This window comes from Equus asinus, chromosome 9 (genome assembly GCF_041296235.1).
Source record: "Equus asinus isolate D_3611 breed Donkey chromosome 9, EquAss-T2T_v2, whole genome shotgun sequence".
NCBI classification, from domain to species: Eukaryota; Metazoa; Chordata; class Mammalia; order Perissodactyla; family Equidae; genus Equus; species Equus asinus.
In genome coordinates this window covers 22,005,398-22,130,203 of record NC_091798.1, presented here as the reverse complement: position 1 = coordinate 22,130,203, position 124,806 = coordinate 22,005,398, and the positions used below count along the sequence as shown (strand labels likewise).

Sequence of the window (124,806 nt, the reverse complement as noted above, 5' to 3'; positions counted from 1 at the left end):
GGTGTTTGGAGGCCACCCAGGCAGCACAGGGAGGCCATGGCAGCCTTCTGCCTCTTCCCAGAAGGAAGGTTGGCCAAGCAGTGGCTCACATACCCAGAAAGTGCTGGGTTCCAGATCTGCCCCCAGCCAGGGCCTGCATTATGCTGACTTGCCAAGTCACCTCACTGTGCTCATGCCCAGGCAGGGTCCAGAGCTCATCAAGAGCCCTGGGGGCAAACAGGTCCTCTCTACTCTCACCTTCCAACTGGCAGCAAAGTAGCCCTACTTCATCCTCTCTAGCCACCCAAACCCTGCTGGCTCATTTGTCACCAGGAGACATGCACAGGGAGACATCTGCCAACCAAAGTCATGAGGCGAGTGGCTTGCCAAGATGGAGTTAGTTAGTTCATCCTTCAGATCTGGGCTCAAATCCCACCTCTGTCGTTTGGTAGCAGTGTGACGTTGAGCAACTCACGTCACAGGTCTAAACCTCAGTTTCCCTAACCATAAAATAGGGATAATAATCGTACCTACTTCATAGGGACATTAGGAGGATCCATCGAGATCATGAGGGTAACCAGCACTATGCCAGTCACTGGGGTAGCATCCGATAAGTGGTAGCTAATTAACGGGGGTATTAATTATTCAATTCTTCACTTGGATACATGAAGTTTAGAAAATCTGAGTAAAGGGACAAATAAATTTGGTGTTATTCATCAGATTCCAGGGTTTTAGGACGCAGGGTCCACCTTGAAGAAGAAAAACACAAGTTTATGACAGACTAAAAGAATTTCGGGGGCCAGCCCCACGGCCAAGTGTTTAAGTTTGCGCTCTCCACTTCGGCAGCCCAGGGTTTCTCTGGTTTTGATCCTGGGCGCAGACATGGCACTGCTCATTAGGCTGTGCTGAGGCAGCATCCTACATGCCACAACTAGAAAGACCTACAGCTAGAATACACAACTATGTACTGGGGGGCTTTGGAGAGAAGAAGAAGGGGGAAAAAAAGAAGATTGGCAATAGATGTTAGCTCAGTTGCCAATCTTTAAAAAAACAGAATTTTGTGTCCTACAGTATGAAGAAACGTGTTACTCAAAGAGGTGATCGGCCCAAACTAAAAGTAAAAATGAAATTTAATAAAAGGTATGGAACATTCCAGGTTGACAAAACCAGACTGGGTGTGTGAGGGAAGCCTGGATATCTTGGGGACAGTGCATCCTGTGATGGGGGAGCTGGAGGAGGGGACACAGCTGCTCCGAGCACGCACCTGAGATCAAGTCCCAGCTTCACTACCTGACCCACGTGCCTCAGCGACTCTGAGGCCAATCGTCTCCCGTGTAAATTGAGGATGTGGTTAGCTCTGACCCCACAAGGTTAAGATGAGACAAAAGATGAAAGCGCTTGGCCCAGAGTAGGCACTCTTTTGTTACCTGTGAGTGATGCTATAGATCTTCTGTCCCAGCGGTTCTCAACTTTCCCCGCATCAGCGGCTCCTTTAAGAATCTCATGAAAACAAGAGAAAAATGAACGTAACCGCCCAAATTTCACCTACAATTCTTGCCCCACAAACCTCCCAAATGGACACGTGGAACCCAGGTTATAAACTTCTCAACAGATTCGACTCCTTCAGTATCCAGAAGCCAAATCCAGAGAGAGGCACACACAAGAGAGATGAATGTATCGACCCAGCCCTCGGGGAACTCAGCCTGGATGAAAGGTGGGTAGGCCACCAGGCAATCCCATTTGAGGGTGTAGCAGGGGTCAGGGGGTCAACCACCATCCTCACTTGGTGAGACCCTGAGTGTCAGGCTCCATCTTCCATTTGGGGCATGCAGGTGATGGTTAAGTGCCCTAGGTTCTTGGAAGGGGGTTGGATGGGACCTAGGCAAAGTATTAAGCATCACTTCTCCAGGTGAAGAACAGGCCTCTCCTGGCTGCTGTCACCAGGAGGTCCTCACTGGATGCCAAGAAGCAGAACAACAACCACTCCTCAGCTCAGATCCAGGGTTGACTTCCACCTGGCCCTGGGAGCAGACATGGCAGCCTCTAGCTACCCCACCTCCTCCTAGCAGATCCCTTCAGGGCTCTCCTAGCCCTACCCCACCAGTCTGTGGGATCTTTATTTAGCCTGACTGAGAGTGAGGGGGAAGATACAAAGGGAGGGCTGGGTCAATCTAGAAGAACTTGCATCCTTCCATACTTTTCCACCTTATAGATGGATCTGCCTTCTGAAACTTAAGAGCCAAGAATTGACACTTTATTCTTTGGCTTCCCCTAGAAAACCTTCTCCTTAGGCAACAGGTGGCTTCCAGCTGGCTGGCTTGGGTAAAGTCAGAGCCTCAGTGAGTGAGTTAATTTGCTGAAGTGTGGATACTGGGAGGTGGGCAGGGGGCACAGAGGTGCAGACTGCTCCCATTTCCTCTCTAGCCTTCTCTCCCCTTCCCTCCTTCCACTCCAGTCACACTGGCCTCTGCTGTTCCTCAAATGTGGGGAGCCTGATGCCCCACTCAGGCCTTTTCACATGCTGGAGCCTCCGCCTAAAACCCCTTCTCTCCACGTGGCTTCCTCCCTAACCTCCTTCACATCTTGCCTCAAGTGTCCTTCTCAGTGGTCATCTGATTTCTCTGACTGTCCTATTTGAAACTGACCTCCCCACTGCTGACACCATCTGGCATGCCCTAGAACCCTTTTCCACTTTATTTTTCTCCATAGCACTTATCGCTACCTAGCATATTATATATTTAACTGTTTGTATGTTTATTGTCTGCCTCCCCTCTACACATTCTAGAAATGCACATTCCACTGGTTGGGGGTCTTTGTCTGTTCTGTTCACTGTTGTACCCTCAGCATCTAAAGTAGTGCCTAAGACATGGTGGGTGCTCAAATATTGTGGAATGAATGCGTGTACATTACCCTGCCCTGAATCGGAAGTGCTTTACAGCAGTAGAGCAAAGTGCTAGGGGGGCTCACGACAGGGGATCCTCCCTCCAATCAGACGATGAGGGGATGGGGGCCAGAGAAGGCTTGTTGTAGGAAGTGACATCTGAAGAATGCCTGCCACCCGCTGTGTTTGCCTTGTTAGTGCTCTCACACGCCCCTTAGTGGGGACGGCAGTCTGAAGGCTGGGTATCTGGTCCTGGCCCAGGCCCTCTGTCGCCATCCCTCTCTAGGCCTCCATCTACTGTATGACAATCAGAACCACTGAGCCAGAGATAACCCATAAGCTCTGCCGATCTGTGACTCCAGCTTTTGTTCTCCTCTCCTCAACACACAATCCTCAGACATAAGCTACTTTGGGAGACAGCTTCACTGGGATTAGGAAGACAAACAGCTTTGGCTCTTGCTGATGGCCTCGTTCAGAGACACGGCATCTTCATAAGAGGCCTGGTCAGGAGCAGAGGAAAGTGCGGAAATCTGGCAGCTGCCCTCATGTGCAGTATCAATGCTGTCGTCAGAAGCATATTCCAACCTCATCAAATGCCACCTGCAACCCAGCGACCACTTACACCTGTTCATATTTCACTCACTCCTTTGTTCTTTCATTCATTCTACCAGTGATCATTGAGCACCTACACAAAGCTGGGAGCCAAGAACACAAAAAAGAATAAAACTCAGTCTTTGCCCTCCTGAAAATTTCAGTCCGAAAGAGGAAATTGGACTCCAAAAACTTATACCCGAGATAAAAAGAGGTTCCTGTAACATAAGGATTAAGTGTTAGAACCACAGAGTCAGATAGAACTGGGCGAGAATTCTGGTTCACCGCTATATCAGTTTTGCCTTCTTGGGCAGGCCCCCTCCCCTCTGAGGGCCAGTTTGATGGCCCGTAGAATGGGGATGGTCAGACCTGCCTTAGGGCGTTGTTGTGAAGCTCAGTCTGGGCAGGGCAGGGGGTGTGTTTAGTACAGTGCCTGGCATTTGGCAATTGCTCAGTAGATGACAATCGTGATCCCTAAGTGCCATTGGAGGCATGTAAATAAAGGGCTTTGGGAATTCAAGGAAGAATTCATGCCCATCTACACAGAATCAGAAAGGCTTCGTGGAGGAAGTGGCACCTGAGCTGGGTCTGAAAGACATGGCTGAATAGAGATAGGCAAGAAACAGGAGCAGGGGAACCCATCTGCCATCCTATGAGGAAGCCCAGGCACATGGAGAGGCCACCAGGAGATGTTCCTGCCAATGAGGGCCCAGGCAACAGCCAGCCTCAACACCCAGACATGTAAGTGATTATGGAATGAGAACCATGCAGCTGAGCCCGGTCCACCCCCAAAATTGTGATAGATAATAATAAATGACTATTGCTGTTCTACACCACAAGTTTGTTACATATAATAATATGTAACAATATTTCATTGTCAACAGATAACTCGAAAAGAAGGGAAGACCTAAGATTTCTGCTTAGACAGTCTGACCCTGGAACCCTCAGAACCGTTACCCCTAGCACCTCACTGGTACCCAAGAAGTGTTCGTTCCCTCTTGACAGAGCTAATGAAATATTGGGCAAGGTGTGAGGTTTGGCACTTTCTGGCCTCGACTTGCAAAGGAGACAGAGAGCATGATAGGAAAGAACAGGAAATCGGGCCAGGAAGGGGCGTGCTTTGTGGTTTGATTATTTTTCCTTAGCTTTATTGAGGTATAATTGACAAATAACAATTGTATATATTTAAGGTGTATAATTTGACATTTTGATATACATATATATCATGAAATGGGATTATCACACTCAAGCTAATTAACATATCCATCACCTCACATATTTACCTTTTGTGTGTGTGTGTGTGTCAAGAACACAAGATCTGGGGCCGGCCCCGTGGCCGAGTGGTTAAGTTCACGTGCTCCGCTCCAGGCGGCCCAGTGTTTCATAGGTTCGAATCCTGGACGCGGACATGGCACCGCTCATCGAGCCACGCTGAGGTGGTATCCCACATGCCACAACTAGAAGGACACACAGCTAAGAATATACAACTATGTACCGGGGGGCTTTGGGGAGAAAAAGGAAAAAAATAAAATCTTTAAAAAAAAAAAAGAACACAAGATCTACTCTCAGCAAATTTCCGGTACACCATACAGTATTGTTAACTATAGTCACCATGCGGTACATAGATCTCCAGAACTTATTCATCCTGCCTAAATGAAACCTGGTGCCCTTTGACCAACATCTACTTATTTCCCCCATCCTGTCGTCTCTGGCAACCACCATTCTACTCTCTGGTTTTATGGCTTCAACTTTTTAGATTCCACATATAAGTGAGATCATACAGTATTCGTCTTTCTGTGTCCAGCTTATTTCCCTCAGCACAATATTCTCCAGGTTCATCCGTGTCGTCTCAAATGGAAGATTTCCTTCTTTTTAAAGGCTGAATAATATTCTTTTGTACAAATCTTCATGGTTTGATTTTTTTTTCCCATCCAAATTAGGACAGGCAGCTTTGTGCTCCCCAACCTCGAGGACCTCTAAAGTTTATTTAGTACAGTCATGCACCCCGTAAGGATGTTTCAGTCAATGATGGGCCGCATATATGACAGTGGTCCCATAAGCTTAGTACCATATAGCCCAGGTATGCAGTAGGCTAGACCATCCAGGTTTGTATAAGTACACTCTTCAGTGTTCACACAATGACAAGTCACTTAACGACACATTTCTCAGATCGTGCTCCCCATCGTTAAGCAACGCATGACCATATCGTATGAGTTTGCGAGTGCTGCCATAACAAAGTACCACAGACCGAGTGGCTTAAACAGCAGACATTTATTTTCTCAGTGTTCTGGAGGCTGGAAGTCATGGATCAAGGTGTCAGCAGGACTGATTTTCTCTGAGGCCTCTCACCTTGACTTGTGAATGGCCGTCCTCTCCCTGTGTCCTCACACGGTCTTTCCTCTGTGTTTGTCTGTGGCCCAATGTCCTCTTCGTATGAGGACACCAGTCGTTTGGATTAGGGTCCTCCCATTGACCTCATTTTACATGACTTAACCTCTTTAATAAAGACCCCATGTCCAAAGAAGCCACATCCTGAAGTACTGGTGTTAGGACCTCAACATATGAATTTGGGGGGGATACAAGTCAGCCCATAACAAGTATCAATATCCCAGAACCTTGGGACTAAAGCCATAATGTTACAAGGACACATCCATGGGGTAGGCGTTATTACTGTCTCATTTTTAGGCTTAGAGAAGTTTAAGTAACTAGCCCAAGATGCTGCGGCTCCTAGGTGGCAGAGACGGGATTTGAATCAAGCAGCCCGCCGACCTTGCTCTGCTCACTCCCAGCCTGGGGAAACCTCTGGACGTGCGAGGAAGCGCCTCTCACCTTCCTGCTTCTCCAAGCTCCCTTCTCCTTCCACCCAACTCTGCCCTCTCTTTGGTCTTGGGCTTTTAGAAAACAAAAGCCAGGAAATCTTGCAAGCTTCTCCTGCTTCCCCTCTGTCCACACCGCCCCCGAAGGAGTGGAAAGCTGCTGCCTGCTTAAACAAAGGGAAAAGATGGCCGGGGGGGGGGGGGGGGGGGGGGGGGGGGGGGTGTGGAGCAGAAACATGAATGAATATCACAAAACATCATCCAGTCACTCACTGCCCGAAAGTCCAATCAGTGCCCATCCAAAGGGTGAATCCGGTGCTGAGATGCACGCACACAGTGAAGAGCAGAGCCCGCCCACTCAGCCAGGTCCCGTGGGGTCCCGTGCACACAGCTAGAGCAGCTCACGGCCATCCCGCACCAGCTCTGCAGGGCAGGGACTGATGAGGAAGTTCCTGCTGCTGCATTCAGGGTTGAAGCAGCCTCCTCCTTCCCCTCCATCCCTGATCCCAGAATGAGTTCAACAGGTTTCTCTGAAAGGAGCTCCAAGGACAGAGGCTGGTGGCTTCCTCAACCCAACCGGACCACTCTGCTGCTCCAGAGAGCCCGAGGGGCCAGCCAGCCCCTGGCCGTGACCTGTGCAAGGGACACCCTGGGCAGCCTCCCTCTCCCCTGCCACTGGGAATCACCTGCAGGAAGATGTCAGGGGGCACCAGATGCTTTCTTTTAGGATCTTCCACACTGCAAGATTCAAGCTCCAGATATTCCAGCACAGTTGTCCTTCGCATTGTTTCTAAGGTCCCTGAGGGACAGGTATTCTTTCAACACCCCTTCACCACAGGGGCTGAGGGCCTCCTCCAAGCCAAGCATGCTTAGGATACAGTGATGGATAAGACAGAGCCATTCAGCGCTCTGACTTGGCGATGGCAGTGTGGCAGGAGTGCCAGCCGAACCAAACCTGGGATTCACGGCATGATTGTGCCTGCTGCACTGGTGGCCTGGTGGCCGTCCCAAGCATCTGCTTGCATAAATTGACATGCATGGAATCAAAGGAGTCTGCAAGGCGGGCAATTTTGTAGGTGGGCCCTGGGGGCAGAGATAATACTCTCTGTTTTTGCAGCATCACCAGTCTTTCCCTTTCTCCCTGTTGACACACAGTGCCTGCCCTCCAGCTACCAACCAACTTCTTTATTTCTGTTGACAAAGCTCTCCCTTTGTGTTTACACTCCATGTCTCCACTCCATCTCCCTCCAATCCCTCTCCCATCCTTTGCAAACAGGCCTTCATCCCCACATTCCTTGGGAACCATGCTTGTCAAGGTCGTAAAGGGCCCCGATGCTGCTCCAGCGACGTCTCTCCTGGGTCCTCATCTTCCTGCACCCCTCAGCAGCATTTGGCACAACCAATCGTGCTCCACTTTATTTTTAAGCACTTCTTTCACACAGCTCCAAACCTGCTAACCGCTCTTTCTCCTCCTCCCATCCTCTCAATGTTGAAGCTCCCCACAGCTCAGTCCTTGCATCTTTCTCTTCACTCCCTGGTGACTTCATCCATTCCTGTGGCATGAAACTATCCACATGATGACAATTCCTAAATTATGTCACCAGCCCAGGCCTTTCAAAGGCATCTCAAACTTAACACGTCCCCAACTGACCTCTTGTTTCTCTCACACCATGCTTCCCCCCACAACCTCAGTAAATGAACCAGCATTCACTTGATTGCACAAACCAAAAATCCCAGAGCATCCTTCACTTGTTTCTGGCCCTCAAACCCCACAGCAATCATCACAAGGTCTGCTGGCCTCTGCTGCAAAATGTATCCAGAATCCACCTACTTCTCACGGACTCCACTGCCTCCACCACCACCTGCTCCAGCCTGAATTTCTGCAGTTGCCTCCCAACTCACCTCCTGCTTCCACCTTAGAAAACTCCATTTGCACAACTCTCCCCAGCCACTAGAATGATCCCTTTGGGAAGTAAATCCTTTTGAAAAGACCACGCCCCTGTTCAAACCTTCCAATGAGTTCCCATCACAATAAAATCCAAACTGCATGCAATGATCTGCCCCCTTCTGGTTTCCTCTCCCACCTCCTCTCCTATTCCCTGACCACCCCCCCACCCCCTCCCCCCCAACAACCCCCTCCCCCCAACACACACATACACTCTCCCGCACTGCTCTACTCCAGACGCATGGGTCCCCTTGACTAACACACCAAGGACACTCCTTTCTTAGGGTCTTTGTTCTCACTGTTCCCTCTGTCTGTGCTATTCTGGATACAGTTGGCTCCCTTAGCTGCAGGTTCTGCATCCACAGATTCAACCAACCCCAGATCATGTACAATATATGTTTACGATCCACTGTTGGTTGAATCCACGGATGCTGAACTTGCAGATACGGAGGGCTGACTAAGGGACTTGAGCATCAGCGGATTTTTGGTATTAGCAGGGGTGCTGGAACCAATCCTCCGTGCATATGGAGGAACGGCTGTATTTACAGTTTTCACTCTCTTCGGGACTCTGTTCAGATATCACCACCGCAGAGACCTCAGAGAGGCCTTCCCTGCTCACTCATTCTAAAACAGATTACCTGCCACTATAGCTCCTTACCTGGCTTTCCCTTTTTTGTGGTACTTATCATTAACTGAACCATTATGTATTTATGGGCTCTCCTCCATTAGAATGCGAACTCCACCCAGACAAGAACTCAGTCCATTGTATTTACTTCTGGATCACCACATCAGAGACTAGCAACTGGCACAGAGCAGGCACTTATTAAATATTTGTTGAATGAATGAATGACACCTTGGTATCTGGTCCCTGGCCAGGCCTCCACTAACGGTGTGCTTAAAGCTGTCTTTTACCAGCTATGAGGCCAGTTATGAGCATCTCTTTCCAACTTTGCCTTCAGTGACCTTACACTAGTAGCTTAAAATACTGCTATGATGGGAATACTTATACCACAGAAATTGGCAAACAGTTCAAATCAGGGCTTTGATTTTCCTTTTTTGGGAAGCGGTTTACCAGCACACCACTTTCAATCTCTGAAGAAGCTCTTTTCTCAAAGAACTTTGGGACACCGGGAGCCCAAGCAGTGCCGCCTCTGGGCCCTGGTAACAAAATCTGATCTGGAGTTAGAAACAAGAGCATTCTGCTTAGAAAAAGCATGGTTTGGGCACTGTGAGACCTGAAGGGAAGACACTTCCATCTGGCCCTTGAGGGTTTACAGCTCTCAGAGAGCGGGACATAGCCCCAAGGGAGAGAGAGAGCTTACGAGGCACCAGGAGCTGGAGCTGCAGTGGCCACACGTGTTGGCTACTCTCTCATGCAACTTGCAGGAAGCAGTTGTTGTTAAGGAGATGGTGGGAGAAAAAGAACTCACAAGGGCTCCCAGAAATATTTGGGGAGACTTTTTAAGAAGGCCTGAGGTTTGATAGGTGGGGACTACTAGACAGAAATATTGATTCTTCCTATTCATGTGACCTGATCTGCACCCTCTGGATGGAGGGATGAGGGCTAGTGAAGCTTGGAAGGAGGTGGGTGCTCAGAGGCTGGCTCTTGTATCTGAACTGCCAGCTTTTTGTACTTAGAGCTGGGGCTGTGTTTCTCAAAATAGAATAGAAGAACCACTCAGGGGGTTATTAAAAATACAGACTCACATCCACCACCTCTGGGCTCCTCCAGCTGATGTAGGTGGAGATAAAGGCCAGTAGTCTGCCTTTTTAGCAAATGATCCAGCTGGTCAATTGACCACATTTTGAGAAGCGCTGTATTTCACATGCTCTCCTGGTCAGGAGAAGGACCAGCCTTTACTCCCCTACAGGGTCTGTTGTCTTCCGGGACCCACTCCGCTAAACATTGAGTTGGAGGAGCCAATGCCTCTCTTTCTCAGGCCCTGACAGGGCAGCTTCCAGGCGTGACTCTTGCCTGCCATCTGGCTTAGACCCAGGACGGCTTTGGGGAAAGTAAGCCTCTCATCTGACCCTTCTGCCCCACATTATTGACCTCCCAGCCCTGCCTCTGGCCAGGAAGGAGCCAGGCCTGGGGGCAAAAGGGCAGGGTTGTAAGAAGTTCGCAGAGCCTGTTTCAGAAATCAAACACCAGTTGTCATGTCTTTTAAATCAGGCGGAGAGGTTTCAAATTCCTCTTTCGCAGGTTCATAAATATTTGGCGTTCGGTTTCTGTATTTTCTGCCACTGCCGGGAGCTCTGATCGCGGGTGCCTGGGATGGAGCGCGGGGCTGTCCCGGAGGCGCCGCGGCGTCTCCCGCTGCGCGCAGCACAGACGAGGCCTCCCGGGCGCTCCTCGCCGCCCAGAGCCGGCGTCTTTCCTCCGCACGTGCAGAGACTGGGGAACAGTTCTTTAGACACCGCAGTGACAGACCGCTCCACCGCCCCCGTCCCCTGAGCAGGTGCTCCAAGAGGGGCAAGCTCGACCTTGAGCGCCACCTGCTGTCCAACACGCCTAAGCGACGGGAGTGTAAAGGAACAAAGTAGCTCTGCGATTTCGCTTGCGCTGCTTTGCCCGCAGCCTCTGAGACCCCTCCCTCCCTCTAGTGTCTCAGCTGCAGCCAGACATTCTAGAAATCTGGGTTCGAGATGCTTGACTTGGGATGGATGTATTGGCTTCAGGGCATCTGAGAGTCCCCTAAAACGTTATGCAGAGTGTAGTACCTATGTACATTTTTCTGGAAGAGGGGAGCACAGTGTTCATGAGTCTGACTAATATTTTATGGTCTGTGGACCTTGTGCCAGGCAATATGCAAGCCATTGGTGGTAAGTGGTGACCAGACAGACATGTCACTTCTACTCAAGGACCTCACATGAACCGTACTACAGTCTCTAAATATGTCCACATCCCAGTCCTTGGAGCCTGTGGATGTTACCTTATACGGCAAAGAGATTTTGCAGATGTGATCAAGTTAAAGATCTTGTGGTGGAGAGATTGTCCTGGATCATTCTGGTGGGCCCAATGTAATCACGAGAGTCATTATAATAAGAGGGACACAGGAAGAGTCAAAGACAGAAGGTGATGTGACAACAGAAAAGAATGACAGAGAGAAAGACATTTGAAGGTGCTACACTGCTGACTTTGAAGATGGGAGAAGAAGGATGTGAGCCAAAGGATATAGGCAGCCTCTGGAGGCTGGAAAGGATAAGGAAACAAATTCTGCCCTGGAGCTTCCAGGAGGAACCGCTGACATCTTGATTCCAGCCCAGTGAAACTGATTTCAGACTTCTAACCAACAGAACTGTGGGAGAATGCGTCTCTGTTGTTTTATGCCACTCCATTTGTAGTGACTTGTTACAGCAGCAATAAGAAACTAATACACATGTTTGAGGGCATCAGACCGTAAAAGTGGTAGGAGACCCCATATCACAGTCCTGTTCCATGCTGAGGTTCTCTCTATCACCGGCCTCTCCAGGAGGAGACAAGTCAGAGACACAAAGTGCAACTAACGCTGAGGAAGTGGGTTTGCTGAGCTTCCCCCTGTGCCAGAGAGGTAGGTGTACATCTGAGTCTCTTTCCTGGAGAGCTGTGGGACTAGTAAGGATGATGAAATTCAGGTTGCATTTTTCTGCCTGGCCTGTACAGGCGTGTGACAGGGAGTCCACAAAGCTACAGGATAAATGTGGGCATCTCCTGGAGCACTGCTTTTACTGGATGACACAAGATTTAAGACATTTTTAATATAAAACTAGAATTTTAAGATACAACAGACTTCAAGGAAATTTTCCTCTCTCTCTAGCCACTTGTAATTGTGCTTCCCAGATATTCCAGGTTATGCATTCACTCTCCCCTGCTCTGAGGGATATTTTGGTGGGAAAATCTGAAAAGCTCCAGATCAAGAAACAGGGGATGTTGAGCAAGCGGTGGAATGTGCAGTTGGATTAGCTTGACTACCTGGAGGCCTCCAGGCAGAGGGTGAGGCAGGAGCCTCTGAGAAGACTGCTGAGGAGGGGAACCGCAGCCCGCCTCGAAGGATTTGGAAAGGCAAAAGGAGGGGAAGGGGGGCACTCCTGGAGGGAGAGTCTACAAGGACACAATCTAGCTGGTTGGCCACTGTGTCCATGGGAAAAAGTGGGTGGGTGACCCAGGTTCTGGAGGCCTCTGAAAGCTCAGAAGGAAATACATATACAGATATATTTTTGGTGAGGAAGATTAGCCCTGAGCTAACATGTGTTGCCAATCTTCCTCTTTTTGCTTGAGGAAGATTGTCACTGAGCTAACATCTGTGTCAGTTTTCCTCCATTTTATGTGGGATGCTGCCACAAGGTGGGTTGATGAGCAGTGCTAGGTCTGTGCCCTGGATCCAAACCTGCAAACCCCAGGCCACTGAAGCGAAGCGCTCGAACTTAATCTTTACAGCACCGGGCCAGCCCCAGAGGAAATACATTTTAAATTGATAATCTGTTGAGAGTGTGGAGACAAAACCAATCTCATACCGTGCTGGGGAGTGCTGTGGGTTCGTGCAGACATTGTGGAGGGCAATTTAGCAACATCTAAAACATTTTAAATGCACATGTCTTCAGCAGAGCACTTGTAAGCCTCTGACTCCAGGAGATACTCCTACAAGTGCACGAAGATGTATGAGGATGTTTACTGTGGCATTGTCTGTACCAGGAAAAATGGGAATGATGTAACTGTCCCTCGAGAGAAAAATTCCTAAACAGGTTATGCGCATCCGTGCTGTGAAATACTGCGCAGTGGTCAGAAAGGATGAGGTCTCTCTGCATGTACTGGCATAGAAAATCTCTAAAACGAGGCCAACACTATGGAAAAGCTGGACTCCCTAACCATAAATATAGTTTCATCCCGTTTACATACGTTTTAAAGCTATATGTTTGTATGTACGATTCCCAGCAGGAAATGGAATGAGTACTGGGAAGGAAGAGAGGAGCAGGGAGGGTCACTCTTTTTATTTCACATCTTCTCTATCTCTTGGTGTTTTTTACACAGATAATATATTCCTAAAATATTCAAGTATGGGGTTTTTTAATTGTAGCAAAATACACATAACATAAAATTTACCGTCTTAACCATTTTCAAGTGTACAGTTCAACAGTGTTAAATATATTCACATTTCACATTGTTGTGCAACCAGTCTCCAGAACTTTTTCATCCTGCAAAAATGCAACTCTCTACCCGTTAGATAACTCCTCATCCACCTTCCACCTCCCCATTCCTGTCCCTGGCGCCACCACTCTACTTTCTATTCCTATGAGTTAGACCACTCTTGATACCTCATATACAATATTTGTCCTTTGGTGACTGGCATATTTTACCTATGTCCTCGAGGTGTATCCATGCTGTAGCATATGTCAGAACATCCTTCCTTTTTAAGGCTAAATAATACTTCATTGTATGTATATACCACATTTTGTTTATCCACTCATCCATTCATGAACATTTGGGTTGCTTCCATCTTTTGACTATTGTGACTAATGCTGCTATGAACAAGTGTATAAACATCTCTTTGAGATCCTCCTTTCAATGCTTTTAAATATATACCCAGAAATGGAATTGCTGAATCATATGGTAATTCCATGTTTAATTTTTTAAGGAACTGCCCATACCATTTTCCATAGTGGCTGCATCATTTTACATTCCAACCAACAGTGCAAAAGGTTACAATTTTTCCACATCCTCACCAACACTTGCTATTTTCTGGGTTTTTTTTAATAGTAAGCATCTGAATGGGTACGAGATGATATCTTATTGTGGTTTTGATTGGCATTTCCCTAATGATTAGTGATATTGAGCAACTTTTTATGTGCTTGTTGTCCATTCGTATATCTTCTTTGGATAAAAGTCTATTCAAATCTTTCGCTCATTTTTTAATGAAATTATTTATTTCTGTCGTTGAACTTGAAGTAAGTTTTCAAGGTCAATTTTATTGGAGTATAACATATAAAATAAAATTCACTCTTTTTTAAGTATATGGTTTGATAAGTTTTGACAAATGTATGCGGTCATGTAACCAACACCACAATCAAGATATAGAACATATTCACCACCCCCCAAAATTTCTCTCATGCCCCTATGCAGTCAATCTCCTCCCCCCACCCTCAGTCCTGGCACCCACTGATATTCCCTATAGTTTTCCCCAGTGTCATATCAACGAAATCCTACTGTAGGTAGCCTTCTGTATCCGGCCTCGTCCACTTAACCTGAGGTCCTAAGCTTTTGAGATTCATGCATGTTTTGCATGTATCAGTAATTCATTCGTATTTATTGATGAGCGGTATTCTATTGTATGGATATACCACAATTTGTGTACTAAGTCCCCAGTTAATACACACTGGGTTGTTTCCAGTTTTAGGGTATTATAAATGAAGCTGCTATAAACACTGGCATACAGGTCTTTGTGTGTGAACATATTTACGTTTTCCTTTCTCTTGGGTAAATACCCAGGAGTGAGATTGCTCATTTTCTGTAGTAAGTGTATGTTTAACTTCATAAAAACTGCCAAGCTGTTTTCCGAAATTTCTGTACAATGTTGTATTCCTACCAACAATGCATGAGATTTCTAGTGGCTCCACACCCTCTTTAACACCTGTTATTGTTAGTCTTCTTAAGTTTAGTCATTGTAGTGGGTGTGTATTCTCTCTTGTGGCCTTAATTTGCATTTCCCCAATGACTAATGATATTGAACATCTTTATTGGTGCTTATTTGTCCTCTGTACATCTTTGGTCATGTGTCCAAATATTTTACTCATTTTTATTGTGTTTTTTTAATCTTCTTATTGAGTTGTAAGAGTTCTTTATACATGTTAGGTCCAGTTCTTTTAACATATATGTACTTTGCAAATATTTTCGCCCAGTTTATGTCTTGTCTTTTCATTTCCTTAAGAGTGTCTTTTGGAGAGTAGGCATATTTAATTTTGATGAAGTGCAATTCATCTATTTTTTATTTTATAGTTCATGCTTTTTATTGTCTTATAAGTAAGTTTTTAATTTAAGAAGAAAGCAAACTGAGCAGATAACCCTGCTTGCTTGATGAAGTTTGTGGGGATGAATGACATGGTCGGTTTTGAGCTAAGGAATGGAGAGAAAGGAAAAGTTAGTGAAGTCTTCATTGAGAAGACTGAATAGAGACAGGAGGAGACAACTGCTCTAGGTTCCAGCAACTTCCAAGACCTCACTGGCTGGCTCTGCCCTGCAAGCAGAGAGAAGGTGGGGCTCCCTTACAGAATCAAATAACAGTATGAATAAATATATAACCACAGACAGGGGTGAGTGTTATGAAGGAGAGATGCGTGGTGCTCTGAGAGCTGATAACCAGGCCTCTGGCCTTGTTGGGGGAAGAGAAATGTTAAGAGGTGGTTTCCTGGGGGATGGGGCTTGAGCTGAGCTTCATAGGAGTAGGAAGGGAACATTCTAGGCAGAGAGAATGGTCCAGGCAAAGGCTCGGGCAAGAGGATGCTTTCTGAGAGGCCAGTGGGGATGATGCTGATGGAAAGGCAGGTAGGATCCTGAGGGCTTTGGATGTATTTTTGTCTTCATCCTAAGAATTTGGGAGCAAAAAGGTGGGGGGTGTGTTCAGATGTGCATTTTGGAAAGATCAATCTGGCCGCTGGGTAGAGAATGGATTAGAGAAAGAATGGAGAATTAGTGCTTCATAGAACTTAGTTTGTCCTCCTCACTGAGATGGCTATATCTTAAAAAAGAGAGAGAGAGAGAAATAACAAGTGTTGGCAATGATATGGAGAAATTGGACCCTTGTACATTACTGGTGGGAATGTAAAATAGCGCAGCCCCTATGGAAAACAGACTGGCAGTTCTCCAATAAGTTAAACATAGAATGACTATTTGACCTAGCAATTCCACTCCTAGGTATATACCCAAAAGAATTTAAAACAGGGAATCAAACAAAAAATTGTGCTTGAATGTTCATAGAACCACTATTCATAACAGTCAAAAGGTAGAAACAACCCGAATGTCCATCAACTAAGGAATGAACAAACAAAATGTAGTGTATCCACACAATGAAATATTATTCAGTCATGAAAAGGAATGAAGCACCAGTACATGCTACAACATAGATGAACCTTGGAAACATCATGCTAAGTGAAAGAAACCAGACACAAAAGGTTACATATTGTATGATTCCATTTATATGAGTGTCATCTAGAGTGTCAGCAAATCCAGAGAAAGAGAAAGCAGATTAGTGGTTGCCAAGGTTGAGGGGAGGGGAAAATGGGAGTGATCATTAATGGGTAGAAGGTTTCCTTTTAAGGTGATGAAAATGTTCTGGAACTAGATAGTGGTGATGGTTGCACAACATTGTGAATGTACTAAATGTCACTAGTAGTAAATTTTATATTATGTGTATTTTACTACAATAAAAAGTGTAAAAGTTAGTTTATCCTCATCTGCCCCTTGGGACCCTAGCTCCCTCATCTGTGCAAAAGCGAAGTTGATCTCACTGTGCCTTTCTGGTCCTAACCTTTTAAGATGCCATAACTGCTCAGGTAGTGTACTTTGCACTCTATCACCTGTAGGATGATTTAAGTAAAACACTGAATATGCAATAATATTGAAGCACAAAAGGAGAAAGTATTCTCTTTTCGGTCTCTTTTATTCCTCCTGATTACATCAAGTTGAAAGTCTCACTTTGGTGCTAGTAAATCCCTAACACCCCTCTAATTTCTCTCTCTTTTTTTTTAAGTAAAGAGATAGCAGACCTTAGTCTTAAAGCTTTAGGCAGGCAACTTTTGAGCTCAAATTTAATAACTCTGTTTTGTTTTCATTGTATTCACTTTTACTGAAAACTTCTGTTTAGAGTAAGTGACACTGGTATTTCAACTATGCAGATAACATAAAATTCTCCTTTTAAAATAACCTTTATTAAGTGAAAAATTGATGAATTTTTTTTTAATTTACATAAATAAGAGAGGATTGCAGAAATACCAAAAGTCATGGTGTGGGTATGCTAATTGCTGAAGTTTGGGAAACAGTACACTGTTTAATTACTGCTGTTACTTCTCAGGAACTGGAAGCAGGAATGATAGCCCATCAAACCTTTAGAAATTATAACCTGCTGACAAAGTTCTGGCTAAAACTCAGATTGTACTGGCCCCCACTCACACCACTCTGTCGCTGTGTCACTGTATTGGAGCAAGGAAAGTGGGCCAGGGAGGCCTGTGGTTTGGAAATTAAAGCTGAGGAGACAGGAGCTGGCTTCTGGTCCAAGACCTTTGGAGCTGACCCTGAGGGTAACTGGGGACTCTGTTGTGACTGCATCACAGAAGCGCTCAGCAGGGAAAGGATGGAGGGACAGCGAAGAGAAGCCTGGTCAGTCTCACTGTCTCCCAAATCCCTCCTCAGCTTCCTGAAGTGAGAGACTTCTAGAAACAGGCCTTCAGGAGCTGTGCTCACACTGCTAGTCCTGGTTATCTTCCCAAGAGGATGCTGCTGGCAGTGTCGGTTGCTGTGAGAAGCAAGTGAGGTTGAGATAATGCAGAGCAGCCTCCATAGCAGTCAAATTTCTTCTCCTCATTCATCCTATTCCAGGAGGCCCTCGGAGCAGTGATTGCTAAGAAATCCCCAAGTGAGCACCATTTCCAACTAAGATCTAAAAGGTTGTTCATTACAAGGAATAACAAAAGCAATTCTCTGTGCTTTAGACTTAGAAATATCTTCTTTGATAAAAGAATAGAAAACATCTTGAGGGGTTTCTGATGTTCTTCAGACTGACGTCTTGAGAGCCCTGGGATTTTAGTGTAAACAGCTGGATTAAGTAACAAACCAGCTGTGTAGCTTCCAGGGAGGACGGGAGAACCTACAAGAAATGCTAAAACATCACTGGGATAAATTAATAGAAAAGCTCATTGTTTAATTATCTTAATTTTGCCCCCATTAACATTCTTCCCCAAAAGTTGTCTGGTTCAGAAAAATAACAAAAGAGAGCTAAAGAGAGAGCAAGTTCGTGGAACAATAAGAGATGTTCTCCTGAATTTTTTCTTAGAACCTTCCATCGCTTGGCCAGTGGATGTAGGCACTACTGGGTAATTAATCTGTTTCTGTGAATTTCTATTTATAGAAAATCAGTTCCTCCTCATTTTCACTGAACAACATCTGAAGGACAAAGTTTGACAATTTGCTTTTTGGGAGAATGTGGTATTTCATTGTAGTATTCATTGAAATGGAAATGAACAAAACCTCTTAGGAGTTGGGGCACGTTAGTCACCCCTGAGGCAAGGAATTGCAAAAGCGGCTGCCTCCTTGGTAAGAAGAGGAAGGGGAAAATAGGTTAAGCATAATATCATATTTTAATAAATTGTCCTGCTCATGTACTTAAACAATTAGATCAGTGCATTAGTTTGCTGGGGCTGCAGTAACAAAATAATGGGTGACTTAACAACAGAAATGTCGTTTCTCACAATTCTGGAGGCCAGAGGACCAAGATCAAGGTGTCGGCAGGGTTGTTTGCTCCAAAACCTCTCTCGTTAATTTGCAGTTGGCTGCCTTCTCTCTGTGTCCTCACGTAGCCTTTTCTCTGTGCACGTGCGTCCCTGGTGTCTCTTTTTCTTCCTATAAGGACACCAGCCCTATTGACGTAGAGCCCTATCCTGATGACCTCATTTTACCTTTATTATCTCCTTACAGGGTCTGTCTCCAAATATAGTCACATCAGGAGTTACAGTTTCAACATACGAATTTGGGGGGACACAATTCAGTCCATCACAGTGTATGGAAATCTTCTGGAAGGATACACAGCAAACGGTTGTTAATACCACTTCTGGGGAGTGGTTCTTGGATTCCAAGTTAGTCCTCTCCTTCTGCCTCAGTTTTTTTAATTGTGTTGTTTAGAAAGATGATGATGATAAAAAGATATTTATTAGAAGGGATGCCAAATTTTAGCCTGCCCAATACACCTACAGAGGCCCAAACAGCCCTGAGCACAGAGAGCCATGGACCTCACTTCTAAGCCCCACAATGCAGGAAGCCCTCTTTGACAGGCATTAGCATCTCAAGTGGTCCCAAGTGCATCAGTGTTGAAAGAAGTGAGTCAAAGAAAGGGAAAGAGCGAGGTGTGGGAAACAGCATCATCCTGTGACAAGACTGTAGGCCGAGAGTGTCTTTGGGAACCACCACTGCATTTTCATCCTTTGGCCTCTTCTAAGACCCGTGGGCTTACACATGCCCTGCACCACCCCCAGGGCCCCAGTTCTGATGGTAGAAGGTCCAGAAGAGCGGCCACTAGAGTGGGGGAGGGGGTGGCGTTTGGAGTCTGAAGGTCCTTCGCAGCCCCCCACAGTCTACTCCACTCCCTTCTCATCCCATGTTCTTCCAGTGAAATCAGTACTGCTGGCAGAAATAACATCTCAGGGGTTGATGCAAGCAATCTGAGGAATAAATGAGAAGTTGCTTTAGTCTCCTGAATTTATATAAACCTCCTAATTGCCTCCATGTCTGTGGTTGTTAGCCACTAATTATTAGGTGTTGTGTCTCTGTCAGCATTTTCATAAATGGTTCCTTTCTGAGAGACATGACAAGCATTTCTTCAAGGCTGAATTAGAGGCACATGTACCAGAGCTGCGGCAGGAGGGGGCTGGGGGTGGGCAGAATTGTGAGGCTGTGCTCGTGGTTTTGAAGCTGTGAGCCAATACGGTAGAAAGCGCACTGAACTGCTATGCACTGAAACAGTACTAATAATAACAGCTGCCTTTTACTGTGCACTTGAAATTGGGCCGGGTGCCCCATTAAGTCCTCCGTGCCCTCTAATCCTCATCAAAAACCCTTGACTGGAGTTCTCATAGACGAGAGGCTCAGACAGGGTCAGTCACCCAGCCAGGAAGAGGTGTGTGTCAGCTGGGGAGTGAGTTTGGCTGCACATTACGGAACACAAGCAACAGTGACTTGAGCAAGTCAGGAGATCTTTTGTTTCTCTCCCGTGAGAAGTCTGGGGGTGGGCATCCAGGGATAGCATGACTGCTCCATAGTGTCAGGAGAAGCCCATGTCCCTTCTAGCATCTGCCTGCACCATCCTTCTAAAGTGGTCATAAAGTCCCTCTTCCAGGCAGGAAGACAAAATGGACAGGGCAAAGGCACATATAGCTGACTCTGTTTCCCTTTTTTTTTTTTCGTGAGGAAGATTCACCTTGAACTAAGATCTGTTGCCAATCTTCCTCTTTTTTTTTTTGCTTGAGGAAGGTTGTCACTGAGCTAACATCTATCCCAATCTTCCTCCATTTTGTACGTTGGACACCGCCGCAGCATGGCTTAATGAGCGATGTATAGGTCTGTGCCCAGGATTGGAACCTGGGAACCCAGGGCTGCCCAAGTGGAGCACGAGGACCCAACCACTATGCCATCGGGCCAGCCCCAGTTTCCCTTTTAGGGAGATTTCCAGAAAGCGCCATCTGTATATTTTTACTGTGTCATGTGGCCATATTTTCTGCAAGATGGCTATTGTGTGCCTGATACTGTGCTAAGCATTTATATATATTATCATGTTTATTCTTCATAACAGCCCTGTAAGGAACGTCTTTTCCACTCCTGGGTTCTAGTTTAATCCCTGCTATTAGATAGCTAGGTAATCCTAGATAAGTCACTTTCTCTCTCTGGCCCTCAGTTTTCTCACCTGTTTTATGAGGGATTGGACTAAATAAAGGAGTCCTTAACTTGGGGTCTGTAGACCCCTATGGGGCCATGGGGGAGGGTCTTGAATTTGGATAGGAAAATATATTACATTCTTATTTTCACTAACCTCTAGTTGAAATTTAGCGTTTCTTTCTATTATGACTATAGGCAACAGACCACCGTGATATTAGCAGAACCTGTGCCTTTTTCACCAAAGGAATTACAAATATTTTACAGCGTATTATAGTTGTTTGGGATATTTTTAAATATTGTTTATGCTCATCACTATTTCAAAATTATGGTAGTTATTAGACCTGCCATATTTAATGTGTTAATAAGCATATATCGCAAATGTTATTTTTCATATTTTAGTAACTGTATTTCAGTATAATTTATTTTCTTCATCATCCTGCATATTTTGTTTTATGTACTTAAAAACATTTTTCTGAGAAGGAGTCCACAGGCTTGAGCCAACTGCCAAAGGAGTCCATGGAACACACGAGATGAAGAGCTCCCAGGCTATGAGATCTCTTTGCCTCTCTGACTGTAAATTAAACTCTGCCACTAGCCATCATGGTCGCCCTGAACGAGTCCCTTCAGCTCTTGATTTCCTCTGTTTTCTCTTCTGTAAAATGGGAATAATGTTCACTTTGTCTGGCTCAGAGCTGCTAGGAGAACCAAAGTAATCTACATTAAGCACACTCAAATGCAGAGCTTATGCATATTCAGTTACACAGGGTCAGCTTCTGGAGTGCTAAGTAAAGTGCTGAGTGTGATTAAATTATTCCACTTTAGACCTATTTCCCAGAGATGCTGATGCTTTTCTATCACTTCAGGTAAGTGTCCTGAGACAGCCATGTATTTTCTAAAGCCAGATTGGGATTGAACCAGTAGAAAATTCAATAATAAAGGGGGAAATGCATCTTAAGTGCACTTGGATAGAACTGCTTAAGAACACAAGGAGATAAAATCCACTGGGTTGTTTAGCTCTAATTATCTTAGGCTCTTTGAAAAACTAGAGCCAATATACCATGGTTAAAAAAAACAGTAGATCAAGCAATCATTTCCTCTGCAACCTCTAACACAGGGATAATTGGACAAATGACAGGAAAGTTTGGAGAGTTGTTTGTTTCCTTCAGAATCCGTGCCTTTAAAATATCTGCGAATACTTATTAAATATTTATTCATCCAAGAAGTCTGCTGAGGTAGCCATAATTAATGTTTTAAATAGCAAAGTACAGATCTACAAATACTTTGGTGGTTAAATTATATTTTGAAAAGAACCTCAAATTATATTTGGGGGGTTACTGAATGCTTTCACAGTCTTGAATTCAAAGACACGGGGTCCTGTGAGGTAGTCAGCTTGGCCAAGATAATTCCCAAACAAGCTGGAATTTGATCAGTTTCCCCAAGGACTTATGGAAATACTCTGGGATGCTTATGTTGGGGAGGATGTTTGGTTTGCGCGATGGAAGCTCCCCCTTTTTCTGGCTTTGAGAGAATTTCAGTGTGATGCTGGGGTCTGAGCCACACAAAGAACCCAGCTAAACGTTAGGTCTAGGGAAATTTTTACGTTACTAAGAAAGAAAAAGAAAAAGAAAAGGCTACTTTCAAATTTTAAAAAGACCAACAGAGAATAAGCCCTGATTTTCTTATCTTGGGGTTAATGGGATCATTCATTCATTCATTCACTTATTCATTTGCTGACAATTGTTTCTTGATTGCCTACTTTTTGCAAGGCACGGTGCCAAGTACCCAGGATACAACTACGGTGGCCCCTGCCCTCGTGAAACTTAAAGGCTAATGTGGATAACACTAAAGTTTTAAAAAGACAGGCTCTGTTCTAAGTATTTTATATATGTTAATTCACTTATACTCCCAATAACCCTAGGAGGAAAACACTGTTATTACCCCCTGTTACAGATAGGGAATCTGAAGTTTGTTGAGGTTAAGGAGCTTGTCTAAGTTTATAGGACTAGTCAGGAACTGAGATGCAATTCAGTCTTAGCCAGATCTGATGCTACAATCTATGCTCTAAAACATGGCTTGGCAAACTACAACATACCGGCCAAGCCCAGCCTGATGTCTGCTTTTGTAAATAAAGTTTTATTGGAACACAGACATTCTCATTCATTTGCATAGCGTCTATGGCTGCTTTCATGTAACAACAGCAGTCCAGCATGCAACCAGAGACTGCACGGCCCCCAGAGCCTAAAATATTTACTACCTGGCCCTTTACAGAACAAGTGTGCCAACTTCAGCTCTAAAACTCTGCTATACTTCCTCTCTAGCAAAAATGACAAATAAAAGGTAAGTAAAATAATTGAAAATAATTTTTTTAAGTGCCATGATTCATGAAATGGAGTGCCAAGAAAGAGAATGCAATCTGAGTGGTGGGATGTGGTTAGAGGCATCCTCTTTAAAATGTGAGCCCCCAAAGAGGGGACCTCCAAGCTGAGATCTGAATCCTGGGACTGAGCTCCTTGCTGAGGAATCTGTAGATTACTTAGCTCCCCAAATAGCCACTGCCTCTGCTTTGACCTAAGCAGAGGATGACAAAAAACCAGTCTCCATTCTGGAGTGAAAAGATTTCCTTCCCCTTCAAAGGGAGCCCAGGAGGATTCTGTGGGGAGAATGAAAGATGAAAATGTTCAGCATAGTGCTTGACACTCAGTTGCCATTCAGCAAACATCCCTTCCTTCTTCCTTCTCACTCCTGTTCTTGCCACTTGCTAGACCAAAATTGGCCCGCTGCCTGAACTTGCAAAGGTTTGTACATCACAAACACAATGCTTCTTCCTTTAAAATGGCCATTGACATTTAATATAGTAAAGTGAGGGTTGGAAGTATGTTTCCTAACTCAGAATAAATTGTTTGGTCCAGCTTGATGAGTCCCACAGAAAAAAATGTGCTAGCTCAGTCATTCCATTTGTGGTTGGGGCACAAATTCCCTTTCTTGGTCCAAATAACCAAGGTTGAGGGCAAAGAGGGGTTGGACCATCAGGCAAGTGGGCGTAGGATGCTCGCCTTGGCAGTCTTCTTGATGACTCCCTCCGACTGTCAGTCTCCATTTTATATGGTAATTTCATCCATCCATCACCAGCATTAAAGGCCTCATCTTTAACCAGGCTCTGAGCCATCTGCTTGACACTGAAAAACTGCTGAGTTTTCCTGCCAAGTATATATCCACATGTATTTTTATAGATATAAATCATCTTCAAAGCCACTTCTCCTTTTTTGCAGTTAAGGTTACTATATCTGCCCACCCCTTCTGTTCTTTAGAAAAACATGGACTTTGTGGTTAGACCCAGCTTTATGGCCTTGTTCTGTTCCACTAGCTGTGTGACCTTGGGGAAAACTTTTAATCTCTCTGAGCCTCAGTCCTATCATTTGTAATAAAGTACCTACTGATGTCATCCATTTATACGATATTTGAGTGCCTATTGTACACCAGGCTAAACTCTAGGGATTTCATAGCCAAGACAGACAAGATCTCGATCCTTGTGGCTCTTACAGTCTAGTAGAGGGAGTTATAATAATTGAGTAAATAAATACTCAAGATTGTTACAGATGTGTAAATGACATGAAGGAGATGTAATCGAGTGAGCTACTTAAGTAACATTGAGGCAAGACCTGAAGAATGAGAACAAGCAAACCATGGAAAGAGCTGTTAATGGCATCTGGCAGAGAGAACATTGAGCACACAGGTCCGGAGATGGGGAAATGTCCTGTTTTAGGAACCGAGAGCAGTCCAGTACCCAAGAGGGAAAGTGGGACAAGAAGAGGGCAGAGAGGTAGGTAGAGACCACACCACAGGGGCATTATGGGTCATGACCAGGAATTTTAGATTTTATTCTAATCAGACTGAGAAGCCAATGAAAATGGTTAAGACTTGTACAGAATTGATGTTCTTAAAAGATCTGTCTGGTTACTGCAAGATAAAGAGATTATAGGAAACGAGACTGAAAGTAGGGAGGCCAGAGTTGTTGTAAGGATTACCTACTATTACAAATGTTAATGAACACAACCCCTGACACATATAAGTTCTCTATGAATGCTAGTTAGTGCTTGTTCTGGAAACTCTAAGCCTGTTCTGTTTACAGTAAACACTAGCTTCATGTGGCTATTGAGCATTTGAAATGTGACCAGTGCAACTATGGACTTAAATTTTCTCATTTTATTTAATTTTAATTAATTTAAATTTAAATTTAAAAATTAATATTTGTTTCAGTCATTGGGAAGTGTACTTGGAAAAACTTGAATATGTGAATTGACCCATAAATTTTATGAAATCTGTGTGCAGATTCAAGTAGTTTCAATAAAAATTTAATGTCCAAATTGAGATGTGCTGTAACAGTAAAATACACACATGATCCTAAAGATTCAGTATGAAAAAGAGAATGTAAAATAATTCTCTTAATAATTTTTATATTGATTACATGTTCAAAAGATAATATTTTGGACATGCTGGACATACATTATTTAAATTAATTTCACTTCTTTTACTGTTTTAATGCTATTAATAGAAAATTTAAAATTACATATATTGCTCACGTTGTATTGCGATTGGACATGCTGATCTAATGCAAAACAGAAATCTAGACATTTAAATTCCCAGAATGTTAACTCTTGATTATGTCTCCTATCAGAAATTTTAATTTGAAGATTGGAACTGGGAAAAAATAAAAAGCAATGGCATCTTTTGGAAACACTATAGGGATACAGGACCCATGTCTTATTTATGTATTTTACGTACATCTCATCCCCAAGGAATTCTTTTGGCATCTCGGACTATTCCTGGGTATTGGACCTGCTTTGGCAAGTTCTAGCACCCCAACTCTGGGGGAAGGTGAAGAATGGAGGCCAGGACTCAGAGGATCCCAGAGCTTTATCCCCAAAGCCAGGCACAGTAAGCCTTGTCGTATTAATCTATCTACTTTGGGCACAAAATAGACTGAGTCAGTCTAGCACAGATTTAAATCTCCATCTCCAGGGAGTGTAGATGCACAGAGCTTCCCGAACATTTAGCACAGTGTGTGCATAATAAGTCAGTGGGGAAGACAGGGATGATTTCTGTCCCTGCCTGCAGATTCTCCACAAAGCAATTTATTTTAAGTTAAAGTTACATGCCATGGGCCTGGCCCCGTGGCCGAGTGGTTAAGTTTGCGTGCTCCACTGCAGGCGGCCCAGGGTTTCATCAGTTCGAATCCTGGGCACGGACATGGCACTGCTCATCAAACCACACTGAGGCGGTGTCCCACATGCCACAACTAGAAGGTCCCACAACTAAGAATATACAACTATGTACTGGGGGCTCAGGGGAGAAAAAGGAAAAACAATTTTTTTAAATTAAAAAATAAAATAAAATTACATGCCAGAGTCTGTACTAAGTACTTTAGGTTCGTTATCTCCTTAAGCTTCATGAAACCTTATAAGGTAGGTATCAAGGTTCAATGACTTGTCCAAGATCAGCTCACACAGCTGTTAAGAGGCAGAGCGGAGATTCAAACCCAGGCATTCTGACTCCAAAACCTACACTCTTAACCTCCACACTAGATGGCAATCCCATTGTCATGCCAGGGACCCAAAAGACCACCCTTGAGTAGAAGACTCCTTCTCTTGTATCCTCCATGACTTTCAGCCACAGCTGAGACTTGCTCACCTCTCCTCAGTCCCTGCCTGCTCCCAGCACAGAGCCAGCTACAGACTAATTGGCAATTCCTTACCAACTGAGGGATAGGCATGTGCCACTAACAAGGCAGCCAGCTGCTCCCCCAAAAAGAAAAGCAAAGAGAAACTGGTTCCTTTGATACTATGGGGGACTGGAATTGGCCACCCCAAGATATGTCTCTTTGGCATGAGAATTATTTGGGGCTGGTTACTTTTAATAAACTGCAGACAGGAAAGCAACTCTGAAAAGTAGAGTTTACTTACCCTTTGTTAAGAGACATTTACCTTGTAAAGGAAAGCTCCATCTGTAAATGTATCTCCCTCTCTGTACCAGGAAGAAGGGGTGATGACCTTATCTCTAGAAACTCTTAATCAATGCCAAAGGCAAGGACTTAAATATGCATCTTGTTTACTGTACTTCTCTGGTAATCTCCTGTAACTGACTCCCCACCACCCCCACATCCTCCTTTGTCTTTAGCTGAAGATGATATTTAAGGTGGTGGCTTCAGCCATTTTGGCAAGTTGCTCAGCTTGCCTGAGCCTCTCCCATGTATACATGTTATAAAGCTTTGTTTAATTTTCTCCTGTTATTCTGTCTCATGTGAATTTAATTCGTTCTGCAGCCAGAAGAACCCACAGCAGGTAGAGGAATTGTCTTCCTCCCCTACAATACTTTCCTGATTTTTCTCTGTACCCACCACAGAGCCTAGTATGATGCCTAGCATTCATTCATTATTCATTTATTCATGTTCAGTTTCTGTTCTTTCAACAAACTTAGGACCTCAGTCCCCTGTCTGGAGGGTGTGAAGGAAATCTTCACAAATATTTATCATTATTAATAATATTATTGATTATTAATAAGTAATAATCAAATTATTATTACTATTAGTAATTGATCATAATAGTGATAATACTGTGAGATCTTCTTTAATAATAATAACAATAACAACAAACATTTATTAAGTACTTATTGTGCTAAGTGCTGTTAATATTGAAGTTTTTTTTTTATATCTTGAGCGCTTCAATTTCTGTGTTTTAGATAAGACATGACACCATTTAATTCTTACAACAGTCCTGTAAGGTCATTCCAGAAGTCTCAAAACCTCTTTACTCAACCCATCAGAGCGCTGAGTTACCCAGTGTTTTGGCCATAAATTCCTGAAAGAGGATCTTTCACCCACGTGATAACAGGATGTCCACTGACTGCTTACGACTGTAAACAAGACAGACGTGGTCTCTGCCCTGGGAAAATAACAACAGAACTGCCCTCTAGATGAAAAACATTTCTTTTCTTTTTACAGAGCAGTTGTAAGCACTATGAGACCATCTTCGTGGTTCTGGGAACTGATTGGCAGCTTCTGTCTGTAAAACTGTCTCTTGCTTCATGCTCCATCCTTCAATAATATCCCACTACTTATTCCCCAAATGCTCCTGATATTTTTAAGATGTCCTTCAGCCTCTCCTGTTTTTTTCCTTCAAATGAACTATTCCTCTTTCAACAGCCTAACCCAAATATCTTATTAGTGAAGACCTACCAAATTGGACTGATTGGATGTTGGTTCGTCTTGGTGTAAAAAGAAAAGGGCAGATTGCTTCTTCCTTTAGGCTCAATAATGTCTTTATCCCTCCTCCTTTCCCCCCTCTAGTTGGTATGGGGTCGGTGAGTCGAGGAGTCTAAAGAAAGATTTCTTGGACTCAAAGTCTGGCAGTAATGCTCTTTTATTTAGAGACTAGCAAGCGGACAGGACCCATGGGCAGTAAAGAGCTGCTGCCATGGGTTGAGGTTGGGCTAAATTTAAGGCATAGGTATGTGAGTTATCTCTTTATAAAACAAAGGAAAGAATATGTAAAAAAAGTCATTAAAATGGTATCAGTGCAGGTGGGGTCTGGTTATTGGGTGGTCCTATAACTTTAGATGAGAATCAGATCAGATTAAGTCACGATGTCCTATGCTTCCCCATCAAGAGTTTCTAGAGATAAGGTCATCCCCCCTTCCTCCCGGTGCAGAGGGAGACACCCCCACAGATGGAGATCTCCCTTATAAATGTAAATGTCTCTCATCAAAGGGCAAGCAAATTCCACTCTTCAGAGCCTCCTTCCTATCTGCAGTTTTTAAAAGTAACCAGCCCAAAATAATCCTCAGCATAGTGAGCTCCTGGGGATGGGGAGGACAGGAACTGTGTCTTAGTAGATTTCCTGTACCCAGCTACTGTCACAAGGCCTGTCACATATTATTATTGTCTCTAACATTCATTAAACACTATGTGCCAAATCCTGTGCTCCTTTTCTTCTAGATTACCTCATTTCTTTCTCCCAAGAAACTTAAGAAGGAGGTACCATTGTTATCCATGCCAATTTTTAAGTATGAAGTAAATTTATATATTAAAGCTTAGAAGCATTAAGTAATTTGCCCCAAAGTCACAAAGCTAGTCAAGTGGGAGAGCCAGAAATAGAATTCAAATAGTCTAATAGGGGCCAGTCAGGTGGCGCAGTGGTTAAGTTCACACATTCCACTTCAGCGGCCCGGGGTTTGCCAGTTCAGATCCCGGGTACGGACGTGGCACCGCTTGGCACACCATGCTGTAGTAGACATCCCACATAGAAAGTAGAGGAAGATGGGCACGGATGTTAGCTCAGGGGCAGTCTTCCTCAGCAAAAAGAGGAGGACTGGCAGTAGTTAGCTCAGGGCTAATCTTCCTCAAAAAAAAAAAAATCTAATAATCCACCTAAAGCATGTTTCACAGCATGTGGCACCTAATAAGCACACAATCAACAAATGTTAGCTACTAGAATTACCGTCCAAAGTTGGACAGCTAGTAAAGTGAAAAAGCTGTCTTTGTAACTCAAGTTCATTTTATTTACTTACTTATTTAATTTGTTTCAAAATTCACACCCTTTCTATTACACTGAAATTTAATTAACAGGATTTGTTAAAGGTCATAAGAGGCCTAACCACTTACATTTTTGAAGTTCTTGCTGTATTTAAAAAATTAAGAAATATTAAAGGGTTTCAAAAATTCTGATTTTTTTTTTTTTTTTTGAGGAAGATTAGCCCTGAGCTAACTACTGCCAGTCCTCCTCTTTTTGCTGAGGAAGACTGGCCCTGAGCTAACATCCGTGCCCATCTTCCTCTACTTTCTATGTGGGATGCCTAACCACAGCATGGAGTGCCAAGCGCTGCCACGTCCGCACCCGGGATCCAAATCGGCAAACCCCGGGCCACTGAAGCGGAACCTGCGCACTTAACTGCTACGCCACCAGGCCAGCCGGAAAAAATTCTGATATATTTTTAATGGTTACTTTTAGTATATGAAAGCTCTTGACTTACACAAAAATACAACAGTAGGTATAACGTCATTCAGACAAAAATTCAAAAAACAAGTTTGATAACTTTTCTGAAAAAGTCTTTCTTAGCTATCTCTGCAATAGGTTCTGTGACTTACCGAAAATTAGCTAGTACTCTGCTGTCCTTGCTGGTCACCTGTCTGGCAACCTTACGGGATATCTGAATTCTGTATTTCCAGTGCAATGTCTGGGGTTGATAAATATTCAATAAACATTTCTTGAATTAATGTACAGGGCAACAGTTCGCTTTTGGTTTCAGGACCCCTTAACACTCTTAAAGATTTTTGAGGACCACAAAAAGCTTTTGTTTATGCAAGTCATACCTATCAATATTTACTGCATTAGAAAGTAGAACTGGGGCCGGCCGGGTGGCGCAGCGGTTAAGTTCGCATGTTCTGCTTTGGCGGCCCAGGGTTCACCGGTTTGGATCCCAGGTGCGGACATGGCACGGCTTGGCACTCCATGCTGTGGCAGGCGTCCCACATATAAAGTAGAGGAAGATGGGAACGGATGTTAGTGCAGGGCCAGGCTTCCTCAGCAAAAAAAGAGGACTGGCAGTAGTTAGCTCAGGGCTAATCTTCCTCAAAAAAAAAAAGTAGAACTGAAAAATTTTTAATATTTATTTATTAATTCCTTTAAGATAATAATACACCCATTATATGGTAAGATAAATAATCTTTTTATAAATAATAACTATATTTTCCAAAACGAAAAACATAAATAGTAAGAAGTGTGGCATTGTTCCACAGTTTTGCAACTCTCTAGCTTAACAGAAGACAGCTAGATTCTTATAACTCCTTCTGCACTCAGTGCATTGAATGACACATAGCCTCTGGAAAACCCCTGTACATTCATGACAGAAGGAGTATGGAAAAGGCAAATAGCAGCTTAGTAGTATTATGAAAACGATTTTGATATAGCGGTGGACTCCTTCAAAGATACACTTTGAGAACCATTTTTGGACAAGGTTGATGCTTCAGGATTCCCCTGTACGTTGGTAGCACGAGAGAGATCAGAGTGAAGGAGTAAAAGGAACACCATAGAAACAGCCTTTCTCTTTTCCTTTTTGCTCCTGTGCTGAGTAACGCAGTCTCACCGTAACCCAAGATGGCAACCGTCACTCATGTTTCATTCAGTACAATGACGTCACACAGCGACAGCGCTGTCCTGCCTCCCTGAGGATTCCACTACATTTCCCAGGATGCTTCGCCAACAGCGACGCCATTAGTCTGCGCCGACGGAAGTGCACTTGACCGAGCGGAAGTAGAGGATCTCACGGGCTAGAAAGGTGAAGACGAGAGGAGCCGTGAAGCTGTGAGTAGCCACCTGGGTTTGTCCCGTTGGCGGTGAGGGACGCAGCTAGAGGACAAACTTGGCAAGAGCGGGGTGGCCCTCCTTAACCCTAGGCCTCAAACTCCTGCGTTCTTCTACTAGATCTGGGCGCGGGGAAAACAAAACATTGCTGTAGAAGCGAAATCTCCGTATTAAGATCTTGGTATTTTTAAGTTTTCTTGGGAGGAGCTGGGGCGAGTTCGGGCTCTTGTCGCGACACAAGAGTCGTTGGCGTGATTTTGCTGCGACCAGAAGGGCGGGGCTGCTGCTCGTCTGACTCAGCTTCTGCAGCGGTGGTTCTCAATTGACTGATTAGAATCACCTAAGATGCCTTTTTAAAAATGCAGATGCCCTGGGCCGACTCCAGGCCAGTAAATCAGAATCTGTGGAGGATAAGATCTGGGCAGCAGTACTTGCTAGGCGTCCCGAGTGTTGTGTTGTACAGCCAGGGTTGAGAAGCGCGCTTTTAGTCCCTCATTCTGACCCCCACGGGGTTCCTGATTAGGACCACCTGCGTCAGGGCTCTCCTTCCGCTGTAACCTACGTGGGCCCTGCGTTGATGGTCACTGTGTTGGGACGGCCTGCATTTTCATCTCCACCAGAAACTTATTCTTGAGCTTCGTGTGGTGGTACTGGAGAGGCAGGCCCTAGTTTCTTCTTTATGACCTGGCTGTTCATCCTGAATAAAGATTAGAGCAGCTTCGTTTTTCTTGCATTGTTTTAGCTTCTGCATGTTTTTTGCTGCCCCGACAAAACGCGAGCAGTAGAAAGTGGAAGAGTCACATTAAAAATTGGTCTCTTTTGTCGCTTATAAGAAGTTCTGAAAGGGCTATTAGTTAAAATGATGCATTATTTATGGGCATATGATAAACCTATTTTATTTTAATAATGAATTCCAATAAAAAGTTAGAGTGTCTTTTGGGCTTCAATGCAGAAGTTTGTTTAGGTATGACAGATAGAAGTTTTTTTTTTTTAAATATAAGCACCCTTAAGTAACATGTTTTCCCTTTTCCCAGAGCTTCAGCTTCACCTCCCTCGCTGATTCAGCATGGGGGAGAAGTCAGAAAACTCTAGGATTCCAGAGGATCTGCTCAGTGATCTGAAAGTTACAGATCCCCAGGAAGCAGAGTGTGCTAGCGCTTCGGTTTCTAATCCTGAGGATCACCATTCCCAGAGCCACCTGCTCCGGGATGGTGAGGCCCATCCCCAGGAGGACCAGGAAGAAGAAGAGTGCTTTCATGACACCAGCACTTCATTTGAGGAGGAGGAGCCAGGAGTGGACAAGGCTGAGAACAAACCTGATGATGATGTGAATGCCTCTGAACTAGATGAAGAATATTTAGTAGAACTGGAAAAAAACATGCCAGATGAAGAGAAACAGGTAAATATTTTATTTATTCTGCTGGTCTGCCACGGGAACTGCTTTTTAAAGTAAATAAGTGTGGCTGATACTGTATCACAGACCACTTCATCTGTAGTAAAGAGTAACTTGCCCACCTGTGTCCTTATTGCTTTAACACTAATGGATCTGAGAGAAATCAGTAGCATGACAGGGAAGCATTGAGTGTGTCCGCTTAGCAAAGAATTTTCTATTTTGTTCTGTGAACTTTGAGTTCTTATCTTCATCTTGTGTAATTATTTTCTAATGTGTATACATAACTGTTAGCTTTTTTTCCAATGATTTTGTCTATGGTTGTCTGCTGAAATTCCTGTAATGAACATTTTTTTTCAGACGTTAGAATTATAATATGCTGCCTGTTTGTGTTAATCCTTTGTTAGCAAAATATCCTGGTGGTGGTTTGGTTACAGAGGGCAGTGACTGGGGCCTGTATCATTTACATAGTGTTCTCCAGGAACAGAAACATGTATGACAGTAGCTGTCCTTTGTTAAGCACCTGCAATGTGCCAGCCACTGAGCTTAAAATGCTACTTGTGTTTTCATTTAATCTTTTCATTTTATCTAACACACCTATGGGACATAAACTGTTCCCCATAAGAAAACAGAGCTTAGGGTGGGAAAGTAACTTGCTTAAGATCAAACATCTAATAAGTGGCAGAACTGATTCTCAAATCCAGATCTGTTTGATTCCAAAGCCAAAGTATAATAAAGAACTTAGTAAAAACAGCTCTCTTCCTGCAAAGCAGATACACTAATAAAATGAACAGTGTTCTGCTTCTTTGCCGCTGGGCCACATCCTTAACTGGGCAAGCCTTCACTTTTGGAGACAGAAGTCTTAGTGTCCTCCGCATAGCCTTCCTTCGGATCTCATAAGCAAGGTCATCTGAAGAGCTACCATAATATCTGTTTGTCTGCAGAGAACTTGAGTGAGGTTTGTAGCTTATGCCTCTGAGGAGCTCACTCGCTGAACAGATTGTGATAGATTGGTAACGGGCTGAGAGAATAAACCTGCAGTGTAACAGTGGGAGCAGGGAGGTGGTGTGAGATGGGAGGAGCATCCTCTGTCTCTCCTTAGGCATTTTCAGGATCAAATCTCTTGGTTTTAACTTGCACGTGTTAGCTTTTGTGCTCGTGTGTGCCACCGGAAGAGGAGAATAAAGGGCAGAAATGAGCCAAGTTCATAAACTACCTCAGCAGAGATGGCTCAGAAAATTAAATCAAGTACTGTTCGATAACATTAGGGAGATGATTTTCCAGAAAGTGAGCGTTTGGTTCAGCTTTCATATCACTAGTGCAGGCTTTTTAGAAACAATGATTAAACATCTGTTAAAATGTTAGCAATGCTTTTCTGATAGCTTAACATATTTCGCCCTGACATCATAGTGAATTTTCTACAGTGCCATCAGTCTGACAATTGAGCAGTTTGGTTCAAAGTGTTACATACTCTGCTCCTCATTCCCAATTTAGTAAAACTTTCTTTGTGTCTCCTGGCCAGGAAATCACATTTTACATTATATAAATATTTAAAATAATTATTTTTATTGCCTATAAATTGAACATTCTAAATAGCACAATACGTTTTAAACTTTTTTCCTTCCTTTAAAAAATTAGATATAATTTATTGACGTTGGAAGTGTTTAAGTTCTAATGTGTACAGTTCAGTGAGTTTTGACAACTGTACACACCTGTGTAACTCACGCCTCTATCAAGAACAGAACATTTTCATCATGCCAGAAACTCCCTTTGTGTGCTTCATGCTCATTCCTTCTCCCCCACCCCCACCAACCCAGGGAACCACTCTTCTGATTCCTATCCCACAGGTTGGTTTTCTCCTGTTCCAGACTTTTATATGAACATAATCACTTTTAAAATATAAACATTTTCAATTATTTTATATTTTGTAAATCAACCTATATGTTTTCGTAGGTTAATTTGAAAATTTATAACAATGTCTCATAGAAATAACATACTGCAGTGGTAGCCATTGTTGCTTTATAGATAATGTAAACCATTAACTCCACCGTAAGGAAACAACCTATGAGAATGCAGGCTACCTTTAGCTAATTGTGGTACTACGTTAATAGCTATTTTTATGCTGTTTTGATAAATATCTTTGTGAAATTATTAGGAAACCAGCAAAACAGATGAAGAAATGTCTCTTCTCTGCACATACAGTTTGCCTTTATAGGTCATCGGGAACAGCATATCTTTAAACTTGATTCTTTTAGAATAGACAAAGTTCAGATAATTCAACAACAAAAAAATAAACACAGGGGCCGGCCCCGTGGCCTAGTGGTTAAATTTGGCATGCTCTGCTTTGGTGGCTTGGGATCACTTCCCAGGCACCGACCTACACTACTTGGTGGCTATGCTGTAGCGGCGACCCACATAGAAAATAGAGGAAGACTAGCACAGATGTTAGCTCAGGGTGTATTTTCCTCAGCATAAATAAATAAATAAACACAAATGACCAAAAGAAATGTGAAAAGACTTTCAGCCTCACTAATAATTTTTAGATGCAAATTAAACACTATGTCTCATCTATCAGATCAGAACATTGATCTGATGTTGACAAGAAGGGGACATAGGTACTTATGTACTAATATTGGGAGTTTAAATTGCTCCATCATGTCAATAGGATACAGGTATCAAATTTTTATATAAACATTTCTTTAGACCAGGGCTGTCCATAGAACCTTCTGCAATGAGGGAATGTTCTAAATCTACACTGTCCAACACGGTAGTCACTGGCCATTGCTACCACATTTTAACAGTCATCTGGCTGTTGGACATTGCAAATATGGCTAGTACAACTGAGGAGCTGAATTTTTTAATTTTAGTTAATTTAATCATCTGTGGCTAGGAGTACCATATTGGACAGCATAGCTTTAAACCTCTGATTCTCTTCCAGTCTTTTATTTTAAGGAGGTTACTCAAGACATGCACAGATATATATAAAGATATGTTGCAGCATCATTCATAACTGTGGAAAACTAGAAATAATGTTCAACAGAGGGTATTAATTTAAACATTTTTGGCATATTTTTGCAGTAGTGTACAGTGCAATCATTAAAAAGAAAGAGGTGAATATTAGTATTGACATGGAAGAATGCCTGTGATGTAATGTTAAGTGAATTAAGCAGGTGTGATAATACGATTTGTAATAAGAAATGTATATTTGGGGGGCCAACCCTGTGGCCAAGTGGTTAAGTTTGCTCGCTCTGCTGCAGGCTGCCCAGTGTTTTGTCGGTTCAAATCCTGGGCGTGGACATGGCACCGCTCATCAGCCATGCTGAGGTGGTGTCCCACGTGCCACAACTAGAAGGACCCACAACTAAGAATATACAACTATGTGGGGGGGGCCACTTTGGGGAGAAAAAAAAAGAAATGTATATTTGGTGTTTGTCAAGTTCCTGGCATAGAATTCTTAACACTCTGAATTTACTAAGTGATAGGAGATAAAAGTGTGTTTTGTTATTCGTAACAAGCCCTTTTCAGCCACACCTGAGGTCATGTTAATGAGGTGACTTGTGGAAAGCTGGTAAGGATGAGGTCTGGTTGTCAGAGTTTGGAGCTTTCAGCCCCATCCCACTTCCAGCTCTAGGCGGGGAAGAGGGGCTGGAGATTGAGTTCATCACTAATGACCAATGATTTAATCAATCATGCTTACATAATAAGGCCTCCATAAAAACCCAAAAGGGTGGGGTTCACAGAGCTTCTGAGTTGGTGAACACTTGGAGGCGCTAGGTGGCTGACACACACAGAGGGCTTGGAAGCTCCGTGCTCCTTTCCATGTACCTTGCTCTATGCATCGCTTCCATCTGACTGTTTTGAGTTATATACTTTATAATAAACCAGTAAACTATTTTCCTGAGTTCTGTGAGCCTCTCTAGCAAATTAATCGAACGTGAGGAGAAGGTTGTGGGAATCTCCAATTTAGAGCCAATGGATCAAAAGCGGAGGTGACAGCCTGGACTTGGAGTTGGCATTCGAAGTGGGGCTGGGGTCAGTCGTGTGGGACTGAGCCTTTAACCTCTGGGATCTGACGCCGTCTCCAGGTAGATAGTGTCAGAATTAAGTTAAATTGTAGGATACCAGCTTGTGTCCGCTGTAGAGCTGGAGTTGCTTGGTCTGGGAGAAACTTGCACACCTCTGGTCACAGAGCTGTTCAGTGTGGGTTCTGAGAATAGAGGAGACACACAGGAGGTGTTTTCCCCTTACAGCAGGTTATAGAATAGTCAGTGATGATTCCTTTTAAGTTAAAAACCTGTGTGAAAATCTGTTTATACATAAAAGTTTGGAAGGATATACACCAAATTATGAAAAGTGAGTGGCTTTGAGGGGTGTGATTATTGGGGAATTCTCATTTATATTTAACATAATTTTGTAATATTTGCTTTTTTTTTTTTACGGTAAGCATGGATTACATTTATAGTCAACTACAAAAAATGTTATTCCACTTTGAGAATATAAATATGATTCTTTACAACCAGTATAGACTTTTTGCCCCCAAAAAAGCACATAAAGCTGACCTTTGAGAATTTGGGAAAGAAGTGCTATCCTAGGACCTATATATTTCTAAATGTTTCTCTTCGGGCAGAATCAAAATCACTAGCTAAATCTGTTATTCAAGCTGACTTGACTTGCCCTGTGGCTGAGAAGACAATCCAGGCTCAAGTGGAGTGCCAGTTTTCTGCAGAGCTCATAAATCAAGAGTATTGGAGGAGGAAGGCAGTTAAGATTTGGTAAAAATAGGCAAAATCTCTTAAGGAAAGCACTGCATTTGTGTGTGTGTGTTTCAGCAGCAAATCTTAACTATTTGTGAAGACTTCCATGTAGACACGACTACCGAAAGAAACGGGATTTTAGCTAACATTTGAGATGTACTAGATCTGCGACGCAAATAAGTGATTCTCAAAGGCTCCGCTGAGGTGAGGGACAGATCTGGCAGCAGATGAGAATTACTGCTATAGTAATTACTGCTGTAGTAATATTATGATACAAGGATGCTTATAGTATTGGGACCTGTAGAATATACTGCATCGTAGTGATGTTGATCCTGTAAGAGAATCACCTTTCATGGGCTACTTGTCACAGTGGAGTTTTTAGGCCTCGTGTATAAATTCTCTGGGTAATTCTTACACACAGTAAAGCTGGAGGACCACTGTCATGGGACCTTGCGCGTAGTCTTCCTTCATTAAATAGATGTTGAATAAATAGTATGCTTCTCTGTCATGAGAGCCAGTAATTGTTCTTAAAAGTTAGAGAGATTTTATCTCATTCATTTATTCAAGAAATATTTGCATATCTTCCACATGCCAGGCCTTGTTTGAGGCCCTTAGGGAGACAGTGGTAAACAAGACAGAAGGTTTCTCTTCTCTTACAGGTATATTCTAGTTGGGAGGTATGGAAGAAAATGCTAAGAGGAAGTGATGAAGGGATGGGGGTTGGAAGGATGAGGAAGACTACTTTATATTGAATGGTCAGGAAAGGCTTCTCTGGGAAGGTGGCATTTCAGCAGAGTTGGAGGGAAAAAGAAGTCAAATGTGTGCCAATCTGAGAGGGAAGTGTTGCATACAAGGGGGCCAGTTAGTATAAATGCCCTAAGACAGTTACAAACTTGGTGTACTCTTGGCATGCAAGGAATGGAAGGGCCAGTAGTTGGAGCATAGTGATTAAGGAAGACAGTGGAGTGAGGAAATAAGTGAGGCTCCAATAATGGAACACTTTGTGAGCCACGGTAAGAAATTTGAAGTTTTGAATAAGAAATTCCAAGCACATTGGGAAACAGACGGGTAATTTTAAGCCAGAGGAGAGATGGAAATTATTTATATTTTATTAAAGAGTATTCTGGGGCCCAGCCCGGTGGCATAGCAGTTAAGGTCTCACGTTCTGCTCTGGTGCTCTGGTTCGCCAGCTTGGATCCTGGGCACAGACCTAGCACCCACTCATCAACCATGCTGTGGTGGCATCCCACGCAAAAGAACTAGAAGGACTTACAGCTAAGATACAGAAATATGTACTGGGGCTTTGGGGAGAGGAAAAAAAAAGAGGGAGATTGACAACAGATGTTAGCTCAGGGCCAGTCTTCCTCAAACACACACAAAAAAGTGTTCTGGTTGTTGTGCAGAGAATGAAAGTCAGGGACATGGGTGGAACATTGAGACCAATTAGGGCCTAATGCAGTAACCCGGGCAAAGATGATAGTAGCTTGAACTGTGGATCAAGTGAAGAGAAGCAAATGATTTCAAGATACATTTGGAGGTAGAGTAGACAAAACATACTGGTGGATTCACTTTGGAGACTGGAGTGAGAAATTAGCCTGATTCCTTGGCTTCAGCTACTGGGTGGATGGTGATGCCCTTTACAGATACGGAGAAGATGGAGGAACTTTGAATTGTCAGGGCTTTGGTGATTAAATTCTTGCCCACAAGTGAAGGGGTTTTATTATTTGTAAGCCAAAATGCAGATCTGGTCGTTTTGATGGGTTTGCTCCCTGGTTGCCAGTTTTCTGTGCGTGGTATTCATTTACAAATAGATACATACATCCATACATTTAAGTAAGGGATACGAGAGTCTTGTGCTTGGTGGACATTGACTCAGAGCACATGGTTTCTTGGATTTTAAAACATTTTCCTTAGACTCTGAAAACATAAAGATTGTTCTTTCCTTTAAGGCTGTTTTATCTTTAACCAGGAACCATTATTGAAGTATTGGTTTATAACACAAGTTCTATATCAGTCCTTTTCCCATCTCTCTCATTTTTCCTAAATCCCACATTACTTAATCCTTTCGATTTCCATGTTTCTACTACCTCATTGCATTATTTTCATAATCTTATCAATGTTGTTGTAACAGTGGGCATGTTTACAGGGAAATTCTCTTTGTTGCAGCCAGAAAGTTTTCAGTAACTTTTCTTTCTTTCTTTCTTTTTCTGAGGAAGATTAGCCCTGAACTAACATCTGCTGCCATTCCTCTTTTTGCTGAGGAAGACTGGCCCTGCGCTAACATCCATGCCCATCTTCCTCTACTTATGTGTGGGATGCCTACCACAGCATGGCTTGCCAAGCAGTGCCATGTCCGCACTGGGGATCTGAACTGACGAACCCCAGGGCGCTGAAGCGGACCATGCACACTTAACTGCTGTGCCATCAGGCCAGCCCCTTTCAGTAACTTTTCTATAGTGGCTACGTATTCTGTTAACCTCATGAGAAAACCCTTTCTGCTTTGTCATTTACCTTTTATTTCATTTCTAATGGGCACTTGCCATATTTAATTTCTTAGAGTTTACCAGTATTGGGTTTAATGAATGCTGTTGACAAGTGATTAAATAAAATCCTAGAATTTAAGAACAGGAAGGGACCTTAGGTTTCTGATCCTGAGTTTAAACGGGAAATAAGGGTTGTTTACGCAACCCTTATTACTGAAGTTAGTGGGATACTAAAGTGGCATTCAGTGTTTCCTGTGTTCATTAACGAAGATCACTCTGTGTAGGTCAGTGATTCCCGAACTTTATTGTGCGTGGGAATCACAGGAAACTTATTAACCATGCAAAGCCCTGAGAAGTGTCTGATACTACAGACTTGTGTGGTACCCGCCAGGAATCTGCTCTGCTAACAAGCTTCCCAGTTCATGTTGATATTGATAGAACTGTGGCCACACTTTGGGAGACAGAGAGCCAGATTGACACGGATGACCAAGCTTCTGTTAACCTAAAAATAAAGAGCCCAGGTGAGAGGCAGTGAGGCGTTTATTTGGGGAATCAAAGAATTGCAATTCAGGGAACACAGATTCAGGTAGAAACCCAAATAGTGTCCCAATTACTGGAGAGGGGCTCAGGGTTTCCATGGGGAGAAAGGAGGATGAGGTGAGTTGTATTAAACAAGAGTTCATTGGTGCTAGATGAGGTAAGGCTAGGTTTATACTTCCTAGATTGGCTTGAGATTCAGTCTTAGGGCAAAAGGCTAGGCTTGTACTTCATTGATTGCTTAGTGATTCAGTCACCAGCAAAGTCTGATTTCATCAGTCCTTACAAACAGAATACTCTTGTCCTTACTGACTTCTTGGAATGTTGGTGGTTTGGTCCAGTTTAGAAGAGAGAGAAAACAGGAGACGTGCAAGGCAGTTCCTCTGAAATGGCTGCTCCAGCTCTATTTTCATGTGGCTCCACTCATGTCATCTTTCACTCTCCGAAAACAGGGAGCATTGACCTAGCCAGCATACTGCCTGCATCCAAACATCAGAAGGGATGTTTTCTTTTACCCTCATTTCTTTTACTAACAGGATGTGCATAAGGTCTAAAAAAGACTTGTTGGGCAGAATTTAAGCAGTACAGAAATAAGGAAGTTTATTTCTATTAAATTGATTTTGGGAAATAGAAGTTTCTGGATTAAAAAGCAAGGAAATATTTCCAAGATTAATTCCATAAGATCAGTCATCTTTCCTCCTAAGTGTTAGACTTAACGAGAGTCAGGTTCTAACTACAGCTGAAGTCCAGAGAGCCTCCCTCCAGACTCCCTGGAGGGCTTCTTAAAAAAAGCAAATGATGTCTGCTTGCAAAGAAAACAAAACTGAAACTTTTGTTTCCTTTTTAGTGGTAAAGAACTCGGTTCAGAATAATTTGTATGACTGGGGTGCCTAGCCCTTCCCCTGTGTAGTTTTCTCATCCCACCTAGATAGGACTGAAGTAGAAAGACTCTGCGTCTGCCTGTGTTTTCCAGCCCTGTAGCATGTATGTCACTTTTTTTCACTTTCCTTTTTATGGAGCTGTGATTGATCTCTGAGTGCTGTGCTTCGCTTCAAACTTTATGCCAATTTTTTTTTTTGAGGAAGATTATCCCTGAGCTAACTGCTGCCAATCCTCCTCTTTTTGCTGAGGAAGACTGGCCCTGCACTAACATCGGGGCCCATCTTCCTCTACTTTATATGTGGGACGCCTACCACAGCATGGCGTGCCAAGCGGTGCCATGTCCACACCTGGGATCCAAACCAGCGAACCCCAGGCCACTGAGAAGCAGAACATGTGAACTTAACCGCTGCGCCACCGGACTGGCCCCTATGCCAAGTTTTATTTTGTGGCAAATTACAAAGCTGCTGATAGATTTGCAGTAAGGAAATTCACTTGCTGGTGTGAATCTCTTGGTTTTCTCTCTGTTAAACACGTGCTCACTGCAGGATTATTTAATTGAGAGAGTATTAATGCAGGTTTTTATCATTTAATGATGATAGAAGGGATTTACACTTGTAAGCTCCAAGTCAAGTGTGTTATGTTGTATTTGCTGACGTAAAATATAAGGAATACTCCTTGTCAGCCACTGCACTGAGAGGGTCTCGGGTGGAGAGTGGTTGTTTTATGGTTAATAAGGCGATAGAGGAGCACCTTCTGACATTTTTGCCAGGTTACACCAAGATTTAAAGTCGGATCAGCTGGAGTTTGCTAGGATTTTGAGTCACAGGAGGCCTTTCCTCACACTGAGGTTCAAGTAGAATTCACTATGCTTTCTTCTAGTACTTTTATGGTTTCACTTTTACTTTTAGATCTCCAGTCCACTTAGAATTTATTCTTGTGTATGGTGTGACATATAGATCTAATTTTATCTCTTTCCAAATGACTACCAAGTTGTCCCAGCACCATTTTTTTTAAGTCCATTTTTGCCTCAGTGATCTAGCTAAATTTTAATATCAGCTAAGACCAAGTTTGTATCCTTTTCCAAATGCTCACCTTCACCTGTTTGTCAGATTATCATTTAAAACCTAAGTTAAGCTTATGGTGGCATCATTTATCAAAACCACCTCATTTAGATGCAGATTAGCCCACCTTTCGGAGATCTGCATGGTGATAAAATTTTAAAATAACTGGAGAATTGATTAGTTTAAGAAGTATAGAAACGTGCTGTTGAGATGGTTTTCTATGATATATTTCGAAGTTCTTTCATCTTTAAGAAAGTATAAGGGCTGGCTCCATGGCCGAGTGCTTAAGTTCACATGCTCTGCTTTGGCGGCGTGGCGGCGCAGGGTTTTGCCAGTTCGGATCCTGGGGGCGCAGACATGGCACAGCTCATCAGGCCATGCTGAGACATATGGCACAACCAGAAGGACCCGCAACTAGAATATACAACTATGTACTGGGGGGGCTTTGGGAAGAAGGAGAAAAAGGAGAAAAAAGATTGGCAATAGATGTTAGCTCAGGGCCAATCTTTTAAAAAAACAGTATAGTTCCCATGTCATGTGAAATTATGTTACCCTGTGATCCAAGAAAATATTCCCTGGAAAATAGAATAAACTAAAAGATCTGAGGATCTCTGTGTGTGTGAGGGCAAAGAATAGATTTTAAACACTTGCAAATTGAATTGGTCCGTCTGCAAGGAATCTGTTTTGCTAAGTCAGTGGAAAATGACCTTGGATTAACTATAGAAGAAAAACCTAAGACCTGTGGTTCAAGCCCTGGAGTCAGTGAAGCAGAGGTTTATTTTTAACATAGGTCTCAAAATGACTATAGATCAGATCTCTGGAACTGCATGACATGTTCTGGAACAGTGTCATCCTCTTTTCAAGTGCCCTAATTCTTGATAGCAAGGGAATTAAAAATTACTTTTTCTTTAGGCCTATGGAACATGTTAGCTCTGTGCTTACCTTTTTACAGCATTTTCTGTGCCTTACTCAATTACTTCTTCTTGCAAAGAATTCCTTATTTCCACACCTGTGGAAGACAGTACAGTCTTGTGGTTAAAAGCTTGGAAGGTTAGACAGATCTTCCCTAGTTCTGTCATTTAACTTGGTGTAAAGTGGGATAATGATAGTACCTATATCAGAAAGTCACTGTAAGGATTAAATGACTAGCACAGGGACCGGCCCTGTCACTGAGCAGTTAAGTTCACATGCTCTGCTTTGGTGGCCCAAGGGTTTTTCTGGTTTGGATCCTAGGCGAGGACATGGCACCTCTCATCAGGCCATGCTGAGATGGCGTCCCACATGCCACAGCTAGAAGGACCCACAACAAAAATATACAACTATGTACTGGGGGGATTTGGGAATAAAAAAACAGGAAAAAAAATGACTAGCACATAAAGGCAATCAGAAAGTGTTAGTTATAGCTGTTAAGTCAAAATTCACCATGAGTGTAGACCAAAAAATACCTAGGGATCTGGAACCTCTAAGATTTCTTAAAAGTCATTTTGGACACATTTCCCCCAAGGTGGCAGGCATAAATGAATTCTATAATTTTTGGAAATACGCTAACCTCAGTCAATTATCCATAAATTATCCTTCGAGTTAATTTATGAAGAACCAATTGAATGTTTGGCTGAGGATGTGGGGTCAGGGGTGAAAGGTAGGGATTAAGAATTTGGAGGGAGCACATGGGAAGCTTTTGAGATTCTGGCAATTTGTTCTCTTTCTTACTTCATCTGAGTGGTAGCTATGTGGATATAAGTTTTACAACGTGTTAAGCTGTGCTTCGTCTTGTGTATGTTTCTCCATGTTTATTTCTGATTCTGTCAATTTCTGATATAGTGAGATATTGAAATCTCTAATAATTGATGTTGGATTGTCTAATCCTTTGGATTCTGTCATTTTTTTCTTTATTATGTAACTGCTGTTAGATGCATATTCATTTATAACATTTTTTTGATTTATTGATGTTTTTATCATCATGAAATATCCTTTTTTTTGTCTCTAGTAGTATTTATTGTTTTAAAGCCTATTTTATCTGATATTACCATAGGCACTGCTGTAGTCTGAATGTTTTTGTCCCCCCAAAATTTATATCTTGAAAACTAACTCCCAGTGTGGTGATAGTAAAAAACGAAACTTTTGGGAAGTGATTAGGTCATGAAGGTGGAGCCCTCATGAGTGGGATTAGTGCCCTGATCAAAGACTGAAGAGAGCTCCCTTGACCATTCTGCCATGTGAGGTTATAGCTAGAAGATCCCTATGAACTGGGAATCAGGTTTCCACCAGGTGATGCTGAATCTGCTTTCACCTTGATCTTGGACTTACTCGCTTCCAGAACTGTGAGAAATGAATGTTTGTTGGTTATAGGACACCCAGTTTATGTACTTTTTGTGATAACAGCCTGAACTAAGACCACCACTCTCCTCTCTTATGGTTATTGTTTGCATAGTATATATTTTTTCATCTTTTTACGTTCAGCCTATTTGTGTCTTTGAATCTAGAGTGTGTCTTGTAGGCAGCATATGGATGGATCTTCTTAAATCCAGTCTGACAACCTCTGCTGTTTGATTGGGATGTTTAGTCCATTCACATTTAATGTGCTTATTGATATGGTTGAATTTACATCAGCCATTTTATCTTCTACATGTCTCTCGTATCTTTTTTTATTCCTGTTTCTAACTTTTACTGCCTTCTTCTGTGTTAGATCATTTTTTTGATCTAACAAATGTGTGCTATTTTAATATTTCTAATTTTTTAACTATTTCTTAACTAAATTTCCTTAGTGGTTGCTGTATGGATTGCATTATTCATCTTATTACAATCTACTTTAGTTTAATACTATATAATTCCAGTAAAAGATAGAAAGTTTGCTGCAATATAGCTTCATTTCCTTTCCCCTCTTTTGTGCCCCCATTGTCATATACATTATATCAATATGTGTTGCAAACCCGACCATATAGTGTCATAATTGCCATCTTATATAATCTGTCTTTTAAAGAAATCAAGAGAAGAGAGAAAATAATATATTTATAGAGCTTTTTTTGTATTTACCATTTCTTTTCTTTTCTTTTTTTTTTTTTTTGAGGAAGATTAGCCCTCAGCTAACTACTGCCAGTCCTCCTCTTTTTGCTGAGGAAGTCTGGCTCTGAGCTAACATCCGTGCCCATCTTCCTCTAGTTTATACGTGGGACGCCTACCACAGCATGGCTGCCAAGCAGAACCAGCGAACCTCGGGCCGCCGAGAATCGGAACGTGCGAACTTAACCGCTGCGCCACCGGGCCGGCCCCTGTTTTTACCATTTCTAATGCTTTTCATTTCTTCATGTAGATTTGAGTTATCATCTGGTATCATTTCCTTTCAGTCCAAAGGATTTCCTTTAGTATGTCTTGTAAGGCAGGTTTGGTAGCGGTAATTTCTGTCTTTATCTGTAAACATCTTCATTTTGCCTTCATTTTGAGGTATGATTTTGCTAAATATCTAATTCTTGGTTGACAATTTTTTTCTTTCACCATTTTGAATATGTCATCACACTGCCTCTAGTCTCCATTGTTTCTGGTGAGAAATCAGATCTTAATAGTTTTGTTGTTCTCCTATTCCTGACAAGGTTTTTTTTTCTTGTTGCTTTCAGATTTTCTCTTTGTCTTTGCTTTTCAACAGCTTGACTCTCTTGTCTCTAGATATAGATCTGTGTACTTGGAGTTCACGAAGCTTAGATCTTTAGATTAACATTTTTCATCAGAATTTAGAAGTTTTTAGCCTTTGTTTCTTCAAATACTGTTCTGTTTTTTCTCTCTTCTCTTCCTCTGGGACACCTATCACATATATTGTTAGGGCTCTGTTCATTTTTCCATCTTTTTTCTGCTCTCAGTTCTTCAGATTGGATGTCTCTGCTCTAACTTTGTTTATTTCTCATGCCAATTCAAATCTGCTGTTGAGCCTCTATGAATTTTTTGTTTTAGTTATTGAACTTTTCAAGTTTTTAAAATCATTGTCATTGTACTCTCATTTAAGTCTTTAAACACAATTTCCTTTAGTTCTTTGAATTTTTTTTTTTTGAGGAAGATTAGCCCTGAGCTAACGACTGCCAATCCTCTTTTTGCTGAGGAAGACTGGCCCTGAGCTAACATCTATACCCATCTTCCTCTACTTTATATGTGGGATGCCTACCACAGCATGGCTTTTGCCAAGCAGTGCCATGTCTGCACTCGGGATCCGAACCAGCGAACCCCGGGCCACTGAGAAGTGGAACGTGTGCACTTAACCGCTGCACCACAGGCCAGCCCAACATTTTTGTTTATAGCTGCTTTCAAGTCTTTGCTAGATCTAATATCTGTGAATACTCAGATGTTTCTATTGACTGCTTTTTCCCGCCGACTTGTGGGTCAAACTTTCCTGTCTCTGCATCTCTTATAATTTTTTGTTGAAATTGGACATTTTAAGTAATATTGTAGCAACTCTGGATTCTGACCTCTTCTCTTCCCTGCCAATTATTATGTTGTTGCTCTTTTGTCTGTCTACTTATTTGTTTAGTAATTTATCTTGACTTAAGCTGTGTGATGCATTTCCCTTGGAGTATGTGGCCACTGATGGCTCTGCTCAGTTGAGTATTGTTTTTATTTTTAAGTCAGGCTTACTTGGGGTTGCTCCTGTTTCTGCATGACTTAGTGGTCAGCCAATAACTGGTCAGAGATTATGTTCAGACACTTCAAACCAATAAGGCTTTCACCTGCTGTCAGTGGATCCGTGTGTGGGTTTAGAAGTGTATTCCAAGTTTAGGCAGTTTTCAAGTCTGCCCCAGCTGGACCCTCTTGTGTCTACATGTGCAGAACCTCCTGACTGGGTGAGGATTTGTGAAGAGCTGCAGCCCTCTCCACCGTTCCCAAGCATGTACACCATCTCCAGTCAGCCAGGGATATTTGAAGAGCTTAGCAAGCACCTCTGTGACTGTCTCTTATATCTTTTGTTACGTTTCTGTCTGGTCCCTGGATCCCTTGTTTGCACAACTAGAACTGCAACCCTAGATTAGTTGAACCTCTGACCTTCCCCGTTTGCTTGCTACTTATTGCTAACACCACTGGGCGTGGATTATTCTGCCTTCTGCTCTGAATCAGGGCAGCCTCCTCCAGCAGTGAAACGGCTGGTTATTTACAGCCTACGTTGCTCTGTTAGAACTACCATGTCAAATGATGGGAGGAAGAAGGGGAGCAGTCCTTAGCAAGTACGCCACAGTTTTCCATGCCTCTTTCCTAAAGTTCAGTAGTTTTTCATGAATAAATGTTACTCACTTTTTTGTAAGCCTTTAGTCAATTCCCAGAACACTGAAATGGTGGTTTATTATTATTTTATCCAGTTTTATGGTTGCTTTTAGGTTAGAGGATTTGGCAGCCTCCTCACTTCACTACATCAGAAGTTCCACCTAATATTGAGTTTTGAACTGTGGAAATATTTTACACATTCAGATATTAAAATTAAATCAGAAAGGATGAGGAAAAAATCAAGCCTTAAAATGAATTGCAAACAGACACAAATTAATGCAACTGTATCAAATTGGTTACATAGAGAAAATATTTCCAGTAACTTTGGACACAGCACTCTGGCTGTAAACCCTTAATAGGATAGACTCTAAAGTCTGAAAGAACGGCAGTGAAATCTTGAACTCTACATAGTAGGTTCTTTATAGATAGTGATATTCGTATAGTAATTTTGAAACTTTTTTGTTTATTGTAGGATAGAGCAAATGAGTAAATATATTGCTGTTGTGGGAAACCAGAGTTTTCACTGTGGAAAAGGTGAGGAAGAATCCTGTGGTGTGCCCTTGTATGAATATATACAAGATTTCACTTGTATGTGTTCCTTGACTCGTGAGATGATTATTTTGTTTTTTTAAGATGTATTTCCTGTTGTTCTTCACTGGGGGGGCCTAAAAGCAGTGGCTCCCTAGTAACAGTGAACATACTAGCACCCAGATCTTTGTTTCTAAATACCATTGTCCACTGAAAGGACCCAGGATTCCTTGGAGAAATGGCTGATTCCAGGTCTGGGGCAGGCAGAGTATAAACTATTGCACCTGGAATATAATGTACACCTGCAGGAAAGTCCGCCCCTAGGGGGACAGACCCAGGCAAAGGCCCGTGCAGATCCTGGAAGTGGGCTAGGGAGACTTAGGGAGGAAATCCTGGAGTACGGTCTAAGCCGGCCCCACAGGAGGAAGGGTGGGGTCAGAAGAGGGCCTTGACAGGGGCCCCTCTGCCCAGTCTAAAGGCAGCTCCACAACCCATGAAACCATTTAAGCAGTAAGTAACTTTCCTGATTTTTTGCAATGCTTTTATTATCTTATTTTTTTTTAATTAACCTGTGAGGCAGAATTGACTTCCCAAGTTAGAGGCATTATGTACAGTCTGTATTCAAAGGAAGATCGTGTGGGGAAAGAAGTGAAAGGTGGCCCTGGGGTGGAGATATGGTTTGTGCTAGACTTTGAAAACAGGAAAATTTGGTTTAGGTAGTTGGGAGGAGGATATGGAAGAGAAAGAAGGGCATTCCAAGGTGAGAATGGAGAATAAGCATGCTGAGTTTTGAGAGACAATAAAGAGCTCAGACTGTCTAGGAGAGAGCATTTGTGTTGGTAGTAATGGGAGATAGGGTTGAGTAGGTTAGAAATTTGATGTAGTGTAAATAAGAGACTTCTGAACTCTGATTTTCTTAGCTGTAAAAGTGATCGTTAAATACCTCCATGCCCACCTCTCAGAATTGTCTTGAAAAGCAAATGAGCTAATGTGTGTGACAACAGATTTTAAGCAATGAAATGCTATACTGGTATAGGTTATGTTGAACTTTGAATACCAGGCTGAAAAGTTTGCAGTTGTGGTAATAACTGTTGAAATAAACTCCATTTGTCAAGGGCATTGTCTCTTTGGGATTTTCCTTGGCAGTTCCTGTGATGATTTACTGTGCAGAATAATGTGACTATTTCCGCCTGAGTTTTCAGTGATGGGGAGGAGTACTGAGTAAAGAGGCCTGTAAAATTTCTTTGGTTCCTGTTCTTACGGAAATATCATTCTGGAGCAGATGATTCCCTATGACGCCTCTCTGGAATGTGTTCAAAGGCATTGTGGAGGCATGTGAGAGGGCTCTTAACCACATTAGCCCAGAACCTGGAAAGCTTTGCACCTGGTGCTGCAGAATATCAGTATTACCAGCTGCTTTATGTGTGAATGTACTTGGCACTTAGCATGCTAAGTAAGACACATACACGATATCATCTGTCCTTGGTTTCCAGTGACCTAACACAGTACACGTGCCATCCTTTGGAGAAAGAGTGTGTTCCGGCAGCAGAATAAACCCTGGTCTTTGTACTGGGATCAAGTGAGTCTGTTGGCACAGCTGGGAGGTAGTGCAGCTCTCTCCTCAAAGTGCTATTTTTAGCTGTTTCCAAGGAGATGTTCAGCAGGATAATGATAATTGTGTTAATCCTCAGTTTACACAGTCTGTGGAAGCAGTGGCTCTTTTCCAGTTTTATTGCTTAATGAGTTACTGAGTTGTGATTTATCTGCCAAAAAATAAAATGCCTTCCTCAGAATAATTGGCCGTAGAATTATGTTCTGGAGCACTTCTCTGTACCAGTGCAACTTTTAGTCCTAGTTGTAAAGACATCGTGAGCTTTTCTCGGGCTGGCTGCTCAGGTTGGGCCTTATCAGTAACTCCTTCTGGGTGTATCTTGGATTTAGGCTTTGCCCATTGGGATCTTAATGTTCTAGATTTACCAAAGAATGGTTAAATTCCTAACACACACACACACACACACACACACACACACTCACTCTCACTCACACTCTCTCCCTCTCTCCCTCTCTCCCTCTCTCCCTCTCTCCCTCTCTCCCTCTCTCTTTCTTCACAAGAGCCTGTGTGATTCATCTGTGTTCATAGAACATGCGTGATGAGTTGGCACTGGAGAGCCGAGTATACATCAGAAAGTAGCTTAAAATTGGAGCTAACACAGAGGAGGTTGAAAATTCTTAAAGGATGGGCATTAAATTCTAGTAACTTAACGTGCTGCCTTTCTCTAAAGAATTTTTGTTTTTGAAATAACTTCTTTTTAATATATTAAAGAACTTTAAGACCTGTGGTGCATTTATTCATATGATCATATAATTTTCTCTTTTAACTTATTAACAGGCTACCGTGCATTAATATATTTTCTAATGTGAAACCAACTTTTCATTTCACTGCTAGAACTTTATTGGCCAGTGATGCATGGTGTGTGTGAATTTAAAATTGATTGAATTAATTCACTAATATTTATAGGGTTTTAATTTTACCTTAATTCAAGTTGTTTTATAATTTTATTTATTTTTTTAATACCCCCTTCACTCTTTTATCTTACCCTCTAGCCCCTGCCTCTGGCAACCACCAATCTGTTCTATGTGTGAGTATGGTTTTTTGTTTCTGTTTTTTGGGTTTTTTTTTTAAGATTCCACACATAAGAGAGATTACTCAGTGTGTGTCTTTCTCTGACATATTTCCCTTAGCTTAATGCCCTCAGTGTCCCTCTGTGTTGTCACAGTGGCAAGATTTCATTCTTTTTTTATGGCTAAATAATATTCCCCTGTTTGTGTGTGTGTGGGTGTGTGTGTTTCCTTATCCATTCATCCATCAGTGGACACTTACATTGTTTCCTATCTTGGCTATTGTAAGTAATGCTGCAGAGACCATGGGGATGCATATATCTTTTTGAGTTAGTGTTTTCATTTTCTTCAGATAAATTCCCAGAAGTGGAATTGCTGGATCATACACTGGTTCTATTTTTAACTTTTTCAGGAACCTCCCTACAGTTTCCCATAGTGGCTGCACCAGTTTACATTCCTACCAACAGTGCAACAAGAGCTCCCTTATCTCCACATCCTCGCCAAAACTTGTTAGTTCTTGTCTTTTTTATAATAGCCATTCTAACAAGTATGAGGCGATATCTCATTGTAGTTTTGATTTGCATTTCCCTGATGATTAATGCTTTTAAACACCTTTTCATGTACCGGTTGGCCATCTGTGTGTCTTCTTTGGAAAAATATCTATTCAGATCTTCTGCCTGCTTTTTAATCTGATTGGATTTTTGTTTGTTTGGTTTTGGTTTTGTTTTTTTTGCTATTAAGTAGTTTGAATTCTTTATATATTTTGGATATTAACCCCTTATTGGGTATATGGTCTGCAAATACTTTCTCCAATTCAGTATTTTCATTTTGTTGATGTTTTCTTTTGCTGTACAGAAACTTTTTAATTTGATGTAGTCCCACTTGTTTATTTTTGCTTTTATTGCCTTTGCTTTTAGTGTCAGATTCAGAAAATTATCACCAAGACCTATGTTAAGGAGCTTACTGCCTACGTTTTTTTCTGGGAGTTTTGTTTCAGGTCTCATGTTCAAGTCTTTAATCCATTTTGAGTTAATTTTTGTGTGTGGTCTAAGATAGTGGTCTAGTTTCATTCTTTTGCGCATGGCTGTCCAGTTTTCCCAACACCATTTATTGAAGAGACTGTCCTTTCCCCATTGTATAGTCTTGGCTCCTTTGTTGTAAATTAATTGACCATATATGTGTGGGTTTATTTCTGGGCTCTCTATTCTGCTCCATTGATCTATTTGTCTGTTTTTATGCCAATACCATACTGTTTTAATTACTAAGCTTTGTAAAATAGCTTGAGATCATGGAGCGTGATGCCTCCAGCTTTGTTCTTTCTCAGGGTTGCTTTGGCTATTCAGAGCTGAAACAACTTTTAACTGGATTTGTTAGGGACTTTGCTTAGCTTCCAGCATGCAAACCCCCCTTCCTATTTGGAGGAATTCTCCCGTGTTGTAATCTTGTTGAGTGGCAGTACCCCATGTCCCTCCCTCCATTCTCTGACAGCTGATGCATATGACCTATGCTTGGCTCATTGGATGCTTCCGACCAAGGCTTTGAATCTGGATCTGGGCAAGGAAAAGGGAATGGTTAGGATTTATTTGCTATTACAGCCCTGTCTCGTCCAGACTCTTCCACTAAAAGACATTTAATGCTTTCTTGCTTCTTGACTTAACAAAGCTGCCTTGAGTCCTGCCTGTTTTCTAAGTCCATATTTTAGGCCTCTGATTGATTCCGTGAGCCCCCGGTATCTTTCCAGTAAATCTGCCCTTCTAAAATTTTTTGCCTAAAATAGACAGTCTGTTTGCTTGCATCCAAAAATCCTAACCAATACGATAGAGAACATTATGATCCAAGGACCTCCCTTCTGGGTAGTACTAAGTAAACGTGGCCACATTCTTATATTTTGATACCCATCACCACCATGCACGCTCTGCTGCGGCGGCCCAGGGTTTCGCTGGTTCGGATCCTGGGCGAGGACGTGGCACCACTCATCAGGCCACGCTGAGGCGGCATCCCACATGCCACAACTAGAAGGACCCACAACTAAAAATACACAACTATGTACCAGGGGGCTTTGGGGAGAAAAAGGAAAAATGAAAATCTTTAAAAAAAAAAAAAAACGAATAACTCTCCTTCAGATATCTTAAAATGAATTGTTATTGTATCTGCTGTACGTCTAACACTTAGTAGATACCATAAGTATTAGATTAAATTTATACCTACCTTTTCCTTTCTTTATTGAGATTCATCAAGTGCTCTCTTTCATCCAGAGGATAATAATAGGGTGTTTGGGAAGCACCCTGGTCTCAACAGCATATTTGCAAATCCTCTTCAGAGAGAAAATATTTTACTTTGGTTCCTAATCTTGGAGTATAATTGTTTAGGCTCCAGGCTTCTCCTATGCATGAAATACACTGCTAACTGTATTTCCTCCCTTTGAAGTTTTTATTTAGTCAGAAGCTTCAAGAATGAAGAAGGGGATTTTTCGAGATTCTGTGCTTTAAAAAAAGAAAAAAGTGCTGTCGAAAGGTGGCATGCAGGGGCCAAGCCCTGTGGCATAGTGGTTAAGTGCGCACACTTGGTTTCAGTGGCCTGGGGTTCACTGATTCAGATCCTCTGCACAGAGCTACACACCGCTCATCAACCCATGCTGTGGCAGCGTCCCATGTCCAAAAGTAGAGGAAGATTGGCAACAGATGTCAGCTCAGGGTCAATCGTCCTTATCAAAAAAAAAACAAACAAAAAAATGGTGGCAGGCAGCAGCCGCTTCTCCCAATTCTGCTTGTGCCAGCCGTATTGCTAAGATGTACAGGGCTGGAAGCCCATAAGAACTCAGTACATGTCATCTTTGCTCTGCAGAACATTCACTCTGCCTTTCAGTTTGATGGATGCTTAGCCATTTGTGAATTTCTGAGTTGCTAGAAGAAGCCAAAAAGAGAGAGATTTACCTGGGTTCCTTCAAATTTCCCTGTGTTAGCCTACTAACAGCATACTGCCCCAATCCTGCACACGAGGCTCATCTCCCATAATGCACTCTGCCAGCATGCTGTATGTCTCCTACGTGACATGAACCATAATTATAGTTAAATAAGTATTAAATCACTTATTTTACAGAAAAATAGTAGCTCATATTTATTGAGCCCTTATTTGCCACTCACTGTACTGGGAGATTTACATATGTTATTATGTTAATCCATAAAATTATTAAAGCCTTATTTTTCAGATGAAGAAACTAAGGCTCAGAAAGAACTGAAACTTGTCCAAGATATGCAGTTAATAAGTAACAGATCCGGGGGCTGGCCCCATGGCCGAGTGGTTAAGTTTGCGCGCTCCACTGCAGGCGGCCCAGTGTTTCGTTGGTTTGAATCCTGGGCGCTGACATGGCACTGCTCATCAAACCACGCTGAGGCAGCGTCCCATATGCCACAAATAGAAGGACCCACAACAAAGAATATGCAGCCATGTACCAGGGGGCTTTGGGGAGAAAAAGGAAAAAATAAAATCTTTAAAAATAAAATAAATAAATAAGTAACAGATTCAGAATTTGAATTTATAATGGTATGCATACCAGTGGGTATGTTGTTTAGTTTTGTTTTGAGTAAATAGAAATTAAATGATACCTGAATTACCATTCCAAGCAAAGGAAAGAAACATAGAACACCTAGGTTTTGTATTTTAGACATCAAGAATGAGATTGATGATAACCAGAGGGTCATGTGTTTTTCTCTGTATCTATTTGAGATTTAGATAAAACTGACCCAAAACTTGAGTTGCTGGGGCCGGCCCCGTGGCCGAGTAGTTAAGTTCACGTGCTCTGCTTCAGCAGCCCGGGATTTCACCAATTGGATCCTGAGCGCGAATCTACACACAGCTCATCAGGCCGTGCTGAGGCAGCGTCCCACAAGCACAACCAGAAGGACCTACAACTAGAATACACAACTGTGTACTGGGGGGCTTTGGGGAGAAGAAGAAGAAGGGGAAAAAAACGTTGAGTTGCTGCCTATTAACCTAATATGTAAAGAAAGCTGACCTTTTTGTTCACTTAGAATAATATTGTGAGAAATTATGTAATTCTCTGATCTCTTTCAGAAAAGAAGAGAAGAGAGCACTAGACTAAAAGAAGAGGGAAATGAGCAGTTTAAGAAAGGAGGTAAGATAACTGTTTCAGCGCTAATATCTGGTCATCTTGACTCCTCGTTCTTTTTTAGAGTCTGAAGAAACACCAAAGAACGTTTAGAAACAACTGGCAAACCTCAACTGCTAACAGTACAGCATTGCCTCCCAACGCCTTGGAGTTCTGTTTTTTCTTCACCAGGCCCAACTTGTTCTCAACCGACAGTGACCAATTACGATGTGTCTCTTGGCACAGGCATAGTTTTTCTTTTCTATAATCTGCTATCTGTATATCTAGAAATTAGGAGGAAGAACTCTTCAGCTATTGCTTTGGAAAACTCTAACCTGGAATAAAAGGCTGTTTGTTGCCTTGCTGTACAAACAGGGTCCCCGTTCCTCGTTTGCAGCCCTGCTGAAACACTGACCCGGTGCTTCCAGCGTGGCCTCGGGCAGTATACTATGCCTGTACTTTGGTTGCTCTTTCTTCTGCATTTTTTTCTGGATGCTTTCAGAAGAGAGATGTTCTTCATGTCCTCCTGCATTTCTTACCTTTGCTTAGAAATAAATTCATTCTGATAATTTGGGGGAATTATTTGATCTTATAATTGCCTTCTGTCACATTTCAAAGTGTATATGCTTTAGAAATTTAGGAGTAGTAACATTTTCCCCCAGTTATTTTCAGGCTTATAGTTGTTTTTTTATATCCTGGTTTAGCAATCATTGATTCATTTTTCCTAAGAAAACTAATGGTTGTAAGTTTGAAAGCATATCTCTTTGTATTTTAGTGTTAAATATTTTAAATCTAAGAAAAGAGTGAATAAGCAATTTTCTTTTAATACCCTGACCATAATTCTGTGTGGTAGTGAAGATAGAAATTTATTTTTCTCTTTTGAGATCTTTAGACAACTACTGATATTTACATTATTGCTTTAGCTACATAAAATGTTTCTCCAAACGTTTCATGGAAGCAGTTTTAACCAGGTTAACTCTATGAAAGCACAATATCTTTAATGAAAATATATGTGTACAGTTTTTTTCCTTCATCCTAGACCATTAATCCCAGACTTCAGTCTCTTTCATCTGTCCAGCTCCCTAATCGCCTTTCAGAACTCCTTACTAAATCAGTAAGTCAAATGAAAGCTGAACTTACAAAGCATTCTGTCTGAGACAGTTGTCCTATGAATGGAAAACTGTGCATTCTGAGATCCTGTGGAATACAGTAATCTCAGAAATAAAATCATAATGACCTCTTGTCTTTACCTTATCCTCAGATTATATAGAAGCCGAAAGTTCTTATAGTCGAGCCCTTCAGATGTGCCCATCCAGCTTCCAGAAAGACAGGTCCATTCTGTTTTCAAATAGAGCTGCTGCAAGGATGAAACAGGTATGTATCTTTGACCTTTTCTATTTAAGAAGCATATGAACTTGCAGTGTTTTCACAGAGTTGCTTCTCTGAAAACTAGCATAGGAGCTTAAAGTTGCTGCCTCCCTTTTCCTGCCCGTATATTTCCTGATGTAAAGGGCACAGGGAGAATAGAAAAATGTTTTGAAGAACTTGAGTCAGATTACTGTTACCATTCCTCATTAAAGTGGCTGAGTGAACACTTTCATGGAAGGAAGGCCAGCGAAGCTTCCACCAAACTAGGGCAGGTCAATGAAGCAAAGAGGCAAGTAGTGCACGTCCTAGAATAGCTACGGCTGCTTATTTCAGGCCTCTGGAATTCTAGATGAAGACTCAAAGAGAAGGGGATCTCTGATTAAAATCTGATTAAACTGGTTAAAACTGGTTAAAAATCTGGACTTCAAGATGCTTGTTCCTAAGATTCTGATTTTTCTGTTGAAGGTAGGCACATGGGGGAAAAGGTCCAACAGTTGGGGTGATGGGTGCCCCTAAATGCAAAATAGATGTCAGAGAAGGTCAAAAGCATTTTGTATTTCCAAAGGATTGGGAACCTGGTATAGCAGGCTGGGTGTAGAACAGATAAGAGCGCAGTTAGGTCTGTTTTGTCCTGTACTGGTGTTAAAAGTTAGATTTGGTGTTGATTTGTGTGATATTCCTATTTAGTCAACATAGTAGTTTCACTGGATTGAAATGATGAGAGTTTTGAAAAAACAATACTACTTGTTTTGCTATGGCTACTTATATTCAGAGTGCAAAGGGTAGGCTATTTAACATACCATTAAGCAAGCACAAAGCAGGCTCAAGATTGGGCGAAGTGGTTTTTTGTTTGTTTCGATCAGGTATCGACATCACTTTCTCTTTGATGTTGCCTGAAATTCTCCAATGCCTCTTCCACAGTCACTCTGCGTGACCAGGTCTTTTGTGTGTTTTTTTGGCAGGGGGTAGTTCTTGAATGCTTGGACATGCAGAAAGGTTTTTTATTTTTTTAAACTCAAACTTGTATGTTTTATTATTGGATTCAGTCTCCAAGGTGAAGTATTTTTAGAGTGATTCACGTGGCACGGGAGAAGAAATAATTGTAGTGCATACAAACAGACATTTTGTATTAGGAGAAGTAAAATGATTATTTTAAGTTTATTTAAAACAATATTCATTAATATATTCTATCATCAATCAGAATTCACAGCTAACAGCTGTTACACTTAGCAGGAAAATTCTGATCTTTTGTGTTTGCTTCTCAGAGATATCTTGCCACATTCTCAGACTCAAAATTGTTGTTGTGAAATGGGATCTAGGGTAACTTCAGCATGAGAGAAAATGTACTGTACCCATGTGGCTCCTGGGATTTGGGATTCTTCGTTTCCACAATTGCCAAGTTAGTGCTATTGCTAAGGTTGGGCTAGCATGAGCGACTAGTTCTTGAGCTGGGAAAACGTCTTGCCAGCCTTTTGTCTGTCACATCTGAGGAGAACTCAAAAGAGGGTTGCTCTGTGACTATTTCTTACACAGAGGATAGAGTTGTTAGTGGGGTGTTTTGTTTTCTTTTAAGTTGCACTTGTAATATTTTAAGAAGATGCTAAAATCAGAGACCTGAAAACTTCCAGGATTAATGCACTAAAGTGATTGAAGGAGCATATTCTGAGTTTTTCAGGGAAGTGATGGGTTAACTGCTTTAAGAAGAATTTCTGAAAGGCAAGTTTGCAGGCTCGGCGTCTCTGAGTGCCCCAGCCAAGCTTTACATTTCCTCTCTGGAGAGAGACAAGGCAAACTGGAGTTCTGGCAGAGCTTCAGCTCTCGGCCTCGCTACACGGGCAGACAAAGTCCTGAAAGAATAGACTGTAAATTTTTTAGAACAACTGTCCTTACATATTATGTGCATTGTTTTATATATGTATGTAGACTTCAATAAGTTATGAAAGGATGGTAAATAAGTTGTGGTTGTTCTCATCCACCCCACTTTAGAGACTACCACTCTAAGCAGCAGACAGCACCTGAGCTCCCTGAGCTGTTAGTTGACTCTGAGCCTCAAAGGACTGCAGTAAAATTCCGTGAGTCCTTGTTCTGCAGAGGCCGATTGTTGATCAGACGCACTGCAACTTAATGCTAGTTTCTTAGGGGCACAGACACCACCACAGCAGTTGTACACATAAGTTGTAAAGATTTACTCCTATTTCAGAAACTTTAAAATATGAAATTATGTGTCATAGATTTATAGAAATTTTATAAGTTGGAGAAATACTGACTTATACCCAGTTACACAGATTTCTTTACTACATACTTCTTAGACTGTTAATATGTGAATATGTGACTTCTTAGAACTTTTAATATTTAAACTGCTGTGATGAACGTTGGAAGAGATTTAATATGGTTAGTGTTTCCCAGACAACTCTGGAACCCTTTTTGTTTATTGTGGATAAAATACACATGACATAAAATTGACCATTTTAACCATTTTAAAGTATACGATTCAGTGCCGTTAAATACATTCACAGTGTTATGCAACTGTCACCTCTAACGGGTTCCAGAACTTTTTCCTGACTTCTGAAGGAAACCCTGTACTCATTAAGCAGTCACTCCCCATCTTGGAAGTGTTTTTGATTGAATCCTCAAGCTCAGTTTAGTAGACACTGCTCTAAAATATTCTGCAAAACATTTAGTATTTGCTACAGTAGGCATTATGGAAGTAGTGAACATTTATTTCAACTAATGTTTCAGTAATATTGTGGAAAACTTCTAATCTGAGGAAAACAGCCATTTTAGAGCTGGAAGAGTCAGATTGGTTAGTGTCAGAGCTAGAGCTGGGATCTGGCTCTTCTGACAACCAGTGTTCTTTCCACTGTGCCACGGTTCTAGATTCAGTGAGTTCAATCAGTTAGATGTCTTATTTGATGAATTGTTTTGTGTTTTTGTTTCATCAGTGAATACATTAAGGTTTGTAACTGAGATTACATGACGAGCCACACTGTGTGTCTGTAGATGGACCATCTGGAAGATACCACTTTGGGTGTGTTAGTATGACAACTGGCCAAAGAGGAGAGTTATTAATTCAGTTATTCATATGTCATTTGCCCTGTTTATTGATCACAAAGTTTTCTCAAATTCAGCATTCTAATGTAAAATGTCTTGTAAATGTAATAGGTCAATTACAGCAATCTTTAAAGATACTTTGGGAAGAAGCTCCTTGAATACTTTGTGGCAGAAGGCTTTCAAATCAGATCTGTCACCATTTTTTAATTTAAGCTTGGAAGTAACATGCATATTTTCGTGTGATTTCTTTGAAGAACATTCTGCATCTCCATAAGCAGTTATTAATGATCAGCTTATGACACTGAACCTTGAGGCCATTAAGATAGAACTAGGGTGACACATATTAATGTTATATTTCCTTTTAGGACAAGAAAGAGATGGCCATCAGTGACTGCAGCAAAGGTACAACTTTTTGGTCTTGTTACATGTTAACATACAAGAGCATTACCTCAGCTAGACATATGCCGAGGCTCTCAGTCAGGTGTGTATTTGTACATGTGCCCCCTTCCTCTGGGGCCTTTAAAGAAGCAGCTTCACAGTTCACCCTTCTTAGAGGTGCTGTATGGTAGTCATCTTAGTGTAAGCATGCTTTTGAGTGGATAGTTCAGTCAGTTTATCCTGTATTAGTAAATATGTGAAGAAAAATTCAAAGCTACCTTGGCAACAGAAACTCGTGGAAGAGAATTTACTTCTGTTGTGTCCGAATTACTTTCCTCTGAGCTTGAAATTGGAGGTCTTAACTGTATTAGGGCATCTGGATCTGTGCGTTTGCAGGGGCGTGGGGAGCTGTGGTGAAGGGCAGGTTCTGTTCAGGAATTAGTACTCTCTTCAGATGTAATAATTCTTCCAAAGCTACTTGCTTTCATTTTAATTACCCTTTCAGTTCCACACAGTGAACCGAGCCTTTGTTATCTGATGTCTGAGTTCCGTTAAGGTCTTTTCATTCCACCAAATTATAGAGACACCCCCAGACATAGCATCCCTATTTTTCTTTTTTTTCAAAAATTTTCGGATAGGCTAGACAGTTGTCTTGCACTTCTAACCAACTTGGTGTGGAGAATATACATACAGTCATGCACCACATAATGACATTTAGGTCAACAATAGACCTCATGTATGACGATGGTCCCATGAGATTAGTACCATACAGCCTAGGTGTGTAGTAGGCTATGCCATCTAGGTGTGTGTGAGTGCACTCTATGGTGTTGCACAAGGATGGTGTTTCCCGGTGATGCGTTTCTCAGAACACACGCCTGTTATTAAGTGACACGTGACTGTAATCACTTTTCCTTGCATCTTACTACTCTGAGGAGTTTTTCTAGCTAATTACTACTTTTTGTAGTTTGTATTTTTTTCAGTTTTCCTTCTTTGGATAATATTTTCTCTGAGAAAATCGTGGAGTTAGAAAGAACCTCATGTTACCTAGTCGCACTCTGATACTGTGCATGAATTTCTTCTTCTATTTTCCCCTTTGTATTAGTCACCCTCTCTGTTGGCTTTCTCGTCTGTATACTTGGTATTGCTTTATAGTATCTGAATGAAACTGTTACTACGCTAGAATTTAGCGCACTACTTCTGGTCTAGTACTGTCTTTGGCTGGAACTAATTCTGAATGTACTGTTTTGTTTAGAAGACAGTGTTTAACCTTAATCTGTGTGAGATGTGTGAGTTTGAAGAGTTTAAATTAGGAACAAGTTGCTGATTTTCAAAGCTGCTTTCTCTGCAACCAAATGGTGAGAAAATGCCCTGTAAGCTTGATTAGCAGGGTATACACTAGGAACAGAGCTCATTTCCATTTATAGCCCTGGGTGTAGGAGCCTTGCCAAGGAAATAAGAGGAAGGGGAGGAAAGTGTTTTCCGGATTTGTTTTTGGATTTGGTTAAGCCAGTATTCATGTATTTATACATAGTTGTTAATGGGCTACATGCATTGTGCCCATAGGCAAAATACGTTGACATTAGTATGGTTTATTTGTATTTAGGACTCTCCCCCCACCCCCCAAACACAGACGTGCCCACTCAGTCATAACCTTCTTGGCAAAGGACTTATTTCTGAGGTCATATTAGAGTTCATTACTACTAGTCATAAAACAATATTTAATGCCATTCACCTTACGGTTTTCAGCCTTGACATTAATAAAGTTCAAGTTCATTCTCTTATGTGGATTGGGAAAGAAAATTACATGTTAGAGTGATGTGTTTGATTTTGAGGTTTTTTTTTTAAAGATTTTATTTTTTTTTTTTCCTTTTTTCTCCCCAAAGCCCCCCTGTACATAGTTGTATATTCTTCATTGTGGGTCCTTCTAATTGTGGCATGTGGGACGCTGCCTCAGCGTGGTTTGATGAGCAGTGCCATGTCCGCGCCCAGGATTCGAACCAACGAAACACTGGGCCGCCTGCAGCGGAGCGCGCAAACTTAACCACTCGGCCACGGGGCCAGCCCCAGATTTTGAGGTTTTTATAAAGTAATCATGGGGGATGTTTTTCTCTTCAATAGATATTTGCATTATTAGAAGGTATCCACTAGTTGAGAATAGGGCAGTATCTGGGTTAAAATGTAAATTAGGGGGTTCATTTTTTTTTTAAGATGTAGTAGAGGTCATTGGTGTATTTTTCTTAGGGATATTATGGTATTGTAGTTGGGGGTATTTTAAGAGAATATTATGTACTGGAGTAAGGGGAGATGACAGGTAGCGTGTGAAGTTGAAATGTTAAGAGGTTTGGGTTCTTTCAGAAAACCTTCTCCTGAACCAATATACCTCTCCAACTCCTGTACCATTTCATTTTTCTGATCCTCGTCATTGAAAGAATTGTCTATACTTGCTCTCTCTACTGTGTTTTCTCCCATTCTCTCCTCACCCACATCCACTAGGCTGCTGTTTCATCCATGCCGCCGAAACCCATCTTGTAATGGTCACCAGCAACTTCATCTTGCTCAATTAAATAATTGCTTCTCTAGCCTTGCCTTACTTGACCTCCCAAAAGCATTTAATACAGTGCATCATTCCTCATTTTTTTCCTGCTTCCTTGGCTATTCCTTCTTATTCTCTTTTGCTGACTTCTCTGTCAACCTCAATATTTTGAAAGTCCCTAGATCTTAGTCCTACGTAGGGCCCTCTTCTTTTTTTTCCTCTATATTTTCTCCCTTTATGATCTCATCCAGTTCTGAAATTTTAAATACCATCTGTATGCTACAGTTTATATCTTCAGCTCTTCTCTGTGGTCTGGAACCCTATATTCCACTGCACATTTGACATCTCTTCTTGGACTTCTGGTAGGTATTGCAGATTTAATGTGCCTAGAACAGACTCTGGTACCATCCCCCGTACGTGTACACACACACACACACGCACGCACGCACACACACACACACACAACTTGCTGTTAGTTTTTTTCCACTCTAATGAATGGCATTACCATCCATTCACTTGCTTCAACTAAAATCTTGGCGTCATCCCTGATTATAGTATTCTCTTTCTTTCATTCCACATGGCTTAATTAATCAACAAGTCCTATGGGCTCTAATTCATAGACATGTACTTAATCTGGCCTCTTCTTTCCATCCCCACTATTACAAGCTTAGCCAACATCATCTCTCTGGACCACTGCACTAGCCTCCCAGCTGTCTCACTGCTTTCACTTGTGCCTTCCACACTACAGCCAAAGTGATCCTTTAAAACTGAAAATCAGATCATGACTTGAATATGCTTGAAACCGTTCCACTGGCTTCTCATCACACTTAGGAACACATCCAAGCTCCTTTCCCTGGCCAGCAAGGCCTCCATGGTCTGGTCCTTGCCTATACTGTGGACCTCATCTCTTCCACAGCCCCCAGCCTAGTCACTAACATGCCTCCAAAGTAATTCTTACTTTAGAGCCTTTATTCTTGTTAGTCCCTCTTTCTGGTAAGCTGCTCCTTAGCTTTTCAAATGGCTGGTCTCCCTCAGACATTCCCTCTTCATATGCTTTGACCACTCTCTGAAGTTACCTTATTCCCCCTTCACTTGCATTTACATTACCTTGTTTTATCTTTCTATATAGCACTATAACTCTCTGAAATTATTTGTGTGCTCTCTACTCTTGCCTACTAGAATAGCCTAAAGCTTCATGAGAACAAGACCCTTGTCCATCTTTTTTACCACTCCAGAGATACAGTACATTCGGTACATATATCAGGTACTAAATAAATAGTTACCGAAAGCATGAATTAATGACAATCGAGTAAATTATTTAAAGAGAAAAATGTTCTAGACCTGTGACACTGCTTTCTAACAGAAAAAGAAACAACTCAACAAAGAATAGGAGAATTGCAGTACCCTTGAACCAAAACACAGGCAAAGGATTATTAGAAGGGGAATTGTCGTTGGATAAAGGAAAGGATGTTATGTGTCAGTGACCTAAACGTGCTATAGCAGCAGTTTGAAGGAACAGTAAGGGTTTAGCTAAAAATGTAACCTCAGTAATCATGGCACAACCTCAGTAGTTGAGGCCTAGAAAAAAGAGAATGATAGCAGAGCCTGCCACCAAACTCTTTAATATGTACCTTTACAGTCTGTCTCACTTTGCCACTGTGCACTTGAGCTTTGGGTTCTGACGTATTCTGAACTGGGTGGAGGACAAGTAGGTGAAAACCAGGAGTTGGGGTGTAGACCAGGCTGTAGACTACAGCCGCAAGCCAAATCCAGCCTGCCATCTGCTTTTGTGTACAGCCCATGAGCTAAGGATGGTTTTTACATTTTTAAATGGTTGAAAATAAAAGAGACATATTTTGTAACCAATGAAAATTATGTGAAATTCAAATTTCAGTATCCATAAATAAAAGTTTCTTGGAAGACAGCCACCGTTATTTGTTTACTCATCGTCTGTGGTTGATTTTGTGCTGCAACAGCGGAGTTGAGTAACTGTGGCAGAGGTCTGTCCCGCAAAGCCTATCATCTTTACTATCTTGCCCTGTACAGAAAAAGTTTGCTGACCCAGGTACACCTTTGACAAATGACTCTTCCTTTTGGACTCTTGGAGCATGGTTAATAAAGGAAAGATGTAGCTGAGGATGTATAGGCTCGTTTTCTTCATGGTAACAATTATTTATTCTCTTTTTTACAGCAATTAAGTTAAACCCCAACTATATCAGAGCAATATTGAGGAGAGCGGAATTGTACGAGAAAACTGACAAGCTAGATGAAGCCCTGGAAGACTATAAATCTATATTAGAGAAAGATCCATCAGTACATCAAGCAAGAGAAGCTTGTATGGTAAACCTCTTTTTTAAAAAAGATTTTTCTTCTATTCCCTGTATTGCTACTCAGCAAATCTTAAATAATCCTTTGGGACATAACTATGTTCCATTTCTGTGCTTTTGAGCAGCTTTCAAAAACACATGGGAGATAGAACTTTGAAGTCGTGGCCACAGACCCACTGTGGCCATGTACCAGTTAATCTCTATTCTAAAAGTCTCATCTGTGAAAACCTTTAATCGGTAGGGTTGAAAAGAACTGTATTTTAATGCTGGACGAGGGAAATCTTGTCCACTGTAGTGTATTGCTTAGTCCGAAGTGACCCCTAGTATATAGGTCGTAAACTTCTCATTTTCTGTCCATTCTTTTCCTTACTCACTAAGTTTCTGTTTATTGTCATGTGCCCAGCACATTTCCAAGTGAATGTCTCCTAAGCTAACCTTCTTATCTTTCTTAAAATGGCTCTTATTCTTGTCCTTGGCACTACAAATCCCTTTGCTTCTAAGCGTCATAATGTTTTTATGTTGGTTATAAATTAGCTAAATGTTACTGGGTTCCCCTCCTTTAAAAATAACCCCAGATTTGTGCTTTTACCTTTAGCATCTCTCCTTGATTATCTCTAATGCACAGAGCAACATACTGTCTGAAGAATGTGCTACAGAGTTGGATGTGTATATGTTATTGCCCCAAAATAATGGATGCTCAAATAAGTTTGAGAAACACTAGCTTTAACTAACCAGGTTTCTTTGCTGCCAGACTTTTCAGAGAGCCATTAGAATGGAGGGGTCTGTCGTCAACCCCCATATGCAGCAGAGATTGCAGGCCAGCAGGCAGGAGGGGGAAAGCAATGGACTTGTTTTATTTAAGCCAAATTTTTTTGTTTTGTTTATTTAATTGAGGCCACTTGCCAACATTTAAAAATGGGAAGATTTTACTGAATAAAAACTAAGTTGGACTCTTCTTGAAAACTGGAGAATGTGAACATACTGGATCCTACTTCACCTTCTATACATTGGCATTGGACTGGAGCTCTCCACTTCCACTGCTGACCACACCACTTCCTGTTGCCTTACACCTGGTTCCTTTACTTATTTACAGTTCATCTCTGGCCCCTGAGGGCATTTGAGCCCCTGCTATCCAGGCTTTCCCACTTATTTCATGGGACTATTATTCCACTGAGCAGACCCGAGGATACTGACTGATCTATCTGCATTAATATCCTCGGTAGTTTGGGTTTTGTTTTGCTTTGTTTTTACACACCCTTGAGGTGAATTCCCTTAACAATGACAGATCTTTTATTATCTAGAAATGGAGTAATGGGAGATAGACTGGTTTGGATACTTAAAATACATAAACAGTTTGAATCCTTTATCCAACTTTTAACATATCTCTGAATGGTGGTAGGATTAACTTAAATTTGACACGAGGAAAGCAAATAGAGTTCTTAAAATCTGGGTTAAATTCTTGGTAGCCTTTATCCTTGTCAAATTAGTTTTAAGCCTTCTGTAAAAGGAAGGTTTTTATGCTAGTTGTTCTATGAATAAAGAATTTATTTTATTTTGAATTATTATAATTGAGTTATTATTAGGATCCCAGAGTACTTGGGGCCAATTACAGAGCCAAAAGAGGCCATAGGAGACCCTGATCTACATCAGTGGTTCTCAGCCGGGGATGGTTTGGTTCCCAGGGACATTGGCAATGTCTGGAGATAGTTTGATGGCATGACTGGGAGGGGACTGCTGGCATCTAGTGAGTAGAGACCAGAAATGCTCTAAACATCCTATACTGCACAAGATGGCCCCCACGACAAAGAATAACCTCGTCCAAAATATCAATAGTGCCGTGGTTGAAAAACCCTGAGCTAGAGGATCATTTGGGAATGTCCCATATTGAGCTCTTTCTCAACAAGTTAGACTATATAAAGAAAAGACAAGTTAAAAATACAAATGAGCAAAAAAATTAAAAATATAAATATCCATAATCCCACCGCCTAAATATACCACTGTAATCATCTGGTGTGTATCCTTTCAGACTTGTTTGTGTGAATATCTGTTTATTCACCAAATTTTTATTGCGGTCCTCCTCGAGCCGCTGTGCCAAGAAGTGGGAATATAGCAGTGAACCAGACAAAACTCATGTCTTCGTGTAGCTTACCCACAAACACATACTTGGTTTTTTCTTTATTTAATAGGATGGTATATATGTACTTAACCTGATCTCGCTTTCACATTAGGTTTTTAAGGTTTCTCAAATTCAAAATAAAGCCAAAGGATTTTTCTCCAACCCTTGTTTCTTTTCTTTTTCCCTCAGAGATTACCTAAGCAAATTGAAGAACGTAATGAAAGGCTAAAGGAAGAGATGTTGGGTAAGTTTTCTTCCCTTACTTTCTCTTGACCATAAATAGCTAGGAAGCTGGGGATGGGGGACATCAGTACTTTTATTCACTAGAGGAGAGGACAACAGTTGGAAACAGCTTCAAGGCCCTTCATTTGTTGTGGGCAGCAATACCACGTGGCCGTTGAGTTCTTAGTCGTTTTTGACTTCACAAGGAGCAAACATAATTCAACTCCCAACCTGTGATACCACCAACCTCTGTTTCAGATCATGAATCTTATAGAAACAGTTGAGTTTCTTCATTGAGTAAACAACCTAAGGTTTTAAGTTCATTAGGATGCCATCGCTATAAGCCAACACCATGTCAGAACCAAGGGAATTTTTGTTTTGAAAATGACATTGAGAGTCCCCTTAGTGTTTGAGAAGACATGGGAGGGCAGGAATTAGGAGTAAAAAGTAAGTGGCAAAAAAGACTGTGGGTGGAGGATAGGGCAAGTGGGTTAATAGATGTATATTTTAGTTCTCTTATTTTCCAAAGCATTTTATAGCTGGAATCAGGAACACCTCTCATGAACAATCTGCGTGACTAAGGGGAATAAAGCTTCCTGGACAGAGCCCTGTCCAGCATATTCTGCTTATGACCTGTCTGATATTTCCCTGCTCAAGATCTGCTATATGTTCTTCCTTCTGAATATTTTCTAAATCTGTCATGTAAATTGCATTTAAGATATTGCAGTCATGTGGGCCTAAAGGAAAAATCGTTTAAAATAAATTGAGCCTGACCATTTATGGCCTTTAGGCATCAGTATCCAGAGAATAAGAACAAACCTCCCAAAGGATCACTTTATAGCGGAGTTGATTGAGAAGAGGCTAGTAACGTAGACGATCCAGAGCCCTCTGGCCCCTGCTGGGTTGACTCAGTCTCAGCAGATTTCTGGAGCCTTCCTCAGTTTTTCCAAAAAGGCTCTTTCCCTACTTTACATATTTAATTAAATTTGACACCATGTTTGAGCAGAAAAAAATATTTTAGAGGTACTCTTTCTTCAAAGAAGAGAGAAAAGAGCATTTTCTTATTTATTCTAACAGTGATGCTTTATTTTAACAACAAAAAAATTTTTGCATTTAGCTGAGCTGGATTTCACACTGAAAGAGATGACTCTGAATGACCATAGTGGACTTGGAAAAGACACTTAGGCATCAGTCTCTAGGGCCATTTTTTTCTGAGCCAGTACGGAACCACGAAGGGATGAGTGTAAACCGAATCTTACTGCCATTGTCAATTCCAGATGGAATCAAAACCTCCGTCTGTCCTTGTCACTCTAAATTCTAATGAGCCAGACTTGCCTGCCTTCATGGCTTTGGGTTTTACTTATACTGTTCCCTTCATTTGAAATAGTCTAATTGAATTCATTCCTTCAGTTGCTTCTGCACTGAATTCTCCTCCCGTCAGACTTAAACAGCTTAAGTTGCTTGGTAAATAATGTGTCAGTTTGTTGTTACACATCAATAGTTTGAATGGCTAGGCGCCTTTATTTTCATAATGAACATAAGAATCATGAATAAAGTATTGCTTCTAGGTGTTACTCACCAAAGCAGAGCCTAAAAGGGAGAAATCACTCTCCACGTGGAGTCTCAGCCTCTCGAGCTTTGTGGTGTTCTTCCCCACTGGTTACAGATGATGTAACTGTGGTTCCTGTGCTGGGAGATCTTGGAGGCTAGTCACTCTGAGGGTAAAATAATGTTACTTCCTTAGAAGTCCTGAGCAAAGTTTTTGCACGATTTTTAGTGCTAGCTTCACTGGCTTCTGCTGGAAGACTGGCAGTTACAAATTTAAAAAACTGCTCAACACTGTTTATCATTGACATTTACAAAGCAGTTATGTAATTATTTAATAATATGAGCTTTTGTTTAGGTTTGTTCAGTAACCTTTGACTTGCCTTTTCTTTTCATTCTGTAACTTGAAGAGCTATGTACCCCCCTCCTTGAGAAAAAAATCCTAATTGGAATTATGAATGGGTGGAAAATACTTGCTCCTCCCTTCCTAGCCTGTCACTTATAACTATCATCATTAGAACACGAGTGGAGACCCAGGGTAGCCATCAGTCATAGTGCCACAGTCCTTGCTAATTGGAGAGAATGATTGTATTGGCTTCAGATTTTAAAGAAGGCAGCAACTGGAGTGTTTTGCTTTATCCCTTTCTCAGGGAAGATTAGCCTCGTGGCCAGAATAGCCAGGGAATGTCAGGTTTACAAGGCCGTATGGGTATGATTGATGGTGTGATGAGGTGGGAACAGATTTCCTGGACAGAGCACCCCAAGAGGCTCCGAGTTTTTTGAGCATCTGGTGGTGCTGATGATACTGGTGATTGACATCCTGTTATTTGGCTTTGCTCAAATCTAGGGATTTTCACTTTAAAAAAAAAAAAAATACAGGCCGGCCCCATGGCCAAGTGGTTAAGCCAGCGCGTCCTGCTTCGGCTGCCCAGGCTTCCACCAGTTCAGGTCGTGGGCACAGACGTGGCATCACTCGCCAGGCCACACTGAGGCGGTGTCCCAAGTGCCACAACTAGAAGGACCCACAACTGAAAATATACAACTATGTACTGGGGGCTTTGGGGAGAAGGGGAAAAAAAGGAAGACTGGCAACAGACATTAGTTCAGGTGCCAATCTTTAAAAAAAAAATCTAAAAGAACAGTTGAACCTCTTAAAAAAATCTTACATGAAACCACAGTATAGAAAAAAAGAAGTGGTATTTTATTTGTGTAAGTTCACATGTGCAGCATTTATAATCAGAATAATCAGGCAAGTTTGAGGAACAAAAATTTGAAATCAGAGGGATTCGGATGGCAGGCACAGCCTTCTGAGTATCTATATCTAACTTAGTTCTTTGTTTTGATTTCACAATATTAAATTTTTTGCTCACATAGATAGGTAAATAGTAAAAAAAAAAATCCCCAAAATTTAAAGGAAAACTGCTGAGACATATTCAGAATCCCTGAAGCTTTTCTGCTCAGCTGTAGGAGACCAAAGACAAGGTCTCGGTCTGCCGCGCTGCGTTCAGGAGCATCTCAGGGAGCGTGGCTGTTTAACTCTGTAGGGGAGAGGGCTGCCTTCCCTGGGTTAGGTCTGTACACAGGAGGTGGTGAGATGAGCCACTCTTCTTGGCAGCTGTGCTGGGAGGGCAAGAGGAATGTACTTGGAGGCCAGGTGGTGATGCTAACATAGGCCTCTGAGCCAACTGTGATTACAAATAGAAGGGAGTGTGGGCTAAAGACTTTTCTCATCATCATTTGCAAATTGTTTCATCCTGTATCCTGGCCCAGCCATGAAATCTCAAACAAGTGGAATTGCTAAGAATCTGAATGTGTAGGTTAGTGGTTCTCCCTCAGTCTCCTGTCATCTCAGCGTATTGATCTATAGACAGAAGAGAAAGTCGTCTGCTATCTCCAGAAAGTAACGTGGGCTGCTTTTCACCTTGTCTAAGAGGGCCTCTCCACCCAGGCAACCTTAACATCCCACTGATCACTAGAGATAGATGTTTACCATTAGTTTTAATATCAGGCTTCTCATCAAGATTCTACTCACCAGCCGCAAAAGCTAATCATCTTCTGGGGCTGGTTCTCAAAATACAGTGCCCGGAGCAGCCTCACCTGAGAGCTTGCCCCAAATGCACATTTTCCAGCGCTCCCCCCAGACCTACTGAATCAGAAATTGGGGGGTGAGGTCCAGCACTGTGAGTTTTTACAGCCCCTCTGGGTGTTTCCTTTTTTTTTTTTTTTTAAGATTGGCACCTGGGGCTGGCCCCGTGGCCAAGTGGTTAAGTTCGTGTGCTCCGCTGCAGACGGCCCAGTGTTTCGTTGGTTCGAATCCTGGGCACAGACATGGTACTGCTCATCAAACCACGCTGAGGCAGCATCCCACATGCCACAACTAGAAGGACCCACAACGAAGAATATACAACTATGTACTGGGGGGCTTTGGGGAGAAAAAGGAAAAAAAATCTTAAAAAAAAAATTAAAAATAAATAAATAAAAAAGTAAAGATTGGCACCTGAGCTAACAACTGTTGCCAATCTTTTTTGTTTTCTTCTCCCCAAAGGCCCCCAGTATATAGTTGCATATTCTAGTTGTGAGTGCCTCTGGCTGTGCTATGTGGGATGCTGCCTCAGCATGGTCCAACGAGTGGGGCCATGTCCACGCCCTGGATCTGAACCAGCGAAACCCTGGCCACCAAAGCAGAGTGCGCGAACTTAACCACTCGGCCATGGGGCCGGCCCCACCTCTCGGTGTTTCTGATGCACACTCGAGTTTATCAGCCGCTGTGTGGGGACGTGATTGATTAGTGGGTGGGCAATGCAGGCAGCTTGGGAGAGGATCTAAAGGCAGATCGGGGTCTGGCCCTAACAGTGATGCAGTGACGAGTGGAATTCAGCTGCTCTCTCTGAGAGATCCCTTCTGAGTGGAAGCAGGCGTGTCACTGAGTTTTCTCTTTCCCTCTTTGTGCCATAGCTGCGGCAGAGGAAAGGTAGAAAGTAGACATTTCAGAATGTGCTCTTCCAGTTCACTGGACGTGAGACCTCAGACAGCTGTCTGTGGCGAGCCATTCTGTGCCAGGTTTCGTTTCTGGTGTTTATTTGGACAAGCTGCCACTGGAGAATTCAAGTCAGCCCACTGTAGGTCATCACCATTTATGGAGTGGGTGGGGAATACCACCCAGGTCCTGGGGTGGGGTGTGTCCCAATAGCATATAAAGCTTGTGGTCCAACTATTCCATGAGATAGTGCCCTTCCCATCTTATCCAAAAGCTGCCGGGTGCCTGCCCTGACCTGGATAACCTAGAGCCACAATGTGAAACTCATGTATTCACTGAAAAGCACCAGAGACACGGGCAAGGTGTTGCCCCAGTGATCCTACCTGCCTTTCACTGACACCTGCCGCTGCTGCCCTGCCGGCCGCGCCGCACACACGGGGGCCTTGTTTATCATCCAGCCCAGGTTTTATACTTGTACTGTCACCTCCTTCCACCTTCTTGGAACATATTCCAGCTCTCCTGATTCCTGAAGTTACTCAGATGTTCACTCCTGGCCACTAGCGTCCTAAGGAGCACACAACTGTGAACTGAATTATGACCACCATCTTGTATGATGCCATGTTCAAGAGCTAGATATGGAACTAGAAGTAACTTGTTTGTTGTCATTGTGAGGGTTTGACACATTCTTTTGGCTGTTCCTGTGCATTATGTTTGTCTCTGTTCTGCAAGTAGTACAGGGTCCTAGAATCATCTCCCTCACTGAAGATCACAGGAAGGACTCCGAATTGTTACTGTTGCTAAAACTGCTGAAGCCATACACGTGGGTGCGGAAATCCAGAGTCTTCTTTCACCTTTCTCTTCACGCCACCCTGCCTAGTACTCATTACAGACCATAAACATGCGGTGTTTTGTGCTCTGGCCACCTGAGGGTCTCTGAACCAATTCCTTGTTGTCATCCCCTCAGTAGGGAATGTCAGTTTGTTATTTTCAGTGCCTTGCTTTTTGCTTCATTTCCTAGTTGCTGCTCCCTCAGCTTCTCCTCTGAGGAGAAACTCCTGCTTCTTTGACAGTTCTGGGTAAGGCTTATCTCAGCCTCCACTTTCACCCCAGAGCTAATATAAGCCTTTGAACTGGGGGTGAATTTTATCTTCTCTACTCCGTGCTATCTCCTGATTTGCTTTTTGCTCAGAGGAAAGCAAGAATTAGCTGCAGGGCTTGGTTTCCTGCTTCACAAGAGGAAATGCAGTATCGGGGCTCAGGTATATGCAGTCTGGTTCTCCTGAATAGGAGAAAGTCCCAACGGGCCTATTCCATTGGGCCCAAACCCCGGGGATCATAAGGAAGTGAAGACAAATGGCGCTCCTGGCTCTCCTCAGGGTAAACTGACTGCTGCGCAGTCAGTGTCTCCAAAGAGAAGTCAGTCACTGGGGTTATCGTGAGAGAATGTTGCTTGGAGATGCAGAAATTAATATTTATGAGAACTGGATCCACTGATAAGCATTGCTCCTTAGTTGTAAACATTCTTGTCTAAGCACAAACAGTTTTGGATTCCTGTTTGCCATGGAATCCAGTCTAACAGATGAGATTCTAACTGGCCTGTTGACATGTTCAGGCCGAGCAATGGTGCCAGATATGCTACAAGCGGAAATAAGGAATCTCGTTGATCACTGCCCAGATAGGGGAGTGTAGAATTTGGCAGCCAGTGCAAAGTGTGGCAGATAGGCTAGTTGGGCAGATGATCCTGTCGTGGGTACGAGGAAGCTGCTTTGGTCTCTGAGCGCCCAAACTGACTAAACAGCAGCAGGAAAATGCATAAGTATGTGGCTCTGTGTGTCTTTAGGAGCATGATCTCTACTGAAGGTGCTTCTCTGCCACCATCGTAAACATTAGAAGGTGAATTTTTCAAACACCAAAAACTTGTTGGTTCTACTATAATTGTTTTGCTCTGTTCCCTTATGTTCCCAGTGGCCCCACTGTGATTTCAGAACTGCTTTATGCAACAATATAGAGATTCAAATGTTTGTTCAGTGATAAATGGCCTCTTTCCCATAATGTTCCACTGACTTTCTGCCAGAACCACCTCCAGGCTCTCCTCTTCTGGTTCATTCTCCACTTTGCCACAGCATGATTAACCCTGAAAGCTCAGTTCTCAAACCATCAGTGGCCTGCCTTATGGCACAAGAACCATAGACCGCTGGGCCTGGCTCATGAATACCTTACAGGGGGCCTACCTTTCAGCCCAAGGGACACACAGCTCACCCTTGCCCACCTGTTTCTGTACGTTTGCTCAAACCATTTTTGCCTGCACTGCCCACTCCGTTTATCTCAAACGGTCGCAGTCCTGTCTCTTCTTTGGTGGCAGTGTAAGTGCAAACTCTTACATGTGAAGCTCTGCCAGATCTCCCCTCCTCACTGCCCGAGCTGAAAGGGTGGAATCTTCCTCTTCCTGACTCTCAACGTTTTATATCTCAGCTACGTCTGAACTGGCTTCTGGGTGTATGTATCTGCCCCGTCGTATCTAAGCTTATTCTAGTGTAGAGACCGTGCCATATATCTTTGCTTCCCCACCACTCAGCCAGCTGCCACACATATGTACTTAGTCCATGTCGGTTGAATTAAGTCAGGTAACCTCAGGTCTTCTCTAACGCAGAGACTGTGTAATCGTGTGTCTTTATTAGGGGCTGCTGCCTGCCAGGCGCTTTATGTACATTGTCTCATTTAGCAAGCAGAACTCCTCATGTTCTGTTCTACTGTCCTAGTGACAATAGTTAGTGAAACTGTTGTGGACTGTTACAAAGGCAGAGATATGAGAGTGGAAGGAAAACCATGATACCATGTGTGTTAGGTTGGGTCCTCAGAGAAGCAGAAGCCAAGACTGGGTTAGAAGTACAAGAAATTTATTGGGGAGGCCAGCCCCGTGGTTAAGTTCGCATGCCCGGTTGCGGCGGCCCAGGGTTTCGCCTGTTCGAGTCCTGAGTGCGGACATGACACCGCTCATCAAGCCATGCTGAGGCAGCGTCCCACATGCTACAACTAGAAGGACCCACAACTAAGAACATACAACTATGTACCGGGGGGCTTTGGGAAGAAAAAGGAAAGAAAATAAAATCTAAAAAAAAAAAAAAAAGAAATTTATTGGGAGAAACACCTGCAAAGGAAAATGGGGCTGAGAGGCAGGAGCTGGAAGTGAGTGGGAGAGGCATCAGGTCCCTGTGGAGGAGAGAGAGAAGTTAGGTAGGAAAAGTCTTAGACTGCAGTGAGTGCCAAGAAAGCTTCAATAAAGCCAGTGGGGAGCCAGAGTTGCCTGTCAGAGGAGTCCCTGGCCTGTCCCTGCTGTGCTCACTCATTGACAGGGAGCAGCCATGGGACATGTGCCCTCAGCACGGAGTGCAGCAGCTGTGCTCCCTGCATCTGGAGAAGCACCTTGTCATGACGGCCACCCCATGGAATCAGCCAAGCTAAAAGTTGCAGGCTCCTTGTGGTGGGCAGGTCCTTCAGCCGGGCAGGCAAAGTGAGGGCCTGCGGAAGGCCCTAATGCTCCCTCTCCGTCTGCAGTCTGAATACTTGTCCCCTTGCTTTGCTGCCATCTCTAGAACACAGTGGCATGGCCTCATCCTGTCACTGCACACCGTCCCTCAGCACTGCAGAGTATAGTCTCTCCTGAGATGCCTTCCTCACACCCCTGCAGGCCCGAGGGCTCCTCTTCCAGGCACACCTCAGTCTTATGTCTAATGCCCCACTAGACTGTGAGCATCTCAAAAGCCAAGACTAGCTTTTATCCTTTAGACCCCAGTGCCTCCCATAGTAGATAGCAAATGAAGTGTACAGTTTGCACTTTAAAAGATTTTATTTTTCCTTTTTCTCCCAAAGGCCCCCGGTACATAGTTGTGTATTTTTAGTTGTGGCTCCCTCTAGCTGTGGCATGTGGGATGCTGCCTCAGCATGGCTTGAGGAGCGGTGCCATGTCCCCACCCAGAATTCGAACTGGCGAGACCCTGGCTGCCAAAGCAGAGCACACGAACTTAACCACTTGGCTACAGGACCGGCCCCCAGTTTGCACTTTAAAGTGTTGTTCTGACAATGGAGATGATTGCAGTAGTCCCTCACCCAGGGTGGAGCTGCCCGTCCTGGGGAGTGTGATGTGAGCGACTCCTGAGATTCATTCTCATTTCGCTCAGTCTGTGTCAGAAGAGCCAAGGGTTGTGCCAGCAGTGACATTTTATTGGGTTTCTTGAAATGTGTGTTTCTTGCCTGTCCTCTTACATCAACTTCAAGGCAGACTGCCAGAGTTCTGGGTACTCACGCTCTCCTGAGGCTACCCTGTCTTTTCTCTGCTTCTGGTGGCCCCCTACCCATGCGTCCATCTGTTGAGGCTGTGCTCGGGGCCTCTGTGTCTGCCACCTGTGTGCAGGGTGAGTCTGGGCCCATGATTCTTCTTAAACAGCAGCACTGAGCATATCTGCTCCAGGTTTAAGTGTAGGAAGCCTGTCTGGAAATGGTCAGCCTGGGTTCTGGGAGCTTTCTCGGAATATGGTGGGCTTCTGGGGCTAAATCTCAGACTGAGACTGAAAGTTCTTTCCGTGAGTTATTAGGAAAGGCCTTGACATTGAAAGGCCATGCATCTTTAAGTTCTTTACCTGGGCTTTACTTCTAGGTGGGAGGCCTCAGGGGGACAAAGCTGCTAACAAGTGGTAAAGCGGGAAGAAACCTGTACCTCTGATGACTAGGACTTTCTTTCTCTTTTAACTCCATTCTCGTCTCCATTGGAAGCAGACCTACAAGAAAAATTGGAACAGTTTAGAAAGGGTTGAAACTGTTTGTTCCCCCAGCCTAGCCACAATTTTCTAAAATACTCTTTGTTTCAAATATTCCATCGCATTGCCCCATAAATCCCTAAAAATCTCTCAAATGTCCTGGAAACTCCAACTTTTGACATACAGACTCCATGGCCCTCTTGTATGTAAAGTCAGCATAAAAGTCCTTGGTTATACCGTGTGTCTCAGTTTGGGCTTTAGGACATGAACTTACGTGGTGATTAATAAGTAGCTTGGAACTTGGGGAGAAAAGACTGACGATTAAGGTCGATGGTGCTATACAGATGAACAAGATCTCCCACTTCCAGAGAAATGATGGGTTTGGTGTGAAAGCTAAGGCTTTGCTTAGAAAAGCAGGTGACTCTTGAGTTTGAATCCAGGTTCAGTAGAAATTTGCCGAGTGGAATTAGATTCAGCAAGTGGCTGCTGCAGTTTCATAGAGAACAGACTTGGAGGGACCTCTACCCTCCCCACCAGGTAGCCGGGGCTCGAGGCAGGACACCTCCAGCCCCCCGGGAGCTGCGGTTGATTGGCCATCACCCATGTCAGAGCCTGTGTCCTTTAGGGGTTCTGGCCAGTTTGGACAGGAAGTGTTGCTGACCCAGAGGGAGCCAGCAGGGCTCCGTCACGCACATCTGCACAGGCACAGGCGTGGGGGTGGATGGCACCGAGGGACTGCACTGTGGGGAGTGCCGTAGGGCTGAAGGTTTCATCATTTTAAAAGCAGGAATTTCTTTAACTACAGAGAGATACTCTTTATATTTTGTAATCAGATAGTAAGGCACGATCAGTTGGGGTCTTCCTGCTTCTGTTCATTCCCCGTATTTATTTGAGTCTCTGCTTTCACATTGCAGGTAAACTAAAAGATCTTGGGAACTTGGTTCTCCGACCTTTTGGACTCTCCACAGAAAATTTCCAGATCAAACAGGATTCCTCTACTGGCTCCTACTCCATCAATTTTGTTCAAAATCCAAATAATAACAGATAACAAAGATAACAGTAGCTTTTTGAGCTAGTTTGGCAATTGTGTGCTGCTTGCTGTTAGCAAGGGGAAAGGCCCTGCCAATGTTTAACTTTTAAAAGCATCTTATCTCACAGACAGGCTATCCAGTAGAGCCCAGTGCTCCCTTTTCACTCTTGTTTTATGACCAGGGAGAAATGCACTTCCTGATGTAATGAGCCTAAGTTGATTTCCATTTTAAGGTGGTGTCTGTGCAGCTGTCACCCCTGGTTCTGGCTGTCCTTTGCTTTGTCCAGGAGGGAGCCTGCTTGTCAAGGCTGACTGCCCTGAGCCGTACAAATGCACCAGGCCAGCCAGAGTCTCTCCTACACCGAGCAAACCTGCCAGTCGGAGACTACCCAGACAGGATTAATGGGGTTCCGCCTGCTGCCCCTCTCCCTGATCACATTCACTGCCCGGGCTGCCATGTGTGGGCTACAGCATCTCCCAATTTCCTCTGTGGTAATAAACGCTTTCTGTGATGGTCTGAGCTGGCTTGTGAATTTTGTCCCCATACAAACAGCTAAAGCAGAAGACTTTGTGGCTTTGGGAGCAGTGTTGGTTTCAAGCAGTGTTACTGGATTCCACAAATCTGCCCAAGGTCTTAGTTGCCACCTTGAAGATGATCTTGAAGAGTCGACCATTCAACCATGTACCAGAATTCAGAAACTCCACCTCACCGGCTGTCTTGGCCTCTCCGGGTTTGTGCAGATAATTGTGAAATCAGTGTTTGTGACCAAGCATCAATCTGAATAATTTCAATTTATAATAGCTTCATTCAGGAATGGTGGTATATGTCTCCCAGAACAAAACCATGTTCTTTTAGAGCACATGAACCCAGAAATTTCAAAGGTAGATTTTAGTTCTGTTCATCAGTTGATGCTAGTGAAAAGCTTTCACACTGTTCTGGTTTGAGTGACAAAGGCAGTGACCTGGAAATTTCATCTTAGAAATGAAGTACACATATAATTCTCTAAGTGACATGCAGTAGTCGTCCCCCCAGTGTTCAGAATTGTGCTGGTTCTTTGATCTGTTCCTCAGAGACGCTTGTGTGTTGGCAGATAGCAGAATGATGTGCAGCACTAACTCTGATTGGCTAGTAAGCCTCTCTCCCAGATTGAAGCGAAATTCTTCATGGGCTCTACAAGGGGAATGGGAAAGAAAGAAAGAGTGTGGTTAATTTCATCTAGCTATCTTTATGATAAATCTGCATCTAATTTTCCCAAAAAGGTGTGTGTGAACAATCACACAAGTTGTTGAGAAGCCGTGGCTGAAAGTTGTGTGGTCCAGCTGTTGGTAGGAGCGCGTCCTGTGCAGCAGTGTTATGCTAGAGCAGCGGTTCTCAGACCTTTGATCTCAGGACCCCATCACACTCAAAGTTAAAGAGCGTATTGGTTCACGTGGATTATATCTATTGATATTTACCATAGTAGAAATTCAAATTGAGAGAATTCTTAGTTAATTCCTTTAAAAATGACATATACATTTCATGTTAATATAAATAGTATTTTTAGAAAAATATTGTCCAAAACAAAAACATTTTAGTAAGAAGAGTGACATCATTTTACGTTTTTGCTGATCTCTTTAATGTGTGGGTTGATAGAAGACAGCAAGATTCTCATATCTGCTTCTGTACTCAGTTTGTCACAATATCACATCATGTAGTCTGGAAAATTCTGCGTTCTCGTGACAGAATGACGGTGAAAAAAGCAAACAACCCCTTAATATTACTATGAAAATAGTTCTTACTTACCCTGTGGACTCCTGAAAGGGTTTCAGGAACCTCTGGAGAGCCTCAGACTACATTTCGAGAATCACTTTCTCACATATGACTTTGAGCTCAATGGCTGAGACTAGGCAAAGGTCAGGGCTGAGATTCCTGAAGGACTCTCTGAGCCTCCGAGGAATAGGAAATAGCTGTGTTTGCCTAGAACCAGCCTTCCTTAGACACTAGCATTGCTGCAGGGGATACTGGTTTTGCATCTTAGGCCCCATCCGTCCTCTGCCACCACAGTGAAATCTTACAGGATGCCAAACAAGGCCAACGGTAAAGGCTTCTAGTGAGTGGGCCAAGTGATGCATCTGGAAAAGAAAGGAAGGGAATCTAAGGAGGTGTGAGATAGCTTAGACCAAGGAATTTTTATCTACCACATTATTTCTCTGCTTCCAAAACCTGGAAGAAAAGATAGATTCAAACCTTTTAAAAATGTTCAACAACAGAAAAATCCTGAAAAGGTTGAAAAGTAGACAGGTCTAAGGGAGGAAAGTGGCCTATATCTGCCTATTGTGTCTAAGATGTATGAAGCCCTGTGATGCCTTCCTCCCCCCACCAAAAAAAGTCTACCAGAACTTAGTTTGATGGTAATCACGTGGTGACACTGTATATATTCGTATTCCAATGAAATTGCAATGGATCAAAATAATTTTGGATCTCCTTCTAGAATTTCCTGGAAGACTCTAAGACAATTTTTTAATAAAATACTATGATCTACTATTCCCTGTCTGCTTCCAGGAGCAGACTACGAGCTCCTAGAAGGTAAGGGCCATGTTCATGGCAGCAGCACCGGCTACAGTCCTACTAGAACTTGGTAAATGGTCAGTAAAGGACCTTCCACAAGAAGTGGTCTCAATGTGAACAACCATCATTATCCAGGTCTTCAGATTCTGTGCCCTTTATCTGGTACCTGTTTTTTTTAAGATAGCTCCTTTGCTATAAGCCATTATCTGTTATCTCAAGATAAGTAGAAACTAGCCGTCTTCCTCAAAATTTTAAAACCTAGCAAGTGATTCAAATGTCAGTTTAGAAGGTTTCCATGCTGTTTTTCACTGTGCAAAGAATGCATTGGGAGGCTGTGAAAGACAACAGCTTGGTTTCACCTGCTCAAGGCCAGTGGATCTGGGACTGCCCTGTGGATTGCCCAGAAGGGCCTCGACACCTGCAGTTGCTGGTCCCAGTTAACTTGGCGCAGTAGTATTTTTATTCGGATAGGTGTGCAGTTCCGGCCAAGTTGGAGGGCTCAGCTAGGACTTGTCAACAGTGAATGCAGTAATTGTACCCATGAAGCTTAAGAAGACATTTTGTAAAGGAGTCACTTGCAGCCAGTCGAGCCCGTCTTGTGCAGCCGTGTGGAATGTCCTCAGATGTTGAGCATTCAACCTGGCCTGTAAGCATATGTCTCCTGGTTGTTAACTTTTCATTTTTGCATCTTGGATATTTGCAAGGATTTGTCTTGAGACTTTTCAAAAATCCCCAATTTCTCCTCTAATGTGGGCCTCCCCACCTTCTCCCACATCACGTTTCCATCGACGCTTGTGTTCTCTGTGTACGTTTCCACACTGTCTTAACCACATGTCCGACTTCCACATGAGTAGCTTTTCCCTTCCCTGGGGCCTCTGCAGAAGGCTTACCCAAGGAAATTGGGACTGTTACTACAGCAAATTCATACTGGGATGGTGGTTTTCCTGTGCAGAGTGCACCGTGGATTAGCTCATTTTCCTCACACCATGGATCCAAGCTATCTGCTTCTCAGAATCTAACCTCTTTTTCTAAGAACTCTGACTTTTCACGTTTCCCTTCCATCACAAGCACTGTAGCTGTTTGGGTTTTTTCCTATCATTTTGCTCCTTGTCCCACCCCCACAGATGCCATATTTTATCAGTTTACAAGTTATTGTGCTTATAGGAATAGAGACTATTACACCATGCCGGGATGTGGAGGCCGGGGAGTGGCTGAGCCTACTAGCTAATGACCTGCACGTCGCAGCCCGGGGCCTACATTTGAGCTTCAGTAAAGTGGCAAGACCTCACACACTGGACCTTCAGAGTTGCTCAGGTATAGTCAAAGGCATGAATGTTTGTTTAGTCCATAAATGACAAGAGCCATAGTTCCTATGCGCTGTGTAGTTGGACATGGGGGACTGCTTTAGGAAATGCGGCTGGGCCTGGTGATTATTTCTGGGGCTCCTCGGGTCTCTGAGCTGGCCTCCAAGGCTGTTGCTGAATTACCACATCTCACACCGCTCTCGAGCTAGAATCCAGACTGATTTAGGAAACCCAGATACAGGGACTTCCTGGCGGCATTTTACTCTGAATAGACTGTTGGATTGGGGAGCTGGCAGCAGGTGTTAAATGTAAACCTGGTCGGAAGATGTATTGGCAAGGGTTGTTTGTCTGATCCTAAGAGCTAAGCAGACTTGCAAATCTTGTGTTTTACAACGGGTTTAGCAGAACTTGGAATGTCAAAGGGGGAGGCTATGATGGGAGACCAAGGAGGCTGAGAACCGCTGTGCCAGTTAACGGCTGCTTTAATCTCCTCGAGAAAGATCTTTAAAGGGAAAGGTCCAATAACTTTCCAAGACCAGAGTGCAAATCTGAGACACCACACAGGACAGGGAAAATTAGTGTGACTTAAGTCCCTGTCCCTTTTCCTGCGTTATCTGTGCTTTCCCTGAAGCGTGCCATTGGCATAAAAGGAAAGCCTGGAGCCGCTGGAGCTGTGTCTAGTGTCCCAGTGTCGCTGCCCGCCCGGCTGTCGGCTGTCGTTTGTTTGCGTTGCTTTCTGTGATCACGCCCCTTTTTCATCCTGCCTTTCACCTCTCCACCTCATGCCTCCCTATTTCTTAAGGCATTGAACTCTTCCTCTAATACTCCTGTCAGCAGAAGTGTACCCGAAAGGCCCTAGGAAATCTCCTTGAAGTAGTTTCAGTGAGATGTTTATGATCCTCTTCAGTCCGCCCTGCTGCACTTCCGTACTAACAAGCTTGGTCCTTCCATCACCTGGACTTCTTTTACAAAGGAAGCCTGTGAACATTCCACCAGAAGTGCCTGAAAAATCTGTTCCTTTGGGGAAACGCACAATTAAAAGCCGCACAGAGAGAGGAGGTGACCGTTTCCAGTCACCTCCTTGTGTTGTGCGGAGAGCTGCCCTGAGCCCGCACTGCACCGAGTCCATTAACGCTCCTGCAAATGAGAAATGGATTACTTGCCACCAGCCAGCCCAAGAGGCGGCAGGGCTGAAATAACTGTAGAGTATCAGAACGACTGCTTAAACCCTGCAAGGGGCAAAGAAACCAATGATAAAATTGCTTATAAAAACTAGTGAGGATGCCCTCATATTTCAGGCATCAAAACTTTCCATCTCCCTGGCCACACGCTGGTAACTGTTGAAGCTAGGGATGGGTGTATGGGGTGGGTTGGTTGTACCAGTCTACCATCACAAAGGTCGGAAATATTCTTACTCAGTTTGCTGCTAACTTTCCAACCCTCTGAGGTCTGCACGCTAGGAATTAGCTCCATCATACAGGAGTTAAGTTCTATCAGCGAGAGCTAGAAATCTGACCCCCCTCCTCCTTTTTCCTTTCACTCAAGGGGAAACTCGGGAGGCTCACATTTCCCCCGTAGCTAAAGCATGGCATGGGATTCAGTCCCAGCTGCTAGTTCTGGCTTGGTGGGAAGTATAGCCTACCCAGAGGGGAGTTCCCACCAGGCCCTGGGGGTCCTAAGCCATCAGGCATCATTACAGCTGTGAGGGGGACTACCCAAAGGCTCTTCAGGGAACCCTTAGTCACAGATGTGTGGAGAGAGATCTGAGGTTACTGGAACTTCATGGTCCCTGCACGGGCTGCTGTGCCAGACTGACATCTGCATCAGACACCCCAGCCTAGGCTTACACGAAGCAACCGCCTCATGCCGCCTGAGCACACGGGTGCCCTCCCAACACACACACACACACACCCCACCAAATGTAGCAAGTCAGAAACAGACAAACGTGAAAGTCTTCAAACTAAAGACAGAAGTCCTCAGGGACAGAATGCCAGGGACAGAAGCAAGGGAAGGGAGTGAGGTGGGGAGAAGAGCGTTTAAATTTCAAAGGATGTAGGTTTTGGTGGACTCTGTGGTACTTGGTCTCAAGTAAACAAGACTGCTTTACAGGGATGGTTTGACTGTCCCAAAACAGAATATACTTATTTGCAACTTTGCCTCATGAAGTTAACTGGGAGAAAAGGTCTGATAATTTCCTAGGTCTATGTGACACTTTGACTGGATTCTGCTGTTGGCAGAGTTGGCATCAGAGGCCAGGAGTTATAGCTTCAGCTTGTGCTGCAAAAGCTTTTCTAGCCTGCCTCATTTTCTTCCTTTTTTTTTTTTTTTTTTTGGTGACAAAGATTGGCCCTGAGCTAACATCTGTTGCCAATCTTCCTCTTTTTTTTTTCCCCTCCTCAAAGCCCATGTACATATACATGGATTTTGTATATTTGTATAAAGGATAGTGTATATCCTAGTTGTAAATCATTCTAGTTCTTCTATCTGGGATGCTGCTTCAGTATGGCCTGATGAGTGGTGCATAGGTCCACGCCAAGGGTCCAAACCAGCGAATCTAGGGCTGCCAGAGTGCAGCGTGTGAACGTAACCACTTAGCCACGGGGACAGCCCCTGCCTCATTTTCCACAGGTGTTCAAGAAGCTGCCTTTAAACATGTGAAGGTCACCCCATCACTGTCTTCTCTAAGGTTTGCCTTGTGTCTTACTGAGGCTGCTGGCTGTGCTTTTCTGGGGCAGTGACAACAGTAGGCTCCCCGCCACCTCAAGGCACTCCACATTGCTGATGAAGTTTGCCTTCAGACCTGAGGTTTGAGCCCTGTACGCAGGACCCACAGGAGTTAGGCACTGAGCTTAGACAGGATTCTGAAACATTAGACTATAGAATATTTCACTCAAGGAAAAAAATTTCCTAATGTCGCCCATGTTTTTGGCCTTGGTTGAGTAGGAACTGAAGGGTTTGTATTTAGACACTTATTTCCCACAGCTTGTTTTAGCCAGTGCAGCCACTGCATGCTGCTTCTGTCACCAATGGACAGAAGAACTGACAGAACTAAGATTAGAATCCATGTCTCTACCTTAGACTACAGCAAGTTATTCGTATTGAAGCATCCTCTTAATAGCACCACCTCAGTTTCCCTCCTTACAGCTAGAAGGTCGCTTCTACAGTCGTGCGCGCCTCATGTGGGAATGATGAAAGGGCTGATGTACAAGTCTTCTTAACTCTTAGGGACAGTGACATAGCCACTGTGTGCAGCCAGCTCTTTCTTCCTCTGACACGGTATTCCTGAGTTGTATTCTCTTTCACTCCAGGTTCATTACCTTCTCAATATCAAAGCAAAGGAGCTGTTAGGCCATGAAATTTCACTGAATAAACAAAGATTTGGTAGCACACTCGTCACTAGAGAAAGTATGCTTAAGAAGCAGTGTGCTCTGTTCAGAGCACTGAAGGAAGAATCATTGTGCAAAAGAGAAGGGAGCTATCAGCTATAAAAGCAGGAAGCAGTTTCCTTTTATCTAGTGCGTATTCGCAGAGACATACCCAGCATGCTCAGGGAGGCACTGGCACAGCCCATATGTGACTCCAGGGCATGAACCTAAACTTATCATATTTCCTTGACTGAAGACAGCACCAAAAAGATCCTAAGTTGCATCCATGGGTTCCCTCACTCATTCCCTCTGTGTGCAAACAGCCCGACACATGTGTACCACGTGATCAGGAGTGGTATGGGGGAGGAGGGGTCTCATGTAGGCCTTCCCGGATGCTGTGCACGTGGCTTGTTTACCATGCCTGGTTTTCTCTAGTTCCATTTTCATGAGAGGGAAACTTGAGGGAAAAAAGGATATTCACAGAGCCAGATTCCAGTAGCCTCCTTTTTACACTCATTTAAATGAACTGGGAGAACGTATGAGATTAAAGACTCCATGTATACTCTGGAATAGCAGGCAGCCTTCTAAAGGATTGCTTTACTCAAATGGGGGTAAAAAAAGGTACACTGACAGAAGTTTCTGGGTCAGTCCTAAAAAATCTCCACTGTCTTGTAGGTTTTAAGAGACTAGTTTTTTCCTGACAGCTGAGTGTTTCCAGCCAAACACTTGACCTCACATTGGACATGCTGGGCTTTTAAAGAACGAACCATGTATCCATAAGGGCAGGACTCCTTAAAATTAAAAAACTCACCAGTATATGTTTGTTTAATTACATCCAACTCTGAAGGGTAGGTTATCTGTTTCCACCAGAAAAGAAAACAGTGATGTTTGTGCACAGGGTCCTAATTATTCCCCCTTCCTCTATCCTTGTCCATAAAGAGGCCCCATCAAAGCTCCCAACGATTAAAAGCCTACAGGTCGTTCTCCTATAAGGAAGCAATACTACTTAAAACAGCTATGGTTGGACTTTAACAGTTAAAAAAATAATAACCTTTAAAACCTAACTCCTAAAAAGTAAAGAGCTTTTAAATAACTAAATTAAAAAAAAAAAAATCAAGACTTTATTGGATAAATGTTACACAACATTCTTTAACATTTAAGTCTCAGCATACTTTTGATGAGAAACAATTTTTGTCATTCAAGTCTACAAAATGAAATAGGCTTGTGAAGATTTGAAATACAGACAAAGGCAGCATGAAGCAAAGCTTAAATATTAAGCAACTAAAGCAATGAACGTGAAACAGCAACATGGTATGTCTAGATTTTAAATACCACCAAGTTTCATTTTTTACAAAATGAAAATCTGGTTTATAACAAAACACCTTTGAGAATTTGTCATGAGAAAAAATATTTAGATACTTAAAATCTGACCTCTCCCAATTCTTTTGCCTTTATATTACTTCTTGGTCATTTCCATCACTCTGCACAAATAAAGAATTCTGAAGCTTAAAAATCTTGCGTATACAATCTGCCACAGCTCGAGGGCCATCTGGTTCTTGAAGTGAGCCTGAAAGGTACAGCTGGGGTCCGTACCTGAATGACCAGGACAGACCCGGCTGAAGCCCCAGGGCTGCGGGGCGGGGGCCCCACGGAAGTACACGTCTTCTTTAGAACCCCTGCTGCTACAGCTCCAAGCTGACTTCTTCCAGAGTTGATCAACTGTATAATGACTTCATGATAAAGAATTTTCCAAAAATACAATTTTAGAATGTGATCAACACTTTTAATAACTTGCCGTGTAATTAGGATTTGTATTAAACTCACTAGAAGCAAGACCGCTTACCCTTTCTTCTCGAGTCGTAAACCAGATCCTCGTCTGTTAGAGCAAATGTTCTCAACTCACCCAGAACCTTTTATTAATCCTGAGTGTGACATTATTCATTCCACACCTATACAGTAAGATTAGGGAAAGTTTGGACACTTGAGCCAAATGCTCAGTTAGTTATCTCTTATGTTGCTTCAAATGAATTTTGTATTTTTTTATTTTTTGGCATTTTCCCCTTTTTATATTAAGTAATCAATATGGATTATCTTTCTGGTTTAAAAAATAAATCAGTATTGCCGCTAAAAAACTTGTTTTATTATTAAAAGCATGGCACCATCAAATATAAAATGCCTTAAAAATGTAGTACTAACAGGTCCATCTGGTTTTCTCATTAATGTTTTCTCCATTCATTAAAAAAGAAAAATTAAGGTTTTTCATAATATGTATTTTCTAAAGACAAGAAAAACATTACGGTTTCCATTGATAAGAATTCATGCTCCAGGCATGAAGAATTCGATGCCGTCCTTATGGGTCTGTTTCCGCTGCTTGTTCTTTGGGCCAAGTCCCACCTGGCCCCTGTGAGAATTTCTTGCACTTAGAAGGAGGGGCTCTTCGTGAAGAGAGGTCCACATCAAAATTCAGATATTGTCACCTTTTCTAAACTAGAGGAAACCAGAAAGGAGAGGGAGAATACTAAAAAGCCTTTCCAGCTCAGTAGAATTAAGAACTGGCTCCTAGAGTATACATTTTCACTCCAAGATCAGCACTAGCCTATCCACTCTGAGTCAGAATTTGAAAGATAAGAATGTATTATAAAAATGTGCACAAAATGTTAAATACTGGTGGCAAATAAATACATCTTAATATGTTCCAACAAGCAAACATATATTCAAGATAATACAGCCCTGCTTTATTAAAGAAAAGATCCAAATTCTTTGTGGGATGGGGTGGGGCACTTTGCCATCCTTTTAGCAGGATGTTAGATAATCTTTTCTCCCGTTTCCAGTGGCACCCTGAAGGAAACCTTGGCCTCGGCATGTGTGACTACTGCTGTTTCAGAGGAGAGCCATTTGATAAATAACCTCTGCTCATAGCTGAACTGATTAACAAACACTGAAGTAAGCACAAAGTTTTAGTATGAAAAATATTTCAGCATTTTGGCCATCCTCCTATGCCTTTTACGCCTGTCCAAACTGTACTGATAAGAACTTCACGTTCAAAAGATGTTACTGTCACTGATTCTCCAGACATAAAACTCAAGGTTTTTGTATGCGTATTTCACATCACTTTTCTCCTCATCTCATGCTCAATTTATTGCAATAGTTCATTTTTTATAAAATATTTCCCTAATGCCTATTCTTCGGTTTAATACAGCACGATTTGCAATGCCCCTTTATAGACCGTTGATGTTAACCACTGCCTTGACATGTACTTCTTAGTGCAGCTTGAACAATCTGAGTCTCCAACTGCATTCATCCTGATGCTCTGGTGTTCTCTGTCACTGCGGTACAGGTCCATGAAACCAGCAGCCTGCTAATGTCTTTGTGCTGAAATATAGTAAAGAAAAGGAAGAAAATGTAGTTAAGCACAAGTAATTATATGAGAAAAATGATGTCCTCGTTGTTTAAATTAAGCCCTTTATAGATTGTGGGATCACACCTAATTTTTTGTTTTAAATCAGTTAAACATGACCATTATTTTTTTGAGAAAACAACTTAATGCCATTCTAAACCACCAGAAGCATTCATGTTATTTCTGAAGTATATCTGGCCAAGCTCCAACACAAATAAAATGGTTGGCACCTTCACACGGTCAATCTGCACTTGAGTGTATTTTTAAAAATACTTGTTTATGAATATTTGCCTAATAAAGGGTGAATTTCAGCTTTGTCCTTTATGCTGCCATTTCTCGGGTAACGATCCAAAACTCTGCAAGTGAGCTTGGCAGCCGCGGACCACTGGGGGCACCAGCAGCCTTCCTCTAGCACAGGCCGCCACAGGCCTGCGAACAAAGTTACCTACAAAACGAGGCTGTGTAAAAATCAGCTGCAGACCACACTGTCTACATACATGCAAAAAGCCAAAGAGAGGGGCGTGGAGGAGGCCTCCTCAGAGGCAGACACAGCACATCAGAAGGCGTCAAGAGCACCAGTTTACAACCAGAGGGCAACTTCCACACACTAGTTAGACTAACCACAGTGTCCCTCATTACACCAGCAAACTGGAGTGTCGGCAGAGGCACTCTGCACCACACCTCCAACAAAAGTCAGGACTCAACGGAACATTTATAAAGGGCAAAGCGTATAAAAATCACTGCCAAGTAGCCCAACATCCAGAATGACGACCAGTGACCAGAATGCCCAACGTCACCAATCTCCCTTTAATACCAACATGTGGTAAGAAGCCCATTGAAACCCTCTATAATCTCTGATTATGCCTCTCAAACCTGGGGGCCTAAGTACCACTAAAAGTTTGAATTCCAAAAGAGGTGACCCGTGAAGAGAAAGATGATTTTTTTGGTCAAATGTATTTTTAAACCAAAGATATGGTATTTTCAGTGGAATAACGACAGACAAAATAAACACAGAATGCAAAAAGGAAAAAAGGAAAACCACCCCTATCCTTCCCGATATTTCTTTCAAACATTTCAAAGTAGGCATCTTTCCCATTCTGTGATAGAACTCTTGGCCTTTTGTTAACTTCCCAGGGCTGCTGTGCCTCCTTCACTTACTGGAGCAGGCCTGTAAGATAAATTTCACAGGGCTTCTATCACGTTTCTTCTAGAACAATGAAAAGCTACTGCGAAGCACAAATACTGCACATATCAGAATGGAAGGTGAAGGTAATCCTTGCTTCTGAAGAAACAGAATGATTAACTGTTTTAAAATTTGACATCGAGCTAAGTTTTTATTTTCTAAAAACATATTATACTAATATAAGTATACTACTAATAAATGTAGACTCACAAAGAACTTTGGAGGTACATGTCCCCATTTTATAAAATGAAAGGAGAAAAGGTAAACAGCCAATCCATGCACAATTCCATTTACTTCTACTTAGGACTCTCTCAGTATCTGGCTTCAACCTTAGTGAGGCCTATTCAAGTTGGCAAGAAAGCCAAGGATTGAAGCAGATCTTACCATTCCTATGAGAGGAGCGAAACCCTAAAAAAAACGGGATTCCCTCAAGAGATCACTGCAAGGGTGGCCACCATCCCATACAGGTAAGAGTCCAAAATCTCCCAGCCTCAGTCTCTCCTCCCGAATGTGCCATTCCGACCCAGCTTGCAAACTACAGCTCAAATGCAGCGATACAGCCCAATTACAGCTCTCCAGTGGCCGCTGACGCCAGAGGGCTACATAGCCTTAATGCAGGAAAGCGAAAAGATCACAGTTCAAAAGCAGCACAAAAATCCCTAAACTTTTCCTGCTGTATAAGCCCAAAATAAGCCTCTTAGGCGTATCCAAACAGGTTTTAATAAATGTACTTAATTAAATAGATTACAACTACATTTCAGCATTATCTTTTGCCACCCTCTGAGCTTTGACTTGTCTTATGTAAATGACAATGGTTTTGAAGTTAATTCACTAAGAATATATATATATGTTCATATATGGTTATATATATTCTTACATATACATTAAGAAGTAATGAATATAAATTGACAAAGAAAGATTGAGATAGTGAAAAGATAAAGAAATCCACTGTTGGACTTTCCATGGAGACTCTGTTGCTATCTGACATAATCTGCGATGACGCCTGACTTCTACCACCCTAGAGAAACGCCTCTCAATTCATGGAAGCTGGAAGGAGGCTGGCTCTACTTTTTTCCACAGCAGGTAACATCAGTTGAAAGTTATTTTCACTCATGAGAACTCTCACCTACATGAAGTACACCTAGCTACCAGGGTCAATGAAAACTAAGAAAAAGCAATTAATGAATTGTTTCACGTCTAGCCTAAGCTACTTGGGGAATGATCAAGTAATGACATGATGCCCTCTTCACTTTGTGGCAGGGCTTAGCACAGACAGACCTGCCCGTTTCACTGTTAACTTCAATGCTCCCAGTCTGAATCCACAGTGGTCTGTCAGACACTGTAAGGGAGCAGCAGCACTCGTCACTGTCTGATGTAATAGCTGCCATTTGTTGAGACCTATGGTAGAAAAAACCAAGTTAACAAAAATAAAGCAGTCATTCAAGTTCTTTTTAATCCATTTACCAAAAAAGAAAAATTTAAAAATAAGACCAAAATTCAGTTGAATCTTCATAATGAATTTATTCTAGGTAATTTGCTGGCTTCACAGAATGTGAAGCTTTTGTACTAAAGGAAAACAGACTCAAGGTGTGTACACACCAGCCTTGGCCAGGAGAGGGCACCCTCCGGCCCTAGTCCATTCAGCAGCAAAATGCCTCAGGGCACACCGAGATGCGGCCCTCCAATGCTAACTCACATTTAACGTCCCCACAAAAAACTTTTCCTAGCCTAACACTAGCCTAGCGGTGGAGTCCTGATCTCAGTATTCAAGGAGGGCTGAAGTCGTCATCCCTATTCGTATTTGAACTCATCATTAAGGAGTTCAGAGACCCTGTTTCGCAGAATGACCAAAAACTGCCTGAATCCCTTTCTCCTTTAATGCCAGTGCCCACCAGCGCCCACCAGCGAATACTGCTGAGGCTGAACAGACTGCGAGATCACACCTGCTTGAAATAAGTGTGACGAGACAAGCTTTCTCACTTAGGCTTTCAGAACAGAGACTTCAAATACTAAGCATATTTCAAATAAAGGATTGCTATTTTAAGCCTTATTTTTTTAAACATATTTGCTTGTCTGCTTACTTCCCTACTTTAAGTATAAATAAACAACTCGTCTATCACATCAGTGTAGGCAACTCTGGGATCACTGATTTAGACAATGTTCAGTCCTTATAATAAAATATTTTTAAAATGGCAAGTTAAATCAGAAGCAGTACCACATAATTAAAAACTTTAAAAATGCTTTTCTGACACTGAAAAGGAGATAATTTATACACCTGACCTATAAACATAATTACTTCTGAATTTTAACTCAGAGAACAATTTTCTTAAATGAAGTTTAATAATGAGGTTATTTACCCTTTTGTTCCAGGAAAACTTAACTATACTATTTAGGTATATTTAATATACTATAAGTATTACTATTAACTATAACCTAACAGCAATCACACAAGAATAAAAGCAATCTGAAGGCACAATTTATCTCTGAACCTCTCCTTCCATAAGTACAACTTGTTAGCGTTCCACAATCACTCTGAAGAACCTCCTTTTGATTCTAGTCAAGAGTCAAGAAGCTGCCTCAGAGCAGATGGTCTTTCCCTGTGCATTTATTTCCCCCTCCCATCCCTTCAAACTCCACAGGAACTATTAACCTGCCAGTCTCTGGTCCACAGGGCCTGGCGCATGATTCTTTTCTGCTGGTGTTTAAGATGAGTTTCCCTCGATGCTTTTAGGGTCTCAAGAGTATTTCTTTAGAAATTGACCACATGCACAGGATCCATTAGGAAGAGTCAGGGACTCCTGGCAGTGATGCACTAAATGGAGAGAGACCCTCAGGAAAGGCAGCGATTTCATTGGAAATTACTTATTTTGTCCTTAAGAGAAAGCTTACATGCAAGCATGGCAACTATTCCTGGGAGGCAGCAGAGATATAAGGGGCAGATAAGAACAGGATACACAAACATTCAATTTCCCTTTTAGAGTGCATGAAAGAAGGAAGCAGAAAAGGTCATGCTCTCGTGGCAAAGCCCAGAATTAAAACCTAAAGAATTAAGATTATATACATGCACTTATTCAATGACTGAACATTCAATATAAATTTTCTCTTAATACAGTATAGTATGATGCAACATGACCAAGCAGGAAAAAGCATAAGTAACTGGTTAGAAAAATAGCTATTCAATTATTATTCTACAGTAATAGAATATTATTGTTTTACAAGAGATTCTGGTTTTCTAGCCCAGTGCTATTTCTCTGACCAGTTATTTTTCTAGGGCTTTACGAAACCGCATAGTTCTTCCCAGCATACCAGGACTCACACCAAGATGTACCGCTTCCAGCCTGATTTCCTGCTAAAAGCTACACTGTGGGGGGAAATCACAGGTTTGTAATCAACAGCATCTCAAAAATGAGCCATGGGTAAAAATGACTACCCTCTGGAATATACAGCCACAACGCACACAGATCAAGGCCTTGGAATGCGAGGTATTTCCCTCCTAGGAAGGGGAAAAAATCTCCTACTCAATCATACCAGTAGCAGTAAAAAAATAAAAGGGAATGTTCGAATTAACGTCCACTTTTTCACCATTTGGCAAAATACTAGAATAATAAAATGCCAGAATCCCAGGGGAACACAGCATCTGTGCAAATTAGCTAATTTCTGCTACTTAAAAGCTGACAAGTGTAGCTTTGTGGTTCTAATACCTTGGAAAAGCTCTCCCAAGAGGACATGCCCCTGAGCCCCACCAGCTAGGATACTTCTCATTCTCTTTGGAAGGATTTGGGATGTGCCAGGCTTCTGAGACGAGAAGTGGTCGAGACTACCATCCCTCCTATGTCAGCCCCTGTCCTTGGCATAAGGGAGAGCAGACGTGGAAGACTAAGACTCCTGGAACTGACGCCATCCCTAAATGAATGGGGCAAGAGTTGAAATACAACGTTCATGCATCCTCCTTCACTATAATCCCCATGACCTCCAACCCAGCTGCCTTCCACAAATGCCAGCTGGAAATAGTTCATGCTTACTTCTAGATATTTATGGATGATCATACTATGATTACTGTAATTTCCAGGTAACACTGTTATAACATTTTTTCTGTTTATACTGAGTGTATGTTGCAGAAATACCAAGCTACCAGAATGAAATTTCTATGCCAGACACAGAAAGTGGTGGTTGTGGTAATGATAGCAAGTATTTACACAGGCTTTGTGCCAAGCACTTTATTGCTTTAAATATTTAAATTCTCACAATTACCTTGAGGAGGTACTATTATTCTCTTCATTTCACAGATGATGACATTGAGGTCACCTGCCTAAGATCACACAGCTTGGAGTGGCAGAGCTAAGTCAGGCTCTGAATCTAGGAAATCTGGCTCAAGCACCTGTACTTTCAACCATGTGCCAGAAAAGTGGAAGAGAATGATTGTTTGTTCAATAAAAACGTGATATTGGGCACTAGTGGTGCACAAATGTTAATGAATGCTCCAGCTCACCAGCATCACCGGTGAGTTATAGACTCCTGAGTATGCCTTTCTATCTTCTACACTCAACAGGATGACCCTCACATTTCTACAAAAACATTCTCAGACAAGCAAAAATTCTGTGATATTTTACCAGGGGGAAAAGCTATATTCCTTCTAGGCTTTTCAATAGCTTTTAAGTGAATCTCTGTGCTGGAGAGAAATAAATAGGGACACTCAGAGTTACAAAATTATCTCACATATTAAAAAAAAAAAAAAGCCCTTGCTAAAACTTGATATGCATTATAATTTCAAGTTTTTTAGTTTACATGAAAAGGAAAAAAATGTGACAACAGTATAACACTTTAGCTATGGAGTATCCAGTTTGCCTTCTAGATACTGACACTGGGATAGAAAAAAGTATAAGGGGTTTTAAATCATGATTTCTGGTTAAGATTCAGATTTCTAAGGCAATAAAAGGATGTTAACTGTCACATTCTTATGGTACAAGGAAAATTCAGTATTTACATAATGGCTGTGTTTTCAGCTTTTTTTTTTTTAAAGGAAGATTAGCCCTGAGCTAACTACTGCCAATCCTCCTTTTCCTGAGGAAGACTGGCCCTGAGCTAACATCCGTGCCCATCTTCCTCTACTTTATATGTGGGACGCTTGCCACAGCATGGCTTGCCAAGCGGTGCCATGTCCACACCCGGGATCTGAACCGGTGAACCCAAGGCCACTGAAGCAGAATGTGCACGCTTAACCGCTGCGCCACCGGGCTGGCCCCTCAGCTTATTTTTAATGAGACTTTACAAAAATACCAGGAATTTGAAGAAAAAATAGTTAATTCATGCTTAAGTCAAGTTTTAAGACCAGGTATTTAAAAACTGATCTGTCTTCACATGAAAGGTTTAAGAAATTGTTTTACAAACAAAAACCATCTAATTTATTCAGCTGGAAAATGATAATTTGACTCACAAATTCAGCATTTTGATAAATCCTGATTATTTTTGAGTCTACAGTTTCTTTTCCTTTATATCTCCCTACAACCAATCTGTAATTTGTGCCATAATAACACAGACATCTATAAGAAAAAACTCAAGTTTGGCAGTTAGTTTTTTCAGAGATTAAGTAGATGCATTAAAATTTGACTCAATCCATCCCAAGATGGATTAAAAGGCATGATGTAAAAATTAACTTAAATCAATATTTTTACCAAAGTGTGGTACACAAGATGATCTCAGAATTTTAATAGATTTATCTACATATATCAAGGCATATTTGTTTTCCATTAATTGTACTGGCATAATAAGTGGAAAAAGTAAGAGTACGCAAATTTGAAAATATGGCAAAAATGTGATGGTATGTAAATAATTTAAGTTTTGGAAACTAATTAATTCTATTACTAAAATTATTAAAATGGTTTCCATATTCATAAGATTGTCTAAAACAATTGTTTTTGTCACTGGGAGGGGATGGTTTTAACCTAAACCGACTCTTAAGAGTACTTAGTGGGTAAATGCAAGCACACTAATTCACCTAAAACTTTCACCAAGAGGCGATTAGTCCTTAAAAATGGGGGCACCATTATGAGCACTGTCCAAGACTGCAGATTAATTAGGAAGGAATCCTGGAAGCCAGGCTGCCAGCATCATGTTCCTATCACAGGGCTTGACCAAGAAAAACACTCCTGTGACTTAATTTCCGAACACCTTTTAGAACAATACCATCCCAAATTTAAAAGATTTTTATCAAAAACCAAATTACAGACGGATAGTGGTGATGGCTGCACAACAATGTGAATGTACTTAATGCCACAGAACTGTACCCTTTAAAAAAATGTTTAAAATGGTAAATTTTATGTTAGGTACATTTAATGACAATTTTTAAAATACCAAACATAAAACACAAATTACAGTGCTCTATTAGTATGACAAGGAGAAAATTATTTCTACCTAAAGTCACAAGTGAAAAAATCCTTGAATCTATAAATGTTAAGTCTCTTACTTGAGTACAGATTAAACAAAAAAAGTTGAACTGTTTCTATTCTGATCTTAGTGCCAACTATGCAAGATAAAGACACCAAGACATCCTGGAAAACTAAAAATATATAGACCATCTATATCACTATGACTTTAAACTTCCTATTCCTTGATTCAAAATAGCACAACAGAGCATCTTAATTGCTAAAGCTTTCATTTTTTAATTCTATTCACTCCGTTGAATGAATACAGTAAGTGTACAAACTGTAAATACAGAATATGAAGAGCCTATTAACTAAGCCAGAACCAGATAAAAGTAATTCACGTAGCTTAGCTGTTTTATTTTCTCCTGGCAATTGGTACACCACTAGCCTCTTCTTCTATTTCTAAATTCCGTGTTACGCCTTTCAGTTAGAGATTGTTTTAACAGCAACCATATTAATGCAATCCCAAAGCAAACACTAAATTTGTCCCAACTTAGAAATAGGGTCTTCCTTCTCTCTGGCAAATTCCCTATTGGAGGCCATCACTGGGCCCAAGTCAAAATATCCTGAATCAAAACATTATCAACTTTACCAGACATATGCCAGTTTCTTCTCTGAGTACTTAACAAAGTGAATCAATCCAGCACAAACCACAGAAAACTTCACAATTTAAAAGGGAAATCTAATTTTAGATTCAAATTATAGATTTCTTAAAGTATTTCAATTGAGTTATTCTATATAAAGGTATGTATATGCATATAAAAGAATGTAAATGTGTATCTTTCCTTCAACATAACCAATATTAAGTACAACCTGCTCAAATAGGGGTGCATCTCAATCTTTTGTAAATTAGAAACTCGGACCCACTAATGCAAACATATCCATTTAGTTGACTTCAGTAACAGTTCCATATTCTTTGCCTGCAGTCTGTCTTCAGACGTATATTCCTGTCTAGTCTTGGTACTAATCTAAAATTACTATTTATAGATTTTCCCATCAAAACCAGAGGGACACACCATCAAGTCATGCAAATGGGCTTCAGACTAGTGAATTCTACTTCATCTCACTGATACCTTTTAGGTCTCTGTTTCCACAAATAAGTCAAATAGATATTTCCTTTCAAATAAACAGTCAGCTCTCTGGTCTATAAATTCTAGAAAACTAAAAGGGAAAAATACTCTGATGCTTTTAAATTTCTGAGAATTTCTAGAAATAAAGACATCTTTGTTTTTTGGGTTTTTTTTTGAAGATTGGTACCTGAGCTAACATCTGTTGCCAATCTTTTTCTTCTTTTCCCCAAAGCCCCCCCCCAGAACACAGTAGTATATTGTAGTTGTAGGTCCTTCTGGCTGTGCTATGTGGGACGCCACCCTGGCACGGCCTACATGAGCAGTGCCATGTCCATGCCCAGGATCCAAACCAGGGAGACCCCACGCTGCTGAAACAGAGCGCGCGAACCCACCCACTTGGCCAGAGCCGGCCCCATCTTTGGCTTTTTGGACAGCTCTTACTTCACCTGGTGTCTCCCCTTGTAATCCTTAGTTTTAGCCATTTTTCTTAGATGGCTGGAGATTTGGCCTAAACTGAGTTCTCTCTCTGCAAGAGGGAAAAACCCATTTGGTTATCTCTGTACAAAGAGTAAATGCCTCCTTTAATCATTTTAAAGAAAAATGTAAAAGAAAAATGGCTACAATTCCCCCAATTCAAATCCATCTCCATCTGTAGTAGACACTAGACAAATTTATCTGGCTGCTTAAGAAATTTCTATTTGAGTAAAACGTTAATGTGCAGCTATTGGATTAGTGTATGGAATGTATATTTTAAGACTACAGAAATTCTTTAAAATTTGTTTCCCTATTCCCTAAACTTCAGATAAAATATGCCAAACTGCCAGTTTAGAATGGAGGGATCATTCGGCATGATAATTAGAGATCATGCACACTTGTGACTATGCTTCAACCTTTCCTCAAAGGGATGGACTAGAGGAAACTGGGTGTTACTTTTGTATTCAACAATCATGATTTTATTATTTTCTTTCTTTTTTCCCATAGCTTCTGAAACAAATCAAATCTGATTTATGCCACAAGAGCACATTTGCCAAACCACTTGACTTGATTACCAATATCCTGTCAAAACCACTATGTTATGATAAACTCACCTGGATCTTTCTTTACATAAAGACTTTGAATTACATATTTTAGGTGGCTTTTTGCACTACCCTGTTTAAGCCTTTCTGAGCTTTAGATTGAAATCTAATTCAAATCTGAAATTGTAATTCAAATATATCTGAATGAACAAGTTTATTAATCTGAAACAAATACTCAGATAATTTAAGATACTTCCTCAAAACTCCTCAATCACGCTGTGAACTTCTTTCAACCTGTTATAATCAAAGAACTTCAAAAATAGTATAGTTGTTTCTGTTTGCAGGAAAGAATATGTTCTATTCAAGTGAAACATCTTTTTATTCAATTGTGTGTTTATTATAATCAAAAAGCATTGACTGAGTTCCTCAGAGGAAATTCTACTTGCTTTTGCAGAAATCAGTACATAAATCATAGAAGTCCATAATCTTAAGGAAGCTGACAGACTATTGATTTTCAATCTCTATTAATCTTTTCATCATTAATTCCACAGTAACTAAGATATTTCAACTTGGATTACTTAGAAAACTGCAAAAAGTTGCTCTTTAAGTTTCAAGTTTCCAAAAGTGTCAAACTGACACTGTATCAAATTTAAAAGTTAGACACAAAAGTATGAAAGCAACTTAAAAATCTTGGGATAAACTTGCCTCCAGAGGCAATCAGATATATTTTTCACTAACAATACAAAGCTAAAAATGCAAAGAAATCAAATCGTAGGGACAGATGGACCATGCAGAAAATAGTAGGCTAAGTTACCAGCCCCAACAGCAATGGGACTTGAGGCAGAAGACCAAGCAGAAAAGAGACTGGTTCTAATTACCCAAATATAAATTTTTTTTAAAAAAATGAAGCATGTGGTGAAATATTAAGGCTAAAAACAAAAAAATTAAAACCCACACATTTATGAGAAATTGGCAGGAGAAGGGTCTCAAATCTAGAAGCATATCAGACCTCTATACAACAAAACCTCATTTTAAGAGTATACTGATTAATCACTTACTATTTGATTTTACCTACGCTCAGATAATATATTCTCTGATAGGGAAAATAGGAAAATAAAAGTTTGATTTTTCACTTCGTCTACACACTATTACAAAGAATAATTTTCTACCAACTTGAAATTTTTCAAAGCTTTTTGAGAAACACACACAAATAATTTGGATTTAGTTGATTTTATTTACAGCTTGTTTTTTTACATTTCAGAGCATTACACAATTACATTTTCTCATTTTCTGACCTGCAAACAGATACCTTAAATGAAAATATTTTTTAAAAATTATCAAATTAGGTACATCCAAAATGCAACAATTACACATATGACAATTAATTCACAAAGTGTAATTTACTAGGACGTATCCTAAGAATTTAGGAACAGCCAGTCAGGAAATCTGACCAAATTCAGCAATCGACTATTTACATATCCAAAGACAAAGCTATCTAAACTCCCAAACCAGAAGTTTGAAAGTTTTTGTTAAATAACCATTGGACGAAAGAGAGAGAGTGATGATTCAAACCTAGCCAGCTGTGACAGTCTCAATCTCAAATACTGGGATAGTTACCCAGTCTGCAACTGAATAGCAAGCATCTCAGTTTTTCAGACACCTATGCGCCATTCTTGCACCATTATGCACATAGAAAGGCTAAGTGTTCGTTAATTAAAAAGCAAGTAGTCATTAAATATCCACACTATTCCCCCCAGCTCACCAGCCCTTACTGCAATCCCGAATATGCAACCTGTGTCACATAGTGACAGGCTATATTTTATATATATGTGTATATACACACACACATATGTACGTGTCCGTATATATATACACACATACACACAGTACTAGGTACAAATGGCAATTAACAGTCCCTGCGAAAATTCATTTTCAGTTGAGGCTATGGCTCCTATGCCTTGGGATGGTTTTAGACGTCAAAACTGAAAAATACTGCTAAAATCTCACTTCCTTAAGACAAAATTTGATTGCTTGTTCAGTTTAAGCTTCTCAGTCTAAAAATGGCTATAAGGTAAGTATAAAAAAAGCAGCCAACTGAGTGCAATTTCTCTCTCCAATTTGGCCAGGCTATTTCATAGAAGTTACTCCTAACTAAATTAGGAGATCTGTGGCGCCTTCCAATGGTTCTTGCCTACCTTACTGTCCATGTTCACGTTTCAAACTGTGTCAACAGAGCCCGCACTTCAGGGGTCAGCTGCTTGGCAGCCTTAGCTGCCTCTGTGATAGCCTTGCGATACAGGCCCTTTCTCTTCTTATTAAAGCGTGACTGGAAGTTTTCTAAAAAGGGGGAGAGTTGCGAAAGAGCAAGGAAAGACGTTGTTGGAGACCCAAACCATGAAATACGGGCCTCCTGTCGAACTAAAAGGCCGTTATCTTTCCGGCTCACAGTTATAGTAAGAATACGGGCTGGCCACCAAGGGAAGCCATATATCTTGGCCCAAACAATGTCCCCTACACATATGGTCCTGCCATCTGGTGTGACGCATTTAGAGACGTTTTTGGAAAAGACTTTCATTTTCAAGGAATTACTGAGCTTTTTCTCTTCCTTTGAAGAGGAGGAAGTGGAGGAGGTGGAAGGTGCATGCATACTGCCTGGAGGAAAATCAAAGCTTTCAGAAGAACTACACTCAGAGTTGGAGGATTTCAGATCATCTGTGCTATCAATGCTACACACTGAAGCACTGGAAGAGTCAGATTTCTTTTGATTTAGGGTCATGTAAACAGAGATATTGCTTTTGCTGCCCTTTTTGCCCAGTGTCTGTGGTTCCTCCTGCTCACCAGGCACAAGCACTTCGTTTGTGTCCTGAACCTCACAGCTGGCCTCTTCAGGGCCGTCTGAGGGACTCTGATTTTCTGAAGGGGCCTCACCTGCTGAGCGGGTAGAGGTGCAGCGAGACTGGGGCTTGGGTGCCATCTTGCCACTCCGCATTTTCTCAAGTCCTGTCTTCAGAGAGGAGTCATTTTCTTCATTCCTGTACCTTTGTGGTTTTAAACGAACCCGGGGTGGAAGGGAACCTGAGCTAGGATTCTGATAGCGGCGTGTGAAATGGACTTTTGAATGTGCATTTTTGGACGTAGAGGTTTCACTTTGCTTCTTTTGTGCCTTTTCTTTGGCAATTTTCAACACTTCCCGAGCTTTTGCATGATCCATGTTCTTACTCTGGAGCACTTTTTTAGTACTTAACTGAGCTTTTGATGTGTTGGCCTGAGCAGAAACTTTGACTACTCTGCCTCTGCTGTGAGCAATATTTGAAACCTTAACCACAGCGTTTCTTTTCTGGCTTTCATTTTGGTTTTTCCCATCCACTTTATGGTCAGTTTTCAGTTTTTTGTTCACAGTAGTTACGCTTTCATTTCTCCGTTTTTTATCTTCATATTTAGAAGAGTCACTTGCACTACTACCTTTTCTAATTTCCTTTTTTTCAGCAACAACACTGTTTTTACATTTGTCACACAGGACTTGCCTGGGCCGTAGTTTAATAGCATTCATTATTGAAGTAGGTTCTTCCCTGTACATCTTTCGTTTGGGTCGTTTAATTTTCCGAGGAGGTGGCTGAGGTATTGATTGGTTATATGTGTCCCTGATAAACAAAGGGGGAGGATAAGGTGCTCCTTCGTGGAAGAGAGGAGGTGGTTTGGAAGTCCACAGGCTTTCAGCCAAGCTCGGCTCGGGAGGCGGGACAGGAGAGGGATCCCCAGGAACAGCACCACTCGCTCCACGCTGGACTTCTGTCCCTTCTTGGAATGTATTACTTTGGAGCTGCATGGCTTCGGGTTTATCCTTATATTCCCTTTTGGGAAATACTGTCACAGGGATCCCATGGGGCCCAAACCTTTGAAAGAAATGAAAGAAAAAAAGAAGCCATTAAGTTACGTCTGTAATTCAATTTCTTAAACAACACCTAATGTTTATTTGTATGACCTTTCCTGAAAACTATTTCATATAAAAGAACAAAACAAGAATCTACTGGCCACCTCCCCTCAAAAGTCCCAAGGCCCTCCTACATTTTATTGGTCCTACATTTTAGGTGCAAATAGAAATACTCAAATGGTTGCTCTAAGCAATGCCAGGACAGCTGATCTAATGTAAGAGACCTTTTGAGTCTTGACTCAGAAGGGATGTTCTATCAGATAGATTAATATGAAGAGTCATCTAATATTACGCTCACTGAACTGAAGACAGCATGTCCAGGAAATGGAACTGTAAAACTGTTAACACATATCTTCCCCTGGTTATAACAGCTTTCAAAAGCTTCACAAAACAAGTTCAGCCTTAACTACCCAAAAACACTGATTCAGTAAAATCCCATCTCAACTTTATTGCTTAATTGCTAAAGATTCCAGGACAGCTGCTCCTTTACTCTTGCATCCCAACCCTTAGGCCCTTCATCCACACAGCCCTCTCCCCACAACTACAAGAACACAAAAATACTAGAAATTCAGATACTCAAATCACTTTAAAACCAGACAGGTTTAGAGCTGTGGCCTTCTAACTTCTTAAAATCACATCGCACATTAGGAAATATTTTCACATTGCAATCCAATAAGAACAATTATGTATGTATACATGCACGCTTATATACATACAGTAAATAAACATACAATTAAGCAAAAATTTCACTAAATACTTAACCTTATGTTATGTGATATATAATGCTATTTTTTTCTACTCTGGTCTATTTCATTTGTTTTAATGCTAATCAGACACATTAAGTGGATTTCAAAACTCCCTTATGGGTCCAGATCCAGTTTGCAAAGCACTGGCATAGAAACAAATCTTTACAATTCTCAGTTTCTAATAAAACAGGGGTCAATAACCTAATTTCTCATGTAGAATTAGAAATAACTGTGGCTCAACCTGTCTGGGCTAAACATCAAGAATCTTTAAGCTAAACTTGCTATCCTCAGATTCCTGCACATAAAACAGTATCACACTACCAAATAAATTCATCATGTACATACAACATGTTAATTTTATGCACTATTTGATTCAAACAGTATTAAACACAACACAATGCTAATGTCGATCCTTTAAGGCACAGGTGCTTAGAACCCAGGATCAGCTTCAGGTAGTCAGGTAGAATGGCTGACATTAGATGCAAATGTTTTATATGTCTGTTTTCCTGGAGTCTTTGGTTCTCAGGTTCTCTAAAATGCCCTTAAGCCCCCAAAAAAGGTTGAGAATACCTCTGTTGAGATTAGGTACTTCCGGCTGTGGACACACCTAAACGCAGGCAGGAATATAGGAAGAGCCAACACCAACAGGATATCTGCTTCTAACACCTAATAGTTTTCTTCCTAAAGTCTTTTGTCAGCTTGGCTACCACCAACCAACAACTTAAAGCAAATACTTACAAACCACAAAGGAAGAAGACTATTTTACCTGGAGTGGGACAAGTTTGGGTCTGGGCTAGTCCACAAAGGAAGGACACCCTCCTCACTGTATCAGACTCTGCAAAAGGGAGGCCTCTTATTCTAGGAGCATCTGAGACCTAAGTGTTTGCTTCCTTACTCCTTGACTGCAAGGCACTTTGAGCATTTAGCCTTTTCTTATACACAGTCACTCAATAACCACTTTTTCAAGACAGGACGAAGAAGAGGTGATTTATGTGTTTTAACGTAGAACTATGTAAAATATAACTTATCTGAAGTGAGACCACTATTAACAACAAAATTTTCAAAGTCGTAAGAAGCCATCATTTTACCCCCATCACTCTTTCACATGATGTTTCCATAGGTGAATAAACAACAAATTTCCTTTCTTTTATTAGGAAGAACTAAACTACAATCATCTTAATGTTCGGGGTGAAGTTTCACAGCTCTCTCTTACCAACTTCCTATCCTCAGTGAGGCATTACTAACCCTCCCTACATGCAGTTTTGCACGTGTAAAACGGGATAACACTATGTCCTGCCTTAAAGTATCAGGTGAAGATTAATAGGTCAATAATGTTAGCCATTTTTCTTGGCTAAAATTTACTTCATTTAAGTAATTCGATCTTATTTTCAACTAATACTTTACTAGAGTTTGGGATCCTTTCTGTATCTTTATTATCTCAATGCAAGGATAACCCAGCCAATTATTTTAAAGCTGTTTCTAACAAATGAGCTGTGGAATCTGATATGTTTACCCTCATGGAGTTTAGCAACAAAACTATGGTCTCTTAAAAATCCTAAAACCTAATTCCTGCAACACAACACTGTGCTGTTCAAAAGTGGAGACTCCACAGCCCTGCCCAAGACTGACTCAGACTGTGCCAGGGTGGAAGCCAGGGTCTGCACTGTTAGCAGGCCCTTCTGCCTCAGCTTGTCCTAAGGTGACGATACTTCTGTCCCCTGTGAACGCCCACCAAAGGGCGACCTCGGCAGAGGAAGGCTTCCCGATCAGTGAGATGGCAGGCTGACTACTGGCCCTCACCTGAGCTTTTTCTAAAAGAACGCGTTACAAATACTCTAGGAGTTGACTAAAAAGACACAAAGTCTCTCCCCACCCCTTCTTTGTGCAGAAGGAGGGTATTTATTAACTATTAGTGACTCACTCTGACCCTTACCCACCTTCAGGCTGCTTTAATCACTACCCAAAAATTCTAAAGGAGAAATATTCAAGTGTTATGGCTTAATTAAAAATAACTTCTGGGGAAAACTAGGTGAGTGTACAAGAGACTTCTCTGTACTATCTCTGCAACTTCCTGTGAATCCATAAAAAGTTTTTAAAATAGCTATCTTCTTAATAACTTAGGAGTAACAGGTGCCAAAATTTTGAGGAGGGAGAATAGTGGGGCTTAATAGTCATTTTGTGTCAAGGCAAGAGAAAATCACTATGAAAAAGAATCCTCGGCTAATATAAAGGTGAAACAAATGTAAATGTATTTAAGCCAGAATTCAAAATGTGGCTATTATAGGAAGTACGATATTTCTGGTATTTGGGTTCTACTTTAGATGTGAATTTTATTGATGACTAAAATTCAGTAACAGCTTTGCCTAAATGAAGCCTTTATTCACCCACTGATAAGCTTTACAGAATTATGGTATTTGCTCAAGATTTCTAGCATTACCAATCAATCCTATAGCTAACTATGCCTCATTTTTTGGAGTGAAGCTCGTAACAATCATCCAAATTCCCTTTCCAAAGGAATACCTCAAACAAACTAAAAATGTTTACCAACAACTCCATTTTTTTTAAGTCAGATATATTTAGAATTCTTACCTCTTACTCTGAAAGTGTTTTTAAAATGCTGATGTAGTGTCCATCAGCCTTAACTTCACAGCAAACTCAATCAACTCATCTCTTGACCTTAGATTACATTATTTTCCTTCCTGTTTACAACAGTTTAATAGTGCTCAACTGATTCTCATTTTCTTCCCTCAATTCTGGTTGCCAAGCTCCAACTGCAGGAGGAAATTCTTTTTAAAATATTATACAATAAAAATAAAGAAACAGGGCCGGCCCGGTGGCATAGTGGTTAAGTTCCCACGCTCCACTTCAGCAGCTCGGGGTTCACAAGTTCAGATCCCAGGCACAGACCCAGCACCACTCATCAAATCACGCTGTGGCAGTGTCCCACATAAAGTGGAGGAAGATTGGCACAGATGTTAGCTCAGGGCCGATCTTCCTCACCAAAAAAATAAATAAATAAAAATAAAGAAACAAAAAACTAAGGTATTACAAACTTTAGGCTACCAAACAGAGGTCCTGAGGAATTCAACACTCAGGAAAAAAGTTCAGGAGGGTTAGTTGAGACAGACCCCAACATTCTGGCTGGACCAAATCTCTATCCAATAAACAGATCAACAGAAGAGAAGAAGAATCCTTCCCCTCCCAGAATTGTTCTCCTCTTACAGAGTCTGCAGTAGGAAAAAATTATGTGCAATTAACCACTTGAAAAATAGTATCCAGATTTATTTCATTTCAAGCAGATGATTTCAGAAACAACCGCTCCTTAAATTAGCAAGATTAAATTATAAAGGGAGGAAAACTGTGAAGCAAGCTTATTTCGGTTCATATTTCATCTCTGTGAGATTGGTTATTATGTCAAAGTTTAATCTCAGGACAAATGAAAGAAATTCAATAGTCAACTACATGCAACAGAAAATCTTACAAAATAAACGTACATCTGTGCCTGAAAAAATTAAAACTATGAGCTAGCACACCCACTTCTGGGTGTATACCTACAATAACTGAAAACAGGGTCTCAAAGAGATATTTGCACACCCATGTCCAAAGCAGCATTATTCACAATAGCCAAAAGGTGGAAACAACCCAAGTGCCCATCAATGGATGAATGGATAAAATGTGGTATATACATACAATGCAATATTATTCGTAGTTAAAAAGGAAATATTGTGGCCGAGTGGTTAAAGTTCACACTCCACTTCAGTGGCCGGAGTTTGCAGGTTCAGATCCCACGCGTGGACCTACACCACTCATCAGCCATGTTGTGGTGGCATCCCACATACAAATAATAGAGGAAGACGGGCAAAGATGTTAGCTCAGGGCTAATGTTCCTCAAACAAAAAGAGGAAGATTGGCAACAGATGTTAGCCCAGGACCAATTTCCCACACCCCCCAAAAAAGGAAATCCTGTCAAATGCTACAGCATGGATGAACCTTGAGAACATTATGCTAAGCAAAATAAATCAGTCACAAAAAAACAAATACTGTATGATTGCACTGACATAAGATATCTAAAGTAGTAAATTCATTGAAACACAAAGTAGAATGGCGGCTACCAGGGGCTAGGGGGAGGGGAAAATGGGGAGTTGTTTAACGCATATAGAGTTTCTGCTTTGCAAGATGAAAAAGTTCTAGAGATCTTTTTCACAATAATGTGAATGAACTTAACACTACTAACTGATCTATACACTTAAAAATGGTTAAGATGGTACATTTTATGTTACGTGTCTTTTTTGCCACAATTAAAAAACTTTTCAAACTGTGTATCTACTAATGTAGAGGAGAAAGTTTGATGAGAAACAGTGAATTTCATGGTGGCAAAGGAATTATCAGCTCAAGAGAAATAACAGTCAGTGCCCTGGAGAATAACAGGACAACATGCCGCCCTAAGCGAGAATCTCAGGGAACACGTCAAAGACGCCACACGCCTGCGCTGTGCTGCTGCGAGAACAGCACTGCCCGCGCAGCCTGAGCCTCTCATGAGCAAGGAGCAGGCGACCCTATGCCAGGAATAGCCCCTATTACATGTATTCTTTATTATCCTGCAACCAAATGCAATGCACGATCATTTACTGGAGGAGGAAAAAAGTTTTAATGGACATTACTGGCAAAATTCACAAAATAATGAAATACGGGCTGCGAATTTGATAAAGCACTGTCAATGGTTCTTGAATTTGAAAACTGTATTGTGGTTACGTCCGAGAATATCTTTATCTTAGGACATAATTGCTCAAGTGTTACGGGGTAAAGGAGGACGACGTGTGCAACCTATTCCCTAACAGTTCAAGAAGAAACTGTGTACACCAAGAATGATAAAGCACGTGGCGAAATGTTAAAACTCAGTGTACGTTGTTATAGACCTTTATGATTTCAACAAAATAACTGAAAAACAAATTAGTGAATCTAGATAGACTTTATAAGAGTTCTCTATGTTTGAAATTATTTCAAAATAAAGTTTAAAAAACTAGTTTTTAAAAAGTATAATCTTAAATACAGTTTACCTCAGTTCCACCAAAAATACTGTTTTATATACTGTTAATCAAAGTATACAAAAAAAAGGGGCCACCCCCTGCCCAGTGGTTGAGTTCCTGGCTCCGCTTTGGTGGCCCAGGGTTTCACCAGTTCAAATCCTGGGCCGGACATGGCACCACTCATCAGGCCACGCTGAGGTGGTGACCCACATGCCACAACCAGAAGGACCCACAACTAAAATATACAGCTATGTACTGGGGGGCTTTGGAGAGAAGAAGGAAAGACAAGAAAAAAGAAAAAAGAAAATTTGTCCTACTTGAGCATAAATGTCAGCAAACTCACCTCAAGTGCCACTAAGCACAAACTCTACATTGGAATGCAAGTATGCTAATTATCGGAGAGTATAAAGCGAGGTCCCAGCTGTGGGGCCCAACTTCAGGAGTGACCAGAAGGCACCAGTCCCTGCCACAAGGCTGCAAGCGCAGAGGGAAAGGAACCCCCGCAGATGGCGCGCAGGAGGGTGCTCTGCAGGAACAGACCACACCCAGAAGCGCCTAGCAGATTAAGAGAAGAGTGGTTACCTATTTTTGAATGTTGGTAACCAACTTAAGTTGGTTTACAAAGTAAAACACTGAGCAGGTGAGGCAACAACCACGAGGACCAACGCAGCACAGGAAGCGCCATCAGCAGCCTGCTGCCCTCCTCCACAGGAGCCAGGCAGGAGGCTTCAACAAGCCCTGAAGTAACAGTGGTCGCAGCCGAGAAGCCGGGGGCAGAAGAGGCTGTGCACGAGGGCGGGCGTCATTAGCACGGTCAGGGAGAGTGCAAGGAGGGAGAACGCTAGTTTCTGGAGAGGAGGTCAGTCAGGATGTCTGATTACACAGTGACGGGAATGAAAGCGTCCAAACCATTTTGTTAAAAACTGAAGCTCAGCTATGCTTGTCTGGTCCCATCATTCAGTAAGTACAAGGAAGAGCACAAAAATACCTTCCTTTCCCTAACTTTGAAATGTGTCATTCTCAAGGGTGAGCCCTTTTCAACTGTTTTAAAAGCATCCAAGCAGCAGAGACTTTAAGGACTCAATTTCCCTGATGCGACTGTAACTTCTCTTCGTGAGAAGGCCCACCATTCCTCACTAGCCATCGGCCCAGGGCTTAGTGGGAACACAGGAATGAGCTGTCTCCCACTCTCCATTCATGCAAGAAGCTCCTAGTTCTCTCACTCCCTCGTACAGTAATTGTCATCCTTCCTCATTAAGCACAAGGGGGAAGTTATACTTCACCAGTGTTATCTGAAGCTTCTACAGTCTCTCAAGGTATTTTAAAGATGCAGATTATACTGTGGGCCACAATACAATGAATTTAAGTTAAGTGGCTATTCAAGCAAGCCCATATTAACTGACTATAATAGCTGTTGTCATTCATCCTACTTCTGCTACTCAGTAGCTACTGCATAAAATAGAATAATAGTTAACACTTACTATATGGCAAGTACTATTCTAAATATGTACTCATTTACATTAATAGATATAATCATCACAACAGCCCTATTAAAGTACTATTATTATCCCCATTTTACAGTTGAGGAAACTAAAGAACAGAGAGGGTAAGTGACCTCTCCAAGATGACACAGCTAGTAAGCAGTAGAACCAGGATAGAAATCCAGGCAGTCAGCCCAAAGTCGGGTTCTTAACTACTGCCTCCCCTCATCTCATCAAGTTACTTAAGCCTCTTCTCGACCTCGCTTCCCCACGAAGGGAGTGGAGCAGCTAGCAGGTCCACACGCTCTTTTCTGAATTCTATGGATGTAGACAGGCTTCAGAATTTGTAATTTTTCTGGTTTGCAAAAGATAATAAGCACCCTATTATCAAGCGTATTAACATTTCAGCAACTAAATGAAAGGACATTCACACTAAATGGGATAAATAGACTTAACAGCCTCACATAATTTCAGGTTAGGATAGGTTTTGCCACCAAAAAAAGTAAAAAACTAACAAAAGTTCAGTTTTCAGAGCTTTTTGGATTTTGGAATTGCAATTAAGTAACATGATAGAACTGTCAGCGTGATTAAATAAAAATGGGGGCCGGCCTGTGACCGAATGGTTAAGTTTGCCTGCTCTGCTGCAGCGGCCCGGGGTTTCGCTGGTTCGGCTCCTGGGCGCAGACATGGCTCTGCTCATCAGGCCACGTTGAGGCAGCGGCCCACATGCCACAACTAGAAGAACCCACAACTAAAATATACAACTGTGTACTGGGGGGATTTGGGGAGAAAAGGCAGGGAAAAAAAAAGGATTAGCAACAGGTGTTAGCTCAGGTGCCAATCTTTAAAAAAAAAAAGATTAAATAAAAATGTACATAATTGCTTACCATACGGGCTAGTACACAGTAAGCAGGCACAATATATGGTAATTATTATATTAAAATTAAAATTATTCCATTTTGTTAACTGTAAGTGAATAGATGATGTATTTAACTGAAAGCCCCAAGTATTACAAGGGTTCTGCAGGAATTCTGGGTGCCCAAACGGTGAGAAGAGGAGGACGACGACTAGCAGCATAAAAACAAAACATGCTCCAGTGATGAACCAGAGTACCAGGAAACATCTTCCTGCAGTAACTGGTGGGGAGGGAGCTGCAGCAAAGTCTTAAAAGGAGGGCCTGCCCAGTGGTGCAGTGGTCAAGTTCGCATGTTCCACTTCAGCGGCCCGGGGTTCGCTGGTTCGGATCCCGGGTGCCGACATGGCACTGCTTGGCAAAAGCCATGCTGTGGTAGGCGTCCCATGTATAAAGTAGAGGAAGATGGGCATGGATCTTAGCTCAGGGCCAGTCTTCCTCAGCCAAAAGAGGAGGAGTGGTAGTAGTTAGCTCAAGGCTAATCTTCCTCAAAAAAAAAAAAAAAAAAGTCTTAAAAGAACACTCTCTAGCCATAACAATTTACTCAAATCTTCTAAAAAAAAGTCTATTCAATACTCTTTTATAAAAACCACAGATAGCTTTTGGAGGTGGGGAAAAAACAGGTTAAACACTAATAATTTAGATGTTAAGCTCTCAATCATATACCTTCAAACAATCCTCTAAAAAAACTTAACCTGGATAAATAGGTTTTGAAATAAAAATGGAAACAACTATAGTAGAGAAAACACATGCTTCGGTCTATTTAAAAGCAAAAATAGTAATAACAGCTGTATAGTATTCAAATTATTTAACTTCCTAATAGTAAATTCTTCTTTTAAAATAACCATCCAAAAAAATGATAATACCCACAAAGTGGCAAAGTATTTTTAAGAGTAGACAAATGTTGACTTCACTTGCATACATCACCTACAGAAACATACTAGACATTTTCCCAAGAAAATGAACACTGGTATGAAAGGATCTTTTTAATTATGAATGTAAGTACTCATCACAGTCTTCAAACACTTGGACACAATTCCCTTGGTCCTGGCTCTAAGATACCAATAAGCAGTTTTAAGTTTTCTATGTTTGCCATTATGATTTCTATGTACTTTCACTATTTCTTTTGTAGCGTGTCCAGCAGGTCCACCACACAGAGGTCTAAATATTTCTCAACAGATAGGCTTTTTTAAAAAGGCACCTTATTCAATTTATTTCACTATTCCTATTCTACCAAAAACAGGTAGTCCTTACTGTATGTTAGTCTTTAAATTGTTTTCCAATTTGATCATCTAGCACTCAATGAATGCTGATCCTGTGCTCAACGAGCTTCAAATCTGACATTCTGTGATTCGTCTAATGAACAACTGAACTCCACTGTTACCAGAGCCAGGCCAACCAAGGCAAACCATTTAATTTAACACCCAGGACCACATAAGAAGAAGAAACCGCATTTCCAAAAATGCCCAGAGTTCATAAATTGAACTCAAGAGCAGTTCATATTTTAAAAGCGGCAGCTGTCGCCTGGTTGAGGAGTGAGGAGCAGAGCTCCATCACTTCTATCCACTAGGGTAACTCCCCACCAAAACCATAATGTAAATGGTAATGGTAAAATATAATTAAGTGTATTAGAATTAGAACAGGATTTGTTTTCAAATCTTAGAGAATTGTGTATCCACCGTCTAAAAAGGCATCTTCAATATATCTACTTATATCCGCCACTTAAAATTTTAGGCTATTTACTTAATCTCTCTGAGCCTTGGTGTCTTTATCTGTGAAATGGGGATTAACAGAATTTACTTCATTGGATTTTCCAGAGTAAAATGAAACAATGTATACAAAGTGTTTGGCACACTGCCTAACATTAAGAGTGGGAAATACATAGTAGCTATTATTAATTACAGAAAGGAAAGCTTGGCAACCTCCCTAGATGGCGGGAATAGGCAGAAAAGTGAAATCAAATACTAGCTATGTTTTTAAAGCTGAAAACCACAATTCTATTGTAAGCTGACTATATATAATTGGTCCCAAGGGGAAGAGATGAAAATTATGAACTACTTAAACTGCTAGTGGGCAACCAGATTTAAGAAACCATTTGCAAGTCTAATCACCAGTTCTGCAGTAATGATCAGGATCTGCCACCCAAGTGGCCCATCCCCACAGGTACTGCTTACTTTGTAATTACATCACAATCAAAATTAACCAGTAACTTTTAAAATAGATTTAGCAAATTTATAGTCCTACTATTTTGGCAAAACTACCCCCTAAAAATCAGTTATCTCCAAATATGGCTCAAAAATCATCTGAATCAGAATCACCTTGGTAAAAATGCAAATTGGTGGAGCGGAGCTCAGAAATCTTAAGCAATTTGTTTTGAGGACCACGGCCCAAAAGTGTTTAGCAAAAACATTCTATATTAAATTCATCCAGACTGTAACTTAACCTCCACTTTCTTTCTTGCAAGATCTACCAGTACTAGAGCAAGCTCTGTTCTGCTGGGAACGTGTGCCTGAATTAATTCGAGAATTTAGGGAGAACAGGACAAATAAATAAGGCTGCACTTCACAGGCACAACAACTACTAAGAACATTTTTCATTTTTTCATCAATGTGTAATTTACTCAGCCATAACAAGAGTTGAGTACATAATACAGAAACTCTATAACAACCACCTACAGGAAAACTGATCTTAGCAAAATTAAACCTAGTTTCATCCAGGGCTTTGCTTTAAAACAGTACACAGTGAAGTATGGTCTTATTCACAAATAAAAGGCTGAAGACACACCTCATTAGAAACCACAAGTCCAACAAAACATGCCTGAAATAGTCTGTGTATAACACATCTAGTTATTTACTTTATAAAATTTAGTTATAAAATTTATTTTTAATACCATAATGTTAAGGATTCTCTACACTCAAACTAGGTGCCTTTTTTTTAAAGATTTTATTTTTTCCTTTTTCTCCCCAAAGCCCCCCAGTACATAGTTGTATATTCTTACATAGTTGTGGGTCCTTCTAGTTGTGGCATGTGGGATGCCACCTCAGCATGGCCTGATGAGCAGTGCCATGTCTGCACCCAGGATCTGAACCGGTGAAACCCTGGGCAGCCGAAGAGGAGCGCGCAAACAACCACTTGGCCACGGGGCCGGACCCTCAAACTAGGTTTTAAATGTCCAACAACTAACCACTTCCAAAGGAAGAAAACTCATTGCAGTCCAACACGGGATGGAAGAGCTCACTCTCAATGCAGTATGCACACCAGCAGTGGACGTCCTAGTGCTGTCTGGGTTAGAAAGGGATTGGCACCTGCCTCTATGCTACCTTGCTGTGGGAACCCTGTATCAACACCTTGAGATACAAGCAGAATAACCACCCAAAAATATTTAAGTGTTTTAAATATGTGCAACTCAACACAATCATTCAAGCATTCTACTTGAGGCCTAAATTCTCAACCTGGAAGCTTAGTATAAGCTACTGATACCACTACTCACTGCTTCACCAGAATGGCTGTATATTTTTCCCACCAAAAGTAGGGCTATTGCACCATACGTTTGTTTCATGGTCTCTGTAAAGAAAAGAAATCATTGTCTTGGTTTATATTTCCTTAAAAAACAAGTAAATTTTCTACAAACTGTTTTAAGAATTTAGTAAAATCTGCAGTTTTCTAAAGAAATCACCTCAATTCTTTTTAATGCAACAGTACCCCACATATAGACACAAAATGTCAATGTTTGTAAAAGATCAATTCTGAAATACAATGAGCTACCTTTAATAAGTATGTATCACAAAATTAAAATCACAAGGGTTTTTAAGCATAAGCATTTACTTCATGATTCTTTTATTCATATCTGGTCCAAAAAAATGGAATTCAGACAGATTTTTCAGGATTTCAAAGTGGCTTTATAACTATTTTCTAAGATGTGGAGAACAGTAATAAACAGTTTAAATGATCCCTCTGTGTAGGAAGAAACGCTAGGTCCCGCAAATACTGTCCCTTCAGGTGCAGATGGAGAAGGCTGAGAAACTACCTTTTCAGAAACCTGAGCTGAAGGCTTCTGCCCTTTGCAGATAATCTGGACCGGTTAAATGTGTCTATGTTTGGAATTACTAAAGTTGGAGGTGTGTGTAAGGGATAGATCTTAATGTTTGCAGGCAGGCAAGAGGTACCCATATCATTTCTGCTGACCCAAAACAAGGGACAGGTTTTCAAAGGAGGCCCTCAGAGGACTGAGGTTGTTGTCCCTTCAGTTTGCTTCTGAAGGAAAAGAACTATTTGTTGTTTTTTTAAGGAAGATTAGCCCTGAGCTAACATCTGCTGCCAATCCTCCTCTTTTGCCTGAGGAAGGAGGGCCCTGAGCTAACATCCATGTCCATCCTCCACCACTTTATATGTGGGACGCCTACCACAGCATGGCTTTTGCCAAGTGTTGCCATGTCTGCACCCGGGATCTGAACTGGCGAACCCCGGGCAGCCGAAGCAGAAAGTGTGCACTCAACCGCTGCGCCACCAGGCCGGCCTCTGGAAAAGAACTATTTTAAAAACATTTTAGAAATGCATCCAAGGGGATGCAACTGGAAAAAAAATCCATCATGTGGAAAATTCTCCCAAAGTCTATGGTTTAACAAATAAACTACAAGGGAATAAAAGTAATGTCAGGAGAACTATCGATGAAAAACTTACGAAACTTAGCAACCAGCTGCAATCTATAAACTTTACTTGGATCCTAATTTGAACAAAACTTAGGTGTTAATTGAGATGTTAATTTTGAGGTGATTTGTAAAATTTTTACTGACTAGATATATGATGACATAAAGCATTGTTGCTATTATTTGAGGTGTGATAATAGCAGAGTTATAATTTTTTAAGTCCTTATTTTTTTAAAGATCTATACCAAAATATTTATGGTAAAGTGATATGTTTAGGATTTGCTTCAAAAGAATTCAGTGGAGGTGAGCACATGATGAAACAAGTTTGGCTAACAGCTGATCAATGTCAAGGCAAAGGCGATGGCGACATGGAAGTTCATTTCCCATAATAAAAACTTAAACGGGGGCCAGCCTGTGACCAAGTGGTTAAGTTCATTCACTCTGCTTCGGCGGCCCAGGGTTTCACCAGTTTGGATCCTGGGCATGGACCTAGCACAGCTCATCAGGCCATGCTGAGGCAGCGTCCCACATAGCACAACCAGAAGGACCTATGACTAGAATATACAACTATGTACTGGGGCGCTTTGGGGAGAAGGAAAAAAAAAAAAGATTGTCAGCAGATATCAGTTCAGGTGCCAATCTTCAAAAAAAGAAAGTTAGACGAAAATTCTGGTACAACCACTGATTTATTATTCTGTCTAAAATAAGCATTAAGACAGTTTAGCAACCTGAAGGAATGCATATTATTTAACACTAAATGAAGAAACAAATTTACCTGTCAAAATTTCAAAAGCATAAGGTTAGGAAGAGAAGATTCTAGGAAAACATAACTGAATTTGGGGGTTAGTTGATTATTTTTATCTGCTGGTATCACACTGTTGTCATTAGATATTGCTCATGAATTCAGGAGGAGGCAGGTAATTCAAATTACCTAAGAGAGCTGGGTATAAAACAATAGTGGAGGAGTCTAGAGACCACATGGCTCACCTGAAAAGTATTCAGTTTGAAATAAATACTATGCTACATAAAATCTGTTTTTAACCAGATGTTCAAATATCCTCATTTTTAGGGTGACCACATCATTTATTGGCCAAAGCAAGCTACTCTGAAGAAAGAAAGGAGGAAAATGTAACAGTCAAACCAGGATGGTACCGAAAAACCAGACCACCAGGTCACCCTATTCACTTTACAAACATGTGAACAGAGGCATAAAGTTGGTTTGCTGGTTTGTGTCTAAATGAACTGTCTAAAGTCAAAATGAATTAACCTCATAAGAATTAGAGGGACTGGAGTCCAGAGAGGCACAGAGATTTGCCTAAAGTCATAGTGTTAATTGCAGAGGCTGGTTTTAGAAGTCAGAACCCAAGTATCCTGACACTCTATTCAGATCAATCAACTCTTCTAGTACCCCTTTCTTTCCTTTCCATTTTTTTTTAATTACATGTGTCCTGCTCCTTTTTTCCACAGAAAGAGTCTCTTCAAAAATGTGTTCTTCAATCAAATAACTCTAAACATAAGAGGGAAAGTGTACGATGACAGGAAGGTGAAGAATGTCAAATGCTTAGAAAAGCAGACTCTTGATCAACCCACACATGTATCAAATCTGTACTCGAGGGTCCAACCCTTTTTCTACAGGTGGAAAACTCTTCCAACTTTAAAAAACGTTTCTGTACTGTGTATACTGTCAGAATAAAATAATTAATAAAAGCAATAACTAGCCCTTTGGAAGACTGAAGAGAAGCACACATACACTGATGCTCCTAGTAGTCTCCAAATGTTAATTCTTTCCTGATCATCTCACCGAATAGGCAAGAACCAAGACTTCAGAACCTACTACGTGCTCCCCAATATACAGCTAAGCAGATGGGGAGTCTCCAGAGCAGGAGGTTCCATGGCTATTAGCTGACTAAAGAATCTGCTTGGCTCCAACACCCATACCCTGGGTATCACCCCATACAGTTACTGAAATCAAGATAAGCACTAAATTTCGGAAATATGCAACTGTTTACTTACTGTTTAAAAGAAAATTTGCTAGCCCAACTAACTTTCTAATATGAAACTAGAAATAGTATAGCCTTTAGAATCAGATCAACCTACAACCGAATCCTTACTTTGCTATTTACAAGCTAAAAGACTGGCCAAATTAAATGAACCTCAATTTCCTCCTATATAAACGAAAAATACCGCCAGAGTTATGAAGACTAAAGCATGCGGTACAATGCCTAGTACACAACAGGCACTCAAGAGGAAGCTCTTGTTATTTTTACCTAAAAGTTTAATTCAATGGTCAATTCAAATAAGATACAAATCATTTTTAAAGCAACTGATGACGACAGTCACAGTCTGGGCAGAGTCCATAAACAGTATCCCCTGGATCAGTTAACCCCAAAACTGCACATGAAAATATGCAGTCAACATAAACACAGATTACAAAATCTATTAGCAGATCCATTTTTCCAAATTATATTGAATTATGAAAAAGGGATACCCAACTTGGTAATCATTGGTCCAGTAATAATTCCTTGAAGTGCTAAATTTTAAAAACAGTTTTATTTCCTCACCACTTCCACAATGGGTGCCTCCAAGCTTCTAGAAGGTAGGGACTGTGTCTCATACATATAGTATTCAGAATACCTGGGAGGGTGCCTTACACAATGTGTGCTGGATAAATATTTGTTGAATAAAAAGTTGATATGGTTCCCTTAATGGCTTTTTAAAAAATATCTTAATAACAGGATGCTCTCACTTCAAAACTTTAAAAAGTAAAAGTTCCTTAATAAGAACAGCTCCCTCAACAAAAGAAATTGCTGTTTATAAGAAGTACTGTTGGCAAAATAGATCAAAACTCAAAAAGTAAACTGCAATTCCCCACCAAATAAATTTTCTTAAAAATAAAACACCAACACAATGAGCACCTCGAAACAGGAAAGCACTAGCCATTCCATTTCCAGAAACAACTTACCTTTTTGCACCTTCCTTTTGCAGATTTGAAATCCAGATTCTCACACAGTCACTGGCCTTCACTTCTGTTTGATTCAATAGCATACACACTGCTGAGTCTCACAGTCTTTCACTATCAAATACATCAGCAGAAAGCACACAAGTCTTATTCTGCTTTCTAACTATGAAAACAAAAGTGCAAAAGTCCTAACTCAAAATTCTTAAGAAAAATTAAAAAAAAATTGAGATTAAATATACAAAAAGTAATTGTAAGGGTCCCATCTTTTCCCCCAAACACCATACTTCAAGATGTATTTTAAACGGCTTTTTTCTCCAAGTGGGAAAAGATTCTTGCATCTTAACGGGAGGGCAAGGAGTTAAAAGAAAAACATACTAAAATAAGCCATTTCCAAACAGGTGAGATACCATCAGAGTGTGTGCTGTTGCAGGAAACAGAATGGAGAGCCGTGAAAGGGAGTCTCTGCACTTCATATCTGCAAAAGAAGAGAATAAAAAGGTTAACAACTCTAGACCTACAACAGATTACCTTCTTTACCTGTTTAAAGCAATGCCCATAAACATTTTAAATCAAAACATGTGGTGGTTAAGACAGAGGTTTGTGGGTGAACTCACCCTTCTTGTCCTTAACAGCTAAACTTAAATTGTATCTAAACTAATACATAAATATATAAAGATACATAAACTAATACATAAATCTAAACTGTATTACAAGTCAGATGTTTGAGCACTTTTATACCACATTATCTTACTATTAAAGGTTAAAAAAATCTGATTTCTTCAGACTTTTCTTAAAACTATTCTAATTAGCCAAATGTGCTTCCCTACTGAGCAGTTACCTAGGGGAAATTAGTTATAACAGTAACATCCAAAGGCTCATTTTTAATAAACGCTCCCCCCTCCCATAAGGAGTGACAGTTAACCTTTGGGGAACCCCAGTGCACACACCCCTTTCTCCAACCTCGTTCAACTTAAAGGTTAATTTGAGAGCAGAGGTGCCTCCCAGGCACTCCCCGCGCCCAGCACCCTGCTCCCTGCAGAAACCCGTCTGCCTTTTGCATTGCCCTCCCGCCCCAGGGTGGGTGAGCCAGGGCCCGGGGGCGGACGGCGGCCGGGGCTGGGGGCGAGATGGCGAGCCGGCAGGCCCCCGCGCCCCCCACCCGCTGCACACCTGCCCTCGCAGGCGCCCACCTGGCCGGGGACCGCCCTCTCCCAGCCCCGCGCGCCCGCCCCACTCGGAGCGCGCGCCACGCACCGCGCGGGACCCCAGGGCGGTGCAGGCGGCCGGACGCCGGGGAGACGGGAGCCCGGGTCCTCCCTGGGGACCGAGCGGGCCGGGGCGCCCGGGGCGTGCTGGGGGCGGGCGCGGTACCTTTTGGACAGATCCATGAGGACCCCGGAGAAGAGCTTTTCCCCGAGGCGGAACGACACGACGAGCGCGTCCTCAATGATGTGGTCCAGCGTGACCCGCACCTCCGAGCCGGGGATGAGTTGCGACACCGCGGAGTCCCCGCCCGCCGGCGGCACGAGCGCCGGGGCTGCGGGCTGGGGCAGCGGCGGGTCCGGGCGCTCCTCGGGAGCCGGGGGCTGCTCCGGCGACGGGGCAGGGGAAGGCGGAGGGTCGGGCCCTTCCTGAGGCGCGGCTCCCGCCGGCTCCAGCACCCGGGCGGGCAGCTTCTCCTCAGCCTCCAGCTCCGGCCCCGCCGCCTCGGGGCTGCGGGCGAGCTCCCCCGGCGGCGGCGGCGGTGGCGGGAGCGGCGGCTCGTCGGCCTGAGGAGAGGACTGCTGGCCGTCGGCCTCGCCGTCAGGCACCGATGCTTCAGTGGCCGTGACCGGGAGGGGGTCCGTGCCAGCCTCGCTGCCGGGGATGGGCTCCATCTCCGGCTCAGCCTCGCCGGCGCCCCCCTCCCCGGGGGACGCTGCAGTCGCTGCCGCCTCTGCAGCCACGGCCGCCATTTTCTTCCTGGCTTCTCCCTCCTCCGGGTCGGGCTGCAGCGGCGGCGGCAGCGCTGCTTGGTTCCCTGGGCCTTCCCCTCCCTCTCGCGAACAGTTTCGTCCCGCCCTTTCCCTGATGCTCGTTATTGGCACCGCGCCATTGGTCCGTCCTACACCCCTCCCGGGCTTCTGACAGCCCATTGGCCAGATGGCGACGTCTATCATCCAGTCAGCGCATCCCTCCCATGTAGAGCAGGAACTTCTCATTGGTCGGATGAATTGTCAAATGTCGAATCTTAGAGGCGGAGAGTGGGGACGGGGGAAGTCACAAAAGCTGAGCCGCAGACTCACTGCCTCTTTCTATTGGCTAGAAGAGGAAATAAACTTTTATGGTTGGCCTACACTCCTGCCCGTTATCAGCCAGGCTTTCAGGGGCGGGATAATGGGTGGAATCACGTGGCATGCCAGTTCTTTCAAAGGCGACCGTGGGGCGGAGTAACAAGGGAATGTGGGAGGGGTGCACCTTCCCAAGAATCCCTGCGCAGAGGTCCTTAGAATAAATGTTATTTCTAGGCGCGGACCTGCTTGCGGCTGCGTGCGTTTATGACATGCTTCTTTGGGAAGGATAACTAAAGTTTGAAAATAATTCTACAAATGCTTTTTGAAGTCCTGCTTTGCTAGGTGCTGGGGATAGAATGATGTGCAAGACATTCTCCATAAGCTCAAGGCAGCCACTCCAACCCCGATAAAAGGAGTGTTTTCCTTGACTTCTCTTCACTTTCTAGGAACAATGCACCTACTTATTTCAAAGTAGGAAAGTGCAGGGCTGGCTCGCTGGCACAGGGTTAAGTTCGCAGGTTCTGCTTCCGCGGCTGGGGGGTTCATTGGTTTGGATCCCAGGTGTGGACCTACACACCGCTTGTCAAGCCATGCTGTGGCATGCGTCCCACATAAAATAGAGGAAGATGGGCATGGGTGTTAGCTCAAAGCCAGCCTTCCTCAGCAAAAAGAGGAGGATTGGCAGCAGATGTTAGCTCAGGGCTAATCTTCCTCAAAAAAGGAAAGTAGGAAGATGCTAATAAAAAGAGGAGGGACACCATGCACACTGGATTAAGTTGATAAATGTTCCAGAGAGCAGTCCTGAGGCATTACTGGACTTCCATGTGAACACTGCTTGTACTCTCCAAATTCACTGGAAAGTGGGTGCACCTGCTTCCTTCCTTACCGCCTTTTTCTTTCCTGGCTTCTCCTACACCATAGGTACAAAAAGTCTCTCTTCGGTGTCCTAATCCCCCCACTTCTTATTCCCACTTTAAGTCTCTTGGTTTATGTCTGGAAGAACCTACTGAACCCATTTCTCTCAAATCGCACCTCAGAGTCACCCTTTTTGCTGGAAGAGATTGTAGGGCACTGAGAATGCCTACAGAAGGGAAGGGATAAAAGTTGCCAGCATTAAGGGGAGTAAAAAATGAAGTTCTAAAGAATAATTAACCTAACATTTATTGAGCACCTACTAAGTACTTGGCTCTAGTACAAACACTTTAGTCCTTACAATACTCCAGTGAGGCAGGTACCGTTATTATGCCCATTTAATAGATAAAGAAATTGAGGCACAAAGAGGATGCCCAAGGTCACTCAGCTAGTAAGTTGCTGAGTCAGAATTCCAGTTTTACATTGAAAGGACTAAAAATGGCAAAAAGTAAATATCACCATCTGCTCTGACTATTTCAAGCCATGGGGATCTTGGGAAAAGGCCAGTAGGAAATCCCGGGCAGGGCAGGTTCAGCATCTCCAAAGTATCAGGACAAAATGAATTTACTGAGTATCCACTTTGTGCCAGAGATTTTCCCACAGCTTTCACTTAAAATCCTGTGAGTTAAGCCTTCTCCCTCTTACAGATGAGGAAACTGACCCTTAGCCAGGTTAAAGATCTTCTTAAAGGTCACACAGAGAGCTAGCAACAGATCCTATCTAATTCAGTTCTTTCCAAGTACAGGATTGTTTCACTCACTCATGCACTAAACAAATAATCTTTTGTTCTCCTACAGGCTAGATGTCTGCAGTAAACAGACATGGATCCCACCTTACGGCGTTTTCACCGTGATCACTTTGTCTCTAGTTCACCATAGTCGATTAATTAAACATAAGGTGTAATTCTATGAAACTCCTAGACCCACACTGTTCCTGCATTGTATAACCTTCCACAGGGAGAAAAATACAGTTCGGGTCCTAGAAACTGATTACCTCTTACAGTAATTCATTGCAAGACACTGCAGTGAATCTTTCAAGTTAAGGTTCTATAGAAGATTGTGGCATATCAAGTCATCTTTCTAAATCACTATTTTCATCCAACAACGCAAGAGCTTCTACCGGCTCCCTGTGTTCACATCAAGCATACCCTCTTCTGCTTGTCTGTCAAGGCCTTCTCGTTCCTACTCCATCTTTCAAGGACTGTTTTCTACTAGTCTTCAAGTTTCCTAATCCTGGGAAGATGTGATCATGCATCTTTCATCCATTTATTCAACAAATAGATATTGAAAGTCTACCATATGTCAGTTACTGGGCTAGGCAGGCAGAAGGCATGCAGAAAGAACATGAAAAACTTAGCACCTGCCCTCTTGGATTTATTTTTCTAGCTAGGGAGCTAGAAAATAAGCAATGAACAAACAAGATGATTACAGATTGTGAGCAATGCCATAAAAAGAGATAAACAGGGTGAGGCGACTGGGAACAGCTGAGAGAGGGGCAGAGAGGGTCTCCTGTAGAGAAGGTGGTCAGAAAACGCCTCTCTAAGGACAAGACATTTTGACTAAAATGCAAAAGATAAGAAGGAGCCGGCTACTGACATTGCTGAATGAAAAATTTGGATCAAAAGGAACAGCAGTTGCTAAAGTCTTGAGGCAAAAGAGGTTTTGGCTTATTCCAGAAACAGAAAGAGACCAGTGTGGCTGAAGAGGAATGAGTAACAAGATAAGTAGGTGAGATAAGGTTGGAAGGGAGGACAGGAGCCAAATCATATTTTATGTACTGCAGATACAAAAACAAGAGATTCTGCCCTCAGGGAGTTCCAAATCTAGCGGGAACCCAGCTTTTACGTGTGCTGTTGTATGCCACATTCGGCCTCCTCCTGGCATAGAATCAGCATAGAGGAGGCCCTCCATATTTGTGGAATGGATAACCACATATGGTATTTGTGGCTGGCTGGATGGTTGAATGAATGGGTGGAGGGTTAGATGGATGGTTGGAAGGCTGGATGATGTCTTAGTCCATTCAAGCTGCTAGAACAAAATACCACAGACTCTGTGGCTTATAAACTACAGAAATTTATTTCTCACAGTTCTGAAGGCTGGAAGTACAAGATCGGGGTGCCAGCATGGTCAAGTGAGCACCCTCTTCCAGGTTGCAGACTTCTCGGTGTATACTCACATTGGTGGAGGAAGAGGGCAAGGGAGCTCTCTGGGGTCTCTTTTATGAGGGCACTAATCTCATTCATGAGGGTCCCACCCTCATGACTTAATCGCCTCCCAAAGGCCCCATCTCCTAATGCCATCATCTTGGGGGTTAGGATTTCAACATATGAATTTTGGAGGGATATAAACATTCAGACCATAGCAGATAGATAGCTGGTTAATTGGACAGATCATTGAAAGGATGGATGGTTGGGTAGATAGATGGGTAGATAAATGGCAGGGATGAGGAATCCAGCTGACTACTCAAGCGGATCCTCGCTGTCACAAGCAGACTTTGATCTTGAACTCTGTGGGATGCTATAGTTTGGTGGCTAAATACTCAGTGGAAGTGAGTGAACCTGTATGTGACTCCCCAGTTGGCCTCTGACTAGCTGTATGATCTGGGCACAATCTTAGGCAAGTTGTTTAACCTCTGTTTCCTCATTTATAAAATATCCTAATAATAACTACCTTCCTATAGGGTTTGTTTGTTTTTAAATTATGTAACATACGTAAAGTGTTGAACATAGACCCTAAATCATAGTGAGCTTAGCTGAATGATTGTTAGCAGCTAGATCTAGAAATCCAGCCTTATCATCGCATCTGGAGTTGATCGTACTCCAGGGGCTCCGAGTCCCAATAGCCAAACTTGTGAAAGACAAGGTAAAAACCCAAACACTGGGGTGTTGGTTCATGGAGAAGGATAAATATGGCTAATTATGACTTAGTGGTTATGTTTTTTCTGGGCCTGGTCTCTCAGGAAGTCGAATTACAGACAGATGATACCATGGGAAGCAGAGACTCAGAACAACAGGAACTGACTGACTCCCAGCACACGGCTGCCGAGCACGGTGGCTGGAAGAATTACTCCTGTTCTAGGGCTATTTCTGTGTGGGTAACCAATATTTCTCTTCTAAAATCAGATCGCCTACTCCCAGACCAAGACTGTGATGGATAACTACTGACAAACATGTCAATCATTGGTTCTCTCTCCAGGTGTCTCAGTAGTTCTCAATGTATTGAGGGATCTCTCTAAGAATCTGCTAAAAAGCTATTCTTTTGCATATTGTGTGATCCCATTTATATAAAGTACAAAGACAAGCAAAACAAATTTATGCTGTTAGAGGTCAGGATAGAGGTTATTGTTAGTGGGGGAAGGGGAGCAGTACAGCTAGTAACTAAAAGGGAAAATGAGTGGGGTTTTCTGGGATTCTGATAACTTTCTGTTTCTTCATCCATATACTGGTTGCACAGGTATGTTCAGTGTATAAAATTCATGAAGCTGTGCACTTATATGTGCTTTTCTGTATTTAGATTTGTATTAGTTATCTATTACGGCTAGTGTCTTAAACAACATATAGTTATTTTATCACAGTGTCTGTGGGGAGAAATCAGGCATGGCTTAGCTGGGTCCTCTGTTTAGGGTCTCAAAGACCTTGATCTCATAGATCAAGATGATCAAGATGCCAGCAGTTGCTGCAGTCCCATCTGAAAGCTTGACCTTGCCAACCTCACTCACATGATTCTTGGCAGGATTCAGTACTCGGGGGCTGTTGGCCAGAGGCTGCCCTCAGCTCCTTGCCACATGGGCCTCTCCATAGAACGGTTCACACTTTACACCTTGCTTCATCAGAGCGAGCATAGGACAGGAGCCAGAGCGAAACGGTGCCAGCAAGAGAGGAGTCCCAGTCTTTTATAGCCTAAGCTCAGGAGAGGCATCCCATCACTGGTGCTGTGTTCTGTTCAGAAGCAAGTCACTAGGTCTGGCCCACACACGAGGGGAGAAGATGGTACACGGGCGTGAGCACTAAGAGTTAGAGATCATTAGGAAATGATTATCACACCATTTAAAGGTTTACAAAAGTGAAAAGGAAAAATATTTCAGCTGTTTCCCCAAACCTCCCCCTTCTGCACACACTCATCCCCCGACTCTTTCAAAGCCTCTTGTTCTATGCAGGTGCTTTAAATGCTATCCCAGCTGCCCTCTAGTAACAGAGCCTCCCCTCAGACTGGCAGGTGGAAGAGGCCATCATATTACAAAGGTAAATCCCAATATTAAGGACAGTCCCTAAAGGAGAGCCATCACTGATCCAACCTTTTCGTGAGCACCCACTATGTGCAAGGCAGAGACAACAGCCAGATGAGCCTGGGGGCATCGAGCACATCAAAGTTGGGCACTGTCCTGGGTCATCTTCCTCCACGGTCTCGGAGATTTTTTCACATGCTCCCGCCCCCTTCTTTGTGTACTCTCAACAGCTGCCATGTCAACATAGTTTCTTAAAAACGGACCCCAAGGACCCTACTTTGGAGGGAGTGGTTCCAGGTTAACTATCTCAG

At 42.1% G+C, this 124,806-nt stretch overlaps 2 protein-coding genes across 11 annotated transcripts; one reads left to right on the top strand and one right to left on the bottom strand.

The window, feature by feature from the left end:
- The first annotated feature begins 31,020 nt into the window (after positions 1-31,020).
- Positions 31,021-77,598, top strand: TTC1 (tetratricopeptide repeat domain 1). 4 transcript variants are annotated; one of them, XM_070517143.1, is made up of 8 exons: positions 31,021-31,151; positions 32,212-32,576; positions 54,744-54,804; positions 56,039-56,151; positions 59,562-59,598; positions 64,299-64,447; positions 66,740-66,794; positions 76,963-77,598. In XM_070517143.1, exons 2-8 carry the CDS (start codon positions 32,244-32,246, stop codon positions 77,094-77,096), a joined length of 882 nt encoding a protein of 293 aa, XP_070373244.1. In that variant the 5' UTR covers positions 31,021-31,151; positions 32,212-32,243; the 3' UTR covers positions 77,097-77,598. The 4 variants fall into 4 exon arrangements, with proteins under 4 accessions (XP_070373244.1, XP_014698217.2, XP_044633655.2 ...); XM_014842731.3 differs by having other exon boundaries at positions 31,063-31,177; XM_044777720.2 differs by having other exon boundaries at positions 31,091-31,209.
- A 7,797-nt stretch (positions 77,599-85,395) lies between these two features.
- PWWP2A (PWWP domain containing 2A) lies at positions 85,396-119,127 on the bottom strand. 7 transcript variants are annotated; one of them, XM_044777717.2, is made up of 4 exons: positions 118,458-119,127; positions 100,312-101,276; positions 90,154-90,273; positions 85,396-87,667 (listed from the first exon to the last, which is right to left on the bottom strand). In XM_044777717.2, exons 1-4 carry the CDS (start codon positions 119,039-119,041, stop codon positions 87,654-87,656), a joined length of 1,683 nt encoding a protein of 560 aa, XP_044633652.1. In that variant the 5' UTR covers positions 119,042-119,127; the 3' UTR covers positions 85,396-87,653. The 7 variants fall into 7 exon arrangements, with proteins under 7 accessions (XP_044633652.1, XP_044633653.1, XP_070373239.1 ...); XM_044777718.2 differs by lacking the exon at positions 90,154-90,273; XM_070517138.1 differs by lacking the exon at positions 90,154-90,273 and having other exon boundaries at positions 86,345-87,667; positions 99,579-101,276.
- Positions 119,128-124,806: the final 5,679 nt, after the last annotated feature.

Bases quoted from the DNA above. Each gene is read 5' to 3' on its own strand.
- TTC1 (XM_070517143.1), top strand. From the start codon at position 32,244: ATGGGGGAGAAGTCAGAAAACTCTAGGATTCCAGAGGATCTGCTCAGT. The intron at 32,577-54,743 runs GTAAATATTTTA...GATCTCTTTCAG, and splicing joins TGCCAGATGAAGAGAAACAG to AAAAGAAGAGAAGAGAGCAC. The intron at 64,448-66,739 runs GTAAACCTCTTT...TTTTTCCCTCAG, and splicing joins AAGCAAGAGAAGCTTGTATG to AGATTACCTAAGCAAATTGA.
- PWWP2A (XM_070517138.1), bottom strand. From the start codon at position 119,041: ATGGCGGCCGTGGCTGCAGAGGCGGCAGCGACTGCAGCGTCCCCCGGG. The intron at 101,277-118,457 runs GTACCGCGCCCG...TTTCTTTCAAAG, and splicing joins CTCATGGATCTGTCCAAAAG to GTTTGGGCCCCATGGGATCC.